At 44.2% G+C, this 144,179-nt stretch overlaps 1 protein-coding gene across 1 annotated transcript; it reads right to left on the minus strand.

The window, feature by feature from the left end:
• Positions 1–3,560: 3,560 nt before the first annotated feature.
• CCDC3 (coiled-coil domain containing 3) lies at positions 3,561–102,209 on the minus strand. The gene is made up of 3 exons (XM_077472872.1): positions 101,640–102,209; positions 94,220–94,385; positions 3,561–9,615 (listed from the first exon to the last, which is right to left on the minus strand). The coding sequence occupies exons 1-3, from the start codon at positions 102,014–102,016 to the stop codon at positions 9,340–9,342; spliced, it is 819 nt and encodes a 272-aa protein (XP_077328998.1). The 5' UTR covers positions 102,017–102,209; the 3' UTR covers positions 3,561–9,339.
• Positions 102,210–144,179: the final 41,970 nt, after the last annotated feature.

Here is a 144,179-nt window from a genome sequence, read left to right on the forward strand (position 1 = left end):
GACTAGAAAAAGGAAGTTCAGTAGCCAATAGCTTCTGTTTTGTAGTTGAATCTGAGCATGCGTGATTTTTGGCATGTCGGAATTGCATACGATCGGAATTACCAATAGAAAGTCAATTTTTGGCTGGAGGGAATTCGGACAGCTAAATTCCGATGGAGCATACACACGGTTGCATTTTCCGATGAAAAGCTCTCATCAATCTTTTTCTGGCCGGATTTCCGATCGTGTGTGTGCAGCATTAGAGGTAATTTTGAAGGGTACTCTGATGTAAGAGGGAACTTCTAAAGTGGACTCTGATGTAACAAGGGGTCTGATGGGCACCTTGAGGTAAGAAGAGCTCTGATACAGACCCTAATGTGAGGGGGGACTCTGATGTAAGGGGGGATTTCTAAGGTAGACTCTGATAGAGACCCTGATGCAAGGGGGACCTTGATAGAAGCCTTGAAAACCAGGTGCTCTGATGAGGACCCTGATATATAGGGGGGATTTGATGGAGACCCTGATGCCTTAGTGACTCCTAGGGCAGCCTCTGATGTAAGGGGGGCTCTTGTGGGTTCCCTGATGTATTAAGGGCTCTGGTGGGGACCATGATATAAGAAGAGACTTTGATGTAAGGGGATTCTAATGGAGACCCTAATGTAAAGGAGACTCTAGGGCAGACTATGATGTGAGGAGAACTCTGATGGGGACCCTGATGTAAAGGGGGCTCTGGTGGGCACACAAATATGAGAGACTCTAATGTAAGGGCACTCCTACATTATAAATTCTAATGAGCAGGGCCCTCTGATATTGAATTGTATTGTGACTGTACTGTCTTTCTTCCTGTTGTAAAGCACTGCACAAACTGTTAGCGCTATATAAATCCTGTATAATAATAATAATTATGGGACTCTAATGGGGACCTCAATGTAAGGGGAGACTCCTAAAGCAGACTATGATGTGAAGCTGGCTCTGATGGGGACCCTGATATAAGGGAAGGCTCTGATGCAAGGGGGTACTTTGCTTTGTTTTACTAAAGGTCTTTGCTTTTGTTCCAAATGATATCATGCCAATTCCAAAAAAACTAACCTGGCCTATGCTAGCACAATGATTGATGTTCATCCCTAGTGATAGCAATAAAGGTCAATAAAAAAAATTAAATAGGCAGTGTAAAAAATAAAGTCAAATAAAATATATAATAAAAATAAAGAATTTAAAGCAGCCTAGTGAAAGCGAAAGTGTACGTAGGTCCCACACACATATGTAAACGGTAATCACACCACAAATGTGAGATTTTAATTGTTTTTATATGTCACTTAAGTGTGGAGCAACTATAGCAGTATAATATTTATTGACATTAAAACAGTGTGGTACACATCTGACCAAGCTACCCTGTGTGACCCAAACTGATACATTCGTCTTCCGTTGACACTGATCAGCATATGCTGATGCCCTTTGTGTGAGATGGCGATATCTGCTCTACCCTTTACTGGACAACCCTAAAGGGCACATTGAGCCTGAACAGAGCTCATCATATGATTTCACCCAGCCAATATCTGTATTTATTTGCAGTTCAACTGGAAACATCAGGGAAAACTCCAACTGCTGTATTCTGTTTTCTTGCTTACCCTCCTACAAGAGAGGAGCCAAGATCTTGGGAAGGATCCATTATGTTACAGCAGCTGTTGTTTGCGATAGCCAAGGTTGTCCCAGAGCATTTGAGTTCACCGTCTGGTGCCCCAAAGCGGTAATATGGCATATTTACCATATAAATACCATATACTAGGGATGCACTGATACCTGCTTTTTACCTGCAAGCATGGGTACTGATACTTGTGCTCAAGTACTCACCAATACCTCTTACCTATACCTTTGCAGTGCGATTTCAGCCCATACAAAATTAATGAGCTCAAATTGCATTACAAAGAATTGCATGCAATTTGAACAGGCATGCGGTGCATTTCCTATCCTAATGGCATGCAGTTTCCCACACTGCTCCTGTGTGAACCAAGGCTGAAGTCACTTTGACAAGCCTGGCGTCAAACAGGAGCAGTGCGGGAAACCTTATTTGATTCAGACAGGAATTGCACCACATTCGGTATTGGTCTTAGGTACTGGAGCATTTGCACAAGTACCAGTACTTGTGAAAATGCTTAGTATTGCCACCAATGCGGATGCTGGTATCGGTGCAACCCTACTATATACTATACAATTTTTACCAAAAATACGGGGGAAAGGGAGAAAGCATGCTGAACAATCTCTTTAAATTTGCTTAACTACCACTGGCATAAATGTAAAGAAAACAGTCTAAGCCCCTGTACACACGGTCGGAGATTTCCATAACCAAATCCGTCGGATTTTGCCCGTCGGATTTTGTCCGTCAGATCTTGTCCGAAACTGTTGCATACACACGGTCGGGCCAAGTTGGCAAAAAATCTGATCTTTCAGAACTAGTAGCCAATAGCTTTGATGTAGAAATTTGATCTGAGCATGCGTGGCACTTGGTCCGATCAAAATTCTCTACACATGATCGGAATATGTCTGACCGGCCCAGTTGGTCGGGAAATATTTCCAACATGGGTCCGACGGAGATTCGGACGGAATCAATCCGATGCATACCACACACAGTCGGATTATGTGACGACTCGGTCCGATAAGACACATTCCAACGGATTCTCCGACCGTGTGTACGCGGCATAAGAAGCCCACGTTGTTTCACTTCATTTTGTGAAGCACCAGAGCCTGGGAGGCTCTAAAATGCAAAAAGCGACTTGAGGAACTAAAGTGAACATTGCCCCTGTTTCCTCAAATTTGGCATTGTCCACAATGGACAGCTTCATTGATCAATATTAGGAAAAGGGATTGAAGAAGAAATGGCTGCACGTCGATAGAAATCCAAATGCTGTTTATTGATCACCAAAATGACATCAAAGGACACAATACACAAATCTTGTAGACGCATTTCACACAGTACAATTGTGCTTAATCATTACGCTGTGTGAAACGCGTCTACGAGACTTGTGCGTTGGTGTCCTTTGATGTCATTTTGGTGATCAATAAACGGCATTTGGATTTCTATCGATGTGCAGCCATTTCTTCTTCAATCCCTTTTCCTAGAGAGCCGGAGTTAGCACTTGAACAGAGCTCCTATCAAATATAGCTAATTCACCCAGAGCGGTGTGTTCTTTATTCCTATTGGGAAAAGGGAGATGACCATAGGTTTTGGGCCATGTGCGACTTCATTTACCAAAGTCATTATTTGTTAATTAGAGCACTCCGAACTTCAAGTCTTCCAGGATTTTTTTTAAGTACTTGAAGATACAAGCTTGCAGGTCCCTTCTTTACATCTCTTACAGTGGTGTACCTCGAACATTTAAAATTAACAAATAATATGTTTTAATATTTGTGTGACATTCTGCTTTAAATCCATATTCTGAAGGTGGTGCCAAAGACATTCAAATCAACTAAGGTTCTTATCTAAACATAAAGGCAAAATAATGGATCACAATTTATTTTTCCACAGCTATACAGTTGTCTGCTGGCAGACGTAAAATATATGTATAAAATGACACAAACCAAAATTTTGTCTAAATAGTGTTTATTGCCAAATTATGTGCAAATATTTAAAAAATATTTTAAATATACATAGTACTTGGAAGAAAAACACTGTGAATTATTTTACATGAAAAATGAATCATTAATCAAAGTCACTGCTACAAAAACACTGTTGACCTTTGCCATGCTATAGAAAATATATCAACCACTCAATTCTTTTAACACAAACACTGAATATTAATAACTGTGAAATCATAGAAACATGGAGCTGCCCAGCAACTCCTTTACAAGGCAATACCAAGAAAGTAGGTTGTAGATGTAGATGCTTTTCTATAAAATGAATAAAAAATAATTTTTAAAAAGTCTACATAGTGACTTTAGTGGTAAAATGAATTGCCTAGAGACCCTGTTTATTTGATATGATATAATATGATAGCTGTTACCAGGTTAGATATAGGATATTAGTCTATAACCCTTTCATGACTAAGCCTATTTTTGGCATTTGGTGTTTACAAGTTAAAATCCATATTTTTTGCTATAAAATTACTTGGAACCTCCAAACATTATATATATATTTTTAGCAGAGACTCTAGAGAATAAAACGGAGATTGTTGCAATATATTATGTCACACGGTATTTGTGCAGCGGTGTTTTAAACGTAACTTTTTGGGAAAAGGGACACTTTCATGAATTAAAAAAAAAAAACAGTAAAATTAGCCCAATTTTTTTGCATAATGTGAAAGAGAATGTTACGCCGAGTAAATAGATATCAAACATGTCACACTTTATAATTGCACGCACTCGTGGATTGACGACAAAGTACGGTACCTAAAAATCTCAATAGGCGTCGCTTCAAATTTTTTTTACTGTTACCAGGTTAGCGTTACAGAGGAGGTCTAGTGCTAGAATTATTGCTCTCACTCTGACGATCGTGGCGATACCTCACATATGTGATTTGAACACCGTTTACATATGCGGGCGCGACTTCCGTATGCGTTTTCTTTGCTTCGCGAGCTCGCGGGGACGGCGGGCGCTTTAAAAAATATATATATATTTTTATTTATTTTATTTATTTTAAAATGACTAAATTGTTTTAAAAAAAAAATGTGATCACTTTTATTGCTGTCACAAGGAATGTAAACATCCCTTATGACAGTAATAGGTGGTGACAGGTACTCTTTATGGACGGATCGGGGGTGTAAAAGACCCCCCATCCCTCCTTTACACTTCAATGTATTCAGATCGCCGAAAAAGGCAATTCTGAATACCGTATATATTTTTAAAACCGGTGCCATTGGCAGCCGAGTAAACGGGAAGTGACGTCATTACGTCGCTTCCGTGTTTACTATTAGGATACTGGAACGAAGCCAATTACGGCTTCGTTCCAGTTCCTCCCCAGCAGCCGGAGGCAGCGGACGTGGAATCAGTGCTCCCGATCGAGCGGGAGCACCGGTAACAGTGGCGGGAGGTGGCGGGCGGGGGGACGTCTTTTTATATGGCTTTTAGCCGCTTCAGTTGTTATGGCTGGATAGCCAATCGCCTGCTGAAAAAAACGGTACCGGGATGATGCCTGCAGGTGCGGGCATCATTCCGGTATACCCCCCAGAAGCCGAGTACGCACATCTGCGTACGCTCGGCGGGAAGGGGATAAACCCCCAAATACAAAATGAATTCACTAACCAAGGTGATATAAACTTGCTGGAGATTGATCTTGATGCTAAAGAAGCCCTGGAAGTAATAAAACACTAGCCTCTGCCATTAATTTTAAAACCACGGTTACTTATTTATTTATTGTTGCAGTTCCTCCTTTTTTTTGTTACAAACTGACAAAAACTTGCATGCTCAGAGCAACTGAAATTGTATGTTTAGCCCCATACACACTATCAGATTTTCTGCTGATTTTTGTCTTCAGATTTGCCAAAACCATATAATATGAGGTCAAACCTTTGGAGTTTGTATGCTATCAGGCAGGCCCTTGCACTACATGCTTTTGGTAAATCTGAAGACAAAAATCGGCATAAAATCTGATAGGGTGTATGGGGCTTTAATCTCAGTGGAGGAAGAGGACATGTGCCAGCCAAACGTCCTTTTAGCCGCAGACAGACAGATATCAAAATGATGAGATTCCAAACAAACAAATAAGCGACCTCCTTGAAAGTGGTTCCCAGAAGTTGTAGACTCTTTTTTCTATCCTCTCATCCTGGCTTTCACGGACATGCCAGGCTTTGCTGCCCTCTCAAGACTGGGTAGTCTGGACATCCTGCAACCATAAAACAATCAGAGGGCACATATACCGTATGTATTGATTGGTAATATACTCACAAAACAACATGTACATAAAAGCTTTTCAGAGTAAAACCAGCTTCATATTCTTGGTAAATCACATCACATGGGGGGACAATGTACTGTAAGTCCAATAGGCTAATGCATATCAAAAGACTTACCCTCTTCCTTAGAGCCAAAGGACCTATACCTTGCAACAGTGCTTAAATATACAAATGGTATGACAAATGTAACAAATGTAAGGCAAAAGCACCTTCCACTTGGTACAACCAATAACAATCTTACTGTAATAAATGTATATACTGTACATATATATATATATATATATATATATATATATATATATATATATATATTAAATCGATCTTACAATCCATGTGGTCAGGTTACACGTTCAGGGGGGCAAAGTACATATGCTTATGTTATTCACATACTGATTCTTACAGTCTATTCGGCTGATGATGCTGTGTGGAAATCAAATTAAATTGTTGGTGCTGAACACATCCAAAGTGCACTGTGGCTTGTAGAATGGGACAAATTGTGGTTGTCCCAAATTTGTCCCATTCTACCAGTCCCAGCACACTTTTGAATGTGTGCGGCACCGACAATTTTACTTGATTGATCCACAGCACCATCAGCTGAATAGACCGCAAAGCCTGGTACACACTATCAGTTTTTTTTATGTTCAACCCAGTGGGTTGAATGAAAAGAAACTGCTGGCTTCGGTCGGAGCTATCTTCCCCACTGAGCTTTTGTGTTCTGTCCTCCCCCCACAAGAACACTTCGATCAGCGCTCTGGGAGCCAGTTGAATGCTGGTCCAGCATGAACGTTTCGACAGAAGTCAGCCGAACTTCATGCGGCCGGCTTCAGTTGGACCAGCTGGCATACACAGTATGCTGGCATGGTAGCATACACAGTATGCAATATACAGTGTATATATATATATATATATATATATATATATATATATATATATATATATATATATATATATTACAGTAAGGTTGTTATTGGTTGAACCTTGAAAGAACAAATAGGATAGCCCCTGCCCACCTGGTAAGTGGGAGGTGCTGGTGCCTTACATTTGTCATACCATTTGGAAATGTAAGTGTTGTTGCAAGGAATAGGTCCTTTGGCTCTGAGGAAGAGGGCAAGTCCTTCAAAATTAATTAGCCAGTTGGACTTATTTTGTCCCTCCATGTGATATGATGTAGCGAAGATTTGAAGCTGGTTTTACTCTGACGAGTTTTTATGTACACTTTGGTTTGTGAGTATATTACCTATCATTACATTTTAAAAATTAAAAGATATCTGAGGATAATGCACTAGGCTGGTGAGCCCTATGTTTTATGATTGTAGGACATCTCAATAAGATGAGTGATATTGAAACATACATATTGTCTCTCACCTCTCACAATAATTAGACCTACCAACCATCTTCTCTATCTAGTTTTAAAAAAAAAACTTGTGGTGAGAGGTTTTCTGCTTTTATCTCTCCAAAAAATGGCCCAGATTTACAGAGATTTTTCTTCACATAGGGAAGCCTTTAAGCAATAAGCAAGCCCTTAAGCCTTTAAATGCAATAAGAACACCCAGAAGGCATAGTTATTGATAAAGCTAAACCATACATGGCCAACTAGATGGTCAGTTATTTCTAGCAATTATTGAGTGAATGTATTGCTGGTTGATATCAGATCAACAATGCCATGTGATCCAAACCCCATCCACAATTCACATAACCAAATCTAGGCACCATGCCAAACATTTGTCTTCAGAGACCGAACAAAGCTAAACAATGCACTAAAACTTCACTCAATTAATTCAGAAAATTTTTCTATCAGCTTTTGACAACATTTTAACAGATATAAAGGATAAATAAACCCCAAAACAAAACATAATATATTACAGCTTCCCAGTTCTTAAATGTGGTGGCTACATTCGTTTATTTTTTAGGTTGTGTACCTTTTCTCTAAGTACAGAAAAAAAGTTTTTTTATCCCAGAGTTCCAGTGCCTCCGTAACTCACTATGCACTGAACTGATATATCAAACATTCGTATCCGTTTTCCGAGCTACGCTTTGAACTACAAAAAACAATCTGCCCATCTAAAGACTGTTGAGGTACAATATAATACATTTTTGTCTTTGGGTTTTTATACACTTTAAGCAGGAATATTTATAAAGCAGTGAATCTGACATTCACCATTCACCCCAACTGAACCTTCCAGAGTCATATGTTTTAACCACTGCAAAACAGGCATATTACACCTCCTTTTCGCCCAAGCCTTTTTATCAGTTTTTAGTGCTGTGATAGTTTGACTGACATTTACTCGCTCATACAACCCTGTACTAATGTTTTTTGAGACAGACAGAGCTTTCTTTTGGTAGTGTTTAGTAACCATTGTGTTTTTGTTTGTTTTTTTAATCTTGTTTTCTAGTATAATACATCAATCAAAAATGCCAGCAAATTTGAACACCTCCAAAATGAGGCCTTTTTGGAAAGAGACACCCCAAGGTGATCGTATTTTATGCCACAATTTTTGAGGAAATTAAGAAACATGCTGATATTGAGGTGGCTAAAAACGAATTGAGGTGTGCGTAGCTAGTGGAACTTAGTTCTCCCCCTCTAAATAATCCTGGTGGTCCGGGGCCCTTTAAATGCCCCACCTTTGACTGCTCTTTCCTTTGCTGCAGCTGTGGGATTTAAGGAATTGACTTATGAATTAAATCCTCAGAGCTTCCCTTCCTCTATTGTGAGGAGAAGGGGAGGGCTCTCCAATGCAAAGTGTTACACTGTTTACAGTTGTGATTGATGTGATTGGTCACAGCTCTCATGTGGTACAAAACCAATCTCTTTGGCTCTGTTCCTTTTGCCTGTGATCTGGTGTGTCCAATCACAGTTGATCGCAGGACTGTGCACAAGCGAAACAGGTTTACGAGTGCACAGAAACAAGGGTGCCCAGATGTGTCCACTACCACCGTAAGGGAGTTAACTGACTATTTTATCAATATGCCCCTAAGTATCGAAATAATTGTGAAACCATTGGAATGCCATTGCAGTATTTCTGATCGATTTTAACAGCAATTTCACGTGTTCAACCACTTCAAATAGATAAATGATTAAAGTACTGTGTTGCAGATAGTTGTAGTTGAAAGCTGATAAAAAAGCTTCAAAACTGTGAACAATTGGCAAGTGTATGGTCAGCATAAGGGTGCAGCCCACAACTTCTAGAGGCATATATATGCTTATTCTAGCAATAAGAAAGTACCCTGTTACACCTAAAAACCTAAATGAAAATGATGATGAAAATGCACATAGATTAGCATGCCTAGGGTGTCTATTTATATATGTTTTCACATAGGATTCACACACATCTCAGCAATGATTCACACATTTGTTTCTAATTAAATTCCATTAAGGTTTCCTAGGACTTATTTCCGAGAGCACTATAAATATGAACTACAATGCAGATTTTGCGTATATTTTGCACAGACTTTATATCAGGGTCTCCAGTATAAAGCACTATACTTTGAGGTATGATGAATGAGAATTTTTTTGTATAAAAGAATTCATGTGTGTTATCTGTCCAGCCACTGAGGAGAGTTTTTCATTCAGTTTTCTGTTAATCATTTCCACGTTTCTGGCATTCTTTTTAGCTTGTCGTAAAGAGTTCTTGACCTTCTTTACTCGATTCCGGAGTTGTTTGTTGCGTTTCTCAAGGGAAGCCACTTTTTGTTGAAGCTTCTTTACTCTGTCTTCTTCCTCAAACAGCGCACTCTGGATCGATGAGCACATCAGCTGCCAACACAAAAATATTGTGTTATCAGTAGGATGCCAAGGACAACTAAAGCCCCATACACACTATCAGTTTTTCTGCTGAGTTTTTCCTTCAGATTTACCAAAACCATATAATATGAGGTCAAACCTCAAGTTTTCAATTTGTATGCAATCAGACAGGCCCTTGCACTACATAGTTTTGGTAAATCTGAAGGAAAAACTCAGCAGAAAAACTGATAGTGTGTATGGGGCATAACTTATTACACATACCAACATGGTGGCATTTATTGTCAGAGAAAAGAAAAGTATACTTGTCTAGTGGATGTTTAGTACCTATGGATAAAGTGAAGCAGTCATGTTCTTACTAGAGTAGAATGTATGCACATAGCACCTGGTGCACTGGGTATCATATTGAAGCCCAATCTCCTTTAATGCCCCCTCTGCCCTAATTTAGCTACAAACATAAGAGTTCAAAATCGTATGGAATGAGTCAGCCAGTTCAAATAAACATTCAAACTGAATCCAAAGCCATCAACCTTCACATTACATGATTATTCATTTTACCGCATTGGCCAATAAAAAAAGCATATGTGTCCACATACAAATATTTATTTATTTGTGGAGGGACATTTGACTTTTTGAAAAGCGTATATGAATTTGTACGCTGGCAAACAACTGTTCTGCTCCTTTTCTCTGGGCGTTAACATGAGACATTATGTCACTTGTGTTCATTCAACTCAGAATGGAATAAGTGAATTGATTTGAAAGTTCTTCATTCTGCTCCTCCCAAATTTCATACAGAAAAGAGTAACATTATTTATTTTCTGCTCCATGATTCAGCTGTTTACTTCCCATTTACTTTTAAATGTCGTTAATAGTTAGGTGGTTTAGTAAAATACTAAAATAACTTTTTGGCTAACCACATTAAGTAGGATGAATAATAATGTTACGCAATGAACACTGCTCCTCAGTCTGTTCATCAGATCAGATGGTTTGTGCCTGTATTGCACTATTACAATGGTGGCAACAGCTTTTTACTCAATAATAAGGAAATCCGAAAATAAACCGCTAACCTTCATTTATCAGATTTTAATACGTTTCCTGTTTTATGGGTAGGGTCATTTTAACAGTTGGGCAAGAAAACAATCTGTCCCATGCCTACCATGTAAGAGGCCTAGTGAAGCTTCAACTGAGCAGCTGCAAAGTAGCTCACATCATGGACCCCTGGCAGTGTAGAAAGCCAAGAGACCTCTTGTTGTAAACAATGAAATTATTCCTCTGGTTTATAAGATCAGCCTATGCTTAAAGTGTATCTGTTCTTATTTTTAGATAGAGTTTCTGGTGAGTGTGTGTACTACTGGGGAGCTTTCCCTTCACTTCCTGTTCCAGAGACGCAATAGGAAGTTATAGGACATCTTCCAAAGAGAGGGGAATTCCCTTCTTAGACAGATGTCCCCAGAACAAGTGCTTCTATTAGATTTTCCTTTACCTCTTGTTCTTTTGACAGCTCTAAAGATTTGGAGTTCCCCTCTTTCTTTTTGGTAACAATGGTCATCAGTACAAATAGAGTGGTGAACCTCTCCAATGGGCACACAGAATGCAAAAAAAAAAAAAAAAATTGACAGATGGTCTTACCATTCCCACCTCTATCCAAAACTAATCTAGATGTAACTAATATAACCTAGATATACATATTATTGGAAATGTACAGTTTGTTTTTTTTCATTTTTTTTTAGATAGAAGAGATCAAATTGATGTAAATATTTGAAATGTTTGTTAAAGTGGTATTAAACCCAAAACGGAAAATTTAACATATTGCAGTTTACTGACTATTAGCTATGGTGACTGCATTCATTTTTTAAGCTTTGTTCCCTCTGTTTTCACCTGGTGATCTGATTCTGTAAGGTAGCTTATATATAAAAGTCAGTTTTTTTTAGTTCAATTAGAAGGTTAAATGAAAATAACTGACTCATTTCCCCCATCCACACACTCAATGCGGATAAGTGAATTCTGCCTGCTGAGTTATTGTCTTCTGATAGCGGGGAGACTTCACCAGTGTCAGAATACACTGATCGGTGTTGCAGGCTACAGCCTGCTGCACTGATCAAGGGGGGAAAATCACACAGGGCGGTTGTACAGAAGTTGATCGGTAGCTCAATTTCTGTACAACCACAGTGCCCATACACAGATAGAAAATTTTTCGCTCCCTATAAATTTTGTCATCTGTGGGAATTTGTACGTATTCAAGCAAGAGAGCATTTTGAGAATGGATTGTTGTTGGATTAAATGATCTGGCTAGCAGGTAGAATTTCAGTTCATTCCAAAGGTGTTCATTAGTTCTGAAGTCAGAAATCTGTGCAGGCCACTTAAGTTCCTCTTTACCAAACTCATTAAACATAGTCTTTGGCCTTTCCCAAACTGTTTCCACGAGGTTGGAAGTGCACAACTGTCTAAATTGTCTTTGTATACCATAGCGTGGTCAGTTATCTACAAACCTTCACCCTGATAGCATAAACATAAAAAGGGGAAGCATTTAAAATGCGATATTCACACCATAAATATATTTATGGCAGATTCCGCAATCATTATTAAAAAATGTGCGTACATGAAATACGTTATACTTTCCTTATATAAACATCTTTGGTTCGATTTAAAACCTATAAAAATGTTATACTAGATCATTACTAACATTTTCAAGTGAGCTGTAATATTTCCTTAATAAAATATTAAATATTAGATACTATCTTAAGGTACATTTTTTAAATGTAAAATCTGATTATTGCTTTGCTCTAGCCCCAATTACATCATAATAAAGTAATCTCTTAGTTATTAGTTTTAAATATGAATAATTGGAAAAGCTATAAAACACTTTTTCTTCTTCTCTTGCAATACTTATGTCCCTGCAACAAATAAAACCCAGAAACAACTTTCTAGGGATAAACTTAGTGGCAAATCTGAGAAATATTCACACTAGGTGACACCATCAAATGAAAAGTGGAGTTTAACTTTTTCATGACCAGTGATCACTGATGTCTTCCTACCCAGCTCAAATTTAGCCATCACAGCATGCGTCAGTTACTTGAAAGCAAATCAATGTCAAAATTGGCTAATCCAGGTAATTTCTTTATATATTCATTTCAGGGGCATATACAATTTTGGTACAATGTTTAATTAAATACCATGCCCTGTTTTCTTATAGCCTGACAAAAATGTAATAAAAATCAAATTTTTCATTTAGTAAATTACTTTTTCAATACTGTAGTAGTTGTATTTCACAATTAAAATATGAAATAAATGATCATTGCCATTTTCTGTCTGCATATCCGCAGTGCCATCTGCAACCTGAAGTCTTATTTTGCATCCAGTCTGCATGTAATCGCTACCGTAATTGTCACAGTGATCACATGACTGGGAATCACTGTGATTGGTTCCTGATCTTCAGTGGAGACCAGAGCTTTTAGCAACAGCCAAGATTTACAGCCACAGGCAGCTGATGGCTGTCAATGTGAAGGTATTTACTGATGCATCAGTAGCATGGAGCATTGGGCTGAGGTATACAGATTGCAGGTAGAAATGTGTCAAATTATTTGGAAAGTACAAAAAAATACATAATGGTGTAGCTAGCATTACCTCCTAGGGGCTAACTGGAATTTGGGTCCCCTTTGTCCTGCACAGCCAGGCAACAAGCATTTTTCACAAGCATTCAACAGTCAGAGAATCAATCCAATGTTTTTGTTTTTTGTTGTTTTATTAGGGTGGTTAACTTGGATAGGGTTAGGGTGATATGGGATGCCCAAAACTGTATCTATGAAAGAACTGTCAGGACAACTGCTCCCAACTTTCAGAATAGATCCTGGACTGCACTACCGCAGGAATAATCACAAATCCTTACTGAATCTTAAAGCACAAGTTCCAGACTGCAATTAACCTCTTCCTTTCAGCAAAATAGCAGCGCACCTGACTTTACTTGAGCTTTCCCCAAGCAGGGATGAAGGTAAGCTGTACGCTGTCCTTTTTAAAAGCTAGCTAGATATTGCACCCAGCTGCTTTATACCTTTTGTGGCTTTGAAGGATGAATAGAAGGGGTAACTCACTCAGTCCCTTCAAATACTTCAGCATGACAGTGACTTCTATCCAAGCCTCCTGCTGTACATGTCCCATTTACTTGGCAGGGTGTCTCCTGGATGAGGCTGAAGGGGGTGAGGGTCCCTCTCTGACTCCGTCTCTTCTCCCTCTCTCTCTCAGAAGCAGCACTTCTGCTTGGTGGCAAACCCCCAGCACAGGGGTCCCCTCCAGGCCTCTGGATCCTCAAACCCACTCTCTGCACCTGGCCAGACTCCAGAATACTTATGGGGCACTCTCCATCTTCTGAGCAGTCTTTCCCCCAGGGAATGGCAGAGTGCTCATGAATATTCAAGCTGCTGTCTGCACCCCTCCACCCACTAAGTTCTGGATCCTACTAGAAGCTTCCGGAAGCCAGGGGGAGGTGACAGACCCAGCCCTCAGAGCCTGCCAGCTGACTGTACAAAAATCTATTTTTTTAGTAGGTAAATGTACCTACTATACACTATGTACACAGGGGGTTTTACAATGGACAATATATATTTGTTTTTGTGTGATGCATTTGATATGTAACTATGTCTTCTTGTTTTGGGATTTGAGCTGCAGTGGAAAATTTTGCGAGGAATATGTAGGCTGAAGCTCTAAGCCCTCTTTTCGAGAATGCTATCTTACTGATTGCCATGCTGATGATTTGGCTTCAATATTTTAAGTTTCTGAAATAGCTATAGACATATAGAAGGCTGGCTCTTTTTTCTAATTGTGTGCTTGTTTTGAGCTTGTACCTTAGAAGTACTGATGTCAGCCAGGCAAGGAGAACTTCAAGGTGGAGGCCACATATTTCTCTCATGACAGGTGTGCTTTAAGTAGAATATCTAGTCATGTTTGATACAAAGTATGCAGAAATCTTACCACATCTAATCATGCAATTCTCATAATCACTAGTCAACTGAAGTGTAAAACTGACATGTAGCATTTTGTTAAATTTCAAAGGAGGCCATAAATAGAGAATTCATGTACATATGCTCTGAAAGGCGCTTTATGGGTGATAGATGTTGGGTAAGTTACTTTTTGGTCATTAAACACATATTTCAAATTGACTTGAAAGAGTAAATTAACCCTACTCTGTTTTGCTTGCTGTGGTTCAATGAGAAGAGGGTCCTAATCTGTAGAGGAAGGTTGCTGGAAGTATTTGGCTCTTTCAGCCTTTGTTGCCAGAAGCTGCAATCATCAAAAGGTCAAGTAGAGATTTCCTAACTAGTAGGTTATTCCATCAAAAGTGAAGTATAGTTGTATTTGAAAGGCATAATGTTAAGAGAGGCTCAAATTTCCTCTTCTAATAATGCTAAATAAGCAGAATTCTGCTACTTACAAAGCTTAACAAAAAAATATTTAGATTTTACCACCAAACTAAAAAACAAGTCTCTAAGGCTGGATTCGCATGACAGGAGAGTGTTCCCGACTCACAATGGAGCCAGTTCGCACACCTCCTGTGCATCTTTGGTTCAGATTCAGGTGCAAATTCAGGCAAAAATTCAGACTTGATTCGCACCTAAATCGGTGAACAGGAACCCCATGTTGTGAGCCGCAGCAGCAGCATGTATGAACCCAGACCTAAGTGCTGGCTAAAAAAAAAATGTTACTTACAGTTAGTCTGTGGGCTGAAGGAAAAAAAATTTACGGATTCCTCTAGCCGTGCTAAACAGCTTAAATGAACAAATTTCCTGCTAAACAGTCAGCTGTCAGACTACAATAGCCTCAATGGGATATTCATGGGCTCTACCAAACTGGCTGCAGTCATTATTGGGCAGAGAATTATATGCCTGGCTCCTTTGAGTTTTGAATCAAAGGATGTTGGACAATAGGGTGCCAACAGAGCCACCCACTGCGCATATAGTGGATTTTTCCAAACACAAAAGTGGTGCATTCATGGACATACACCTTATGAGCATGCCTGGATAAATGCCAATGCATGAGCCATTGCTGTTTACATGAGTACAACCATTCGCTTGTGTGGGCGGCTGTATGCACCACCACCTGCCGCTCCCCTGGTGAAGGAAAGCACCAGGCATTTTATGTTAAAAGAGCCTCTTGATGCCCAAGTACATGAGGAGCAAAATTGTTCAAACTGCTAAAGAACTGTCTTCTCCTCTAGCCCATGTATGCTAAAGGCTAACTTGCCTACATGGATTTTGTTACAAAGCAGCATGGAGTGCAATCACTGTACATATTCTTCATCAACCTGTCACAAGAGAATCTCTGAGGCTACCATTGCTGAGCTCCTTATGAAAATGATAGCTGTTTGCCATTCTGGTTTTAGTGCTTTCACTGGCCTGTACAAGTATATAAGTGGAAGATGTGGTGCAGCGCTTAGAACATACAACAGTTCATATGTATAGTTAGTAGATTTAGATGTCCAATTAAGAAAGAATCATCAAATGTCAGTCCACAGGGAGGAAGAAAGAGACCATCACCAGCACCCGACAATACTGCCTCTTACCATCAGTGCATAAAATAAATCCCAGACATCCTCCTTGTCCCAACTCGGCAGCTCAGACCAGGAATATATCCTCGGAGAACAAAGTTATCCTCCTCTATTTTTCATCTGATGTTGCGTCAAATTATAAACTCAATGGCCACATGCAAAAATGACAGAAATGATTTCATTGCGCAGATACCATAAAAAAATTGATCTTTCTTTAATAGAAAATTCCAATAAAATTACACTCACATTTTTGTGAAGTATTAACAGCATGCAGATAAATCAACATCCAGCATTAAAATGGAAACCACTCCCGCATTCCTTCAAATGTCGCCAGTCCCTCATACACTCATATACACGGGTGTATGAGGGACTGGTGACATTTGAAGGAGTGCGGGAGTGGTTTCCATTTTAATCAATTTTTTTATGGTATCTGCGCAATTAAATCATTTCTGTCCGTTTTGCGGCCATTGAGTTTATAATTTGACGCAACATCAGGTGAAAAATAGAGGAGGATAACTTTGTTCGCCGAGGATATATTCCTGGTCTGAGCTGCCGAGTTGGGACAAGGAGGATGTCTGGGATTTGATCGATAAGGATCGTACCTTATGGGCATTTATTTTATGCACTGATGGTAAGAGGCAGTATTGTCGGGTGCTGGTGATGGTCCCTTTCTTCCTTCCTGTGGACTGACGTTTGATGATTCTTTCTTGATTGGACATCTAAATTTACTAACTATATATATGAACTGTTGTATGTTCTAAGCACTGCACCACATCTTCCATTTGTTTTTTATTGTATCCAGCAATATTATGCTAGCTGCTGTTTTATTTGTTTTAGGTTTTTTTTGCTTTTAGTGCAACAGATTTCTTCTTCTACAAGTATATAAGAACAAGGGAGTTAACTCCCAGAACTGAAGATAAACTGTCAGTATGACTATGATCTTCAGTTCAAAGTTTTTGCCCACAGATCGAATTTTGTCTGATTTAGCAGAAAATGGTCAAAATGTAATCCATGTACAGTTGGCTTCACCTATATATATATATGTAGCGCTGACATCATGGTTTATTGATGTGATTATGCATGTGTAGCGTTGACACATTTTCGCCTATTAATGTGATGTATATGTTTTACAATGCAAGCTTATGGACAATTCTATAGCTTAGTATTTGGTGCCATCTAGAGGTCAAATACAGAAAGTGCACTGGGATAACTTTTGTTTTCAACCATTGAACACAATACAGGAAGTGACTTGTTTTGTTTAGAAGGTGGACCCTTTTTACCCAGGAGGTTTGGTGACCTACCCATGAACACTTTCTCTAGCAGTACATGCTGGGTAGGACATAAAAGGAACCCGAGCGACTATTTTAGGTCTATCGGGATAGCGTGGCCATCCTGTGAGGATCTGTGCTGAGGCCTCCTGCTACAAGAGGCCCACAACCATCACAGATCGCAACTTCTACAGCTTGTGTGAGTGACCTGACGGTGCAGGAGATACAGTGACCGGATTGGAGACATCCAGAGACACTCTTTTGAGCATCGGAGGATCGGGTTCACCCAGCATAGCGGAACGGAGTGATGGAGCCAGCCGACGAAGAAGCAAGCTGCAGTCACCAGACCAGAGCTACTACATGGAGTTCCGATCCAGTTGGTTAGCGGGTCAAAACCCACAGTTTGCTAACTTTTACACGCAGATAGACTCACATACAGGCCTCGCTGGGATCTGTATTCCCACGGAGGAGCAGAGCAACTGACACTGAACAGGCTTGAGGCCTATCTACTTTAACTACTCAAGCATTTGTAAAATAGTTCTTGGAGTTATACCTGGAACAACTTAAGCTAACTTTCACCTACCTTTTGGATTACAAATATCAGAGGAGTCATTTCTAGTTAGCAAAGAAAGAAGATACTGGAGAAAGTACTTTTAGTGAGGCCTCACGTATAACTTTTAAAGTAGTGGGAGCTCCCAGGTTTCTATACATAGAATATATATATCTTTCATTTTGTATTTGTCTGTTGATATATATTGTACTGACATCCTACGTTATGATGACGGTGCAATCTCTGTAACCACCTGTTTTAATATACTCGCAGTAAAAATATATTTCTGGTTAAGTATCCAGTTGTGTGGTGTACTGTTTTTTCTCCACCAGGTGGAGCCAGTGAATCCTGAGGATACAACACAGGTATATTGCATTACATGATATTGTACTGTATTGTATTGCACCACAGCTGTGTCAAGGGGACTGAGTCAATTCAGTGGGGTTCATTAGCAGTTTGCAGGCCCGAATCAAAAATTCAGCAGCTCCTTCGGGTGTAAGTGCTACACATGCTTTAATGTGAGGTATATGGACATTACTGTGGTTTTGCACTAGAGCCATCTGGTGGCAAAATATGGGTAATGCACCTGTTTATCATTTACCTCAGAACAACCTAAAGACTTGTACAGGAAGTGACTGTTTGTTTTGGATTCTGAAGGTTGACCTCGTTACCCAGGAGTTCCGTGTGTGACCTACCCATGAACACTCTCTTACGCAGTGCATGCTGGGTAGGAGATATAAGGGACAGCAGCGGCCATTTTAGGTCTCTTGGGACCACGCTGCCTGCCTGTGCGGATCTGTGAGGAGGTTTCCGGGAGACAGCTGCAGACAGTCACTGCAGATTGCAAACCTGCTTGTTTGCAAGGTGATTTGACGGAGCCTGAGAGCTGGGGATCAGATTGACGAGGCCCAGAGACACTTATCGGAGTATCAGAGGACCAGATCCAGTCAGCGGAGTGACACAGAGCATCTGCCCAGCTGATACAGAAGCAAGCTACAGCTGCCGGATCAAAGTCATCACCCAGAACTCCGATCCAGTTGGTGAGCAGGTTACGGCCCACCATTTGTGAATTTGCTGCACACAGTTAGACTCACTTACGGGCCTCGCTGGAACCTATTGTTCTACAGAGGCGTAACAGAGCAACTGACATTGAGCAGGCTTGAGGCCTACATCACTTTAGTGCCCAAACGATGTGTATAAATTCTTGGAGTTATACCTGGAGTACCTTAAGCTAACTCTTACCTACCTTTTGGATTACAAATATCAGAGGAGTCATCTCTAGCTAGCGAAGAAAGAAGATACGGGAGAAAGTACTTTAAGTGAGGCCTCATGTATAACTTTAAAGTGGCGGGAGCTCCCAGGTTTAGATACATAGAAATATATATATATCTTTCATATTGTATTTGTCTGTTGATTTATATTGTACTGACATCCTACGTTGGGATGGCAGTGCAATCTCTGTAACCACCTGCTTTAATATACTTGCAGTAAAAATATTTCTGGTTAAGTGCCCAGTTGTGTGGCGTGCTGTTTTTCCCCACCAGGTGGAACCAGAGGATCCTGAGGGTATAAGGTATTATACAGGTACTTTACATTGTTTTATATTGTACTGTAATATATTGTACCACAGATGTGCCAAGGTGATTGAGTCAAGTTAGTGGGATTTCTTGGTAGAGTGCAGGCCCAATTCAAACCAGCAGCTCCTTCGGGGGTCAGTGCTACATACATATATATATATATATATATATATATATATATATATATATATATATATATATATATACACACACTGAAATGAGTAGTTAACTTCCTGTGAATGTCAGTATACTAGGCAGTAGACATCAGTTATTTTTCAGCAGCTGAATACCTTGTTTTTAATATAACATTATTCTTTTGGCAACTGGTAATATTTCCACTTTCCTGGGTGTGGTTGGATTAAACTCTGGGTACATAAACTGGCAAATACTTCTGGTCAGAGTAAATGGCGATTTTGGCAAATCTCAAACTCTATAAAGTATTGGCTTAAAATATAAAATGAATGGCTTAGAGGGCTCATTTATATAGTGGTAGTATTCTTATCCAGTTATTATAGTATTCTTAGCAAAAAAGTCGAAAATAAAAGATTATACCTGTTTTCTTTGAACAAAGCTACTATTTAGAGCAGGAAAGGGTTAAAATCCCCACCAGGTTAATTAACTATCTTTGTACCATTAAGGAAATGTGCCTTTCCTGTTCGAAAGATGCAACGCAAAGTTAGGGAAAATCTCCCAAAGTTAGGGGAATTCCCTTTTTAGCCCTTGTACACACGGTCGGAGAATCCGTCGGAATGTGTCCTATCGGACTGTGTCGTCGGATAATCCGACTGTGTGTGGTATGCATCGGACTGATTCCGTCGGAATATCCGTCGGACCCAATTTTCCAACATGTTGGAAATATTTCCCAACCAACTGGGCCGATCGGACATACTCCGATCATGTGTAGAGAATTTTGATTGGACCAAGTGCCACGCATGCTCAGATCAAATTCCTACATCAAAGCTATTGGCTACTAGCCTGAATATAGTCCCATCGTAATGAAATTACGTCATCACGTTCTAAAAAGATCGGATTTTTCGCCAACTTTGTCCGACCGTGTGTATGCAACAGTTTTGGACAAGATCCGACGGACAAGATCCGACTGGCAAAATCCGACGGGCAAAATCCGACGGATTTGGTTGTGGAAATCTCCGACCGTGTGTACAGGGGCTTAGAGAGTTGTCCCCCAGTTGTCTCCATTGGACTATTTCCCTTTTCCTCTTGTTTTGGTGACAACTCTTACATTTTGGATTTCCTTTCACAATGGGCACTGCTACAAATAGAGGGATGATTCTCCCAAATGGGGACACGAAGAACAATAAAATCTCTAACCCTTTCCATTTTATAAAAAAAAATAAAAAATACATTTGGGTTAGTCATACAATTTAGGCCTCTTGCACATGATAGTCCTGTTTGGCCTCTTGCACAATGGAGCTTGAAAAAGCTCAGTACAGCCTATTAATTGTGTGGTGTCTATGCGCACAGGCGCGTAAACAAGCACCGTGCATTCTTCAGTTAAAAAAAAAAAAAAATCAGCTTTTTTGGTCAGTAATTTACACCTCATGCATGCAAATTCACACAAATGCGTGCAAATAGCCATTTACATATTGTGTAGAAAGAGAACGCAAAATACGTTTTCCTGCATTTGCACAAATCGAACGCATATATATGCGAAAATGCGCATAAATACATGCAAATACGTACACAAAAAAGTCTGAAAAAACATGATTCATGTGCAAGAGTGTGTATTTACATGCATTTATGTGTATATGCGTTTGCACATTTTCGCACACACGTATGGGTGTAAAATTGCACGTATTCGTGCATTTTTTGTATGCATGAGGCATACATTACTGACCAAAAAAGCAAATTTTTCTATTTTATTTTTTATTTTTTTACTGAAGAATGCACAGCACTTGTTTATGCGCCTGTGTGCATAGGCGCATTACAACTAATGGGCTGTATTTTAGCTCATTAAAAAAGCTGTACTGAGCTTTTTCAAGCTGCAGTGTGCATGAGGCCTTAAAAGGGTTGTAAACCCTTGTGTTTTTTCACCTTAAAGAGGGAGTCCGGCGAAAAATATTTTTTAAAAGTCAGCAGCTACAAATACTTCAGCTGCTGACTTTTAATAAATGGGCACTTACCTTTCCTGCAGTCCAGCAATGTCGACAGCCAAGGCCGAGCAATTGCTCAGCTTTCGGCTGCTACCGGCGCCATTCTTGATGAGTGAATCAGGAAGTGAATCGTTGTGGCTTCACTTCCCGGTTCCCTACTGCGCATGCACGAGCCGCACAGCGCAATGGGAATGGTCCGCGCTGTCTCTGGGACCCGTGTGTGTCCCAGCAGACAGCGCGGCAGGACAGGAAGAGGCATAGACTCCCGTGGGAGTCTATGCCCGGAAGTGGGTGCAAATACCTGTCCGAGTCCAGCATTTGTGTCTATGGACGCAAATGCTGGACTCGGGAGCGCGCCCTCAAGGTAACCCCCTCAGGAGAACGCTTCTCCTAGGGGGTTATCTAATGCGAGGAGGAGCCGCAAAAGATGCAGAGGAACCCCCAAATTAGATGTTCGGGGCCACTCTGTGCAAAATGAGCTGCACAGTGGAGGTAAGTATGACATGTTTGTTATTTAAAAATAATAATAAAAACTATCCTTTAGTATCACTTTAATATAGGTCCGCTCATCAACTCTTTAGAAATAAATAGAAATGTAAATAAACCATATTAAATATGTACTTTAAAAATCAGACCACATGACATTTTATTTGGCACTTTTCATAAAGTTTGTGTTTATGATGGGATTAAAATAGCATATTCTGCATGTGCTGAAATTTGAAGCCAGGTTCCAAATGCCACCAGTTCTCATAATGTTTATGAGCATTCATCAGATGTCTGCAGCACCCAGTCATCTGGGTAATACAGGCATGCACTGTATGTAGCTCTTCTCTGAGTAATAAATACATTACAGAAGAAACACAGTTGCACTAAAAAATTCTCTTTAGGAATGTATTCTGACCTTGATTACCTATTTGTTCCTGGATAGCTAAACATACTCATGAGTTCCAACTGTCAGACAAGAGCAAACGAAATATACATAAACAGAGACAGAATCTATGCATGAGTACAAAATTCATTTTACACATAAAACAAACCAAAACCAAGTAGCAAAACACAACCAAAAAACTGTTGTGTTGCTGTCATCTCTGCATGAAAATTTGAGGGTCCCATATTACTAGGGATGGTACTGCAGAGTTATGCTTTTCTTTGAAATACAATGAAAAATACATTAAACGCACTTGCTTGGTTTAGCAGACATTCCTCACTAATTGCGCTCAGATGCCATGAATACTTTCCTATGTTTGCTGTGAACAAGTTTTGCAAACCTGTGGTTTTTCTGCTCACAATAAAACTAAAATAGCTGAAGGCAAAGACAGATTACGAACAAACTGGAATTTTAGACAGTTAATAGTATGTAAATATTCCATTAACATAATTAAAACACAATTCTATCTGCCTCTCAGGTGTGATTGTTGTATCAAGGGGCTTGGTGCCAAGCTGCACGTCTTCCACATGTACAGCCAGGGCCGCTAATAAGGCAGTACAGCCAATCCTCCTGTAGTAGGTCCAGGCTTCATCAGTTCAAAAGGGAAGCCCGGACACCCTCGGACGCCCGGATGGTGAGGAGTGCTCACTAGTGCCCCTAAAGGCTGACAGAGGCACGTGCCTATACATGGGTATGACATTTAAGGAAGTGCTCTCTGCAAGCTGGACTTCTCCACACAGACAGTAGTTATAATTCCTTGTAATCCATGGTACATTCTTTAGCTCTTTATACTCTGTACAGTATTAATAACAGTTCCTATTACACTTCTCTTTCTTTTTGTGCAGCATTTTTGAGCCAGTGCCGCAGAGCTTGCACCATATTCCACCAGCCCAGTTACCTCTCACTTTATCCCAGTGACGCCGATCCATATGTTAGATTCAAATCCCAGGAAGTTCAACTACTACTGGGAAGTTCTGTCACCTATGACAAGTCACCTTCCGCTCCCCAACCAGCTGGCTGCAAATTGCACCTAGACACTAGTACTGAAGTCATTGGCAATGGCAATATAGCCTTCTCTGTTAGGCATATGTACTGCATATTTTCTTGTTTTGTCCTGTCCTCGGTGTGAACCATGTTCTGTTATAATCTATGTATTCATGCACTCCTTTTACAGTTGTCCTTAAAGTGGTTGTAAAGGCAGAAGGTTATTTATCTTATTGCATTCTTTGCATTAAGGTAAAAAACCTTCTGTGTGTAGCAGCCCCCCTAAGCTGTGGCTCAGCTTGGGTGCCCCATAGCAAGCTGCTTGCTGTGGGGGCACTCAACAGGAGAGAGGGGCCAGGAGCACTGACGAGGGTTCCTAGTGGAGGAGGATGGGTGCTGTTCTGTGCAAAACCATTACACAGGGCAGGTAAGTATAACATGTTTGTTATTTTTAACCAAAAAAAAAATAGACTTTACAATCACTTTTAAGGGGTTGTAAAGTCTCGTTTAAAAAAACAAAAACAAAAAACAAACATGTTATTTTTACTTCCTCTGTGCAGTGGTTTTGCGCAGTGCAGCCCGGATCCTCCTTTTCTTGCATCCCTTTTCGCTGTTCCTGGCCCCTCCCTCCTGTTCAGCAAGCAGCTTGCTATGGGGGCACCCGAGCTGAGTCACAGCTTTGTGTGTACATTCAGAAATGGAGCCCTAACCCAGCCACACCCTGGCCCCTCTCTCCACTGATTGGCTAACTGACTTTGATTGACGGCGATGGGAGCCAGTGGCACCACTGCTGTGTCTCAGTCAATCAGGAAGAAAGTCCTGGATGGCTAAGACACTGGTGGACATCGCTGGACAGAGGGACCTCAGGCAAGTATTAGGGGGGCTAAGGGGGGCTGCTACAGAATGCATTAAAAAAAAAACCTGTCTTTACATCTCCTTTAGGTAACTTTAGACCAGGTAAATATGTATAACAACAACATTTCTTTACTAAAGTTGTTACAATATAAATAAACAATCACAGCTTCTTCACATCCATTTATAATACAAAGTGCTTCCTATGTGGCCCTTGGGGCCCCTGCCCTTTGAGGTAGCCATACCTTGTATATTGTAGAAAGTTTTTAGAGTCTTTTTAGTCCTTAGATTAACAGCATAAGTCCATGTCACTAGAAATATGTCTGGTTTCCTACAAGGGGTGGTATCAAGCAAAGTGGCAATCCCATCTTAGCATAGCTCCTGTTCCCTTCCCATACATAGAGCCCCCTACCTGGAGGTGGTTTCCTTCTTTTTATATGTTTTCCCCAACAGAGTGCGATATTCCCCAAAAAGCCTTGGAAAACCTTGCCAGCAGCGTAAACCTACCCTTCTCGAGAACCAACAGCTCGGTAGGGCAATACAATTAAACAGTGCACGGGTAGTACAGTCAAAACATAACACAAAAACAAAGGAAACACACAATACAAAAAACACAGAGTAAGCATCTACTTACACACTCTTTAACGCATTCCTGTCTGAACAAAACATGGTACCCTAGATGTATGGGAGCACTATGAACACATCTTCCCCAGGATACCCTTTATAACCTGCCATTAATTGGGCACACACTGGGAGCACACCCAGGGCTCCCTGACTGTCCTAACCAGCTCTCTCCAAGTAGTCTATCCCATACCGGCTTCAGGCCTTACAGCAATGGACCCCAATAGCAGCCTCACCTAGCACCATCTATTTCCAGAGGACATCCCCATCTTGACGATAGAACAGCTGTTTACTGAGCCAATTTGTTTACATATTCACCTACTTCAGTCATCCCAGAGGTGATGACACATCCCATAAGGTTGCAAACAATAAAGAGAGCAATAATGAGAAGAGAGCCAAGTCAAGAAGCCCATACCTTTAGTTTAGATTCATTTTACATGACAAACAATAGCCGCTTGCTGTTTGTTGTTGTAGGATGTAGTTTGCCTCTGGGAATGCACTTTATTATCTTTTCTTAATTGCAAACATAGTCTGTCTAAACTATCAGTAATCCTTAAACCACCCCCCGGTCCTCCCTCCGCAGTAAATTCATTGCCAACTCCATTTTCAGGTTTCTGACTTGGTATCAACATCCTTGCGGAAGCTGTTGATGAAAGGTTCTGCAGGTTGTTTAGCCAGTTTTGGCTATTTCACATTTTCAGTGACATGGGGTGCAGGACCCTATACCAAAATCACCACTCAGGTTCACTACAGCATGACCTTCAGGCCATGTTGGGAAACACTCATTCACACACACACAAAAGTTCTCCTCAGCTTTTAGTACTACCATGCCTAGTCCACTGGGGAAGTCCCGTGGAACACACACTATTATCCATGTACCCACATATTCATGAGCAGTGGCGGCTGGTGCTCAAAATTTTTAGACGGGCGCAAACAAACTGAAAAATACTGAACCCCCCCCCCATCAATTGCAGCCTCACGGTGCCCATCAAATGCAGCCACTGTGCCAATCAATTGTAGCCATTGTGCCAATCAATTGCAGCCATTGTGCCAATCAATTGCAGCCATTCTGTCCATCATATGCAGCCACTTGTGCCCATCATATGCAGCCACTTGTGCCCATCATATGCAGCCACTTGTGCCCATCATATGCAGCCACTTGTGCCCATCATATGCAGCCATTTTGAAATGAAATATAAAGAGGTTTTTTTGGTGCCTTTGTCATGCATTGCTTTAATTCCTGCATACCGGCCAAAGTGAAAACATCAGGAGCACTTCCAGACTGAAGTGTTAATTTAAAGTGACCCTGCCAGGACGGTGTAAAAACTTATAGTAACAATGCCCTGTGAAAGAAGACATTTTATACATACTGCCCGGCAGGAGGTGGAATCTTTATTCTCTTGAAACCTTCTCACTACTTACTATCTGTATTGCTGCTGTCAGTTTTTATACCCCCTAGAATGGTAGTAAGACTGAAGAAGTCAAGTGTTTGATGAAGCTTCTTAGATGAGTTTAATAGAATTCAGCTTTTGATAAAATGTATTATATTGTATACTGCAGGCAGCTAACCAAAACTTAAATGTGGTGGCTGCTTTAGCTTTAAATGTTTAGGTTTGTTTCCCTTTATTTGCACCAGGTGATCTGGCTATTATCTGGCAGTATTGCCTCTTGAATGCCTGCAAACCTCCTTTCACGGTCCTCTGAAATATGACCCACTGCAGCACACATTCTCTTCTTCTTTAATGGTATAATAATGAAGCTGCTTTGCTGATGATACTGATGGAGTTATGGTAAACATATTTTAAAAGGCTTTTATTTTCTAGTGATATCAAGAGTAATATTATTATGCTATTTTTTTATTTTTTGGGGGGAAGTTACCACAACACCATTATCCCGTAGCTTTTAAGATCAAAGATACAACTGTTGGTGTCCCTTGTTAATTTTACATTGTATTTTTTAAATGTAACTGCCTACTCCCAAACTGTAATTTGAAGTAAAACACCCAAGTATTATTCTACACAATTTTCTTTTATTGTGCATTCAAAAAAGAAAACAAATAAAATTAGACATGCTATCTGCCGATAGAAATTAACCAAAAAGTGCATTCTATGCATCCAAAAATATAGAAAATATACCAAATCAAATCATTATTTAACCAAAAAATAAAATAAAAGCCTCATGCATGTGTCTTGCTTTTTAATATAGGGGGTCAACAATGGCAAGAGTTGGTGAAAGCAGGGGTTCTTCATCTGGAGATAATTCCGAAAATCATCTGGATTATTCTCCTGGAGCTCCCACAGCAAAGGCATATGACATAATTGGTCACGATTAATAAAGTAACCAATTTTTGGTCCAAGAAATCCTCCTCCTCCTGTTCCTGAACAGGACTTGGGTCAAAGCAATAACTCCAATGCCAATAATAAATAACATGTTATCTCCTCCAATTCCGCAACATGTCTGGCTGATGAATGGCTGTTCAGATACAAATTGAAAAGCGTGAAATGAAAAGTGCAAAATGAAAAGCACAAATCAACACTTCTACTAACACAAAATTAGCAGAAGGAGCCGAAAGGGTGGCACTAAAGAGCTGAAAAACCATGTAGTACATCACTATGTTCGTGTTTGTTGGCTGACAATTCCTTGCCGTTTGTATGCAAGACAAAATCCAGGCATATGGCTTCGGGCAAAAGTCAGAGGTTTTGTCTGTGGAAAATCCAATCATGTGTATGAGGCTTTAGAGCGTCAATGCAATGTAATTACTAAAACCAATGTAACTGCACTGCTAGGTAATCGGTTCTTTATTTCGACTACTATAATCATCAATCTAAAAACAATTTTGACACAACTGTTCTGTAAGAAATACTGATGACACATTTCTACTTTTCCCATTGATTTACCACTACATTACAAGCTCAGACCATAACACAACTGACTGGTTGTGACTCCTTTGCAGCCACCCTATCAATTACTGTAGTACAGGACAAGTGAAGCATGCAATCCATACATTCCCATAGCACCAATGAATACATCACATCTACAGATTAATCCAAGTATTTGCACAGGACTTCATGTGACTACAGGACAGAAAAATGACTGATTCTCTGTGTTAGGATGACATCCAAATCTATGAAATATGCAGACCGACAGCTGGGAGAGAACAGCTCATTGAGCGAAAGGCATTTTTACAGCCCACCTGCATGTTGATTCTAGTCTTTGTCACACATCCATCAATCTCACTCAGAGTAGAAAGACAATGATTGTGTGAGGACAAGGGATACACACGCAACAATATTTATTTCTTTAAAATATTCTCTCAATTCTAAAATATGTACTGTAAAGCCCCATACATCAGTTTTTCCTTCAGATTTACCAAAACCATGTAATATGAGGTCAAACTTTAGGAGTTTAAATTTAAATTTATACAATCAGGCAGGCCCTTGCACTACATGGTTTTGGTAAATCTGAAGGAAAAAATCAGCAGAAAATCTGATGTGTGTATGGGGCATAAGACAAGACATCAGTTTTAATATTATAGGAAAAGGATGGCAAAAGCTGTTTTGACCATACTTCTCCTTTGGGTCACAGGATTGCACCTAGTTCTGCACTCCGACACAGATTCAGCTGACAGTGCGCTAAAACCCACTGTCGGCTAATGTCACAGAGCTGGTCCAGGCTCTGTAGGGATCCCGGCAATAATGGTGGGATCCACCCACATGCCCGATTGGCTGCTGGCTCAGCCTCTCAGCGTGCAACTGGGAGACTTAGCCAGCCACTTCCGCCCCCCTCCACAGCCTGATGCTCCAGTGAGCACCGGAGGGTTAGAGCACTGAACGGGGATTAACAGTCACTGCTCTTTTCTCAGAGAAGACATAAGAACTAAGCGAGCAGCAGCCTTTGAGCACTCAGTTCCTGGTGTAGAGGTGGCAGAGAACAAATGCAGCATCAATTCAATATATTCCTCTCCCAGGAATACATCTTACTGAGCTCTTTTCCCGGAGACACTGAGAGCAGCGGCAGCCATAGGCTCCCACAGTTGTTAGTCAGATGACTGTAAGGAACAAGAGGGGGCATGGCTTACCTGTGTGTGTTTATGGATAGAACCACAAGGGAGCCCCTTTAGCAGCCGGCAGGGGATTGCCAAAGAGCAGATAAGTGACTGCTCTATGCAATATCGGTGTACAGAGCAGGTAAGTACAAGTTCTTCTTTATTTTAAGACAAAAAAAAAACCTTTAGTGTCACTCCCCTCCACCCTGCACAGTTAAGGTACTCCACAATGGAACCAGCATTGTCCTACTGAGATTCCGCTTCTCTTCTGCCCCCGATTAGTCCTGCACATCCCATCTTCTCTGGTAAAGTAATCTAAAAGCTTCCGGCTATTCTGGGTTCAGCCTGTGGCTCTCCAAAGACATGCTGCTAGGCCCCATCCTCCTCTTCATTTCTCAATGAAAGTCTAAGCTTACTGGGATATGTGGCGTACATATCTCAGGAGACAGAGCGAGCAAAGTGCAAGTCGTGCAGAATGACGTGCATGGGGGGGGGGAGATTATGGGGGTTAAGCCAGACCTTTAATAGAAAAAAAAATGTAAATAAAAAGGGGGAAAAGCCAGATTTGTGCAGCAGAGGGGAGGAGGGGTAGATGCAAGGCACATCTGCTTAGCCATATTTTTTTATCTCAGCATATGACTACAAAGTCACAAAATGTTTCATATGATGGTTTACAGACAGTCCACAAGTTACAAACATGGGACTCATGCTTGCAAATGGAGGGAGACAACAGGAAGTGAGAGGAAATCTACTCCTAGGAAAGGAAATTCACTCCTGTAAGCCCTTGTACACACGGTTGGACATTCCGACGGAAAATGTTCGATCAGACTGTGTTTGGGCTTCATCTGACTTTTTCCGTCTGAATGTCCGACCAACAAAGTTTGAGAGCTAGAAAATTTTCCGACAACATGATCCGATCGGACTTTGTCTGATCGTTTGTAGAGAATTCCGATCGGACAAAGTGCCACGCATGCTCAAATCAAATTCCTAGACCAAAGCTATTGGCTACTAGCCTGAACGTAGTCCCGTTGTAACTAAATAACGTCATCACATTACGAACGATCGGATTTTCCGACAACTTTGTCCGACCGTGTGTATGCAACACCAGTTTCGGACAAAATCCGTCGGACAAAATCCGACTGATTTTGTTGTCGGAATGTCCCACTGTGTGTACAAGGGCAAAGAGTTTTCATGGGAAAAAGGTGTCTCCACTGAAGTTTTATGAGAAATCTTTGTTTCCACAACCCACAATTTTCAAAATCCAATTGTTACAGGGACAGAAAGCGAGGTGAAATCTTCTGAACAGGAGCACAGACAGCAAAACAAACGTTAAAGGGGTATTAACCTTTCCCTATGCTATCCAAAAAAACATAAAAATTATTTTTTTGGGCTGGAGTTACACTTAAAAAATGTACCTATTCCAACTGGCATACAAATTCAACTTAAGAACAAACCTACAGAACCCGGGGACTGCCTGTAATTACTTTGCATGTCAGTTTTCTTAAATATCTTTCTATCACATTTTCACCTTTACATGTGTAATTAGTCTCGCAATATCCAAGACAACACAAGTGGGTGGCATCCATTACTTCTCTGTCCAGGGCTACAGTAGTATGGGTCCCGTTTCCTCTCCCAGGAATACATCTTAACAAGCGCTCAGTATCATATTTTTTTCATACCTCACTTACTCAACAGTATGATAAAGACAAGATCAACTTACTTCCAACCATTTTCACATTTTCTAGATGAACCTGATGCTCAAATTACACACACAGCTGAATGAGGCAGAGGACTAACAGCAGCCATAGATGGTTTGAATCTCAGCCAATCAGTAGGAACTGCCTGAGATTCAAACATGCATGGGCAAGCTGAATGTACCCAAGTTAACTACTTGGGACCAGCCGCCGCTCCTTTGCGCGAAATCACGTTATTGTACGTGATCTTGCAAAGCTTGCGTGATCTCACAAGGCTCGCAGGCGGGCATATGCTGTAAGCTCCATGAGTCCGACCATGGCTCCCGCGGACCCGATATCCACGGGGATACCAGCGATCGCTGGTATCCACGGGGATACCAGCGATCGTCTCATGGAGAGGAAGAACGGGGAAATTCTGATGTAAACAAGCATTTCTCGGTTCTGCCTAGTGACACTGTCACTGATCACAGCTGTAATCGGGAGCGGTGATCAGTGTTGTGTCACACATAGCCCCCCCCCCCCCCACAGTTAGAATCACTCCCTAGGACACACTTAACCCCTGCAGTGCCCCCTCCTTGTTAACCCCTTCACTGCCAGACAGATTTACACAGTAATCAGTGCATTTTTAATCGCACTGATCGCTGTATAAATGTGAATGGTCCCAAAATAGTACCAGAAGTGTCTGATGTGTCTGCCATCATGTCGCAGTCACGATAAAAATCGCTGATTGCCGCCAATACTAGTAAAAAAAAGAAATATTAATAAAAGAGCCATAAAACTATGCATTATTTTGTAGACACTATAACTTTTGCACAAACCAATCAATAAACACCTATTGTGATTTTTTTTTACCAAAAATATGTAGAAGAATACATATCGGCCTAAACTGAGGAAAAAAAAAGTTTTTTTTATATATTTTTGGGGGATATTTATTATAGCAAAAAGTGAAAAATAATGCGTTATTTCAAAATTGTCGCTCTTTTTTTGTTTATAGCGCAAAAAAAATGAAAACCGCAGAGATGATCAAATACCACCAAAATAAAGCTCTATTTGTGGGAAAAAAAGGACGTCAATTTTGTTTGGGAGCCACATCGCACGACCACACAATTGTCAGTAAAAGTGACGCAGTACCGAATCGCAAAAAGTGCTCTGGTCTTTGGCTAGCCAAAAGCTCCGGGGCTGAAGTGGTTAATTGATCGATCAACTTGGGAACAACCAGCCTGCTGGTGTTTACATACACTTATCGCCAGCGGCTGGTATAGCCGCTAGCAATAATCACTGTCTTCCCCTGGCAGGGATGGCTAGCCGCCTCCCCTCCACCAGGAGGAATACAATGATTTGGCGGGAGGGATTCCTCTGTCAACACTGTCTGTGGTTGCAGGAAAAAAATTCACTCTGTGTATGGCCTGTCTAACACATAATAGTCTCCCTCATCTGTAGAAGTGTCAATTAGCATGAGGCGGTCAGAATGGGAAAAGATATTGCTGAACTTCCTATTTAGAAAATCCAGAATGATCTGTAATAAAGTATGCATCTAAATTACAGATTCTTTTTTTAAATATAAAGAAATGTTACATAGTTACATAGAAGGTGAGGTTGAAAAAAGACAGAAGTCCACCAAGTCCAACCTATGTTTGTGATTATATGTCAGTATTACATTGTAAATCCCTGTATGTTGTTGTTCAGCAGCTTATCTAATAGTTTCTTGAAACTATCAAAGCCCCCCACTGGGACCACCGCCTGTGGAAGGGAATTCCACATCCTTGCCGCTCTTACAGTAAAGAACCCTCTACGTAGTTTAAGGTTAAACCTATTTTCTTCTAATTTTAATGAGTGGCCACGAGTCTTGTTAAACTCCCTTCTGCGAAAAAGTTTTATCCCTATTGTGGGGTCATCAGTATGGTATTTGTACATTGAAATCATATCCACTCTCAATCGTCTCTTCTCCAGAAAGAATAAGTTCAGTGCTCCCAATCTTTCCTCATAACTAATATCCTCCAGACCCTTTATTAGCTTTGTTGCCCTTCTTTGTACTCGCTCCATTTCCAGTACATCTTTCCTGAGGACTGGTGCCCAGAACTGGACAGCATACTCTAGGTGCGGCCGAACCAGAGTCTTTTAAAGCGGGAGAATTATCATTTTATCGCTGGAATTCGCCCCCTTTTTAATGCATGCCAATATTGTGTTTGCTTTGTTAGCTGCAGCTTGGCATTGCATGCCATTGCTGAGCCTATCATCTACTACATGGGTGCTCAACCTGTGGCCCTCCAGCTGTTGCAGAACTACAAGTCTCATCATGCATCTGCCTTTGGGAGACATGATTGTAACTGTCAGTGGCTTGCAATGCCTCATGGGACTTGTAGTTTTGCAACAGCTGGAGGGCCACAGGTTGAGCACACATGATCTACTAGGACCCCCAAGTCCTTTTCTATCCTAGATTCTCCCAGAAGTTCACCCCCCCCCCCCCTGTGTATAGATTGTATTCATATTTTTGCCATCCAAATGCATTATTTTACATTTTTCTACATTGAACCTCATTTGCCATGTAGTTGCCCACCCCATTAATTTGTTCAGATCTTTTTGCAGGGTTTTCACATCCTGCGGGGAAGTTATTGCCCTGCTTAGTTTAGTGTCATCCGCAAATACAGAAATTGAAATGTTTACCCCATTTTTGTTTATGAACAAATTAAACAGGATTGGTCCCAGCACAGAATCCTGGAGGACCCCACTACCCACCTCTGACCATTCCAAGGAATCCCCATTTATCGCCACCCTCTGAACTTGTCCTTGTAGCCAGTTTTCAATCCATGTACTCACCCTATGGTTCATGCCAATGGACCTTATTTTGTACAGTAAATGTTTATGGGGAACTGTGTCAAATGCTTTTGCAAAATCCAGATACACCACCTCTACACTCACCCTATGGTTCATGCCAACGGACCTTATTTTGTACAGTAAATGTTTATGGGGAACTGTGTCAAATGCTTTTGCAAAATCCAGATACACCACCTCTACAGGCCTTCCTTTATCTAGATGGCAGCTCACCTCCTCATAGAAGGTTAATAGATTGGTTTGGCAAGTACGATTCTTCATGAATCCATGCTGATTACTTCTAATGATACCGTTCTCATTGCTAAAATCGTGTATATAGTCCCTTATCATCCCCTGCAAGAGTTTACATACTATTGATGTTAGGCTAACTGGTCTGTAATTCCCAGGGATGCATTTTGGGCCCTTTTTAAATATTGGCGCTACATTGGCTTTTCTCCAATCAGCTGGTACCATTCCAGTCAGTAGACTGTCAGTAAAATTTAGGAACAATGGTCCGGCAATTACTTGACTGAGTTCCCTAAGTACCCTCGGGTACAAGCCATCTGGTCCTGGTGATTTATTAATGTTAAGTTTCCCAAGTCTAATTTCTGTCCTCTGTTAACCATGGAGGTGCTTCCTGTAATGTGTCATGAGGATAAACACTGCAGTTTTGGTTACTGAAGCCCCTCAATTTCCTTGTGAAGACTGAGGAGAATAATAAATGTAATACCTTCACCATCTCTCCATCCTTTGTAACCAGATGTCCTTCCTCATTCTTTATTGGGCCAATATGGTCTGTCCTCCCTTTTTTACTGTTTACCTACTTAAAGAATTTCTTGGGATTTTTGCTCTCCTCCGCTATGTGTCTTTCATGTTCTATCTTAGCCGTCCTTATTGCACCTTTACATTTCTTGTTGAATTCTATGTAAAGTCTGAATGCTGATGATGATCCCTCAAACTTGTATTTTTTGAAGGCCTTCTCCTTTGCTTTTATATGCATTTTTAAGCCATCCAGGACTTTTGTTCATTCTTTTAAATGTATTACCCAATGGGATGCATTGGCTAATGCCCTTATTTAATATTCTCTTAAAGCAAACCCATCTCTCCTCCGTGTTCTTTGTTCCTAAAATTTTATCCCAATTTATGCCTTCTAGCAAGGTTTGTAGTTTAGGGAAGTTGGCTCTTTTGAAATTCAGTGTATTTGTATTCCCCTTATGTTTCCTATCTGTGTGATTTATACTGAAGCCATTTGACCTGTGATCGCTGTTTCCTAAATTGCCCCGTATTTCCACATTCGTGATCAGGTCTGCATTGTTGGTAAACAGTAGATCCAGTAACACTTTATTTCTAGTTGGTGCGTCCACCATCTGACACATAAATTTGTCCTGCAAGACATTTAGGAACTGACAAGCCTTAGATGAATGCGTGGTTCCCTCCACCCAGTCTATGTCTGGATAATTAAAATCCCCCATTATGATAACACTTCTCATCCTTGCTGCTAATCCAAATTGTGATAGGAGATCTGTCTCCCCTTCCTCCCTCAGGTTAGGGGGCCTATAGCATACTCCCAGTATTATTTTTCCCTTAGCTTCATCCCTTTGGATTCCACCTCCTCCCTAGCTCCTTTAGTGATGCCATCTCTCACATCCACTTGTACATTATTCTTGATATATAGGCATACCCCTCCCCCTTTTTTACCCTCTCTATCCTTGCAATAAAGGTTTTACCCTTGAATGGTTGCCAGCCAATCATGAGAGCTGCTGAACCAGGTCTCTGAAATTCCCACAAAATCCAAATCCTCCTCGTACAACAGTATCTCTAGTTCCCTCATCTTGTCCACCAGGCTCCTGGTATTGGTGAACATGCCACGTAGTTTAGACTGGTTGCATATTATCCTCTTATTGAGTGTTCCGAGATTGCAACTAGGACTTGCTACTATACTTACCTTGAGTTTATGTGCTTTGGTCAACCTACCACTACTGCCCCCAATACTACCCTCTGGAATATGTTCCGTGCTGACTATATCTATCTCTGGACCCTCCCCCCATTGCCTTGTTTAAAAACCCCTCTAACTTTTTGGCCATCTTCATTCCCAGCTGATCTGCACCTATCTCATTTAGGTGCAGTGCATCCCTTCTATAGTACTGGCTATTGACTAAGAAGTTGGCCCAGTCCATTAAACCAAACCCCTCCTTACCACGCCAGCTCTTCAGCCACTTGTTTACTTCCCTAATCTCCCTCTGCCTTTCTGGTGTGGCTCAATGTACTGGTAGTATTCCAATGTACTGGTAGATAATACTATCTTGGAGGCCCTTTTCCTCAATTTAGCTCCTGAGTCCCTAAAATCGTTCTTTAGGACACTCCATCTGCCTCTGACTTTGTCATTGGTGCCAATGTGCACCATGACATCTGGGTCTTCCCCAGCCCCTCCCAGTAATCTGTACACCAGTTCCGTGATGTGCGGAACACAGCGCCCGGTAGACAACATACAGTTAGGCACTTTAGGTCTTTGTTACAGATTGGTCTATCTGTCCTTCTAAGAATTGAGTCCCCTACCACCAGAATCTGTCTTTCCTTTCCCTTTGCTTCCCCCCACTCTCAGGCCGCGTACACACGCGGGGACTGTTCGCCCAACTTTGTCCGTCAAACAGTTTCCGCAAACAGTCCGCTCAAAATTAGCATGGACGGACATGGCCACACACGATGGACGAACAGTTTGCTGAAACCGTGCGCGATGACGTGAACGGCACGTACGACGGGACGAAAAATACGACGTCCTATACACTGCATTATAACTTTCGGCGTGAAAATCCTTTCTGAGCATGCGCGCAACTTTGTTTGACAAACAAGCCTACACACGCGGGGACTGTCCGCTGAAACAAGGTTTCAGCGGACAGTTTTTCGGAATTTCCGAAAAACCTTGTTCAGCGGACTGTTCGCTGAAACTGTCCGCTGAAAGCCCACACACGAGCGGACTGTCCGCTGAAACTTGGTTTCAGCGGACAGTTTCAGCGAACAGTCCCCGCGTGTGTACGCAGCCTCACTGGAGGAGTTCTTCCCCCGGCAGCTAGGAGAGTCCCTCAGCTTCAGCAGTGCTGGTCCCTGACTGGTTTCACCAATGTCACTCAATGGACTGTACTTATTGGGATGCTCCAGCCCTGGATCGGCCTCCCTGGCACTTCCTCCTCTACCCTTCCTGACTGTCACCCATCTACTCTTTCCTAGTGCCTACACCTCTTTGTCTCCACCCGCCTCTGTGCTGGCCCCTACCGGCAACTTCTGTGTATGTTCCTGGCTCTCCTTTAGTATGGAGGGACTTCTCAGTGCTGACAGTTGCTTCCCCAGATTCAGAACCAGGACTCCCAGGGAAACAATGTGCTTACATTTTGCACAGCAGTATTCACCCTCAATCGGATGATCAAGGAACGCATACATACCACAAGATGCATAACGAGTCCCTTCTCCAAACCCGCCGGGCATCGTACCTATTAAATTTAATGAGGATTGTGGATTATACCCTGTCCAAATTACCTAACAACTAGCTTCCTGACACTAATACTCAACAAGACAATAAACAGGTACTCAACAAGACAATACGCAGGCACCCGCAGACCTACGTGCACTCGCAGACCTACGTGCACTCGCAGACCTACATGCACTCGCAATACACAAGTACACGGTACACAATACACAAGTACTAACGATCCACACACACTACTCAGACAACACTCAGGTACTCACACTACAAAGGTACTATGACCCCTGTTATAACCTCCTGTTTTCAACTCTAGTTTTAACTCACCACTTAGTCCAGTTCCACTTGGTCTAAGTTCCAGCAAACTCAAAGATGAACAGTCTCAAAATGAGTTCTACAGCAGTTTATATAGGCCTCAAGCACCTGTGACCAATTAACCACTCCCCTTAATTAGTAGGCTGAAGGAAGCAAAGAAAAAAAAAGCTGTTTAAAAAGAGTTAGAAAAGAGTATTAAAAAGCTACAAGAAAAAGCCCCAAAAAGAACCTAAAAATCCAACCCAGCAATCACCAGCAGTCAAAAAGCAAGACTTATTCACTCTCCATTCAAGGTCCCCATTGTTTAGCTTCCAACCAACAGTCTGGAGTGAAGTAAATTAAGTAAAGCATCAATTTTAAAGCATGTAAAGTTTAAGTGCATGTAAAAGCTTAAAGTGGAAGTGAACCCTTCTATCGTTTTCAGCCAAGGAAGCTGCCATCTTGCCCTCTGTTTAATCTACAACTGCCATGATGCTGCACATGTGATCAGTTATGACACCAGCCATTGGATGGTTTGACAGTCTGGTTGAGGGCACAAACAATCAATGGGAGGGTTACATTCTTGGTACGTGACAGAAATTGAACTGTTATTTGAAATGGTTAAATGGATGGTTTTCCTTCCGCTTTAAGTGCAAGACAACCCCATAGCATTAGAATATGAAATCATGTAAAATGTAGTAAATGTGATCAATTTTTAGCCATACTGCTTCATGTTTTGATATGCTTAAAGCTTTTTTGTTAACCTAAAAAAAAAATATTGATCCTGTTCCCTTAAAGCATGTTATACAGCACAGTACTTGTGCTGTGTAATTTGGCCCCTTCTATCACCTAAAAAACCTGGCTGATCTTGCCTGGCTATGTTCTCCCCCTGTAAACTGACCATGGTTTATTATGGCTGCTTAGCCCTGACACCATAATCAGTTTACGTGCCTCCGTCATCTGCAGCTCTCCTGTCTTCCTCTGTCCTCTCTCCCTTTCTCTCCTTGCCTGTCAGCTCCTGTGTCAGTGCCCGTCCCCTCATACAACCTCTGTGTTTAATAATCCTATGTGCTCCTGTGTCTATGCCTTATAAAAATAAGCCGTCCTTTACCTGTTTTTTGAGCGCCGATCGCCACTCACGTGACCTGCTGCCTCTCTCCAGCTGGTGTCGTGAAGAGCTTTGTCCACCTAATCCTCTACTTAAAGGGACTTTGCTCTTATGGCCCAAACTACTGCTGAAGTCTACTAAGCTGAAGCCCAGACTTCAAAATAGCTAATCTGAAGAATATCTAAGTCCTCAGTTGTATATAGTTCTTGTTTTTGGAGTATCCCACCACTACCCACAACCCTATCCAAGTTCTCCAAAAATAAAAACCACAAAAACAACATCCCCTAGATTGGTTTTGAAGAAATATGTGAATGAGCCTGTGTGCCTGGCTGCGGGGCAAAGCCTGTGGGGAAGACCTGGACAGTAATCCTGTGGCTCCTATGGGAGTACAGCTACATAAAAGAAAAAAATAATCTAGTTTTCTATCAAAGCATCATGCTATCTACGTATGCTAGGATTGCTGAAATACTTTGTTTACATTAGTAGCAGAAGGTGGCAAAAAGATTCATGATCATTCATGGCTTCTTTCCTCTCTGTGTAGCCTGGATTGTAAGGGAATGTATTCTTAGGTAAAAACCCCAATTAATTTAAACCAAAGAATCCTAATTCCTTGTCATAGATGAGCTGTTTAATATTTTCATCATTCATCAATAGACACAGCTGAAAAGGAGTACATCTGTCTTCATGCCTGCCTTGTTTGCAGTTACTGTTAACCAGTTTGGTCACACCATGTTATTCTCAACATAAAGTGAATATCTTTACCTACACAAGAGATGGAAATACTTCCCAGAAACTACTGATTTAATTGGCATTGTCATTGATTTACTGTGTATTTCTTACTACAGCCATAAAAATTAGTCCTGGCATTTTTGCTTCCATTGCGAACACAAATAGTTGACATCTGGTTGCAATAAAATGTTGCAACTATTCATTTTTGTCCATTAAATGACTGGACAGGGATGTTAAATATCTTCTAGTTCTGTCTGCTTATGAAATATGGCCTGCACAGTTCTTGAACAGGAATACAGAAGCCTACACAATTTTGAAATGGATTCACTATCCCACATATTTTTTTTAGTACAAACTGTAGTCCGGTATTTCCACAGGTGTTAAGCATATTGTATCATTAATCTGTTCTAGTACAGAGAATTTCCTAGAAAAGGGAAAATCTATTTTTATTAGGACCCATTCTAGTACTGTAGCATGGAGAGTCTCAACCATGTAGAGACCCCTTATAATTAAAGTTTATGTGAACCCTTAGCTTGTAAAACAACCCAGGGTAAGACCTGAAGAAAGATTATATTGCTTCTGGTGTGAAATCTGTGGCTAAAATGCTCTACCAGGTCAGCAAATACACAGATCAATATCTGTAAAAACTTGAATAATAATAACCTGGCTGCAGGTTCACTTAAACAAAAAAAATGTGCTTCCCTCATTTAGGACTAAGCAACATGTGTATTTTAATCCTCCTCAGCATATGTTTACCTTTCTTTTGCTGGCTCACCCGGTAAGAAGTACCCGGTATCTCCAGGTATGGAGAAGCATGTGATTCAATATATACAGTATGATCATGCCTGACCAATCTGTGCTGTCATACACATAGTCCATAGCCCTGTGTAAGTTCTTACTCCAGTGACTCTTATGCCGCGTACACACGATCAGACTATCCGGTGGACTTAGTCCGGCAGACATCCGCCAGACTTTCCAGCGGAGGTCCGTCGGACTTTCCGAACGAGCGGACTTGCCCACACATGCCCACACACAACCAGACTTTTCTGGCGGAGGACCGGACTTGCCCACACACGGAGTAAAATCCGTTCATTTTGAACGTGACTCCAGGTAGATGGGACTAGCGAAGGAAGTCAATGTTGCCACCTCCATCGGCGAGAAAGACACCTCACTAGCCTTGTTGCCTGGTATAGATTTAAAGGGGAACCCCTATGCCCCCCCACCCCAACGCACCTTGTCCCCATGTTGATGAGGACAAGGACCTTTTACCGACAACCCTGGCCATTGGTTTCAGGGTCTACGGGCGGGGGGCTTATCAGAATCTGGGAGCCCCCTTTAATAAGGGGGCCCCCAGATCCTGGCCCCCCACCCTATGTGAATGAATATGGGGTACGTCCCCACCCCCTTTCCTGACCGGCCGAGCTGAGTGCTCGGATAAGGGTCTGGTATGGACTTTGGGGGGACCCGGCGCAGTTTTTTCGCTGTAGGGGTTCCCCTTTAAATCCATACCAGGCAACGGGCCTAGCGAGGTGTCAATATCGCCGATGGAGGCGTCGACATTGACTTCCTTCACTAGTCCTGTCTACCTGGAGTCACATTCAAAATTAACGGACTTTACTCCATGTGTGGGCAAGTCCGATCATTTGGACTAGCATACAGACAGGCGGTTTGTCCACCGGACTGCCGAGTCCGGCGGACAATTTTGAGTCAAGACTTCTTTCTAAGTCCACCGGACTTTTGGGAATAAAAAGTCAATCGGAGCCCACACACGGGGGAATTGTCTGGCGGACCAGAGTCCAAATTCGCCGGATAGTCCGATCGTGTGTACTCGGCATTAGCCTTCCAAGTGCTTTTGTTGGCTCTCAGTGGCTAAAAGGAGTGGCCAGGGAGTGAAAAGTAAGATAAGTATATGGTTTAACCTCTGCATACAGAAAAGTTTCTTTACAGTAAGTGCTGTAAAATGTGGAATAGACTTCCAAATAAGATAGTTCTAGACAATTCTGTGGATTAAAAACAGACTCAACGTGTTTCTAAATGCACACAATAAAACTGCCATTTACAGTGATCAAGAAGTAACACTACATTTTTGAACCAGGAAGTATCCAGTTTGCCATATGGGATCAGGAAGGTTTTTTTTCTTCTCTTGAAGCAAATTGGGCCATGCTCCATACAGGATTTTTGCCATTCTCTCTTGAAGCAAATTGGGCCATGCTCCATACAGGATTTTTGCTATTCTCCGGCTCAAGAAGGGGGTTAAACTTGTGTAGATATAGCTTTTTAAATTATACATTTTTGTCTTGAATGAGATTGACATGTGCATTTTTTTTTAAACCTGGCTAATTATACAACTATTGGGAAAAAGTACATGAGGAACTGAATCCTTGAAGATGAGCTCAAAAAAGGTAGTTGGAGGGCATAGGACTAGCCACCAGTTTTGTCCATGGTTTCCCTGTAGCTGATCTTTCCCATGTACAGGCAGCTCCCGGGTTACAAACAAAATAGGGTCTGTAGGTTTGTTCTGAAATGTAATTTGTATGCGAGTTGGAACAGGTAACTTCAGCCCAAAAAAAAGAATTTTTACATTTTTTGGATAGCATAGGGAAGTGTTAACACCCCTTTAACATTTGTTTTGCTGTCTGTGCCCCTGTTCAGAAGATTTCACGTCACTTTCTGTCCCTATGACAGTTGGATTTGGAAAATTTTGGGTTGTTGTGGAAACAAGAATTGGTGTTAAAACTTTAGTGGAGACACCTTTTTCCCATGATAACTCTTTCCTTGGAGTAGATTTCCTCTCACTTCCTGTTGTCTCCCTCCGTTTGTAAGTAGGAGTCGTTTGTAAGTCAGATGTCTGTAATCCAGGGACTGTCTGTACTGTAATTAACATATATTTTGTGCATTCACATCAGTCCCTGCCCTCAAGGAGTTTACAATCTAAGGTCCCTAACTCATATTCATATATAAACACATACTAGGACCAATTTAAACAGGATCCTTTTAACCTACCAGCATGTCTGTAGTGTGTGGGAGGAAACCAGAGTACCCGGAAGAAATCCACTCAGGCACAGGGAAAACATGCAAACTCCAGGAAGGTAGCGTCATGATTGATACTTGCAGGGCCGTCTTTAATATTGATTGGACCGTGGCCAAAAAATTTCTTAGGGCCCCCCCCCCCCATGCAATTTCGCTCTCCGCCATCTCTGAGACATACAATAAATAGCAGCTAGACTTAAAATCAGTTTACTGTATCAGATCAGGCAGCAATTGCGATTGGTTGCCAGAGGTTACAGCATATCATTACTGCTTACTGACTGGTTGCTAGAGGTTACAGCACTCCTTAAGGCTCACTGATTAGTTGCTAGAGGTTACAGCACATTTCTGCTTGTTGATTGGCTGCTAGAGATTACTGTACAGTAATACTGCTCACTGGTTGCTATAGGTTACAGCACATCTTCTCACTGCAGGGGGGTATGATATACCTATGAATGCTGCCTTTATTTACATATCAATGCCGTTGGCCTCAGATATTTACATATGCATGTGACTGCTATTTACATATGAATGCCGGTTATTTACATGCAAACACAGGGTCTGCAGGTGAGTCACCTATACACAACAATAAGGCAGAGCTGGGCAGCATTAGTAGCAGCACAGGACTAAAACTTCAAGGGACAAGGGAATGTAAACTGGGATAGTTGGCAAGTATGAGGCAGCTGCTTTGGGCCCCACAACAATGACAGGGCCCAGGGCAGCTGCCCCTTTTGCCCTGCCTTAAAGACGGCCCTGGATACTTGAATCCAACAACCCTAGTGCTATATTTTCTTCTGGATAGAGGTAGAATTCAATTTATAGAGGCAGAACTCCAAAGTCTCCAACAGGGAAAACAGTAGGCAACACATCACCAAATCTCACTGAGAATAGCAGTCAGAGGCAGTAGTGCCTTAAATCTGATATCTCACTTGTAGGCACCCTTACATACCAAAAAGTGCATGGCTACTTTTCGGAATTCAAGACAAAATATTACATTTTTCAAGCCGCTTAGTCACTATTAACATTTTTAGTATTTCCCTATGGCAAAGTAAATATAAATTTCCTGAGCTCAGTTCCACTTTAACATAACCCTGTTGCTTTGTTCTGTATAAACAGTTAAACCGTTTTTCAATTGCCCTCAAATGCATGAATGGTTCATTGTTCTCAGGAAAGCACTGTTCTGTGTCTCCCAAATAGACATAAAGGAACAATGTAATGATAATAACATGATGTTACATGATGTTACATGCACAAATGTGCTACACCCCATAGAAAACACACTACAGCTGCCATCATTTGGATTTAATCCTTGCTATTGTAAATGTGATTGTGTGACTCAAAGAAAATAGTTTGTTTTTAATTAAACTGTTCATTTTTTTTTTTATAAAGGATGGTTTTCTATGGCAGTGTCATCACAAGTTATTGTTCAAGCTGTTTTACAAGCTTGGATGTTTTAAGAAATTGTCTTTGCCATTTACACCTTCAATCATCTATGGAGTCACGTGCACAGAGTTCAACAATGAACCTAGCTGACAAATGTAGCCTGCTGTCATAAGCGTGTGCACGGGGTATGCCGGGTGAGCCTGGGCACACCCTAATCATCCCCTGTTAGTGTAGCTGCATAACGACTGTTTCCCAAGTTCTCCTGTAAAATGCTGCAAGATAGTGTATTGCGCTTTCACATTGAGCGGATTGGCAGTCTAAGAGCCTCTAAGTGCATTAAAGCGGAGGGCCGGTTATAAAAAAAAAAAAAAAAAAGTCAGCAGCTGCAAACACTGCAGCTGTTGACTTAATAAACACACTCACCTGTCCAGGGCGCCCGCGATGTCGGCCGCCCGAGGCCGACCCGTCCCTCGGCTCTCGGGTCCCGGCGCCGCCATCCCTTGTAAGGGAAACAGGCAGCGGAGCCTTATGGCTTCACTGCCCGTTTCCTACTGCGCATGCGCGAGTCCCGCAGCTACTGCGCATGCGCGAGTCCCGCAGCGCTTTCTGAATGGGACGCGCTGTGTTCTGGAACACACAGTTCCCAGAACACAGCGCGACTCATTACCCAGAAGACGCCGCGACGAAGAGAGAAGACAGAAGATCTCCGCGGAGGAGGAAGAGGAAGATTAGGATAAAGTGCCTAGCAACAGGCATTTCTGGTAAGTAAAAAAAAAATTTTTTTTCATTTTTTTTTTTTAGATTTTTTGTAATTTTTAACATTTTTTTGTTTTTCAGGGTGGCCCTCCCCTTTAAACTGTCAAAACTCAGCAGTGATGTTGGGGGTGGGCGGGACCGAACAGCTATCATACACCAGCCAACGGGATAGGGGCTGGGCAGGCCATTCTGTGTATGTGGCTCCACCCACTTTCTATCAGCTATCAAACACCAGCCAATGATTGGGCTGCTTAAGAAAGTGGCAGAGCCATATACGCTGAGCTTCCCGCCCAGCCCCTATCCCATTGGCTGGTATATGATAGCTGTTCGGTCCTACCCACTCCTGACGTTACCACAGAGTTTTTAGCTGGTCTCTGCAAGCAGTGACATTACATGACAGTTTAACACACTCAGTGGCTTTTAAAGCCTGGCGATCTGCTCAATGTGAAACGCCCCCTCTCCTCTATCAGTGCCAATCAATGCCACCTATTAGTGCCAATCAGTGCCACCTGTCAGTGCTGCCAATTAGTGCCAACCAATGCACCCAATCAGTGCCACCTGTCCCTACCAATCAGTTCCACTTGTCAGTGCCAATCAATGCCACCTATTAGTGCCAATCAGTGCCACCTGTCAGTGCCAATGTCATCTATTAGTGCCAACCAATGCCACCTGTCAGGTGGCATTGGTTGGCACTGATTGGCAGCACTTACAGGTGGCACTGATAGGTGGCATTGGTTGGCACTGATTGGCCACACTATCAGTGCCAATCAGTGCCACCTATCAGTGCCCATCATTGCTGCCAAACAGTGTTGCCTATTAGTGTCAACCAATGCCACCAATCAGTGCCCATGAGAGCTGCCAATCAGTGCTGCCTATCAGTACCCATCAGTGCTGCCAGTCAGTTCCCATCAGTGCTGCCAATCAGTGCCCATCAGTGCACTGAGTGCAGGGATGGGGAGACAAACTCAGCGGCCAAGCACCTTGTCCGTGGGGAGCCAGCCTGGTGGGGCACTGTTGATGTTTATTAATGTTACATGCTGATCTTTATTATAATAGATAACCACCACACTACTATTTACAATAAACTACTGGAGGTAAAATAAAAATGTATCAGTAAAAGGCCTGCTGCTAACCACTGTTATGTGTCCGCACACCACAAAATAAAATAAAAAAGTGTAGTGCTAACTTACTAATCAACCACTTAACAATAATGGTTGAACCCTCCAGTGTATGAAAATCTCAATAAACTTCAATATTACCACAACACCACTCTTTGTGATATGTATTTCATATATAATACACATCAAACTGAAAAAAGACATAAAAAATGAATCTTAGCAGGGTTGCTGGAAACCCTTCCTATAGATATTTGCCATACAGATTAACTTCAAGTGCAATAATTCCAGTGATAGGTGATTTCACATGTAATACACATCAAGATGAGAATAAGACATAAACATTTTTTAAAACTTAAGATGGATGGTGGAAACCCCTCTACAGATAATTGCAATACAAATTAACTTCAAGTGCACCTTTTTAGTTGGGAGGTTCACACAATTATAGCACTTTGGAATTTTTATTTTTTAGATTGTTACATTTAATTCTATATGTTTTAGTTATTATTTTAATGTGAATTTTTACACTTGAAGTTAATTTTCCACCACCCTTGCTAAGTCCATGTCTTTATGGACCTTGCTTTGTGCACTGGTGCGCAGTCATGTAGGAACTGGAAGGGGCCATCCCCAAACTGTTCCCACAAAGTTGGGAAAATGAAATTGTCGAAAATGTCTTGGTATGCTGACGCCTTAAGCGTTCCCTTCACTGGAACTAAGGGGCCAAACCCAACCCCTGTGTATATATATATATATATATATATATATATATATATATATATATACACACACACACACAGGGGCGTAACTATAGGGGGTGCAGCAGTTGCGACTGCAACCGGGCCCTGTGATGCAGGGGGCCCATGCAGCCCCCTCTACATATGGCCAGCAGCAGCATAGGCAGCTAGGGGTACCAGTGCACCATGCACATGGGTGGGTGAAGGGTGACTAGCAGAGCTCCATGCTCGACTATCGCACTGGCTGCTCTTTAGTTGTACATTCCCAGCATGACCTGTGTCCTCGGCCGACTCCTCAGAGTACCCCTCTCCGGCTCCATGCGTTGCCGCTCAGTCCAATGTCTGTTCTCCCCAGCCAGGGCCCCCCCCTCGAGTCCGGTCCACACTGCACTGCATACTTTTCCCGGGTAAACAAACTTTAAGCACCCAGATGCAGTGCAGCCCTATGAGAGCCCCCCCGGAGGACACTGCAGGCTTGTCTGCCAGCCCCCCTCCTCCCCCGTCATACACAGATGATGAAAGGTCTTTCTGGGAGTTATGCTGATCGCCCATCCAGCACACTGGATGGAGCCCAGGCCAACATGGATGAGTGCGCAGCCTGCAGCTTGGTCCTGGTGAGTGAGAGGACCCCATCCCCCACACACCATTACATACCCCCTCCATCTCCCCCTAGGGACAGGGGCCCCTTCTCATGTGGGAACAGGGACCCCCATCTCCCCTGGGGACAGGGACCCCTTCTCACATGGGGGCAGTAACTTCATCTGCTCTGGATAAAAGGACCTCATCTCTTCTGGGGACGGGGACCCCATCCTGCCTAGGGACAGTCCCCCAATGGGGCACCTAAAAATAAAACAAAATAATAAAAAAAAACTACTGATGCCAGTGGTGGAACTACAGGGCTCACAAAGGTCATACCTGTGACCACGCCCTGGATTTCGGGACTCAGAGGGAAGGGCCCTGGCTTGGGTTCAGGGGGGCCCTTCATGGTTTCTTGCATCGGGGCCCTGAAGGTTCTAGTTACGCCACTGCACACACACACATTTGTGTTTGAGCTTTGGGGTGCACATCCTAATGCAAAAGGCTTACACAAGCCTATGCCTGCTGTGTTCCAGTCATCTGTGTCTGAATCACCAATTTTTGTTGTTACACTAATTGGTGCACATTCACCAAAGCCTGTTTACCACAGTAATTAGGTTAAGTATTGTATATTTCACCTAGTACACATTTAAAGTTATTTTAGATTACCACAATATTTTTATGTTTTATGTTTTTTTTTTTTTTTACTGCTTTCTAGATTGTAAGAAAGGGCCCTATATTCCCCCCTGTATTGAATTGTACTGTAATTGTACTGTCTGCCCTAATGTTGTAACGCGCTGCATAAACTGTCGGTGCTATATAAATCCTGTATAATAATAATAATAATATTCCAATGTTTCATAAAGGGCTTTCATATAAAAAAAAGCACAGTCTTTCACTAGTCCACCTGCCTCTTTGTATATCTAAAGCCCCATACACACTATCAGATTTTCTGCTGTTTTTTTCCTTAAGTTTTACCAAAACCATCTAATGAGGTCAAACCTTAGGAGTTTCAATGTGTATGCAATCAGGCAGGCCCTTGTACTACATGGTTTTGGTTAATCTGAAGACAAAAATCAGCAGAAAATCTGATAGTGTGTATCAGGCTTAACTCATTCAGAATTAGGACCCTTTCTGAATAACTGCTGAGACGATAGGATTAACCACCAAAGAGAATCTTTTTTTCAGCCAAAGTAGACTAAGCCCTTGTACACACGGTCAGAGAATCCATCGGAATGTGTCCTATAAGACCGTTTTGTCGGATAATCCGACTGTGTGTGGTATGCATCGGACTGTTTCCATCGGAATATCAGTCGGACCAAATTTTCCAACTTGCTGGAAATATTTTCCGACAAACTGGTCCGATCGGACATACTCCAATCATGTGTAGAGAATTACGATCGGACAAAGTGCCACGCATGCTCAGATCAAATTCCTACATCAAAGCTATTGGCTACTAGCCTGAACGTAGTCCCATCGTAACGAAATTACGTCATCACGTTCTGAAAGATCGGATTTTCCGACTACTTTGTCCGACCGTGTGTATGCAACAGTTTCGGACACAATCCGTCAGACAAAATCCGTCAGACAAAATCCGACGGATTTGGTTGTTGAAATGTCCGACCGTATGTACAAGGGCTTATAGACTATGGCTGCGGCTGCCTGAATACCCAAGCAGTGACTGTTTCTGATAGGATGCCAATAATTTTCTACCTAATTCAGTCAATTTTTAAATTGACTTTTGTTGAGCTGGGTGGGGGACATTTGTTGACGGGCTGTGTGTTGCCAGCTTAAAGTGATAGTAAAGCCTCGAGTGTGCAATAAAAAAAATGGTCCCCCTGCAGGATTAAGTCATAATATACTAGTATGCACTGTATGCTAGTACATTATGACAGACTTACCTACAAACAAAGCCTTCCAGCGATGCACTGTCAGGGCTCTCCCTGGTCCCCGACGTTTCCAAATTCAGCCGATCTTTCGTCCAGATTTTGTGTTTTCAGCCACTTGAAAATTTGTTTATTGAGATGTTGCCATTCAAAATAACAAACCAACAAAAACAAACATAAAAAAAAAAGCAATCTCATAGATGAAACCATCCCAGGGCCAATTACATACAAACATACAGGGGTCTAAAGACTAACGAGAGGGCTACAACCGTAATTGTTAAGGTGTGGCTCAAATCTACGTCATTATATACTTGTAAAGTGTGATGTTACCTCCTAGTTTTTTTCCATTTTCACCTTTGCTCTACAGGTCATAGATACAGTGGAAGGTTGGGCTAATCGTTTAGACCATACCTTGTCATATTTTCTGGGGCAACCTCTGAGCAGATTTTTAACTGTATGACTTTACTACGACTTTAAGCATATACTGTATATAAAATATACTGTATATGAATATAGCTGCCCTTATCTACAACTTTATTACAAAATGAAAAAAAGAAACAAGCTTGTTTAGAGTTTTGCACATGCTGAGATTGTTACAATGATCCACACAGCTAAGAATACCTTAACAATATTAAAGGTCACACAGGGGGAAATTTGTCAAACAAATTAATAAGATTAGACTCACATCTATTGAAAATCAGACTGTCTCTCATTTAGTAAAGTACCATATATGCCAGGCAAGTCCAAAGTCCAGCCCGCGGGCCAATCGCCTAGTTATTTAAATATGTATATCTTTTGTGGCCCCCGATGATCTCCCAGCATCGGGGCCACAAAAGATATATAGGCTGGCTGTCTCAGAGGGAGGAGGTGGGACGAGTGCCGTGCACACAGGAGGAGTATTTCCTGTTTACATGGCGGCCTCTGTAATGGGAAGTCCCATCTCCGGTGCTGCCATTGGACGACTGTTCTGTCCATCAAAGGAGGCGGGACTTTCTCTTAAAGAGGCCGCTGTGTAAACAGGAGATTCTCCTGTAGGATGTCTTTGGCGCTCATCCTGCCCCCTCTATGTGCCCTCCAAGGCTGCACTGATGGTAATGGTGAGTGCATTCCTGGCAATTGTGGGGCTGCATTCCTGGCAATGGTGAGCTAATTTCTAGCAATGGTGGGTGCATTTCTGGCAATGGTGAGTGAATTCCTAGCAATGGTGGGTGCATTCCTGGCAATGGTGAGTGAATTCCTGGCAATAGTGAGTGAATTCCTGGAAATGGTGGGTGCATTCCCGGCAATGGTGGGTGTATTCCTGGCAATGGTGAGTGCATTCCTGGCAATGGTGGGTGCATTCCTGGCAATCCTGAGTGCATTCCTGGCAATGGTGAGTGCATTTCTGGCAATGGTGGGTGCATTCCTGGCAATGGTGGGTGTATTCCTGGCAATAGTGAGTGTAATCCTGGCAATGGTGGGGTTGCATTCCTGGCAATGGTGGGGCTGCATTCCTGGCAATGGTGAGTGCATTCCTGGCAATGGTGGCTGCATTCCTGGCAATGGCGGGGCTGCATTCCTGGCAATGGTGAGTGCATTCCTGGCAATGGTGAGTGCATTCCTGGTAATAGTGGGTGCTGCATTCCTAGCAATGGTGGGCGCTGCTTTCCTAGCAATGGTGGGCGCTGCATTCCTGGCAATTGTGGGTCTGCAGATGAGCACTGACCCTTATTTTGCTTCCCTGAAACTTCCCTCTTAAAGTGAAGGTGCCTGCTATACGCCAATAAATACAGTATGTCCAAATAATACACCTGAGTTCATCTCTTCACCACACACAGCCACAAAGGCAAGATAATTCTTGTTGGGCAGTGTATTATTGCTCGAACGAACAGACTTAGACTGAATTTTAATGGTTCAAAGAATGTCAGGCAAAATGGTCGGCCCTCGTGCATGTTCACTTTATCAAATCTGGCCTTCTTTGAAAAAAGTTTGGACACCCCGATATATGAAGTCTTTCCTTTCTTTTTGATCTTGGGCAACCCTAGGTAGCCAACCCAGGTGGAGTCTGCCACAGATTTGTCCCTTTTGACAAAAAAAATATTACTAAAAACATACAGCTAATTAAAAATTGGTCGGGTAGGTTTCATATTGTACCATTGCTACTTCAGAGGGTGGAATTTATGATTCCAGCTGCAGTTGTATAGTAAATATTTCTCATTACTCCTGTACAGCATATTGCCTTGCTGTGCAACAGAATTTATAAATGTTCCCCACTGGGGAGATACATCACCAGTTGCTACCATCAGCTCAGACTGTTCGACAGTTTTGAATATTTAACAGTGAACTCCAGACAAAACACAGCCAAAGGGAATCTGTCAGCTAAGAAACAGGAGAGCTGCCAATGACAACTGGTTTTAAAGGTACAGTCTTAAGGCCTGTTATGTTTAACTATACTGTCTTGAAACCACTGTCTGCATACTTGTTCTGGGCTACTATGTACTCAACCAAGGATAAACATAACAGCCCAAACACCTTTAGAAGACAAAACAGCAATGACTGCTCTGGGATTTCTGCCAGGTAATGCAGGACCTATTGGTATTTACATAGTCTAGTCTAGGTAGTCACTTAGAAGGAAGCCCTTGAGGTTGGGATCCCATGTTAGGATTACATGGAAACCATCCTCTGTTGCTTACTATGTTTCAGAAATATGCATATACGTAACGCAGGGTGGAGCCCCAATGTAGTTGGTGGGAACAGTGATAGAAGGAGGATTTTTCCCTTGGTAAGTTAGCGGTAAGGTCCATGTGAGTGCTTACGGTGCTGGAGTCTGCACTCCTTAGGAGATGCCTAGACTGCTCCCTGTGGGAAGGGCAAAAGAACTGGATTATCGTCTAGAGCAAAAAACAATCTTTGACAATGTAATAGATGGGTGCAAGTGTGGACACAGGTCTCTCAGAGAAGACTAGACATGTGGAACATGTGGATGTTATTATTATTATTATTATTATTCAGGCTTTATATAGCGCCAGCAATTTACACAGCGCTTTACAATATAAAAAGAAGACAATACAGTTACAGATACAAAAAAATACAAGAGGATTAAGAGGGCCTTGCTCAGAAGAGCTTACAATCTAATAGGGTTGGGCAGGTGGTACAAAGGGATATAACTGTGGGGAATGAGCTGATGGAAGTGATAGGAGATTAGTTGGAGACATGATAGGCTTCCCTGAAGAGATGAGTTTTCAGGGATCGCCTGAAGGTAGCAAGAGTAGGGGATAGCCGGACCAGTGGAGGTAGTGAGTTCCAGAGGATGGGAGAGGCTCTGGAGAAATCCTGGAGATGAGCATGGGAGGAGGAGATGAGAGAGCTTGAGAGTAGGAGGCCTTGAGAAGAGCGGAGGGGACGATTTGGGTGATATTTGAAAATGTGGAATAATGCAAACAGGCAGCTAGGTGTACAATTTCGGCATCTAGGAATGATATGATCTCAGCCAATGATCACGGGCAATCAAAATGACTGAATATCAGAACCTGGAAAAACACCTGCTGAAGAAGTCAGTGGCTGGCGGGGGGTCCTGGACACCACATCGCTGGACTGGAGATGAGTTTAGTTCTACTTTAAGATTTGAGCCTTCTGACGTGCATGTGAAGTACCACACGCCACTGATACTGATACTGATACTGAGGTATGCCTAGGGAGCCATTCATTTGTAGTTAGGGTTAGGAACTGGACTCTGTTCATACTGAACTGTAATGCTAAGGGACTTTTACGTAAAGTTGCATCAACTGTTCTAAGCTTGGTCTGAAGTTATTAAAGTGGTGTATGTTGGTTCTGGCGTACCAAGAGAACCAGGGTCTGTAAAGCACCAATGAGTATGAAGCTCAGCTACTGGCAGGGATTGATGTTCTGACTCCCTCTCTAGTGGTCCATTTCCAGCAGCAAATAGAACTGAACCTGCGCTACCTAGATCCATGACCTGGTAAGGATGTAAAGGAGTTAACAAGAGCATGCATGAGGTCTGTGCTAGGTGCACGGCGTGACCCCATTCTGTTACTGGGAGTATGGTAAAAGAGGTAGCTGGACTGGTGGAAAAGGCACGGGCTCAGTGTTGTTCCTCCTAATGCAACCTACATCAAGCTACAGTGTGTAGTGACATGGGACAGCACTTTACTGAATACAGTTTTATGGCGCATCTCTAAGTCAGGGAACTGCATTAATGTTAGACTTTCCACATGACCACAGTCTCCTCCTGGTGCCGGGGCATTGATGAGCATGCTCTGCATGAAAGGTACCCCCCCATGCAGGGTGAGTAGACCCTGCACACACACTTACATGGGAGCAGGCATGTACTGACCATCGGGACTACTGGGAGTTTCCTGGAAGGGCCGATGGCTCAGTGAGCCGGTTTCAGTGACAGCCGAGGTAGAGTGGGTGGGGACTCCCAAACCCTGTCCACCAGAAAGCTAATCTCCTGCTGTGCAGCTGTTTAGAAAAAAAAACTTCTATGGGCCCCATGTGTTCAGTGGTGGCTGGGGGACAGAAAGCGGACTATTTCATCACTTTCGGGTTTAGGTGGATTAATCCGCAGAAGCGCACTACACAGTTGAAGTCGGCCTGTGCTATATCAGTACACTGGAGTGCTGCTGCAAATTAATCCGTCTGAAGCCAAAAGTGATGAAATAATCCGCCTTCTATCCCCTGGCCCCCACTGACCACATAGGAGACCGGAGATTAATTTTATAAAACAGCTACATAGCGTAAGTCTGGAGATTAGCTGATTGGTGAACAGGATTTGGGAGTCCCCACCCGCTCACCTCGCACTCCCCCCCAGTTTCCTCCAGCCCAATTAGCCATCTCTGTAGTGCCCAGGAGGAAGGGAGAGGACAAGATGTACCAGCAGCGCACAGCTGGTCCCAGGCCCCCATCTCCAAAGGAACCACCTTCGCGACAACCACTGCACCCGGAAACCTAGATAGAAGAAGCTGTGCAGACCAGGTAGTGGGGGGACTAACATTGATGGGCACTTATGAGGCTGCATTAATGGGCACTGGTGTGGCTGCATTAATGGGCACTGGTGTGGCTGCGCTGATGGGTAATGATCAGGATGCATTAATGCCCACTGATTTGGCTGCATTAATGGGCACGGTGTGGCTGTGCTGATGGGCACTGATCAGACTGTGCTGATGGACACTGGTGTGGGTGCGCTGATGGGCGCTGATTAGGTTACATTTATGGGCACTGGTGTGGCTGCGCTGATGGGCACTGATCAGGCTGCATTAATGGGCACTGGTGTTGCTGTGCTGATGGGTACTGATCAGGCTGCATTAATGTGCACTGGTGTGGCTGCCCTGATGGGCACTGATCAGGCTGCATTAATGGGCACTGGTATGGCTGCACTGATGGGCACTGGTGTGGCTTCATTAATGGGAACTGGTGTGGCTGCACTGATGGGCACTGATCAGGCTGCATTAATGGGCACTGGTGTGGCTATACCCTGTCCTATGCCCAATAGTGGAATGTTTTTACTAATGTTTGTTTGCGCAATTGCGTATAGTTTTTATACTGTTTTTGTCAGTGTAAAATTAAAGTGGGCTAGTCTGGATGAACTCCAGGGTGAAATTTTTGTCCCAGTCCAGTCCTGCATGGGAGGGCACTAAAAGTGCAGATCAGCCACCTGTTTTTAACACACCGAGGCAACTCGTGTAAAATGAAAGGAACATTAGATCTGTGACAGAAACAAATACATCTGTGTACTGCTGCAATTTAAAATAAAGTACTTAAATACTAACAGAGAAGGGGCTTTCTGCTATTTTTGCATAATTTGAGAAATTATTAAATATGTGCCATGTTATAATACAGTGAAATCTTCTCAGAAAATGATGGGCTACAGGGGACTACTCAGAGCTATCTATAGAAAGGCTTGAAGAGCTCTGAAAACATGGGGATGGTTTATCCCTACTTAAAGTGATTGTAAAGGCGTTTTGCAAATATAGCAGCCCCGATTCTCCCTTTCTGGGGTCCCCCGGTGACTTTCCTAGCTCCTCCTCCGCATCGAGTGCCCCCACGGAGAGCCGCATTCCATGGGTCCCTGCCCCCCAGCTTCTGTGTCTCTGGATTTGATTGACAGCAGCAGGAGCTAATGTCCACCTCTGTCCCCCTCCATGACTATTCCATCAAAACCAACAATGCAACCATCAGAACTCACCTCACGCCAGGATACTAGGTGTAATCCAAGGCTCTGACATGTCCTTTCAGCCTCAAATCCAATCATTGTCAAATGTTTGTAGAATTCACCTCCGTAACATCTCTAAAATTCGCCCCTTTTCAACAAATGAAACCACCAAGCTCCTCATTCACTCTCTTTATATCTCCCCCTGGCTATTGTTACTCCTTTCTCATTGGCCTGCCTCTCCATAGGCTATGCTCACTTCAGTCTATCATGAATGCTGCTGCCAGGCTTATCCACCTTACCCACCATTCAGCCAACCCTCTCCTCCAATCTCTACACTGGCTCCCAATCACCATGTGAATTAAATTCAAAATACTAACCACAATATACAAAGCCATTCACAATTATGCCACAAGCTACATCACCAATCTTGTCTCCAAATATCACCCAAACCGTCCTCTCCGCTCCTCCTAAGACCTCCTACTCTCAAGCTCCCTCATCTCCTCCTATGTTCGTCTCCAGGATTTCTCCAGAGCCTCTCCCATCCTCTGGAACACGCTACCTCAACCTGTCCGGCTATACCCTACCCTTTAGGCGTTTCTTGAAAACGATTCTCTTCAGGGAAGACAATCACACCTCCAACTATTCTTTTATCACTTCCATCAGCTCATTCCCCACATTTAGAACCTTTTGTACCACCTGCCCCACCCTATTAGATTGTAAACTCAATTGAGTAGAGCCCTCTTAATCCTCCTTGTAATTTATTGTATTATAACTGTATTGTCTAACTTTTATATTGTAAAGCGCTGTGTAAACTATTGACACTATATAAATCCTGAATAATAATAATAATAAAGGCATTTTAAACGTTACTTTGATTGAGGCTGATTACAAGGTATATGCCAGACAGTACCTGGTACCGGAGCGCCTCTTGAAAATGTATTCGGCTTGTTGGCCTCTTGGTTCAGGGGATGTGGCCAGATAGGTACGTGACTACATGTATGGTGGACTTGCCCTAAAGTGTGCCACTTTGGATGAGGGTACATTATTTTATTTTTCCAGTAACGATAGTCAATATTACCAAAGATGCAAGTATTGTACTACTGAATAAACGTCCCGAGACACACACAGACTTTAATATACTTCATGTTCCTGGCAGCCAAAATTCCTATTGCGACCGCTTAGAAAAGCTCAGTTATAGACATAACCTTAATGAAGCATAAACTCACATGGATAATGCTAAATTAAAAAATGTTTAGGGTCTTACAAGACAAACAACCAAAATAGACAAAATATGGTCTCCCTGGCTTACATATTTGCAGGTTCCGGATACGAGGTGCTGATAGCAGAAGCGGTTGGTGGCAGATACCCAGATGGACCCTCTATCTTCTCTTCTTTCTTCTAACCCCCGCCCCCCTCCTTTTTTTTCCCTCCTTGTCCTCTTTTCCTTCTTTTTCTTCTTGTTATGGTGACCGATACCTGTTTCCCCCACCCCTCTTTTCGTCTATATATTCATTAATGAGCAGCAGTGGGAAGTAGCGCTCCCAATTAAAGTCCTCATTGTGTGTGGAGAAAATAATAGAAGTTTATAAAGCAAGTCCAATGCATTATATTTCTGATGAACGTCCCATAAAGGTTTCACAATATTTATGATTAAAGCCTTTAGAGCTTAGAAATGTGCTATAAATGGACCTGTAGATCTGACCCTGGGAAGGCTCTCGGCTCTACAGGTCTCTATTATACAACTACCTTTTAAACATTTGTTCCTTTTCTTGGTATGTGACTATAGAGGACACCAACATCGGATTATTTTATTAGGTGCTCCTATCCCCCCCCCCCCACTTCCCTTCCTTTGTACTTCCTAAGTAGTTACATTGTTGATCGATTAGAGAGTGGCAAGGATTGTTTGCCACTTTACATTGTAAATTGTACATTTTCAATCAAAATAATTGAAACAGAATAAGTGGAGTTTCTAGACCTAAACATAATCCACAGTTTTTTTCTAGCTGGACATAAGGTCATCTCACTGGGAAAGTCTTGGTCTTAACATTGTCTACAGTTCAATGTTTGAGCCATGCTTCCCTAGTAATTATCATTTCTTCTAGGACATGACAGTTCTGAATGTATGTAATTATTTAAAAACTGTAGATAAGGACAGCTTCCCATCTGCTGCCTGTCTTTAGGCTTTCTTCTTAATCACTTGGGAAACATTCCAACATGTGACGGAAAAATATGAGCATTAAAGCTTTACTAAATGATGCCTTGTCAGCATAACATTTCCGCCTTTACACATCCAAAGAAGAACAGGGCCATTTCAGATGCTACTTATCAACACAATTAATAAGTAGTGCTTATATTAAATTGAATATATGATGTTTTGTTTCCATACCTATCATTTCATAAGCAACACTACAGATGCAACATTTATCAGGGTGAAATGCAGCACTTAAAAAGGCTCACAATGCAATAAGAACTGTATCACAAACTGATGTTTAACTCTCTTCTAAAAAGTTACTTTACATTTTCTAGCATCAGAGACATAGACTGTGCCAGGTCCCATCGAGAACTTATTATTCTTAAAAGCAAGGAATAAGGTGTTGCAGCCAATTGGCTTAATACTAAGTGGTCTAATTATAAATGTCTTCACAAATGATTCATACAACATTCACCCAAGAGTCCTATGTTTCCAACTGGATTAAGTGGGAAAAATTCTGACGCCTGGGTGAAAACTTTTACAAATAGACTGTGTATTTGCTCCACTTTGGATTCCAGACTGGAGGTTGACCAGTTTCCCACAAGGGTCCCTCTGGGTTACATAAAAAAAATGTAGCCACCTGCTGTTATGGGATATTGTGGTGGTGGTAAAGTTATTACTCGGGTAAGATCTTCAGAGCTACATTGCAAAAAGAAATGGCATATAACTGAAGAAGAGACCCTGCCTTAAGCAGCAGTGAACCTAGTTTAAATTTAGTGCTTCTGGACTGTAGTCAGCCTGTGCTCTAATAGATAGTTCTGTTTTTCCTTAAATTATTGTTTGCTTCTGTCTGCTGCTAGTAAATGTTCCTGGTAATAGTATAAGAATATGCCATAACCTGACTGCTGAATGTTTAGGTCTCTCTGACCAAACACTAGGAGGTTTATATCATGTGGTGCATGCTAGGGAAGGAAATACATATTTTGGAATTACCTTGGAAAGCACACTTGCCTCCTAGGTTCTGCCTGGAGAGGGCATGTTGCTGTGTTTTCTGCTCTTCCCAATGTTGCTCCCTGAGGTGGATGTGCTGTGCTACAGAGAGGCCTAATCACAGGGACTGGAGCTTCCTGATGTCCTGCTGAAGGGTATATCCAAGGGAAGTGCAATTGGAAGGTAACTGACTGGAGTGGAGTGCCTTGGGTGAAGACTTCTCTGCTAAAGAATGTTCTGGAGAGCTGTTTAGAAGTTACTGCATTTGGACTTGGCAAGAAGTTGTGATTGCTCATCCAAGGGTATATGTGCTCCACTAGAGTTGCTCTACAGTCTGAATAGCACAGGATTCCTTTTTCTATATTTACTGAGTAGATATTTGATCCCTAAACACCTTCAGAGGGCAAGGGGTTGCTACCCTGCCAGCTATTGTATTCTGACAGCTGCCACCTAATGTTGTCAGATTAATTGAACAGTGGCTGCAGTCACTCTTCAGCTGACTTTTCTTACTCAAAGTTTGTTAAGTCAGATGGTGTCACAAATTTTGGCCTAATTTAAAGGACTTGCCTGAAATTAGAGACATGTATTACTTGAACCTGGGTTGAACCAGGGTAAAACCATTATGTTTAATATGCTATGAATTTTATCTTCACTATTGCTCAGTATTCTCTTAAGATTAGTTGCTTTTTATAGTTCAAAGTTCAGAAAGTCTGAATCCCTTACTTCTTTTGTCTTCACCAATGTCTCAAAGTTGACTTGAAGTATATTGGTCTTAACATGCACAAGCTTTAAGAATCTGAGAAAATATTTATGGGGTGTAAAAAGGGATCACTGGGAAAATATGTCAGAGCATTCTATGAATTTTATCTTCACTATTTCTCGTATTCTCTTAAGATTAGTTGCTTTTAATAGTTCAAAGTTCAGAAAGTCTGAATCCCTTACTTCTTTGGGCTTCACCAATGTCTAAAAGTTTACTTGAAGTATATTGGTCTTAACATGCACAAGCTTTAAGAATCTGAGAAAATATTCATGGGGTGTGTAGCACTGACCCCCGAAGGAGCTGCTGGTTTTATTGGGCTTACCATTACCTCCTTGTTTGTTTCTCCGTGTAGGGAATCCCATGGTAGATGGCCCAAAGAAATTGGAAACTAACACTGAATTTTCTTTTGGGTTATTTATTTGGAACAGAAACAGAGTCTTTCAATAAAGGGTAGAGGGTTAGGAGTTAGTTCAGGTACTTTAGATTGCAAAAAATAAAGGAAGTCCTTATAGAAAATCCAGAGAATAAAGACTGTTTCACAACTGGATTTTACAACCCCCGGATAGACCTCCTCTAACTAGGCCTAGCAGCCAGTAGGGTGTTTGACAAAGTCTTTGCCACAGACTTGTGATGTACACTTGAGCGTTACTGAGGGATGTCGATAAATTTAAAGAGCTATCATATGGTACCAGGTTCTCTCCGGAGATACCGTATGAGTGTGGATCCAGGTTGCGTCCTTCAACTAAGCCTCCAGGCTCCTTCAGAGAAGCCAGCCTTGCGCACAGCCTTCTCCTGAAGAGTCCTCCTCTGGGGTTCTTCAGATGCTGGGCCTCTCCCTTCAGATGAGATGGCACCAGACCACCCTTGGACCAATAGGCCCAAAATTCACTCGGGCCTGTCCCTGCATGCAGGGATGCATGGTTCCGCGCCCCAGGCCAGGAGGGCCATGGGCTGGGTCAGGAGGACCACCAGAACCGAACAGACAGAAAATCAAAGATGGAACCCCGAACCACGTGGTGTCGGTACCTTAAATACCACCCCCCAGAATGCACAGCAGGAGAACACTCCCACTGGGCTGGTTCTGAGAGAATGATGGCATTCAATACACCCAGCTAAACTGCATTTCTACTCTTGCCGGGGGTGACAGTGACACCTGTGGTCAAGAAGAACCCAGTTCAACACAGCTGGAATGGTACTGAAACCAGAAATTTAGAGAAATAGCCCCAAAACCCAACTAAGGTTTCAGGCAAATTAACTTTAGAAAATAACATACAGTTGTGCCTGCTCATTAGAAGCCAGAGCTACAGGTGTTAAAAGGGATCACTGGGAAAATATGTCAGAGCAAGACAGGATGTCCATTATTAACACACTGATCTTTTCAACCAAGTTAGTATTTTGGTGTAATGTAACTGCTCCATCCAGAACAAAAGAGCTCTCACCCACCCATTGCAGTATGCCAGCTGTGCGGGAGCTCTACTGTTCTCGTGGTCATCAAATGAAGTCCTCCCAGGAATGCACCTCATGTGTACCCCATGGCTGCGCTACAGTGCAGTCTGTCACCAACTGTGACCACCGTACACAGCAGATGACAGATCAGTGTACTGAGCCACTGCCAGTACCGTGTGATCGATGTGGCCAATCACAGCAGATCACATGACAATGTAGAGATGTTTTTAAGTTCCTGATCCAAGGATACTGACCAGTCTATTCATGCAAGATGGCCTCCCCAGTTTCTCTAACTCAAAAGCATTGTTTATTAGGCCTACTCTACTATATGAGACTCTGTTGCTCGTAAGCTCATACTTAAATTAAAGCCTCTTCTCCGACCATAGATTCATAGTTGTTTCATGTTAACGCTGTTTTGCCACTAAAAAAACCTCATATATGACCACAGATCCTGCCCCACTAAATATCAAATGATGGTGACCACTCCGCTGACACGACCTCCCCTTTGAACCAGTGGGACACACTCAAATGTGTGATCCGGGGTACCCTCATACAACACGGCTCCCGCCTTAAGAAGGCCCGCGCTCATGACATACGCAAACTCCTTTCTACCATAGCGGACCTTGAACCCCTCCATAAAAAAGAACTGGACCCTATGGTTTTTGTCCAGCTTTCCAACGCCCGCAGAGACTTGCTCCAGCTTCTAGACGCGCACTCCCTAATTGCCAGGGATAAAGCGCGGAATCACTTCTACTCCCTGGCGAACAAATGTGGTAAACACCTGGCCAGAACTATTCACCCTAGACCCCCACGACATTCTATCCCCTTTATCGTCCAATCGGACCATAGGAAAATGTTTAACACCTCCGGGATATCTGAATCCTTCCGGCAATACTATTCACAGCTTTATAACCTCTCGCGTGCAAACCCCTCCGATCGGTCCCCCCCCTCTCCCGACCCCACACAGGATTATATTATGGAAACTGCCTTACCCACTATTGATGATGCAGACGCGACATCCCTAGATGAGCCCCTAACTACTTCTGAATTTTTGCAGGCCATCAAAGCCCTTAAAGTGGGCAAAAGCCCGGGTCCTGATGGCTTTACACCCCGGTTCTACAAGACATTTGCCCCACAACTTGCACCCCTTCTGACAAAGGCCTTTAACTCGGTAGGCAGTCTTACCCTCCCCTCCAAGGAATCTTTATCTGCCAACATCTCTATTATCCCTAAACCAGGCAAGGACCCATCCCAATGCAGCAGCTATCGACCCATATCCCTGCTCAACATAGATATTAAGCTATTTGCGAAAGTTCTGGCTACCCGTCTGTCCCCTTTACTGCCTAAAGTTATTCATAACGATCAAGTGGGGTTTGTCCCTGGCAGAGAAGCGAGGGACAACACCTCCAAGACGATACATCTTATCTCCCTGATCCAACGTAAAGGCCTGAAAGCTTGCCTTTTATCTTTTGACGCTGAAAAGGCATTCGATAGGGTCAGCTGGAGGTTCCTACAGCTGTCTCTACAACAACTTGGCCTCGGAACTCCCTTCATCTCCAAAGTTATGTCCCTATATTCACGACCCTCGGCTACGGTCCTAGTCAACGGTACCACATCAGCCCCCTTTGACATTGCAAACGGTACCCGCCAGGGCTGCCCCCTGTCCCCCCTCCTCTTTGTCATTATTATTGAACATTTGGCCTGTGCCATACGACAAAACCCCTCCATTCTAGGTATCTAAACTCCGTCTGCACATCACAAACTTTCCCTGTATGCTGATGATCTCCTTGTGTACGTTCAGAATCCACACACCTCCCTACCATCCCTACTCAGAGAATTTCAACGTTTTGGTATCCATAGTAACTTCAAGATCAACGTTGCTAAGACTGAAGCCCTTAACATATCCCTCACCCCCTCCACAATGTCCCTTCTAAAATCCAATTTCTCATTTAAATGGCAGACCAAGGGGATTTCTTATCTAGGGGTCATTATACCCTCCAACCTAGCTAACTTGTTTTCCCTGAATTATATTCCCCTGCTTAACCGTATACGGAAGGACCTTGAGGAATGGGGGGGATCTCCCTTGCCCTGGTTCGGAAGGATTAATATCCTAAAGATGGACATCCTGCCCAAGCTCCTGTATTTATTTCAAACCATTCCCATCCAAGTCCCCAAATCATTTTTCATCTCCCTGCGTTCGCTAGCCATCAGGTTCATGTGGAACAGGGGCCTCCCCAGAGTTAAATTTAAACTGCTTACACTCCCGAAGACTATGGGGGGAACAGGCCTCCCTGACTTTGAGACTTACCATACGGCTGCTCACATGACTCGCATCATAGAATGGTTCCCCCGTCCTCCTTGCAAGGCCTCGGTGGCCGTTGAACAGGACCTTTCTCCTGTGGATCTCCGAGCTCTTCTATGGGGATACAATCAGGACTACTCTAGTATGACATCCTTATCCCCATTGACTTTGGCCTCCTTGAAATTATGGTATAAGACAGGGCTAAACACCACCCTTTCCTCTGATCCGGGCCCCCTGACGTCCCTCTTTGACCATCCTGCTTTACCACAAAGTACAGGGGCAGCCTCCCTAGGACCCTTTAGGCGTACGGAGTGGCCGCAAGCTTTCACATTTGTACATCCCTCTCAGGGGACCCCGGTCCCCCCGGCAGACTCTGGAGATTGGCTTACGGCCCTACAGGTGTCCGCATTTACCAAACGCCTACACTCCTCCTCTCAAATACACCGCAAGCTTACCAACTTTGAGGTATTGTGCTCGCTCTCAGAAACCCCCAAACACCTGCTGTCCTCCTTATATAACTTACTACAGACTCTAGCGCATGATCAGCTCCCACCTTATACTAGGCTGTGGTTTGCGGATTTGGGTGAAGACATCTCTGTGCCGGATTGGCAAACCTCTTTCCACTTCACACACAAGTCGACCATCTCCTGCTACTCTCAAGAGAAGCTGCTGTCTAGATGGTACAGAGACCCTGCTACTTTACACAAAATCTTCCCGTCAACGCCAGCCACCTGCTGGCGCTGTGAAGCCTCAGTCGGAACCTATCTACATGTCTAGTGGGACTGTGAGAGGATCCGCCCCTTCTGGACACAGGTTTTTGAATGTTATAATCTTCTAGCTGATACTCCGGTTCCTATCTCTCCGAAAATTGCACTACTCTCAATACTGCCCGGGTCTATTAAATCGCAGAGACAAAGATTGCTTCGTTTTTTTATGTCCTCTGCTAGGCAGCTGATACCTGCTTATTGGAATAGGACGACTACCCCCCCCATTGTCACGGTGGGTATCCATTATGAATGACACCATGAGAATGGAGGAGATGTTGGCACTGGACAATGACACTTACACCAAGTTTATATCTCAATGGTCGATCTGGCTCCGCTTCTCTTCCTCTGACACCTTACTGGAACGAATCTTGAATGCATAGGGACGCTGTGGGCTCTCTCCTAGCCCTCCCCCCCCCTACCCGTATCCCTTCCCCTTCCCCCCTTTTCCCTCTCCTCTCATCTTGCTATTCATTTTTCTCCTCTAACACTCTGTTCCTCTTTCTTGTGCTCCTCTCTTCCCTTTTCTTTTCTCTCTTTCTTTCTGTCTTCTTCTTAATATTAATTGCACGTTGTCTCATGTATTAACCCATGAGTATTTTTTCCCTACGGTGGCCTTGTGGATCGGGAACAGGCTGTTTTCCCTGTTTTTCAAACTTTCCGACGGGACCGACTGTGGTTGATAGTCGTTTGCCGTCCATCCATAAATGTAGTCCTGTTACTGTTCCTGCTTGTATTTGCCTCATGACGGTTACTGTCTTATTGTTCTTACTTGAAATGTTCAATAAAAATATTTTCAACACTAAATATCAAATGATCTGGGATCAGTGGACAATTCATCCAGACACCTGCAGTTCATCCCCTGCACTATATTAATGTTTCCTCTCTTTAAGGGGCCTTTTCCCTCTCAGGAAGGATACTCAATATTGGAGGTTTTTGGACATTGGAATAATTTCTGTTATCATTTCCCTATGCTTTAATTGTCTGCATTACCAAACCCAAAATAGGAAAAGGGATGCTGTTCTTCTAATTCTTATGACGTCATACGGAACTGGCCTACTATCTAGTGATAGTTGAAAATGGGCACTATGTACTTGGACAGTTACTGTTATTTTCTATTTCCTTTATTTTTTGTAGTTTAATCTGTTTTTTTTGTTTGTTTTTTTTTTTTTACTTGAAACATGATTTTAAGATCTGACAGGATTTGGATCCTTGCCATGATATTTAAAGGATAAAAATTATCTTAAGACATTGCATTCTTTTGATCCGAGTGAATTGTTGCATTTTTTGAGGAATCCGATTGGGAATTAATAATTTACCCAAACTAAGTAAATGTATTTAGTCTATTAGACAAGCTAATGCAAGGATAGGTTGAAGTGGCCCTAACACCTCATATACTGTATTTATTCATGCTAAGTGTATGCATGTTAAGTAATGTATAAACTAACACCTGCAGGTATTTCTTTAACTTTCACATAAATAACAGTACTCTACCTAATAATGCATTTATCTATTTTTCTTTCCAGAAAGATAGAGCCATCTTCTTTCAGGCATCATCCAGGGTCAGCATTTACTTCATGGACTAAGATGCTGGCTCATAGATAGCACAATCATGTAAATCTCGGTACTCTTGCAGTTACTGGCTTCATTCACAGATATGTGACACAAAACAGTTCCTGCTGGAGCCTCTCACCTTGTGACTTGGCCCAATGGTACAATGTTGTATTGTGAACACAGAGAGATGAGACCGAGGAAATGCTTTATCTTCTCTAAGGCGCGGTTCACACTGGAGAATGCAGCGACTCACAGCAGGAGTCCGATGCGTCTCCATTCACTGTTTCAGGTCCGAATTCAGCCCAAATTTGTGGCTGATTTCAGACCTGAATTGGACCAAAAGACGCACAGGACTCCTGTGCAATTCGCCCCGGGCCACTGCAGAGATATGTAAACTCCATAGGGAGGCGTTCACAATCTCCTGCTATGCGGATTGGATGCGGGGAAACTCGCATCCAGTTCACAATAGTGGGCACCCAGTCTGAAGCAAACGAATGACATTGTCTCAGCATAGGAGAATTCACTTAACTGAAGCTTACAGATTGATTTTTAATAATAAAAGGTACAGCTTTAAAAAAAAACAAAAAAAAAACATGGTTTCTACATATTGTCATATACCAGGAATACATTCTTCAGAGGTGAAGTTTTTGAAAGGTCCGCTTTGAACATAAAAGTTGATTATCTACACATATTGTTTACTAATGGTGATGTAGTCTCTGATTTTGACAGAGAGAGTTTGTTAGATGTTCCATTTTTAAAATACACAGAAAAGTGGGTCAGGGGTTCCCCTGGTCTGTTCCATTATTTAAGGAGAGTAGTGATGGCCGAACGGTTCGCCCGGCGGTCGTTTCGCAGCGAATTTCCGACATTCGCGGTCCGCACGTTCGAACGCCTTTTTCCGTCGTTCGCCGCGGCGGACTTACGTGTTTAATGTATACAAGAACTTTAACCTTTGGTGACACGTTTATCATGTGATACAGGACAGCCAATTGAGACATGACAGCACATGGACACTTGTACATTCCCCCTAACCTATAAATACACCCGATCCGGTGGCCATTTTACATTCTTTCTTCTGTTAAGATAGGGACAGGTTCCTGTGTGGAGTAGGGAGAGATAAACCACTAGCTATTTGGTACACAAAAGTTCTTTTCAGGACTGGTATAGGTGTTAGGTGTTGATAGGTTTGCTGTGCTGCTGATTCTTGCAGCAGCCTGAGTGTCTTTTGTTAGTTTAGAGAAAGGGAAAGGACGGTGTATGCTACAGGGACAGCCAGATTAGTCTTTCATCATCATCATCATCATCATCATCATTAGCTGTTACTATCAAGGTCCACAAAAGAGCTGTTCCAGTAACCACTAATCGTTCTCTTTTTTTGCCAATTTGTATAGGGACAGGAAGGAAGCAGTGTTGTCAGGCAGTGAGGGTAATTTTAAAGACTTGCTGTTATTATTAGTTCCACAAAGGTTCTTTTCAGGACTGGTATCAGTGGTACAGTAATAGGCTTGTACATGTATAATATTCTTTCTTCCAAATATAGAAAGGATATTATACTTGACTGCTGCCCTTCTGCTGCAGTCTGCTAAACATTCACAACTCACTTGTTCCACAAAAGTTCTTATAAGGACTGGTAACTTGGTATAGGGTGCTACGGTACATAGGCTTGAGTGCGGTACAGTCTGCTGTTCTGTAAGGACCGCTATCGGTCCACAATACATAGGGTTGACGTGCACCACTGCTGACCGCTGCCCTATACTGCAGCAGTCCTTCAGCGGTATAGGGACTGACGTACAGTCTGCTAATCACTAACACACAACCTGCTTGTTCCACAAAAGTTCTTATAAGGACTGGTAACTTGGTATAGGGTGCTACGGTACATAGGCTTGAGTGCGGTACAGTCTGCTGTTCTGTAAGGACCGCTATCGGTCCACAATAGATAGGGTTGACGTGCACCACTGCTGACCGCTGCCCTATACTGCAGCAGTCCTTCAGCGGTATAGGGACTGACGTACAGTCTGCTAAACACTAATACACAACCTGCTTGGTCCACAAAAGTTCTTATAAGGACTGGTAACTTGGTATAGGGTGCTACGGTACATAGGCTTGAGTGCGGTACAGTCTGCTGTTCTGTAAGGACCGCTATCGGTCCACAATAGATAGGGTTGACGTGCACCACTGCTGACCGCTGCCCTATACTGCAGCAGTCCTTCAGCGGTATAGGGACTGACGTACAGTCTGCTAAACACTAATACACAACCTGCTTGGTCCACAAAAGTTCTTATAAGGACTGGTAACTTGGTATAGGGTGCTACGGTACATAGGCTTGAGTGTGGTACAGTCTGCTGTTCTGTAAGGACCGCTATCGGTCCACAATAGATAGGGTTGACGTGCACCACTGCTGACCGCTCACCTATACTGCAGCAGTCCTTCAGCGGTATAGGGACTGACGTACAGTCTGCTAATCACTAACACACAACCTGCTTGTTCCACAAAAGTTCTTATAAGGACTGGTAACTTGGTATAGGGTGCTACGGTACATAGGCTTGAGTGCGGTACAGTCTGCTGTTCTGTAAGGACCGCTATCGGTCCACAATAGATAGGGTTGACGTGCACCACTGCTGACCGCTGCCCTATACTGCAGCAGTCCTTCAGCGGTATAGGGACTGACGTACAGTCTGCTAAACACTAACACACAACCTGCTTGGTCCACAAAAGTTCTTATAAGGACTGGTAACTTGGTATAGGGTGCTACGGTACATAGGCTTGAGTGCGGTACAGTCTGCTGTTCTGTAAGGACCGCTATCGGTCCACAATAGATAGGGTTGACGTGCACCACTGCTGACCGCTGCCCTATACTGCAGCAGTCCTTCAGCGGTATAGGGACTGACGTACAGTCTGCTAAACACTAATACACAACCTGCTTGGTCCACAAAAGTTCTTATAAGGACTGGTAACTTGGTATAGGGTGCTACGGTACATAGGCTTGAGTGCGGTACAGTCTGCTGTTCTGTAAGGACCGCTATCGGTCCACAATAGATAGGGTTGACGTGCACCACTGCTGACCGCTCACCTATACTGCAGCAGTCCTTCAGCGGTATAGGGACTGACGTACAGTCTGCTAATCACTAACACACAACCTGCTTGTTCCACAAAAGTTCTTATAAGGACTGGTAACTTGGTATAGGGTGCTACGGTACATAGGCTTGAGTGCGGTACAGTCTGCTGTTCTGTAAGGACCGCTATCGGTCCACAATAGATAGGGTTGACGTGCACCACTGCTGACCGCTGCCCTATACTGCAGCAGTCCTTCAGCGGTATAGGGACTGACGTACAGTCTGCTAAACACTAATACACAACCTGCTTGGTCCACAAAAGTTCTTATAAGGACTGGTAACTTGGTATAGGGTGCTACGGTACATAGGCTTGAGTGCGGTACAGTCTGCTGTTCTGTAAGGACCGCTATCGGTCCACAATAGATAGGGTTGACGTGCACCACTGCTGACCGCTGCCCTATACTGCAGCAGTCCTTCAGCGGTATAGGGACTGACGTACAGTCTGCTAAACACTAATACACAACCTGCTTGGTCCACAAAAGTTCTTATAAGGACTGGTAACTTGGTATAGGGTGCTACGGTACATAGGCTTGAGTGCGGTACAGTCTGCTGTTCTGTAAGGACCGCTATCGGTCCACAATAGATAGGGTTGACGTGCACCACTGCTGACCGCTGCCCTATACTGCAGCAGTCCTTCAGCGGTATAGGGACTGACGTACAGTCTGCTAAACACTAATACACAACCTGCTTGGTCCACAAAAGTTCTTATAAGGACTGGTAACTTGGTATAGGGTGCTACGGTACATAGGCTTGAGTGCGGTACAGTCTGCTGTTCTGTAAGGACCGCTATCGGTCCACAATAGATAGGGTTGACGTGCACCACTGCTGACCGCTCACCTATACTGCAGCAGTCCTTCAGCGGTATAGGGACTGACGTACAGTCTGCTAATCACTAACACACAACCTGCTTGTTCCACAAAAGTTCTTATAAGGACTGGTAACTTGGTATAGGGTGCTACGGTACATAGGCTTGAGTGCGGTACAGTCTGCTGTTCTGTAAGGACCGCTATCGGTCCACAATAGATAGGGTTGACGTGCACCACTGCTGACCGCTGCCCTATACTGCAGCAGTCCTTCAGCGGTATAGGGACTGACGTACAGTCTGCTAATCACTAACACACAACCTGCTTGTTCCACAAAAGTTCTTATAAGGACTGGTAACTTGGTATAGGGTGCTACGGTACATAGGCTTGAGTGCGGTACAGTCTGCTGTTCTGTAAGGACCGCTATCGGTCCACAATAGATAGGGTTGACGTGCACCACTGCTGACCGCTGCCCTATACTGCAGCAGTCCTTCAGCGGTATAGGGACTGACGTACAGTCTGCTAAACACTAATACACAACCTGCTTGGTCCACAAAAGTTCTTATAAGGACTGGTAACTTGGTATAGGGTGCTACGGTACATAGGCTTGAGTGCGGTACAGTCTGCTGTTCTGTAAGGACCGCTATCGGTCCACAATAGATAGGGTTGACGTGCACCACTGCTGACCGCTCACCTATACTGCAGCAGTCCTTCAGCGGTATAGGGACTGACGTACAGTCTGCTAATCACTAACACACAACCTGCTTGTTCCACAAAAGTTCTTATAAGGACTGGTAACTTGGTATAGGGTGCTACGGTACATAGGCTTGAGTGCGGTACAGTCTGCTGTTCTGTAAGGACCGCTATCGGTCCACAATAGATAGGGTTGACGTGCACCACTGCTGACCGCTCACCTATACTGCAGCAGTCCTTCAGCGGTATAGGGACTGACGTACAGTCTGCTAATCACTAACACACAACCTGCTTGTTCCACAAAAGTTCTTATAAGGACTGGTAACTTGGTATAGGGTGCTACGGTACATAGGCTTGAGTGCGGTACAGTCTGCTGTTCTGTAAGGACCGCTATCGGTCCACAATAGATAGGGTTGACGTGCACCACTGCTGACCGCTGCCCTATACTGCAGCAGTCCTTCAGCGGTATAGGGACTGACGTACAGTCTGCTAAACACTAATACACAACCTGCTTGGTCCACAAAAGTTCTTATAAGGACTGGTAACTTGGTATAGGGTGCTACGGTACATAGGCTTGAGTGCGGTACAGTCTGCTGTTCTGTAAGGACCGCTATCGGTCCACAATAGATAGGGTTGACGTGCACCACTGCTGACCGCTGCCCTATACTGCAGCAGTCCTTCAGCGGTATAGGGACTGACGTACAGTCTGCTAAACACTAATACACAACCTGCTTGGTCCACAAAAGTTCTTATAAGGACTGGTAACTTGGTATAGGGTGCTACGGTACATAGGCTTGAGTGCGGTACAGTCTGCTGTTCTGTAAGGACCGCTATAGGTCCACAATAGATAGGGTTGACGTGCACCACTGCTGACCGCTCACCTATACTGCAGCAGTCCTTCAGCGGTATAGGGACTAAGAGTTTTGTCACAGGGTCATTTAAAAAATGACATGCAGAGGAAGAGGCAGGCCCTTCCGCAGGGGTGGTAGGGGTAGGGCAGGAGCAACAGGCTTGAGCCAAAGTGGGAAGTTGCAGAAGGTGCGTTCAATTACTTTAAAGGATGCACCAGACTTGGTTGAGTGGCTCGCTCAGCCTTACTCTTCTGCACCCTCCTCATCCTCTCGATCTGCACCCTCTTCTTCACTCTCTGCTATGTGCACCCCCAAAGACACTACCACCAACAACACGACCACCACCACCACCACCACATACCTTCCGCTTGAGTCACTGGAATTATTTTCCGATCCATATCAAGAGGACATTTCTGATGCGCAGCCACTCTTGGTATTGGATCAGGAAGAGGAGGTAGCAACAAGCGCTACTCAGCAGTCTGACGCCAGTACCCAGATCAGCCCAAGGAGGAGGTTGGTCCCCGGTGTTGCTGCCTACTCTACTTATAGCGGTGGGGAAGGTGACGTTGATGATGACGTGTCTAGTGATGTCACGTGGGTGCCCACAAGAGAGGAAGAGGAGGGGAGTTCAGAGGGAGATATGGACCAGCAGATAGGGAGGAGAAGCAGCAATGACTTACATTGCACAGCAGGGACAAAGCAGACTGCAAATGTATCAGGAGCGAGTCATCGACCATGTACGGTCACATCTGGCGCTCCCAGGACACCGGCACATGGCTCCGCAGTGTGGGCTTTTTTTAACGTGTCCGCTGCTGACAATAGCGTTGCCATCTGCAATCTTTGCAGTCAACGCGTTAGTCGCGGTAAGCCCAATACTCACCTAGGGACGACCGCCTTAAGAAGGCACATGAGCAGCCATCACCGAGCCCAGTGGGAGCAACGGAACACACAAAGCCACACTGCAGGCTCTCACCGTCCAGCCTCGTCTTCTACTTCTCCTTCTCCTCTCTCCTCACAATTGTCCTCCACTCCACCTTCCATCACGCCAAGCTCACATTTTTCTGCAAAAAGGCAGGCTTCCGTGGGCCTAATGTTTGAGCGTAAAAAAATGATGACGCCGGATAACCCTCTTGCCCAACGGTTGGCGGCTGGCTTGTCAGAACTCATAGCCCGCCAACTACTGCCATATAAACTGGTGGACTCGGAGGCCTTTCGCAAATTTGTGGCCATTGGAACACCACAATGGAAGGTCCCAGGAAGGAAGTATTTCTCAGAGAAGGGCATCCCAGAGCTATATGGCCATGTTCAGCGGCAAGTGAATGTATCTCTGGCACACAGTGTCGGTGCCAAGATACATCTGACCACAGACACGTGGTCTAGCAAACACGGGCAGGGAAGGTATATCAGTTTTACTGCCCACTGGGTGAACCTTCTGACGGCCGTCAAGCATGTAACCCGTGGCACCCGTGTAGATTTGGTTTTACCGCCACGGATTGCATGCAGGCCTGACTCTTCTTCTCCTCCTCCTACTCCATCCTCCTCCCTCTCCTCCTCAGCTGCCTCCTCCTTTTCCGCTGCTAGCGTCTCTTCCACTGCACCGCCCAAGCTCCCCAGAACCTATTCCACATGCCAGGTGAGACGTTGCCATGCCGTGCTGCGTCTGTTGTGCCTGGAAGCAAAGAGCCACACTGGCCCGGCACTCCTTTCAGCTTTGCGTTCACAGGCAGATGAGTGGCTAACACCGCTCAATTTGACAGTTGGTAAAGTGGTGTGTGACAACGGTGCCAATCTGCTTAGCGCATTGAAACAGGGCAAAATCACGCACGTGCCGTGCATGGCACACGTCTTAAACTTGGTCGTGCAGCGATTCCTTGTCAAATACCCTGGGGTCCAGGACATCTTGCGGCAGGCAAGGAAAATCTCGGCCCATTTCAGAAGATCTTACACGGCCATGGCTCGCCTTGCTGACATTCAGCGGCGACACCATCTGCCGGTCAGACGTCTTATTTGCGATTGCCCGACGCGATGGAACTCAACCTTCTATATGCTTGATAGGCTGCTCCAGCAGAAACGTGCAGTTAACGTCTACCTGTATGAACTCTGCGAAAGAAACGGTTCTGGGGAGCTGGGTTTTTTTTCACCGCGCCAGTGGCTGCTCATGCGCGACACATGCAGACTTCTGCGGCCATTTGAGGAGATCACCAAACTGGTCAGTCGCAGCCATGGCGCCATCAGTGACATGGTACCTTATGCCTTCTTTCTGGAGCGTGCATTGCGTCGTGTCATTGATCAGGCTGTGGAGGAGCAGGAGCGGGAAGATGAGGAAGTCGCAATGCTGGATGAATTCCCAGGGGGGGCTACTCTATCTGAGACAAGTCAACAACAGGAGTCTGATGAGGAGTCAGAGGAGGATGGTGCCGGGGCGGATGAGCAGGAGCAAGAAGAGCATGCTTTAAACCTTTCTGGGATCCCTGTTGTGCGAGGATGGGGAGAGGAGAATGAAGAGGACGACATTATCCTGGATGATGAGCAGGAGCCAGGCCACCACACCGCTTCCACTTTAGTGCAAATGGGGGCCTTCATGCTCCAGTGTTTTAATAGGGACCCCCGTATAAAAAGCATGAGGGTCAAGGACCAGTACTGGGTGGCAACGTACTTAGACCCCCGGTACAAACACAAAATGGCGGAAATGTTACCGCCGTCGCAGAGGGCTGTCAGAATGCAGCACTTCCAGGCCTTGCTTCGAGAAATGCTGCATTCTGCTTTTGCGTGCGCTGGCAGAGGAGCAATTCCCACTCCCAGAGAAGGATTTGCGGGTACCAATCCAACAGCGCCTGCAAGAAGAGGCCGGTTTGAAGATGTGTTGGTGACTTCGGATATGAGGTCATTCTTTCAGCCGACCCATCGACAGGTGTCATCCGGATCCAGCATCAGGGAACGCCTAGACCGTCAGGTGTCCGACTACATTGGGTTAACGGCCGATGTGGACGCTCTGAGGAGTGATGAACCCCTAGACTACTGGGTGGGCAGGCTTGACCTCTGGCCAGAGCTTGCCCAATTTGCAATCGAACTGTTGGCTTGCCCCTCATCCAGTGTCCTGTCCGAAAGGACGTTCAGCGCAGCAGGGGGGATTGTGACCGATAAGCGTACTCGCCTAGCTCACCACAGTGTTAACTACCTCACATTTCTAAAAATGAATGAGGCATGGATCTCGGAGGAATTCAACACATGTGATCAGTAGACCATGTATATGTCTATAAACAATTTTTGGAATCAAGCACACAGACCTTCTTAATTCATTTGGCTCACTTCCCTGACCCAAAAAAGCACACCGTACTATATGCCCCTACCCTCCTCTTTGAAGAGGTTGAGCGGTGTCATATTTCTACTGGGGCTGCTTATTATGAGGGGTTCCCACCATCCCTGTGCTGTGCTGACTTCCTCCTGGGTGTTCTTATTATGAGGGGCTCCCACCATCCCTGTGCTGTGCTGACTTCCTCCTGGGGGTTCTTATTATGAGGGGATCACACCATCCCTGTGCTGTGCTGACTTCCTCCTGGGGCTGCTTACGGTGCTGCTGTCAGCGCTGTATGTCACGGAGCTGCTGTCAGCGCTGTATGTCACGGAGCTGCTGTCAGCGCTGTATGTCACGGAGCTGCTGTCAGCGCTGTATGTCACGGAGCTGCTGTCAGCGCTGTATGTCACGGAGCTGCTGTCAGCGCTGTATGTCACGGAGCTGCTGTCAGCGCTGTATGTCACGGAGCTGCTGTCAGCGCTGTATGTCACGGAGCTGCTGTCAGCGCTGTATGTCACGGAGCTGCTGTCAGCGCTGTATGTCACGGAGCTGCTGTCAGCGCTGTATGTCACGGAGCTGCTGTCAGCGCTGTATGTCACGGTGCTGCTGTCAGCGCTGTATGTCACGGAGCTGCTGTCAGCGCTGTATGTCACGGAGCTGCTGTCAGTGCTGTATGTCACGGAGCTGCTGTCAGCGCTGTATGTCACGGAGCTGCTGTCAGCGCTGTATGTCACGGAGCTGCTGTCAGCGCTGTATGTCACGGTGCTGCTGTCAGCGCTGTATGTCACGGAGCTGCTGTCAGCGCTGTATGTCACGGAGCTGCTGTCAGCGCTGTATGTCACGGAGCTGCTGTCAGCGCTGTATGTCACGGAGCTGCTGTCAGCGCTGTATGTCACGGAGCTGCTGTCAGCGCTGTATGTCACGGTGCTGATGTCAGTGCTCTGTATTACGGTGCTGCTGTCAGTGCTCTGTATCTCCTGCACCCTCTTGTTTGCCTACCCTGGTCCCTGACCTTCCCTCTCCTCCATTGCCTTCATTAGCTCCATAGTCCTGAATTGTCAGAACAATTTCCCAAATAAAAAAAAAATGCTTGTAGTTATCGATCCCAAATTCACCTCATACATGTATTATGCTATTGTCCAGGTGGTGGGACTACGTGCTACCCCCTAATAATTACCCCGTGGCCGCAAATTCGACCTAAAGGTTTGCGAAATTCGCCTCCCATTGAAGTCAATGGAGCCCGCGGCGAACGGTCGTTTTCGCGAACGTTTGTGTCCGTTCGCGTTTCGCGTTCGCGAAACGTCCCGTCGGAAGTTCGTCCATCACTAAAGGAGAGCAAATGATCAGCTCTTACATCAGCTACTGAATTGCAATATGCAACACAACAGAACCTTCCTCATAGATTACTTGCAAATATAACCCACAGCTTGAGGAGCAGGGTGATTAAATTATCTGTTCTGAAATGGTACAAAAAAATGAATATGTGGGTGGTAAGAGGAAAGTTGGGGATTTGGGGATAACGCATACATAAATAACACATATATATTGTTGCATTTTTGAGGAATCAGAATCATATATATATATATATATATATATATATATATATATATATATATATATATATATACAGTGCCTTGCGAAAGTATTCGGCCCCCTTGAACTTTTCAACCTTTTGCCACATTTCAGGCTTCAAACATAAAGATATAAAATTTAAATTTTTTGTGAAGATTTACCAACAAGTGGGACACAATTGTGAAGTGGAACGAAATCTATTGGATATTTTAAACTTTTTTAGCAAATAAAAAACTGAAAAGTGGTGCGTGCAAAATTATTCGGCCCCGTTACTTTCAGTGCAGCAAACTCACTCCAGAAGTTCAGCGAGGATCTCTGAATGATCCAATGTTGTCCTAAATGACTGATGGTGATAAATAGAATCCACCTGTGTGTAATCAAGTCTCTGTATAAATGCACCTGCTCTGTGATAGTCTCAGGGTTCTGTTGAAAGTGCAGAGAGCATCATGAAGACCAAGGAACACACCAGGCAGGTCCGTAATACTGTTGTGGAGCAGTTTAAAGCCGGATTTGGATACAAAAAGATTTCCCAAGCTTTAAACATCCCAAGGAGCACTGTGCAAGCGATCATTTTGAAATGGAAGGAGTATCAGACCACTGCAAATCTACCAAGACCTGGCCGTCCCTCTAAACTTTCAGCTCAGACAAGGAGAAGACTTATCAGAGATGCAGCCAAGAGGCCCATGATCACTCTGGATGAACTGCAGAGAACTACAGCTGAGGTGGGAGAGTCTGTCCATAGGACAGCAATCAGTCGTACACTGCACAAATCTGCCCTTTATGGAAGAGTGGCAAGAAGAAAGCCATTTCTCAAAGATATCCATAAAAAGTCTCGTCTAAAGTTTGCCACAAGCCACCTGGGAGACACACCAAACATGTGGAAGAAGGTGCTCTGGTCAGATGAAACCAAAATCCAACTTTTTGCCCACAATGCAAAACGATATGTTTGGCGTAAAAGCAACACAGCTCATCACCCTCAACACACCATCCCCACTGTCAAACATGGTGGTGGCAGCATCATGGTCTGGGCCTGCTTTTCTTCAGCAGGGACAGGGAAGATGGTTAAAATTGAGGGGAAGATGGATGCAGCCAAATACAGGACCATTCTGGATGAAAACCTGTTGGAGTCTGCAAAAGACCTGAAACTGGGACGGAGATTTATCTTCCAACAAGACAATGATCCCAAACATACAGCAAAATCTACAAAGGAATGGTTCACAAATAAACGTATCCAGGTGTTAGAATGGCCAAGTCAAAGTCCAAACCTGAATCCAATTGAGAATCTGTGGAAAGAGCTGAAAACTGCTGTTCACAAACGCTCTCCATCCAACCTCACTGAGCTCGAGCTGTTTTGCAAGGAAGAATGGGCAAGAATTTCAGTCTCTCGATGTGCAAAACTGATAGAGACATACCCCAACCGACTTGCAGCTGTAATCGCAGCAAAAGGTGGCTCTACAAAGTATTAATGCAAGGGGGCCGAATAATTTTGCATGCCCCACTTTTCAGTTTTTTATTAGTTAAAAAAGTTTCAAAAATCCAATAGATTTCGTTCCACTTCACAATTGTGTCCCACTTGTTGGTGATTCTTCACAAAAAATAAAAATTTTATATCTTTATGTTTGAAGCCTGAAATGTGGCAAAAGGTTGAAAAGTTCAAGGGGGCCGAATACTTTCGCAAGGCACTGTATATATATATATATATATATATATATATATAGTATTCAATTGCAGTGGCGGCTGGTGTTTTTTTTTGGGGGGGCGGCACCCACAGTCACCCCCAACTCCCTCTCCTCCGGTCGGTTGGGTCACCCGCGACTCCCCCCCCCCCCCACCGGTCGGGTCTATCGCAATCCCCTCTCAACCTCCGGTCGGTCAGGCAGTCCATTGGTTGGGCCCACACTTGCCCCATCTATGGTGCAGGCAGCGATTCCCTCCTGGCAACAGGCGGCAGCTTCCCTTGCATCACGGTGGCCACGCTCCTCCTCCCTCCTCCTCTGTCCTCCAAGGCCAATAGGATTACTTCTCCTTTTGGTGACCCACAAGACCCGCTTCCTGATTGCCCAGGAGGAGAATCAGTGTGAAATTGGGGTATATTCATTCGCTATTGTAAAACAACTGGGTGGGTTCAGGGCACACTGCTCTGCACCCCGAGCCCACCCTTTTTTGAAGCCTATTAGAGGCTCTGGCTCTAATCATGTGCTTCACAAAAAAAACATTGGAATGCATGTGTCCGGCACCCCGCATGTAGATTAGAGGGGTCATAGATAGGGGGGTGGCGCCCCTGCACCCCTAATGGAGGGGCCGCCACTGTTAGATTGTAAGCTCTAATGACCAGGGCTCTCTGATGATTCCTACTCTATTAAAGTGTACTCTAGTTGTACTGTCTACCCTCCTGTTGTACATCGCTGCGTAAACCATCGGTGCTATATAAATCCTGTATAATAATATATAACAGTATATTTGTTCTTCAAATATTGCATCTTAAATGTAAATGTTGAATAAACTAACTACTTAAAGAGCTAATACAAAGGTATCTTAGAGGTGTGTATGTTTAAACACAGTTGTAGCACTCAATATGATACCTATTATTTTTACTAATGCTGTTCACATTACAGTGCAGACTATTCTGAGCTGTAGAAAAATCCCTAATACTGCAGCTTCAGCTTGTTGATGACATGTAGCTGTTATCTTTGAAGTTATAACTTCCATAGTATTAGAGAGGCACTGTCAGCCTTGAGTGGAGGGGGTGATTAATTTACTGGTAAATGACGTGCATTGCAATATAAACAAACCTGGCAGATAATTGATGTTCATAGGCACCATAAAGAGGACAGGGAAAAAAAGCTAGAAACAAAAAATGATAACACTCTGGGGTTTTTAATTTTTTTAATAATAAAAAAAATATTTAAAACAGCACAAGGGACATTACTTGCATTTAAAGCTATGTGTCCCTTGTGCTGCTGGCATCAAGAGTGCCAACTATGCCTGTCCGTTCCTCGTCCCTCTTCCATTCGTAGAAGCTGTACTATAGCTCCAAACAAAAAAACAAAAACAATCTATGAATGGAGGACAGGTGGATAAATAAAAAGTTCTCCATTTATAGAGTGCTTTCATTAATAAAAAGTATAGTACAGCTTCTATGACTGGGGAAGGAGAGTGGAATGGGTGGGCATAGCTGGCACGCTTTATTAGTGCATATGAAAGGTCCCTCTTCTTTATTAAGTCTTGCAGTACCAGACGATTATGACAGGGAGGGTGGGAGGGTATTGGAGGTAGAATATATCAATTAAACCAGCAGCGAGCAGCACCAAAGAAACACATCACACTGACTTCAAGGGAAGTCTCTTTTTTGACTAAACTAAGGCTTTAAGATAATTTTTTTCATCTCATCTAAAAGGAAATAAAGTAGATAAAGTTGAAATTCCTAAGTTTGGGATGAAAAATTAGTTTGAATATTGATGAAAAAGATATCATCTTAATTTAAATAATCCAATGAATTTTTAAATGATATGTAAACTTAAAGAATAACTATAGGCAAAACTTTATTTTATATTTAGGATCGAGCAAGGGAGGGATTTTTTTGCCATCTGTGTCCCATTCCAGCGATTTACCTTAATTTCCTGTCCCATAGCCAAACAGGAAGTGAAAGGAAATCCCTGCAAATTAAGGGAATTCCTTAGGGAACCCCAGTTCATTAGAACTAGCGTGCCCATTGGAAGATTTCCCCTTACTTTTTTGAGGACAATCCAAAATTTGGGATTTCCTTTTACTTGCACTTTCAATGATAATGGTAAACAGCACAAATAGAGAGGATGAATATCATTAAAGTGGTGTTCCACAAAAAAAAAAATAATTCATTAAAATTCCTAAAAAAAATAAAAAATAAAAACATTTGGATTTTTTTTTTAACTCACCTCTAAATGCCTGTTGCTAGGTGGTCCCTCTTAGTCTGCTTCCTTCAGTGCCTGGGCTGGTGACATCACTTCCCCTCGGTGCAGGAAGGGCTCAGCTCTGCCCCCTCCCTCCTGTCAGTCATCTGGGACACGTGACAGGTCCCAGATGACCGCGCGGCCAATCATGGCGCGCGGCGCCGCTCGTGCATGCGCAGCGAGTGCCCGGCTCGGAAGCCACAGCCGGGTGCCCACAGTTAGAATGCAGGTGCCGCAGAGAGAAGGGGTGAACAAGTGGGGCTTCGTTCCCCCGCATTGCTGGACGCTGGGATACGTAAGGCCGCGTACACACGCACGGACTGTTCGCCCAACCTTGTTCGTCAAACAGTTTGACAATCAGTCCGCTCAAAATTAGCATGAACGGACTTGACCACACACGATGAACGAACAGTCCGCTGAAACCGTGCGCGATGACGTGAACGGCACGTACGACGGGACTAGAAAACGACGTCCTATACACTGCAATGCAACCTTCGGCGTGTAAATCCTTTCTGAGTATGCGCGGAACTTAGTTTGACGAACAAGCCTACACACGAGCGGACTGTCCGCTCAAACAAAGTTTCAGCGGACAGTTTTACGGAACTTCCGAAAAACTTTGTTCGTCAGACTGTCCGCTGAAACTGTCCGCTGAAGCCCACACACGAGCGGACTGTCCGCTGAAACACTGTTCAGCGGACAAAGTTGGGCGAACAGTCCGCCCGTGTGTACGCGGCCTAAGAGTCCGATTATTAAAAGTCAGCAGCTGCAGTATTTGTAGCTGCTGACTTTTATTTTTATTTTTTAAGGGGAACTCCTCTTTAATGGGGGTACAGACAACAGTAAAAACTGACAGGTGTTCTAACCCTTCTCCCATCTATCCAAAACTAAAACAAATGTTTTTACTTTTATAAGTTAAGAACACAAATGTAATTTATTGATGTTTTCCAGGGCCGTTGATATGATAGCTGCATTTGTTTACTTTTAGGCTAAAACATTTTTAAGAAAGTGCATAAAATGCTTGTTGAAACTGTCTGAAATGCAATGTCCTTGTCTCTTACTACAAATTGCTACCTATGTAATGGAGATGTAGCGAGGAAGACATTGAAGTCATGTAATCTGTGTGTTCTTTAACCACTTCCGGACCGCCACATGCCAATATACGTCCTTAATTTGAAGCGGAATATCATTGTTATGGCAGCAGCTAGCTGCCATAACCCCGGTATCCTCTTCTTTGACAGGCGGTCCACTTTCCGATAAGAGTGGTCTCTACGGCGGATTTACCGCAAGGTGGCGGCGGAGGGCCCCCCTCCCGCTGCACTCCGGTGCCCTCTGCCACTTCACAGAGCCGTCGGCAGCCGCAGAGGTGATTGGATCTTCACCCTTGCTGGGCATGGAGACGAGTGAGAGGAAGATGGCCCCCACCCGTCTTCATAACATTGCAAGCGATGTCATAAAGTTACATCCGCCCATAACTTTTAAAGGGCCAGTTTTTTAAATTACCTTTTTAAATGACAATTTTTTATTTTTTATTTTTTATTGCATTTTAGTGTTAATATGAGATCTGAGGTCTTTTTTTTACCTCAGATCTCATATTTAACCACTTGCTTACTGGCTACTTAAACCCCCCTCCTGCCCAGACCAATTTTCAGCTTTCATCGCTGATGCACTTTGAATGACAATTGCGCGGTCCTACAACACCGTACCCAAATTACATTTTTATCATTTTTTTCCCACAAATAGAGCTTTCTTTTGGTGGTATTTAATTCCAGCTAGGAGTTTTATTTTTTGCTAAACAAACAAAAAAAGATGCAAAATAAAAAATAAAAAAAATCATGTTTAATAGTTTGTTATAAAATTTTGCAAACAGGTAATTTTTCTCCTTCATTGAAATGCGCTGATGAGGCGGCGCTGGTGGGCACTGATAGGCTGCACTGTTGGGCACTGATAGGCACAGTTAAGTTGGCACTAATAGGCACAGATAAGGTGGTACTGATGGGCACAGATAAGGTGGCACTGATGGGCAAAGATGGGCACAGATAAGATGGCACAGATGGGTGGTACGGATGGGCAGCACGGATGGGTGGCATGGATGACTGGCACGGATGGGTGGCATGGATGGGCACTGATGGGTACAACTGATAGATGGGACTGATGGGCACTGATAGGTGGCACTGATAGGTGGCACTGCTGGGCACTGATGGGCGGCACTGCTGGGCACTGATGGGCACTGGTAGATGACAGTGATTGGCACGGATATGTGGCACTGAGGTGCAGCACAGTTTTTGCGGCAGATTGTGGGCACTGATAGGTGGCACTGTGGGCACTGATAGATGGCACTGTGGGCAATGATAGATGACACTGTGGGCACTGATAGGTGGCACTGTGGGCACTAATGGGGGGCACTTTTTTATTCTATAGGTGGCACTGTCAGGGGGCAGGTGGGCACTGATACGCTGGCTGTGATCGGGACTGATGTCCCGATCACGGCCGCCGATGATCGTTTTTCTAGGAAAAATAGACGTTTACCGGCTCTGTTTTGTCACATGATCAGCTGTCATTAGCTGACAGCTGATCACGTGGTAAGGGGTCGGGATCGACCCCTTGCTCAGATCCGTGATCAGGCGAGTCTCATAGACTCGCCGGTCACAGAGCGCGCCACGCGCGCCCCTCAGGGGGTGCGCAGGCCGCTCGTGCATGGGACGACGTCAATAGACGTAGTCCCGGCAAAGCAGGTCCGCGCTGTAGCCGTCATTCGGCTATAGCGTGGATCTCTAGAGGTTAAGAGGTTCTGTTGTGCTTTTTTTCTATTACAAGGGATGTTTACATTCCTTGTAATAGGAATAAAAGGGACACAATGTTTTTTTTTTTAAAACCTGTGTGAAAAAAATAAAATAAAAGATAAAATAAATAAGAAAATAAAACAATTTTTTTTTAAACGTGTCCGTCCCCCGAGCTCGCGTGCAGAAGTGAACGCATAAGTGAGTAGCACCCGCATATGAAAATGATGTTGAAACGACACTTGTGAGGTATCGCCATGATCGGTAGAGCAATAGCAATAATTGTAGCTCTAGACCTCCTGTAACTTAAAACATGCAACCTGTAGAATTTTTTAAACGTTGCCTATGGAGATTTTTAAGGGGAAAAGTTTGTTGCCTTTCCATGAGCGGGCGCAATTTTGAAGCATGACATGTTGGGTAAAAATTTACCTTTACAATATAAAAAAATTGGGTTAACTTTACTGTTGTCTTATTTTTTAATTCAAAAAAGTGTATTTTTTCCAAAAAAAGTACGCTTGTAAGACCACTGCGCAAATACGGTCTGACAGAAAGTATTGCAACGACCGCCATTTTATTCTCTAGGGTGTAAAAAAAATGTATAGTGTTTGGGGGTTCTAAGTAATTTTCTAGCAAAAAAAAATGTTTTTAACTTGTAAATAATTCTCAGAAAGAGGCTCAGTCCTTAAGTGGTTAAATGGAAACAAGCTGAATGAGTAACTTCCACCAAGTGTTTTTATTTTTGCAAAGCAACCAGCAAACAATCATCATCCAAGATTGCAAAATAGTAGTCACATACAGCCAAAATGTATTTATGGCCTTTGCTGCTTTTTTCTAAAGGACCCACAATATCCATAGCAACTTATTTTAATGCGTTGCCAGCCACATGGACTGGTTTCCATGGTCCTGTCTAATGGGTACAGTCATTTGGCAAGTGGCACAAGTCAAAGAAGCCAATGCCTGTGTCCTGATCTGTTACCAGTACAAATGCCTGGCTTAAATGGCTACTAAACCAACTTCAGTAGCATCTGTTTGGACAATAAAAAGCTTGGGAAAATCTTTTACTAAATGAAAGACATTCTCTGTAGTGACTTCCAGGAGCATCTAGCGCTCCTTCTCCTTATTCCAGCATCCTGGTTTTGGCTGTGGCATTCTGCTTGTCTGTCTGTTGACCTGCAAGGTGATTGATGTGGCCAGACTCTGGGTGGAGACCAAACCTGATTTAAGCTAGCCAAGCCTGCAGTCTCATACTTGTGATAGAGTGTGTAATACCTGATCAAGTTGTCTGTTTGTCTGCCCTACTCTACTAGATTGGATTTCCCTGTGTATAACCTCAGATCGGATATCGACTTTTCTCTGAACACTGCCTCCCTTTAACCCAGACTGTCACTGAACCATTCTACCTGTCTGCCAACAGCAAGTACATGTTTGCTTTGCTCAGTTTGCACATGCCCTGGCATTGTAGCCAGGCACTACAGCATTGTGTATAAGTCCTGGGGGCAACCGAGCACTGGTAGGCCTGCTTGCCTTATGGGAAAGGGGGCTGCTATAGGTGAAGAACACAGTAGCCAGCTATAGTTTCCATTTTATATGTGTCATATCACATTGGTAATCGTAATATAGCACAGCATTTTATTTGTTTTTATGTATAAAGCATGCATCCCAGCAAATATACAGAGTTGATTTACTGAAGGCAAAAATGCTGTTCACTTTCCAAAGGAATTTTCACTTTGTAAGAGAAAGTATGCTTAAAGCTGAAGCATATTTTTGCATAGGTACATTAGTCCAGTTTGGGCCAATGTAAGTACCGTATTATGTGTATGTATGTGTCATACCTGCAAGATCCAAGTGGAAGCTGGAAATCACATCCCAGTGGAAGCTGGAAATCACTGTAGTAGACAACGCAACTACAATGATTGCCAGTGGCTTATGGGTGCCATCACTGCCTGCCTATCCACCTCGCCCAATTAGTGTCAACTGCTGTAGTAGTGGTACCTATTGGTCCTTTCCACCTTCCAAATGGATTTTCAAATTCGCACCAGAGCCTCATGGGAGATATGTGAACCGGCTCCATACAGAGCTGGTCACATTCTCCTGCTATTGCGAATTTGATGCAGGGAACCCGCATCCAATTCACAAAAGTGTGAACCCGGCCTTACATCTCTCTTGAATATGTCACAGACATAGATGTGCAAAGTTTAAACCATTTGCACGATGCCAAGATATTTACATGGGACAGTTAAACTTTGTGGTACTATGTCAGAGACTTATAAATAAAACCACCTGCTAATAAAGATGGATGCACATACTGTATGTAATATTTATAAAATGATTTAAAATTCTAAATACAAAGCTGCACATTCAAATGTTTAATTTGTGTCTCTCTCCCTACACATGGTCGAAATTATAGCATTTCCAGACACTGAAAGGTAATGTCACAAAACAACTGCTCCATCATTTATAAGAAGATAATCCCCTAACGTAACCCTAGAATGTACAGTTTGCTGCGGTGACTGTATCTTACACAATGGTCCCCCTTTCCTTGTCTAATCCTGCATTCTCTTGTCTGTTCAGGGATATCTAAATAGTTTACCTTTTTAAGTAAACCAAACGTCTGGTGTGGGAAATGCCCCAGTTGTCAGAAGCTTGTGTGTTTAGCCTCTCTTGTCTTCCCCCCTCCCAAAATCAGTAGACATATAATTAATGTGGCATTAGTAAATGGCAACTGTGCAGGAACCTGGTGGCAGTAAATAGCACAGCTGTGAGGAGCAAGCTATACCTTCAAACAGACCGTGAAACAGGAGGAGTCACCACACTGTGTTCATTGTGGGATACAAAGGATACAACAGGAAATGTACACAATTACCTTAAAAGCAAAGTCATAAAATTGATACTCCTAAGGCAACACTGGTGTAACAGTAGTAAACGTCAAGTGTTGTTCCACTACTATATTGTACAGTAATAGGAATGTGCAATCCAGCCCACCCAACATACACCATGTCTGCATGGACCACTAAAGACACTCAGCTATTCTAGCCGCCAATTGCAAACATGAAGAATTATTGTTGAGGTCTGCAGCCATGGATTTCATATGTGCCAAGAAGAAGAAAATTCACAACCATTTATAAATAAGCAACTTTTGTATACAAAGTGTTGCAGTTTGCACATTAATTGAACTGTGGCAAACAAATATGTGCAACTGTGCCCTACAGATAAGCAAATCAGTACGCACTGTATGTTTAGCTTTTTGCATTGCTACTTGTTCATACACAGGCACGCTGACCCTTTCATCAGATATGTGGCTGTAAAAACGTTTTATGAGACACAACACAAAGGAAATAGCACACAGTCGCTGTGATTGTAAAATTGCTACGTTGTTATTTTTTTATTTTATTACAGTCGCCCTTGAGCTTTTTAAAGCACATTTCTCATCGAGAATCTAATGGCACAAACACAAATCCCATGCTTTTCCATTTATATGGGTGAGAATTGCTCTGCAGTTTATTCTCTGGCATTTAGAGGTCATAAAGAAAAATTCCCATGCATGTAAATGGAGAGGTCAATGTCCCTGGTCACTTCCTATCCCCCCCAGTTAAAACATTTTTTATCGTAATTTTATTAATTTGAATAGCTACATACTTAAACAAAGGAACAGTAAATTATGTTAATGTTTCTTTAAACCAACCACCTATTGCATGGATCCTGGACCATATGTCCCTTCTTACTTTACACTATACAGGCTCAACTAGGAGAAGAATCTTTTGAGGATGAGTTATTTTCAGTTAAGTCCAATGAGATATGAAAATATCAATTACGTAGCTGAATTAAAGCTTAAAGCGGGGGTCCACTCAAAAAAAAAAAAAATATATATATATATATATATATATATATTAAAAGCCAGCAGCTACAAATACTGCAGCTGCAGACTTTTAATAAATGGACACTTACCTGTCCAGGGTGGCCGCGATGTCAGCAGCCGAAGCCGAGCAATTGCTCGTCTCTCGGCTGCCCCCGCTGCCATCCTCGGCGTGGGAATCAGGAAGTGAAGCGTTGCGGCCTCACTTCCTGGTTCCCTACTGCTCATGCGCGAGTTGCTCTCTGCTTCCTCACTGGTCCCTGCTGTGTTCTAAGACCTGTGTGTTTCCCAGAACACAGCGGGAGGGGGGGTGACACGAAGGGGAGTGATCCCGCAGGAGTCTATTCCCAGAAGTGGGTGCAGATACCTATATTATACAGGTATCTGCACCCTCCTCACCCCTGATACCGGAGGGGGGGAGGGTTCCGAAAAGCAGAGGTTCACTTTTTGTGTGAACCTCCTCTTTAAAGTGGTTGTAAACCTAGTTACACTACTTGTACCTAAAGGTAAGCCTATAATAAGGTACTAAAAATACATCCTAAACCTGCACGGTTTAGGGGATATTTATCATATACACTTGCGCTGACGTCATCGGCGCATGCGCAGAAAAGAAACAGCTCGCTCGTGCCGTTTCTTCAGCAGCCCTGCCATGGCCGGCAGCTCCTGTGCATATGTGCGGTAGTGACATAATCGTGGCCAATCACAGTGCTGGAGCCCGCAAACCTGGAAAAAATTCCAGGAGACATGTCTCCAGGCACAGTGGTGTACTGGGACCACTGTAACAGTGTCGATCTAAGGTACATTTTTCATAATGAGCTAGTATGCAATGCATACTAGCTCACTATGCCTTTGTCTTACAGGGTTTGTTTTTATGTATTTTTTCTTTGGGTTTACAACCACTTTAAGTATAGTTATATTTTTTGTTTCTGGGCTCTACCCCATTACTTACCTCTGGCTGATAGCTCCTTAGTGTAGAAACATTCCCTGCAGTAATGACAGGTCCTCTTTACAGCCTTGCAGGGGTTAACTTTCTAATCTGTAACACTGCAGTAAATTAAAGATGTCCCGAGGGCCGCCCGCCATGTACTTTTTACTCTTTCATTCTGAAAAGTCCTTGTATTATTTTTTTTCACAGAATGCAACATTTTCTATGAATGAGGGAAAGGAGGAAGAATTACAGTACCCCCTGCTCCATTCCCGTAATGTGTTGCATTCAACAATAAGAAGCAATCAGCAAGGCTCCATCTCGGGTTATTGTAGGAATGAACAGCCATTGGGGCCAGCGTCCCATAATGCCACTGGAAGAAGGTCATTGGGGCCAATATCCCATAATGCCACTGGAAGGGGCGCATCCTGTTCTTTTGGGCTGCACATGCACAGTGCGTAGTCTTTTCTGTAACCTAATGCCACGTACACACGAGCGGACTGTATGGCGTACTTAGTCCGTCATACAATCCGACGGACAGTCCGTCACACTTTCGACTGAACGGACTTGACCACACACGGATACCCAAACAGTCCGTCGAAAGCTTGCGCGATGACGTGTACAGCACGTACGACGGGACTAGAAATAGGAAGTCCAATACACAGCAAAGCACCCTTCCGCCATGTAAATCCTTTCTGGGCATGCGCCATTCTTAGTCCATCGAACTAGCCTACTGACAAGCGGATTGTCCGCTGAAACCAAAGTACGACGGACAGAATTTCGAAAAATCCGAAATACTTAGTACGCCAGACTGAAAAAGTCCGCTGAAGCCCACACACGAGCGGACTGTCCGCTGAAATGTGTTTCGAAGGACTAAGTACGCCATACAGTCCGCCCGTGTGTACGCGGCATAAGATGATCTTAGCAGCTGCAACCGGGGAGAGTGCATACTGCACATGTGCACCACAAAAGAACAGAATGTAATTCCCTCCCAATGCACTAGGGGGTACTGGTCCTGACAGCTGCACTGTACCTACAATAACTAGGAGACATTTCTGGCTGCAGAGAATTTGAGGAAATTTCTTTTAAACGTGGTGGTGAACTTCATTGTTTAAACAGAAAGGGGGCCCTGGCTGGAAGGTAGGTTTAGCACACTATGCAAATATACCCATATCGAACAACTTAGTGTGCTTTTTTGTAAACCTGAACTTACATTTTAAGTTACAGTGAGCCTATTACATCTAAATAGCAGCCCATACCAATACAGAAATACTCCAAGACACAGTAGTAATCTGAACAATATTGGTAAATGGTAGACTTAACAGACTTTAAAGAGGAAGTAAACCCTGATGGGTTTACTTCCTCTTTTTTTCCCTGCAAAGGTAAAGCATAATGGACTACTATGCATCGCATAGTAGCTCATTATGTGTCACTTACCTGACACAGGAGCCAGCGAAGTCGCCGCTGATCCCTGTAGTCCGCCGCGTCCATCTTGCTGGTGGCGTCTCGCAGCTCTGACCAATGACAGCGGCGAAGCCGCGATGACGTCACTCCCGCGCATGCGCACGGGAGTCGCGCCTCGCAGCTCCGCCGCTGTCATACGGCGAGGCCGCGATGACGTCACTCCCGCGCATGCGCACGGGAGTCGACAAATTTGGCAAATCCATTCTTGGACTTGCCGCATTTAGTGCGCATGCGCGCCGCTGTCTACGGCGCATGCGCCGTAGACAGCGGTGCCCATTTTCGGGCAAATATCTCCTAAACCATATAGGTTTAGGAGATATTACTTGGACCTACAGGTAAGCCTTAATCTAGGCTTACCTGTAGGTCAAAGTTGTTTGGAAGGGTTTACTTCCATTTTAAGTTGGAACCTGTAAATGTTGTAGGAACATAGCCTGCATATGTTGCAACTACACCAGGCTCTTTTGGAAGCAAGGTCCTTTGCAGTGACCTTTTGACTCAGTCCACTAGAGTTGACATCCTGATATAAATATCTTGTATAATTATTTGATATTGCAGTTTTTTGATTGCAGTGAAAGACATGAAAGGTAGGTCAATTAAAAAGAAGAGTATCCAGGACGTCTCTATATCTTCCCCCATCCTCTGGAACTCAATATCAATCTGTACAGCTATTTCCTTCTCTGGTTGCCTTTGGACGATCCTTGAAAATTCATCTTATCAGGAAAGCCTATCACACGTCCAACTAACTGAACTCTTATCACTTACATCTCCACAATTATAACCTTTTCTACTACTTGCCCCACTCTATTAGATTGTAAGCTCTTATAAACATTGTCCTTATAACGCTCTTCTATTTTATTGTATAGTAACTGTATATCTCCCTTTAGATTGTAAAAAGCTGGGCTAACTGTTGGTGCTATATAAATCCTGAATAACAATAATAAGAGAAGGAGCAACAACAAATAATATCTCAGTATAAAGTCAAGATGGGGAAGACGGACTATGAAGAGGATCAGAGCACAAGCAATTCCAGTATGGGGTCTGATCTGACAGGGGGGTCAACTTCTGGAATGGATGAAGCACTTGGTAGTTTGAGCTGGTTGAGACCTTGGATATGGGACTTGTCTGGATTCTTCTGGCAACTGGCTATCACTACACATAACAGATCTCTTTTAAAAATTTGTAATCCATGTCCGCACACAATGTGGATTGGTGAATACAGCAGGAAAATGTATAATTAAAGGTTTTTGCTGCTTTAGGTGTTGCACATGTGATATGAAACTTAAAGTAGGGTTGCAGCGGTACTGGATTTTTATGGCGAGTACGATACTTCTGGTCAAGTACTCACCGAGTACCGATACCTTTGCGGTGTGATTTGAGCCCATATAAAATGAAGGGGCTCAAATCGCACTGCAAAGAATCACATGAAATTTGAACAGGAATGAGGTCCTATTGATGTCTGACTCACATGCAGTCTCCCCACTGCTCGTGTGAACCCAGGCTGAAATCACTATGAGCATTTCTGTTAAAAAGCACAATTATTTGCAGTGTGATTTGAGCCCATTCATTTTGTATGAGCTCATATTGCACTGTAAAGGTATAGGTTTTGGGTATCAAAGCATTTTCATGAGCAAAAGTACTTGTGAAAGTTCTCAGTATTGGCACCGATACTGATATTGGTGCAACACTAACTTAAAAATTTCCTGATTTGGAATGAAAATAGAAATAAAAACATGGAGCCCTCTGGTGTGAAGAGGTACTTGTAACCACAAAGGGAGATTATTCAGCATTTTGGAGAAGAGTAAATGCTTAAAATGCCACCATCATTACCAGCTGGCAAGTAACACTGGGGGTCTAGACACTGACAACTCCATGACAGATATCTTTCCTTCCATTACCGTAAGGCCCCTCTATGGATACCCTTAAACACCATTTCTAGATGTACCAGTGTTATACGAGTGTGAATATATTCTCTTTTGATTAAGAAGAAATCAAACTTTTGCCCAAAAAATTGATAATTCTCACAAAAACACATATGAAGAGAACCACAGATACAAAAATGAAACAAGTATTTTCTTGTCTCCACTAACCTGAGGTTAGCTCTGCCTAAGGCTATAATACAGGACTATATCATGAATTAATAATGTGTGTGTATACTGCAAAATATCTGTCTATGTCAAAGAATGCTTTCAAATCCAAATGTATTATGTTACATGGTGGACCTGCTCTTGATTTATCAGACAACACTGTACTAGTATGAATCATTTAGATGCATTATAAACAGAGTCACCTACTATTAATATAACTCTATCCAATTTTTAGCAGAATATTCTCAGATTTATTGAAGTCTGCAGTTAAAATCACATACAGATGTGTGCATATACAGATGTATGCTATTGTGTAGGCAATCCTTTGCATTGTTTACCTGTAAGCCCTTGTACACACGGTCGGAGATTCCGACAACCAAATCCGTCGGATTTTGTCCGACGGATTTTGTCCGTCGGATTTTGTCCGACGGATTTTGTCTGAAACTGTTGTATACACACGGTCGGACAAAGTTGTCGGAAAATCCGACGTGATGACGTTATTTCATTACAACAGGACTATGTTCACGCTAGTAGCCAATAGCTTTGGTGTAGGAATTTGATCTCAGCATGCGTGGCACTTTGTCCGATCGGAATTCTCTACACATGATCGGAGTATGTCCGATCGGAGCATTTTGTCGGAAAATATTTCCGGCAAGTTGTAAAAGTTGGTCCGACGGATATTCCGACGGAAACAGTCCGATGCAGACAACACACAGTCGGAATATCCGACAAAATGCTCCAATCGGACACATTCCGACGGAATCTCCGACCGTGTGTACAAGGGCTTACTCTATACCCCAGTGGGCAAAAAAATGATGTATTTAAATAATATGAACCTTTTCAAGTATAAAATTAATTTTATATGTCTAGTATAGTTTAAGATTTCTTCACACTCCTGGACAGCATAAATGAGGATAAAACAACATAACCCTTGGCCAAGCCTTCCACCAAAAATGAAAAGATTGGTTGACTTGACAAGATCTGGTGCATATATTGCATGGAATGCATATTAATATATGATGTGTAATTCCCTTTTGATGAGAAATAAAAAATACTCCGCTGTAAAGTTGCATACATTACAAGGCCTGTAACAAACCTAACTGCATAGTTCTACCTCTACCAATTGCCATTTATATTGACATTTACATGTGTATTCTTCTCAATGTCCATGCTGACCTCCTACTCCCTGAATGGAATGGTCATCCTGCTGTAGTCAAACGACCAGCCCCAGTGTTATTTTGAGAAAAAAAGCAGCAAGCCAATTAAATGAGCAGAAGTCAGCCATGTTTGATTTTTTCCTACAAGACAACTGACAGCAGACTGAACTAGGAAGGTTTTTTTCTAAATTGTGAAAAAGATTGTAGTTGCAATAATGATTTTTTTTTCATTTTGACAAAAGTGTGCTTACCTTTTAACAGGCTTCCATCTTTAGCCTATCAGCTTAGAGATAATAACTGCTTAATGCAAAGACCTTTATTATATTACATTATACCTGTCTCTACCTTATCTGTACTTATTAAATAACTCCAAGTATTAGGAAAAACACCCTTTAATTCAGTTACTTATTGGGGTTGAATTACTATAATTCGAGAGTGCAAAATCTGATGCAACTGTGCACAGTAGCCAATCAGCTTCTAACTTCAGCTTGTTCAGTTAAGCTTTGACAATAAAACCTGGAAGCAGATTGGTTTCTGTGCACAGCTGCACCACATTTTGCACTCTCTAGTTTTAGTACATCAACCCCACTGTATCATTAAAATTACCTTTTAAATACAGCTAGTATAAGTAGCTGAAGATTTTTTTTTTTAGCTACCGGTACTTTCTTACACAGCAGTACTAACATCTAAGAACGTGTGTTTCCTAACACAGCAGTATTGTTTTTGTATGGTGTTGCATTGTCAGTATTATAACATTAAGAACGTACATTTTTGGAAGGAAGGAAGTTTTAAATATGGGACACATTTTTGAAGTATTATAATTTAGATTTTTACAATGAGATCTTCTTTTTCCTTTAGGCTACTTTCACACTGAAGCATTGCGGGTGCTGGCGGTAAAGCGGCGCTATATTTAGCGTCGCTTTACCGTTGTTTTAGTGGCGCTGTTCGGCCGATAGCGGGACGGTTTTAACCTCCACTAGCGGTCGAAAAAGGGTTAAAACTGCCTGCAAAGCGCCGATGTGGGTTTGCAGCGCTGCCCCCATTGTTTTTGAATGGGAAGGGGCACTTTTGGAGCGGTAAATACACAGCTCCTACAGCACTCCAAAGATGCGCCTTGCAGGACTTATATGACCATCCTGCAAGCGTTCCGCAAGCTCTCAGGCTTTCACACTGGAGACACAGCAGTGGCTGTTTCAGGGCGCTATTTTTAGCGTTGTAGCGCCTGCAAAGTGCCCCAGTGTGAAAAAGGGCCTTAGTGAATGACATTTTACTTGGCAACAACCATTGACATCACTGCTTACTTTTGTATATGTAAAATACTGGTTAATTGTAACTATGTTCTTATGCATAAAACCAAATAAAATACTTAACAATATGTTCATTTATTTTAAGACTTCACAACTGTTTAACCCCCCTGACGGTACTCCCGAGTCTGGCTCGGGGTGGAAATTTTATACCAAAATCGGTAACCTCGAGCCAGACTCGGGACCGCATTGCTGAATGCAGGAGGAGGTTTACTTACCATCTCCCTTGGATCCAGCGATGTCCCCCCGCTGTACGAGCATCTCGTCCTCCGCTCGATTCATCACGGAGCCAATCTCCGTTCCCTGCGAGCGTTTCGACGCACAGGGACGGAGATCGGCGCCAAATTCAAAAAGTGAAACACACAGTATACATACAGTATAATGTAATCTTACAGATTACATTGCTGTATGTAATTATTTCACATCCCCTTTGTCCCTAGTGGTCTGCCCAGTGTCCTGCATGAAGTTTTATATTATAAAAACTGTTCTTTATGCCTGGAAACTGGAGATTGTCCATAGCAACCAAAACTGTCCCTTTACATCAAAAGTGATTTTAGAGCAGCTAGAAAACAGCGATAATAAATTGGAATCACTCGCAGAATTGAGGGATAGTGATTTGTGAGGAGATCCGTCATCAAATACTGAAAAGTAATGACAGTGACAATTCTGCAACTGAGCAAATTTCGGTGTTTTTGGTTTGATTACATTATTGAATCATTTTTATTATTGTTATATTATTATTTAGTATAATTATTTATAGTTATTTATTATATTATAATTTATAATTTAATTTTTCAAACTTTATCATACCCGGGATGTCTGCTAGACTTTGGTTTGAACAGATTTAAGTTATTCCTAAGAATTACAGGACTACAATATAAAATGCTAAATTTTCATGCAAAATAATTGTACCGCTTTCAGCACCTAAAATCCGAAATAATCATACCACCAGTGAGGTTAAAAGTAAAACACATACTGTACAAGCAGTTGGAATAATACAAAAAATGCAGCAAAATGTGAAGCGACATAAAGGGTCAAACAAAATGGGAGCTTACAGACAGGAAAATGAAAAATATTGAATTTAATTAACATAAACAAGAAACTACTGGCACTCCCACATACACCATCATTTTAACAATGTAATATTTCAGGGCGGATGACAGATCAGATTAGAGGGCAAAGTGGAGGAAGTAAGAATAAATGCTAGAGATGAAGAATAGGAAATAGCTTGAGAGACAGGGTTAAGGGGGGACAGACTTTGGCTAAACCTGAAAAGAATATTTTGCAGAACGTCCTTATTTTTCTATAGCTTGTTGTACACCACCCAATCTTTGATAGTAACACAACTCCTTTACAATCAAATACAATCTGGTTCTGCAGTTGCAAAGAATATTCAGCACACTGGATATTGCTGCTTTAGCAGTAATAATAGCTACCATTTACAGATCACTGCCCGTATGTGTTTAAAAGGTGTACAGAGGTCACAAAGGCTTTGGGTGTTCAAGAAAGACAGCTGTTGCATTTTTTTGGTAAGGTCAGACTGAGTATATAAAAAAAAAATAATAATAATAACGCTTACCCTACTGTCTTCTTGGCTTTCTAGTTCATCCATGACTTGTTGTCCTTGAGAACAATTGGAGTACTGGAAAAGACTGGAAAACAGCCTCCAGTTGTCTTGAGTATCTGCAAAAATTGCATCCTGGAAATTCACTCCATGTGGAAGCAGACTGTAATTTTCATCCATTCTACAGTATAGAAAAACATTGAATAAAGTTTGATAAATATGCTGGATTACAACATTACCTTTATTGCAAGTGGAATTAGCATAATAACTAGAGATTAAATTCTGATTCGGGTCAAGTCTGTGCTCAAGGTGAACCAAGGCTTTTTGGGGACCTATCCAACTATCGTGGCCATTTGCCCACCCAAACTCTTGTCATTACTGTAATGTAAACACAATGCTGGGGATCCTGGGGGGGGCATCATTAATCAAATATGGTCATGAACATATTTGGTTAAGGCCATCACCTGGGATCCCCACTGCGGTGTTTATATTACTGCAGCACCAGCGCTGTGTCATTTAGCAATGGGAGTGCTGAAGGTTTGCACGTGTGGTGGTGGGTTGTTGATTGATGAGGAATTACATTGCTGAACACTGTGACTGTGAATTGACATAATTGGAAAACCCACTTAATGATGGACTTACACCAGGGACAATAGTTTTACATTTGTTTAATGTTTATTTTATTTTTTTAATGTATTTAAAGCACTTCTAAGATCTTGGTGTGCTTATTTACATTCGTTTTTGTGAGATTGTGTTGAGTGGTAGTAATGTACCCATGTACTCATTCCCCTGGGAGGGGGTTATATTAAGGGGGCTTCCAAGTTCCTTTATAAGTCACCCACCCCCAAATCTCCAAACCCCCCCACAGTACATGGGGAAGAGGTTGTTTTCTGATGACATTAGGACAAGGTGCTTTGCAAGGAGGAGGCTTTGCCACAACCCCACGCTGTTTCTTTATAAATATGTACTCTCCTCTCTAAAAAAACAGAAACAAGACAGCATGAGATTTGAAATTTAAAAAATGCCTTCATACCTAGGCCTGTAGATAGGGTTGGTTGGTTGGTAAGCAGACTGGTTGGTGAGTTGAGCTGGGAATTTTCTCTGGTTTTGCCTTTCATGCATTTGCCCTTCCATGTGCTCCTAGCTGTCAAGGCCAGTTATAGGTGGGGGCAGTGACCATCTCTTTGTTACTGGTGTAAATTTGGTCAGGTGACACACTGGGCACCTTTGCTGCTATGTGCTGGGTGTCCAATGTGCCCCTGTGTCTTAAGGAGGATTGGGGTACCTTCAGGCCCACCTGCCCCTTATCTATTCCTTAGAATGCATGTGCTTCCATTGTGGAGACCCTCATAAATGTAGAATGTTAGGACTGCAAGCGATACAGGGTTCTGTGAAGAGGCCTTGCAGCTTATGCATGCATTTGCAAATGTGTGCTAACTAAACCCCTGTTTTTAACGCATACTGTTGGACAGGTTAATTCAGTTGGTAAGAAGACTTGTTGGTGAGTTGAGCTGGGATTTTTCTCTGGTTTTGTCTTTCCTGTAGCTAGGGTTGCCAGAAGAGGATAGAATCAATTGTTCCTTACCCCTTACTACCTAGATAGCAAGCAATTATGCTACAAGTTTGAAAATGACTTGCAAAGCTAGACTTGTCAGACTTCACAAGTTTGTTGCACAATTGCAGCAAGTCTGCATTGCATGACTCCAGGTCAACTTTCTTTACAAACATTCTGCAAGTCTGCTGCAAGTTCAGGTTCAGTTATGTTGTGCAATAGTCATCCCACCACAGGGATCACTGTGTCTGAATTCTCATGCTGTAGACTTGCAGAACTCTTGCTGTAGACTCACCACTGCAATTTTGCCCTTGCTAGAGACTTGCAATGCAAATGTGCTACAATTTGGAAAAGTGTCAACTAGAATGTGTTCTTCAAGTACTCTGTGAGTGTACAACGTGCCAGTGAAAATGTTCAGCAAGTTAACAGACTTACAATTCAACACTGCCACACATTTGTCCAGCAAAAACGTAGCAAGTCATTTTCAAAGTTGCAGCTCAATTGCTTGTTATCTGGGTTTTTATTGAGGGATATCAAGAGGCTCTTCTCCTAATCCATAGGGATGGGCAAACAGTTTGGCCTGAGCATAAGTTTGGGCCAAACTTTCACTAATCGGACGTTCGATGAACATCCAAACAAATGGTAGTTCTTCTCAAATAATTCCGTATAGTCAGCTCTATTTTTCGTAACTTCCTTTGGCAGAATAGACCCCGCAAGGATCCGGCTAGAGCAGCTACAGAAACCTAAAGATGAAGGTGGCACTGCCTAACCCTTGGCTTTACTACATGGCAGCTCAACTGCAGCATATTGCCCATGCTATACCAACAGAACAGGAGAACCAAATAGATTCTACAATGGCCCTTTTGAATTATGTGACAGGGTGGATAATGTGGCTGAGGGCCTAGGAGGACTGATGTTTGCTAAATCCAATAAACTTTTTTCTACGTTTGTCCTTATGCAGAAGGTCTGGAATAAAGTGCGGCAGTTACAAGACATATACGCGGCTTTACTAGATATAGCCCGATATGGGGTAATTGATACTATAATGATCTGCTAACAGTGCGAAGTGGGCACAGGTGGAAGTTGTGTGTGGTCACATGTCTGTTTCATATCTTTGTAAATGGAGTGTTATGTTCATTTGCGGATTTGCAGGCTAAATTTCACCTTCCACAGTCTATGTGGTTCCACTATTTTCAGCTGCAACATGCTGTCAGGGCACACGCAGGTGTAGATATATGGGAGCTATTCCCTTCCCCAATTTTCAACTACATGGCAGATATGTACTTTTTTAGGGGGTTCATCCCCGGGTGCTATTATATGTTGCTGACCATCTTTTTGAAAGGATTTCTGTCTAGGGCTGCCGATAGATGGGAAGGAGATGTGGGTGGCTTCACTGAGGAACAGCAGCTTGTACCAGCATGCCCTCTTAGTGTCTAGCAACACTTGGTTCACTTAACACCAGTAAGGTTATGCAAAATGGGACTAAGGGAGGACACGTTGTGTGCTAGATGCGCTAGAGATCATGGGGATCTAATACACCTTCTCTGGAGATGTCCAAAGTTGCACCTATGTTGGTCTAGAATGCTTAAACTGTAAATCGAGTGTTCCAGGTAACCATTCCGACAGACCCTAAGCCTTGCATCTTGGGGATTCCCCATTGAAGACATTCCCAAACAAGCCATTGGTAGAGCTATATTTCAGGCCTGGAAGCTAATACTTAGGGACTGGAATGTTTCTGATCCACCCTCACTGAAGGAGTGGATTGCACAAATGAGTGACACATTGAGATCAGAGAAATATATTTTCCAGCATAGAGGATGCATGGGTAAATTTAACAAACTATGGTCCCCATGGCTTGATACCCCAGAACTCTCTCCTGTAGAATTAATTCTGAACCGCATTTTACTTTAAGACATTATTGTATGATTATTATCACTGCTAACATCCCGACTGACCATTTATATCTAGGTTGATAGTAGAAAATGTTGTGGAGATCATGCCTTTTCTGAGTAAGATATGTGGGATATGTTAATAGTACTTGATTCCATTGTAAGTTCTATACATGCTCTAGGACGTGCATTGTTTTGTTTTGTTTTTCTTTAATAAAAACTTTTTTTAGAGATAGAAAAAAAATCACCCAAACCATCACCCCTGCTCCTACTGAGACCTCCTGCTCTCTAGCTTCCTTGTGACCACCTCCTACTGGGGCAGGAACCTTAAGTTCAGTGGCAACCATACATAATGACATTTCACTTCAGGCCATGAATATGTCATATGTGTCTATGGAGTAGCCCAACGACCTCACTAAATTACCATCTGTAACTCTTCCTGGGGGTACTTATGACAAGCCTCCTTTGCTCATACACACCCTAATGCCCCGTACACATGATAGGATTTTCCAATGGAAAATGTGTAATAGGATCTTGTTGTCAGAAATTCGGACCGTGTGTAGGCTCCATCACACATTTTCCATAGGAATTTCTGTCACACAAAATTTGAGATCTGGTTCTCAAATTTTCCGACAACAAAATCCGTTGTTGGAAATTCTGATCGTGTGTACACAACTCTGACGCACAAAGTGCCACGCATGCTTGGAACCAAGCAGAAGAGCACTGGCTATTGAATTTCATTTTTCTTGGCTCGTCGTAAGTGTTGTACATCATCGCATTCTTGACGTTCAGAATTTCCGACCAACTTTGAGTGACCGTGTGTATGCAAGACAAGTTTGAGCCAACATTCGTCTGAAAAAATACCATGGATTTTGTTGTCAGAAAATCCTATCATGTGTACAGGGCATTAGGCTGGGTTCACACTATTGTGAATTTGATGCAGGTTTCTCCACATCCAATTCTCGTGTCAGGAGATTGTGACCGGCTCTTTATGGAGCCGGTTCACACATCTCAGGAGTGACTCTGGTGCAAATTGCACATTCCTGTGTGTCTTCTGGTCCATTTCAGGTCCGAATTCAGCCGAATATTTGGACCAGAATTGGACCTGCAATGATAAACAGGGACACACCGGACCCTTGCTGTGAGCTGCTTGGTGCTGTGATGTGAACCCAACCTCAAATATATTGGTATGTGAGTAAGATGGAAGACACAAATAATTAGACCAATGTTGGGAGCACAATGCATCTTCACCCTCTCTGTTAATCACAAATCAGATGCTGAGTATGTTACTCACAATTGACATTATATTCCTGCACTTATAGCCTGGCATATTTTAAACAGGCAAAGCCTGCAAACTTGTACAGGACAAGAACTTTGGAGTCAATTTATAGGAACTTGGTATAATTTTGTAATCTTCTATTACAGCATTGTATTAATAAGGGGTCAGGAACTGGGAGATTTGTTTTAACAATGAGCCTGGAGTTGTGTTTTAAAAGATGTGACTAGCTCCTCAGATAGCAAGCAATTGAGCTGCAAGTTTGAAAATGACTTGCTAAGCTTTTGCTAGAACTGCCAGGCTTCACAGTTTGTTGCACAATTGCAGCAAGTCCATATTGCATGACTCCAGATCAACTTTCTTTGCAAACATTCTGCAAGTCTGCTGCAAGATCTGGTTCAGTTATGTTGGGCAATAGTCATCCCATCACAGGGGTCACTGTGACTCGCAGAGCTCTTGCTGTAGAATCACCACTGCAACTTTGTTCTTGCTAGGGACTTGCCACGCAAATTTGTTACAAATTGGAAAAGTGTCAACTAGAACTTGTGCTTCAAGTGCTCTGAAAGTGTAAAACTTTCCAGTAAAAATGTACAGCAAGTTAACAAGATTTACAATTCAACACTGCCACAAATTTGTGGCAAGTTATCCTTGCTATCTGGGCCTATACTCAGAAAGCTCTGTACACTCACAGAACCATTCCTAAAGTAATGTATAGGCTTTTCCAAAGTAGCACCCATTCCTATCAATGACTCCCTTAACTAGAGAGCGTGCTCAGTCAGAATGCTCATATTTCGCAACTGTGCGTGTCTTTGTACTCTTCCACCGGCTTCTGTGCAACAGCTATTAGTATTTCCAGATTTCTATCACTGGAGCCTGTAAGCACACAATTTGACACCCACAACAGTGCTACTGTGCTAGAATCATGTGTCTTACGTGTACCTTTTTTTATTTGTCACTGGTTATAATCTGGTTTATAATTTAGTGACAATTTGTGATATGTGTAACTGTAATTTACACTCTGGGAGGCTGATAACTAGTTAACCTGGACATGGCTATCAGCAAAAAAATAACTTCCAATATTCTCAAATGAGGTGTCTTTAGGATATTGCCTACAGGCACAGTCATTATTATCTGTTAAGATCCGTCAAAAATCTCTCTATGTATGGACGTGTTTAGTTGCTGCTCTCAACTCTTCAAGGGACATGTAAGAAACATCTATAAACTTGGCCATAAATTGACAGAATTTCGAACGTAAAGTCTTAGGAAAATTCATATGAAAATTCTCCAACAAACCTATCCTTCAGAAATTAGATTGATTTCTGATGAGCAGGAGTGGAAACATATGGATCGAAGTTCAGTCAATGCCTGCTGAACCAGCCGAATTTTTGATCCATATATGGCTAGCTTACCACAAGCTGAAAAATAATATATTAGCTAGCATGCACAGTTCAAATGACACATGGCTTTTGGACTGAGATGGTACAACTCAGGACATACCTAGCCAGGGCCCAGGAGAGAGTGAATATTGCAACTTACAGTTCCTAAACTGAAGTCCTTCAAGGGCCACACATGGCTTCTAAAGGTCTATCAGCAGGTGCTGTATCATACATATATAATAGTGGCAAGCAGAAGTTACTGAATATAATTTGCCAGTTAATGTTATTGAAGCACAACTCTAGTGAAAACCTTTTTTTGTTTTGGAAAGAGTGGTAAATAACATTTCTATGAGGCTTTTATTGCTGTGTGTTCCTTTAATAGGGATATTTCCATCTAAATTGATGAGAAGAGAGAGAAATAGGTTTTAGCGGGACAAGAAGACACAGACAGCAATAAAAACTTACAGAGGTTCTAGCCTTTCTTAACTCCCCCAAAGAAGGCGTATATCAATATACATATGGCTCTGTCCTTTCCCTATTCTATTAATAAAGAACATCTGATGTATTAGCTGGAGTTTTGTTTTAAAATTGAACTCCAGGCACATAAACTTTTACTCAAATACATATAATTCATATTTGTGTGCATCAAATTCCTTTGCAAATCCAGATATAACCTTGTAAAACAGCAAAGACAATACCACTGTGCTGCATATAGCTTGCATAGAGAGTAGCGCTATGGGAGGGGCCCAGCAGGCCCGCCCACTAAAGAAAATTGCAGGAGGGGGCGGGTACAGGACCATTCACCCTTCACTAAGAAGAGAACAGCAGTGACTGGTCTTTATAACAGGAAGCGTCTGCAACATTTCACACTGGATTACTACACAGATCTGCAAAAATACACAAAGCACAACGGGATTCAATTAAGAATGCACATACCTCTTTGCGTATCCCGGAGTTCAGCTTTAACAAAATATTTATCTATAATAATTTATGTAGTTAAGATATAATTATTTTACAAAGCAAAAGCTATCTAATGGAAGACAACTGCTTGGGGTAGTATATGGCAGCCACAAGGAGGCACAGAAGGGCCAATTTTTAGCAACAGCCTGCAGGTAATGGGAGAAACACCATTACACGTAATGAATATAAAAAAACATAAACTTCAGCTTTAAAAAATAATTGTTTTCAAATGCATGCACTCCATCTCCTATCAGCAAGCTCTGTCACCAATGCCATGATCAGTATACTAGCTGAACACAACTGGTATTTCTGAGTTGACTTTCAAGGTTTTATTACACCATTAAAGGTTTCAAATGAAAAATTGGTTTATGATCCTACTCACCGGAGGAAGAAGAAGTAGGAGTGACCCTGCACAACTGTGTATGAGTAACAGTCAAAGTATCCCAGTCCAGTGATGTTGAGCCTGGATCCTGCAGGTACCTCCAGCATACTGCCCCATCCCTGATCACAGAGCATTTCTATCTCTGCAGAATAGAAGAAGGTGCTGTCCCCTGATTCATACTGCCATGGCAGGTAATTGTACATACTGCTGAAGATACTACTGTGTGTTTCTTGGTGTACAGCCAACACTTTGGCATAGACTATTATCTGTGCCAGCTCTGCTCTGCATCCCTCACTCAGGTGCCTCCAATCTGATGACAGCTGACAACCCTGGGCACAGCTCCATACAAACCAGGCTGTGATCACAAAGTGCAGCATGGCAGACTTACTGTCCTTGTCACTTCTTGACACTCGAATGTAAAGGAAAGGAATTAATCCTCCAAAGGTTTACAGAGTATACATTCCATTGCCATGAGCAAAACAGGCTTTTCATATGTTACAGATTCATCATCTTGCCTAGTAATGGAAAGATTGCACTGTCCCTGTGGTGTGTCCTGTCCTGGAGCAGCAGACTGCTAACTGCCTGAACTGTACAGATAGTTTAAAAGGACTCCAGCAGTCTGTGCCCTCCCTTTGCTGCTACATCACACACAATACATTAGGGGGGGTGAGTTCTTCAACTCAATCATGAATTACAGAACAGGAATGACATCACATGTATTATATAAACTTCTTAATCTGTAGTATGATTTCAATAAATTCGCATACATACACATTCCATCTGTTATAAATTAAACAAAAGAAGTACCTAAAGTGGAACTTAAAAAAGTATAACTAAAGGGAAAACTTTTTTTTCCATTTTGGATAGATGGAGAGGGATTACAACGCCTGTCAGTTTTAATAGCTGGCTGTGCCCCCGTTAAGGAGACTCACCCTATGTGTCCTATTTACCATTATCATTGAAACTGGGTTGTCACCAGAAATGTAATAGAGGGCAAATCTTGCAACGGGGACACTAGATCTGGAGACCTGGGTGTCCCCAAGGAATTTTCTTAATTTGCAGGGATTTCCTCTCACTTTCTGTTTGGCTATGGGATAGGGAGTGAAATGAAATCTCTGCAATAGGTCACAAATGGCAAAAATGTATTTGACAGGGGTTAGAGCCCTCCTTTACTCTATCAAAAGTGAAAAAGAAAAAAGTTTTGCCTAGAAGTTCTACTTTAAGTACAAAAAAAATATGTGAACAGGCAGGATTTTAAATTTGTTTCTCTCTGCATTAACGTACGTTACCTGCCAGTCCACACAATTTAAGCAATGCCAAGATAAAATATCTGCCCCCTGAAGAAGTACCAAAGATGTCAGCAGCCGGTAAGGGAGCTACAGGACACTGTAACACTAGAAAGAAGGTGAGTATAGTTTATATATAGACAAAACTTTTTTTTGGCTAGAGTAAGGCTGATGTCAGTTGGTGATTCCTCCTTGATTCAAGTCTGAAGAAGCTGCCAGTGTTTCCCTATAGAATCACTAGCCAGAAGCAGCGAGATATCACTCTGTCAATGCCCGAGCACTGCTGAATCTTGATCCGTTAGCAATAGGAATGGCATCTCACTGCCTCTGCTACAGAGGAAAGGATTCCATAGGGACAAACAATCTACTTTCCAACTATCATTAACTATGTAGTGGAAGGGTCTGCCTTTGTTGCATACAATTTGATAGGATTGCATACATTTGTCCCCATATTACATAGTTGTGGTAACTCTAAAAGAGATTGCACGAAGATTGTACAATCAGATATTATATTGTGGTTTAGCAATCCTGCCGCTTGCAATTTCAACAGATTACCAACAGCGGGATCGCAAGCTTTAGTCCTCCATCTTAGTGAGGATTAGAAGTTTTGATTTCTGTCTGTGCCCTTGCAAGGTAGATTCACCTCCTTTTTGCTCTGGTGACCTTTATTACTGGTACAGAAAGTGATGGGAAAGCAAACATTTTAAAGTGGAATTCCAGCTTTTTGACTATTCCCAAACACCCCATTCTGAACCTCCCCTTCTCCAAGCATTTTAAGTTATACAACCCTATAGATATATTTTTTTCAGTCTTCCAGCTCTCCCAGTGATGTCACAGCAGCTTTCTCTTTCTATTCTGGTGATGAGGGGGGGCAGGTACTCTTCCAAGAATGAGCACCACCGTAATGATGGTCAGTCTTGGAGTACTGTGAGCCCAGCCTGCATGATGATGTGCCTTCAAGGGGGCATGTAAATGACAGACTGGGCTCAAAGAAAATGTTGCTGACCCAAGGAGGAAGTCAAGTGTACCGAGGGATGATTTTCCATTATCTCTTGCTCTCTTAACAATTGTAAAAATGTAAATTATGCATCACCCAGCAGGGACACAGACAGCAATAAAGACTTGGTGGAGGGTTTACCTCTTCCAACCTCTATCCATAACTAATAAAAATATATTGCCTTTATATGCATTCTAAATTACTCTGCCTAAACATGAATAAGTTACTGGAAATCTGAATGACCTGCCTTGTCTTGCATCTCTCGGGACTCCGGTGGCATGACATTGCCACCAAAATTATAAAGTTTTGTGTAGTTGATTTTGTGTCCAGATGATGATGAGATCTCTCCAAAAGTTTCTGATGTAGAAAAAAAAAAAAGTGGAACCAATGGGAGAGAATCACAATGTCGATTGAGCTAAACCCAAGAAAAAAAAACTATTTTGGTCCATCTGCCATGGTAGAATAGTTACCTCTATTGATGCCTCTTCCACATCTGGCTGTTGCTTTTTAAAAAAGTGGTAAAACTGTTACTTTCAGCCCCTACAGTACTGTAAGCATTGAATGTCCGGTGCTGAGACTTGTAGTTCCATCTGTACTTCACAGAACAAAGAAAGTAGCTCGTTGTACACCTCCTTCATGGAGAAAAAAAACTATTCTTATCATTGAGCACAATGCTTTTTGCGATTGGAGGAGGGGCAAATGAACATCACAAACTCCCCTCCACCAATTATAGAAAGCATTGCATTCAGTTAAAAATGAATACTAGGCTTTTTCTGAATGGAGGAGGTATACAATGCGTTAACTGATATATGATCAGTTTGCTACAACCAGAACTAAAAAATATCAGTATTGGAATTTCAAAGCTTATAGTGGGATGAAGATAATACAGTGAATGGCTCCAAATAGGTTTGTTCCCCAGAGTTCAACTTTAAAGACTTTTTGGAAGGAATATAAAAACAAGCAATTCCAGGGAAATCTCAACTCAGAAGTCTCTCAAAACATATCCATCTTCTAGCATTTATTTATTTATTAATATATTTCAGAGCGGGGGGCATGTCCAAGATGGACACCTGAGCGACTGCATATTCAGGAGCTGCCTGAAATACTGCTCCTTCTGGGCGCTATTACCGTCGGCGGAGTGGCGATTACACCCAAATGAGAAGCCACTTTTCCAGGGCAGCCGCGGTTAAGGGGAAGAAGCTCGGATTCCCACAGATTAAGGTGGTACGGACCCCCCACGAGGCAGTCCAATATGGCGTCGCAGATGGAGCCTCCGGAGCCAGATGCTTCTCCTCATCCCAGCTTTGTCATTGACATAATTTTGACAATCTCCCTGTGCCAAGCCACTCTCACTGTGAAGACAGAGGCAGTGCAGCTTGATATGGGTGTAATGAGGCAGGATGTGGATAAGCTCCAGTCTCATGTCTCAGAGACGGAGCAACATATAAGCCTCATGGAAGACACTGTCATGGAGCATTCGTCTGCCCTCTACAGCCTGCAAATGAAGATGAAAGCACTGGAATACAAAGCAGACGACGCGGAGAACTGCAATAGGAGAAATAATCTCCGTATAGTGGGCCTGGCTGAGGGAGTGGAGGGCACCAATCCTGCTATGTTTGTGGAGGATCTACTGCATACTCTGCTGCCTAATGCTCAATTATCTCCCTACTTTACTGTAGAGAGAGCACATCATGTTCCACCCAGGCCGGGCATCCCCGTGGCCCCACCGCGCACTTTCATCATGTGGCTTCTGAATTTCCAGGACAGAGATGAGGTACTTTGTTCCCCTGGGGTGCAGGGAGAAGTTCGCTATCAAAAAAGGCAAGCTATTTATATTCCCTGACTACTCCATTGAGACGCAGAAACTCAGGGAATTCTTTGATCGGGTGAAAGCAGCATTGCGGGCCTGCAACATTCGGTATAGTGTCCTGTTCCCCACTCACTTGAGGGTCCAAGATGGAGTCAATTCACTTTTTCACCTCTCTCTCCAGTGCCAATGTGGCCACTTGTCTAGAAACGGCTTTTTTGGGATCTTTAATGGACCTCCGTAACTTAATTTATCGAGGACTGTGGGCATACGGGTTTTTGCCAGGAAAACGTTTTTCTGCTCCAGGCCAGCTGTCTCCTGCTCAACCCGTATGGGTCAATCCTGGACTCCCTCACTTTTGTACTATCCCAGACCCCCAGCTAATGGCCCGTTATGCGGTTAGAACTCTTGGAGATATTATGCCTAAAGGTACCCTTCTAAATTTTTCACTACTGTCTCAGAAGTTTGGACTGCCTGGCTGGATGATGTTCCGATACTTCCAGCTGCAGGATGCCACCAGTGCTCAGTCTCCTAGATCTCCTACTCTCAAAGCTGACTCCATAGAGGAACTTTTGACACCCAGAAACCTAAACAAACCACGATTGACCCTTTATGCCGCAGGATTGGGAGGACTGCTTAGAGCAAGGCCCATCAGACCAGAGCACCTTCCTCCATACATTTTGGGAGTCTCCCACATGCCTTTTCGCAAACTCAAAACATTCCATTTTGTTTTTTGCTGAAAATAATAGCTTTCTTCTGGCCACTCTGCCATAAAGCCCAACTCTATGGAGCTATGGCTTATTGTTGTCCTATGTACAGATACTCCAGTCTCTGCTATGGAAATCTGAAGATCCTCTAGGGTTACCTTAGGTCTCTGTGCTGCCTCTCTGATTAATGCCCTCCTTGCCTGGTCTGTGAGTTTTGGTGTGTGTCCATCTCTTGGCAGGTTTGCTGTTGTGCCATGTTCTTTCCCTTTGGTTATGATAGATTTGATGGTGATCCTAGGGATCATCAAAGATTTGGATATTCTTTTATAATCTAACCCTGACTTGCACTTCTCAACAACATTGCCCCCTACTTGTTTGGAGTGTTCCTTGGTCTTCATGGCAGTGTTTGGTTAGTGGTGCCTCTTGCTAAGGTGTTGCAGCCTCTGGGACCTTTCAAAAAGATGTGTATATGTAATGACAAATCATGTGACACTTAGATTGCACACAGGTGGACATCATTTCGCTAATTATGTGACTTCTGAAGGTAATTGGTTGCACCAGAGCTTTTTTATGGGCTTAATAACAAAGGAGGTGAATACATACGCACATACCAATTATCAGGTTTTTATTTCTGAAAAATAGTTTTGTGTATATATTTTTCTAATTCTACTTCACCAACTTAGACTATTGTGTTCTGATCCATCACAAATAATGCAGATTAAAAAAACATTGAACTAAAGGTTGTAATGTAACAAAATAAGTAAAAAGGAATACTTTTGCAAGGCACTGTATAAGGAAAGAGTGCACTAGCGTGATTACATTTATTCAATAGAATCCATAGATAAAAAAGATTTCACTCGCAAACATAGATGATATCTCGTGATAACACCAACAAGCGTATATGCCTCCTCTCCCGGCCTTTGGGGTGGGGGGCGATGACTGGGCTCCAGAAGTCTAACAGCGGCGATGGTCTAAGCTGTAGCATCCCGCTGAATGTTTTAGGGAGCCGTGCATGCGCCCAGACCAGCCGGCGCAACGTCACATCACTCTCGGCCGCAATAGAGAGGAATTACTGGTGAGTCGTCTCCTCAGATAAACAAGAGGGCGGTTGCTAGAACATGTTTCGGAGGCGCGGCCTCCCTCCGTCAGATCCTTCGCGTCTCACCAGAAATTCCTCTTTATTGTGGCCGCGAGTGACGTCACACATGCCCAGCTCCCTGAACCATTCAGCGGGGCGCTGCAGCTTAGACCATCACCACTTTCGGCTTCTGAAGCCCAGTCCTCAACCCCCCAAAGGCTGGGAGAGGAGGCATATACATTTGTTGGTGCTATTGAATAAACGTTATCACACTAGGGCAGCTGTGCGCTTCCTTTCCTTATATGTTATTGAAAAGAAAAACACCTGTCTTACTTGAATGCTACTGCAAAATATAATAAAATGTACTTGATCATTGCCTTTGTATAGTCTGCCTTAGATCTGTCCTAGTTAGAGCTTTTAAACAATGGACTATTATTCAGTCTGACATCAGATGAATTCACTGATACAGCTTTGTACAGAATGCCAAGTTGGTATGGCAATTTGGCTTCTGTCATGATGCTTCTTACAAACTTGGTGGTCTTCTTTAAACAAAGCCATTCTACCCAGCAAATGCCTGAACCCCCTACTTTATTTCATTTATTTCTTAGTAACATTTAATTGTTTTGACATGGATACAGTCTTGTTCTTGGAATTTACATAATAACTGAGTGAAATACATCTTAATACAGATTGATTATTCGGAATAGCTCCTTTTGTATGAATACGATTATTTGATTTTAGATGACAGCATTATTTTAAATTTGCTTGTCATGCAAATTATCATCTCCTACAACAGTGCATAATTCAGGATATATTTTGCTCTCTTTACTCAACCTCCTCCTCATTTGCAGGAAACCTTAAAGTGTTACTAAACCCACAACAGTAAAATCAGTCTGTACAAGCAGTAAAGTATGCTTGTTATACTCACTGTGGAACCCTAAGGGGTAATCCTCTGCATTGTTTAAAAAGGCTGTTTTAATCTGTCTTCTTTGATCCTTCCAGTTCTTCTACTATCCCCAATCCATCTCCTTATAGAACAGAGCCTTGGGGGCAAGCTGCACATGCTCAGTTTGGTGTGTATTGCTAGAGAGTTTTTTTTTTCCTGGGAGAGTACATGTGATCAGCACAGGGTCAATCAGCACTGTCCAGACAGAGGGTCAGGGGTCCTGCAGCCTCATAGGACAATTTGGGAGAATAAAAACAAGCTTTACCCAGTTCTCTGCTGGACACTGATAGAAGTCACAAAACTGCTATATACTGCTGGATGAGAAAAAATTATTTCTCAGTTTGTATTTACTAAAATAATTGCATTTCCATCTTCTGTGTACTGTGGGAGACCAGATATTCTGAACGCAGGCTCCTGGGTTTAGTAACAATTTAAGGCTTTGTCTTGTGCTTCCAGCCCACCTAAGAGTTTCTACAAGAAACCTTTCATGTTAGAGGCATGGAGGCTTCCACTGCTGCTTTTCATTTTAAAAATGCTAGATTCCTGGCTGTCATCTTTATCTTCGTGCTTTATATTCCTTACCTGGACTAGGCATATAAATAAGGGTGTCTGATTTTACAAAGATGCATACATGTTCCAGGTCAATGACTCAAGCCTTATGCCCTGTACATACGGTCAGAAAAGGTCCGATCGGATTATATTGATCAAAACTATTGGCTACTAGCCTGAACATAGTCCCGTCGTAATGAACGGACGTCATCACGATTGGATTTTCCGACAACTTTGTCCGACCGTGTGTATGCAACACCAGTTTCGGGACAAAATCTATCGGAAAAATCCAACGGATTTTGTGGTCGGAATGTCCGACCGTGTGTACAGGGCATAACTCAACCCAGCTGGTTAATGATCTAGCCAGACAATCTGCATCTGCCAAAGAGGATTGGCAATATTAGCCCCCTGTGTGTCTCTTAAGAAGATCCCTTTCAAACTATACTTTATATTAATGAAACAACTTACTGTGTTAAAGAGGAAGTAAACCCTAATGGGTTTACTTCCTCTTTGTCTCCCCGCAAAGGTAAAGCATAATGGGCTACTATGCATCGCATAGTAGCCCATTATGTGTCACTTACCTGACACAGGAGCCAGCGATGTCTCCGCTGTCCCCTGTAGTCCGGAGCGTCCATCATCTTCCAGTTATCGCTGCTCCAGCCACTCACAGCGCTGGAGCAGTGATGACGTTACTCCCGCGCATGCGCATGGGAGCCGCCACTAACAGCATATCGCCATTAGCAGCGGCATGCCGCTAACGGCGATAGTGCGCCTGCGTGCCGCTGTCTACGCCGCATGCGCCATAGACAGCTGTGACTGTCTTTTAGTAAACCTACACGGTTTAGGAGATATTTCTTGGACCTACAGGTAAGCCTTAATCTAGGCTTACCTGTAGGTCAAAGTGGTTTGTAAGGGTTTACAACCACTTTAAACATGCTGCCTCACGCAGCATATTTTATTTGAATTGGTTGGCAGCACATTTTAATGCATGAAAAATCAGACATGTAACATATTTAATATGTTTGTTACAGTGCTTTGGATGAATATGCCATTTAAAATTAAAATTAGATTTGACATTAAATCTGAATTGTAGACAAATGATACGATTTTTTATTCACTGTAAAATGTCTCGGAAACCACTGTGGGACACAGGTAGATAGTAAGACCCCTAGGGTTATACTGACACCTACAGGAGAAATGAAAGACCAGTCCCCTTGAGATTTGAATCCCTCCTAAACAACTCCTTCTCAGTTCTAGCAAGAAGCCTAAACCCTTGTACACACGGTCGGAGATTCCGACGGAATGTGTCCAATCGGAGCGTTTTGTCGGATATTCCGACTGTGTGTGGTCTGCATCGGACTGTTTCCGTCGGAATATCCGTCGGACCAAATTTTCCAACTTGCCGGAAATATTTTCCGACAAAATGCTCCGATCGGACATATTCTGATCATGTGTAGAGAATTCCGATCGGACAAAGTGCCACGCATGCTCAGATCAAATTCCTACATCAAAGCCATTTGCTACTAGCCTGAACGTAGTCCCATCGTAACGAAATTACGTCATCACGTTCTGAAAGATCGGATTTTCCGACAACTTTGTCCGACCGTGTGTATGCAACAGTTTCGGACAAGATCCGTCGGACAAAATCCGACGGATTTGGTTGTCGGAATCTCCGATCATGTGTACAGGGGCTAAGAGAGAATACCATATGAGAGGAGGGAGTTGTGTTCCTCAATGGACACACCCAAACACTGGTGACCAGGCTAACAGTAAAAAAAAATCATAACAGAATGGAAAACAGGGGCATTAAAAATCAACTCGCAGAACCTTTCGACTGAAACTGAAATCTGTGGAAGACAACATATCAACCTAAGCGGAAGAATGAACACTTCATCTCAAAGGCATTTTATCTCACAATCTACTGTATAAGAATTAACGAAACTTTGACAAATCCACCCAGAAAGAATGGATCCGGAAAGCAGAGAACCTCTATTAGGACCTCCTGGAATTACAAAAAGAGAACTAGAACTAAAAGAAGCAGTGGCAGAAAAGTAAACCCTGACGGCCCTCACCACATCGACCATAGAACAATCTAATTCCAGTGAATGGGTACTTTGGGTAAAAAGGAGGTTCTTGCTCTCAAAACAACTTTGCCTTTACATCAGGTTAGAGCTGCACAATTAATCGTCAAGAATCGTTAGCACGATCTTGACTAAAGTGTTTCATAATTCTTTCTATGCAAAGAATTCTCTCTGCTCTTCTGAAGCCGCAGCCTTCAAAAGAAAGGAAGAGAAAAACTGGGCAGTCTGCCAAGAATCACAATATTCTTTATCAGTTGAATTTATGTATAAACATTGTAACAATTTGTCAATGGAATAGACTTTGTGTGTACCGTATATACTCGAGTATAGGCCGACCCGAATATAAGCCGAGGCCCCCAATTTACCCCCAAAAAAACTGGCAAACTTATTGACTCGTGTATAAGCCGAGGGTGAGACATGCCTGTCCATCCCTGTGTGTGTGTCCGTCCATCCCTGTGTGTCCGTCCATCCCTGTGTGTCCGTCCATCCCTGTGTGTCCGTCCATCCATCCCTGTGTGTGTGTGTGTCCATCCATCCATCCATCCCTGTGTGTGTGTGTCTCCATCCATCCATCCATCCATCCCTGTGTGTGTGTGTCTCCATCCATCCATCCATCCATCCCTGTGTGTGTGTGTCTCCATCCATCCATCCATCCATCCCTGTGTGTGTGTGTCTCCATCCATCCATCCATCCCTGTGTGTGTGTGTATCCATCCATCCCTGTGTGTGTGTGTGTCTCCATCCATCCATCCATCCGTGTGTGTGTGTCTCCATCCGTGTGTGTGTGTGTGTGTGTGTGTGTGTGTGTGTGTGTGTGTGTGTGTGTGTGTGTGTGTCCAGCCTACCTGTGTCCCGAGCCTTTGTCCCGAGCCTCCGTCCCGTGTCGTGCCTTGCCTTCGTCCCGTCCCGTCCCGTCCCGTCCCGTGCCGTGCCTTGCCTTGCCTCCGTCCCGTGCCCTCTTCGTCGGCGGCCATTGTAAAATTCAAAAGCCGCGCCTCCTCCTTCGCCTGTGATAGGCGGAACACTGAATTTCCCAGCAGCCTGTGTTCCGCCTATCACGGACGTCGTATCATCCTCGTCCGTAGTACGAGGATGAGCGGATGCCCGTGATAGGCGGAACACAGGCTGCTGGGAAATTCAGTGTTCCGCCTATCACAGGCGAAGGCGGAGCCGGAGGCGCGGCTTTTGAATCATAGAATGGCCGCTGTCTGTCTGCTCGACACGCTGATCGAGCGGGCAGACAGCGATGACTCGAGTATAAGCCGAGGGGGGCACTTTCAGCCTCAAAAAAGAGGCTGAATATCTCGGCTTATACTCGAGTATATACGGTAAGTGAAAAATGTTTAACCACTTAAACACTAAACCCTTTTTCTGACATTTGCTGGTTTCAAGTGAAAATCATTTATTTATTTTTTGCTATAAAATTACTTGGAACCCCCAATCAATCAATCAATATATATATATATATATATATATATATATATATATATATATATATATATATATATATATATATATATATAATTTTAGTAGACACCCTAGAGAATAAAATGGTGGTTGTTGCAATATTTTATGTCACACTGTATTTATGCAGCGGTCTTTCAAATGCAATTTTTTTTGTAAAAATTACTTTAATGAATTAGAAAAAAAAAACTAACCAGTAAAGTTAGCCCATTTTTTTTTTTGTATAATGTGAAAGATTTTACGTCATGAGAATTGTGATAGAATCGTGATCTTTTTATTCTAAGCAAAAAAATTGTGATTCTCATTTTGGCCAGAATCGTGCAGCTCTACATCAGATTAAACAGGACAATAGTGATAATATACAAACTTTTCTGGCTGAAGTGAAGGCCACAAGAAAGGCTACCTTATTGGCATTAATGCAACAAAGATGTCCTGAATAGGTTAGAATAGAGGTTTCTGTAGTGGCGAGAATACTAGATTAGAATCAGATTGAGGGAAAGCCCATAAAGGAGAGACGTGTGTGACACGGTCAGTTACCTTCCACACTCCTGCAACGGTGCCTGCTTTATCTCAGCTATCGGCACTTTTGGCTTTTACCCTGAATGTCATGTGATGCATCTCGTGGCTGTATCCTGTAATTAAACTCAAGCGAGACACATTGTCACCACTTGACCCTAGAGTCCAAATTGCTTTCTTGAGCTACTGAAGTCTTTTTCCTCTGCCTGGCACCTGTAGCCTAGTTCCTCAGCACCTGCATTTCCTGCAGTCTGCTGCATCACTGCTGCATTTTCAGCCTACATCCCTGCTACACCTGCAGTCTCTGCTGTATCTCTTCTATTTTTAAATAGTTAGCAATCATTGGTTCTTTGGTCTATCACACCACATCCCCTATAACATAATATAGAAAGAGCTCTTTAAAGTGATTGTAAAGTCTAAAAATTTTTTACCTTAATGTATTCCTTGCATTAAGGTAAAAAAATGTTTAGGTGTCAGCATCCCCCCTCACCACCCCCCCCTCTTTTTTTTCCACTTACCTGAGCCCTCATTCAATACAGGCTCCATACACATCTGCAACCCTTCTCCCTCCTTACTTCCCTGCTGTCAGTCAAAGCCAGTGATGAGGGAGCAGGGGGCGGAGCCGGATCCTGCTGTCTGTGTCAATGGGTGCAAAAAACCCACGAGCGCCCCCATGGGAAGCGGTATCCCATGGGAGCACTGGACAGAGAGGAGGGGCCAGGAGCGCCAGCGGGGGACCTGAATAGAGAAGGTCTGTGCAATTCTATTACACAGAGCAGGTAAGTATAGACATGTTTGTTATTTTAAAAAAAATACCTATACAATCACTTTAATTATTATTATTATCACTATTGAACACTAATATGTCTACACAGTACCTTAAGCCCTGTACACACGATAAACCCTATATGAAAAATACCGCTTTCGAAGCAATCGTACGATAATTGGATCGTTAGTACAGAACTTTCTGGAGCTGATCAGGACAGTTTACCCGATATTATTTGATCGGACATGCATGAAAAAAAAAATCTCATACGATGCCAGATCATATGATTTTTGTTTAATCAGTACAGCTGTAGTTCGAAAATGCGATACCAATGCATTACAACACATGACATCACTTACAAAATTTTTTGTCTGTTGTATGAGAATTTGTGACTTTAGTAAACTCTTCAGATTCGATCTGAGATTAGCATGCAAAAAAGAAAAAAAACAAGCCTTCGTCTGATAATCTCATTGTTTGTACCGGGCATTAGTTAATTTCATAAAATTCTTCATTAGCATTTTGTAAGCCTGATACCCAAAGGAGAAATATTGTGATCCCTCTATTCATTTTCAGTTTTGTTTGTGTCTTAATAGCATCCTAGCAACATATCAATTACTATTATTATTGTCACTATACAGGATTTATATAGCGCCAACAGTTTGCGCAGAGCTTTACAATGTAAATATTGCTGGTTTGCTGTATACGATTGTGATTTTTTTGGATGGGCTAAGTTGATTGTTTTGTAAATTATTGCTGTCTATAGTAAATCTCTGGCAGAGAAATTGTAACATCATATCTTTCATTTGGATGCCAGCAGATTCAATTTAGTTAGGAATCCTTGAATATCTAACAGTTTTTCCCCTTTTTGTTATAAAGTGTTCCCTCTAGTGGTCAGAAATGTTGCTGCATCACTTAAATGCACATGTATAAAATAATGCAAATTCCTTCATAAGCAACTCACAATTAGAATAGAATTTGAATAGAAGGACAAGTTGTTTAAAAATACAAAAATAAATGATAAAATGTATTCCAAAAGCAGCTCACCCAATTCACCCCTACAGTGTGGTCTGTACTACAAATGTTAGCAGTGAATTAAAAAGTATTATAAGCTTTGATGTGGTTATTATTTAAGGGGATATAGAAGAAAAAGCTCTCTACTGAGTTCCCACACATTTCACCCTATTTGACTCAAACTCACATCTATAAATGTGTCCGCTGCCTAGGCTGAGACCCGAACAATGCCGGATTCGGCTTTGATCAGGTCTCCGATGTAAAATCTGAAAGCAACGTCATGATGTCACTTCCCATTTACTCGGCTTCCAATGGCGCTTATTTTAAAGAAATGACAGTATTCAGAATCGCAGATTTTAGCCCCCGATCCCTCTTAAAGAGTACCTGTCAAAAGGGTCATTCCTTGTGACAGCAATAAAAGTGATCAGAATTTTTTTTCTTAAAGGGACAATGTAAAAAATAAAATCAGAAAAAATAAATACATTTTTAAAGCGACCTCATCTCTGCAAGCTCGCACAGCAAAGAAAATGCATACGTAAGTCGCGCCCCCAAATGTAAATGATGTTCAAATCACACATGTGAGGTATTGCCATGATCACCAGCGTGAGAGCAATAACTCAAGCAAAAGACCTCCTCTGTAACTCTAACCTGTTAACCGTAAAAAAAATTTAAAGCATCGCCTATGGAGATTTAGGTAGTTTGTCGCCATTCCATGAATGTGCGCTTTTTCAAAGCATGACATGTTAGTTATCTATTTACTCGGCGTAACATCATCTTTCACATTATACAAAAAATTGGGCTAACTTTACTGTTTATTTTTTTTTATTTTTTAAATGAAAGGATCTTTTTCCCAAAAAAATTGCGTTTGAAAGATCACTGTGCAAATATCATGTGACATAAAATATTGCAATGATCACCATTTTATTCTCTAGGGTCTTTGCAAAAATTATATTATAGTATATATTTATAATGTTTGGGGGTTCTAAGTAATTTTCTAGCAAAAAATACAGCTTTTAACTGCTAAGCAACAAATGTCAGAAATAGGCTTAGGCATGAAAGGGTTGTATAATAAAGGCAGAAACAGGCAGGGTAATGGGGTCAGTCTATCTATACATTAAAGTACCTGTGCATGCTGAGAAGAGCCAGGTGATTGCGATATGGCTAGAGAGGGGATGCAAAAAAAAAAATATCAGACCTTGGAAGCCACGCAAGACATTAATTATTTGTCAGCAATTACTATAAACTACTAGTACTTGCAACAGGTGCTAGAGACTGGGGATTTGCTTGACATGGACACATAATCAAAATTGCCAGGATTCTGTGTCTGGGAGATTTCTCTGCACTTCCTGTCCCAAACATTAATATTTATTACAAAATTTGTCATAAAAGTTACTTAAAAACATTGTTACAGAAAAACACAAATGACTCCCTCACAGCTGAGCAATAGTTTCTAAAATAATATTCTCCGGCACCATGGAATAGTTAGTGCAGCATCGAAGCAAAAAAAAATTAAAAATAGCCATCTCTTAACATGTTTTGCGGTTCTTCAGGAGTATTTTGTAGGGAATAGATTTCCTAAAGAAAAATAGGTATAATAAAAAGTATATACAGTACACCACAACATGTCATGTATAAACTAGACAAGCTCTACTCATTCTCATGTAGCGATTCCCCTCGTGAGGATCGGTTGCTGAATCTGTACCCCACTAGTTGCCCCGCCCATGCAAGTCCTTCGACACCTCAGACACCCTGGGTTTAGACATTCTCAATGGTAATCAAAGAGTTAAAGACAAATACACAATGTAAGTGGAATAATAATTGAGTTGCCTTTACTAAAAGGTCATAAGCATTAATTCTCAGTGATACAAACTCAACCCCTGAGGAAGTTCCACAGGAGCAAAGATAGCAATGATATAAAACAGTGAAACAGAAGTAATAACTGGATGGAGGATATAAAGACTTTTCAAACAGTCTATTAATTTGGAAGCCTATGTGAACAGGCAGGAGGACAGCAGAGGGATGACCGCTAGTGTGTCAAACGACTCCCTTCTGTGCCTCAACACAGTCCCGATAGTTCAGCAAGTTATAACGTTGTCCTTAAATTAATGAAATCTTTACCTCCTGAATACTTAAACCCCCCTCAGCCAGCAAATAGAGTCCTGGGTGTAGGCACTTGTACTTATGTTACTAAATGATTAGTCCCTTAATGGGGGGGGGGGGGGGTGATATGTTGTAGTTTCAGAGAATAAAAAAGCCTTTAGCCAGATAGCTCTTTAATGGAGTACTTGAAATATCCTGGTAACTGGAAGAAGGTGAAGTAACCTGGTGATACATTAACTGGCAATGTATAGCAAAAGGTATTTATGGTGTCCTGTGGAGGAATGTCACTGCTGCTGCTGCTGCTCCAAAAAGAGTAAATATACAACCAAATCCCAGATCCTATAGGCATAGGCAAAGGAAACAAAAGTGATGTCTGCATGCAGTGTCTCTTGTTTTAAAAAGAATGGGCAAATGCCTGCTCACCAGTCCCAATGACTCTTGGTAACGGAAGTGGCATGGGCCTCCTAATAGGCCTTGGTGGAGCCTGTTCAAAGGGTCCAGCGGTCCAGCGACACAACGTACTTCAGCTCAGCTAGATCTGTCGTGGATGTGCAAAGAGCGGCCTCCAGGCTGCCTCTGGTCAGTCAGAGGTAGCTGGCAATGGATGCACCTGCACGCGATGAAACTCTCTCTCTCTCTCTGCAGTACAGGCTGCAACTCGACCACAGCACACTGACAGAGTCACTTGCTAGCAGTTTCCAGGCCAGGCTCCCAAGGGGAAGATCCTGTCCTAACACAGGCCTTTTATCACCTCTCCCAGCATCCTGTTCTTACCCAGCCAGCAGGAATTTGTAGTTCAAAACAGTCAAGCTGAGTGCAAATCTTGACCCCCCATAGTCTATAGGTCCCAAGATACTTTGCTTTGTTTCTAGAACTCAGTCACTCTATTTTCAGGATATGACAACACAACACAGAGTCTGGCTGAACACCAGGAGAGAACAGCTCCACAGCAGCGATGCTTAAAGTGTCTCCTGACAATGTAGGCAGCATTAGCCAGCTCTCCTGGCTACACTTGAAATGCAGTACAGCATGACAAAAATAAAAAATAAAGGGAAGGGGGCTTACCCAGAGGAACCATATGGGCATGCTGGTATCCAGCATACACAGAAGCAAATGGGATCAATCCTCACCCAGCAGGTATGGGAGGTAAACATTTATATCTGTACATGAGAAAACCATATCATTTTTTTCAAAAGAAACCATTACCAACATAATGATATATACTGACTTCCCTATAAAGATATATATATACACACCAACCAAGAAGACGTCCAAAGACTCAAAGTAGGTGGACAGTGATGACAAACAACATATACAGTAAGTCAATTCCAATAGCCCAAATAACAAACTTATCATACTTACCTGCTTTTTGCAATGGTATTGCAAAATGGCCCCAATCCTCTTCTCGGGTCCATGCTGGCGCTCCTGGCTCCTCCTCTTCTCGGTGTGCCATCATCGAATTTTTATTTATTTTTTTAAATCATGTTATAAAGATAGAGAATTTAAAGTGGTCAGCTCCCAAAATTAATTAGTCAACACCAATGGCGTAAAAAGAGAAGCAGAGCCCCTGACGGGGAATGGATGGGACTTTCTGGGTTATTTTATTATGACACAAAATACACGAAAGAAAGAAGGTCTATGGTAATGCATTTCTTCCATACAAAAAATACCACACTTTTTTTTCTACGTGGCGAAACATGTAGAACAAAAAGTGTGGTATTTTTTGTATGGAAGAAATGTATTACCATATACCTTCCTTCTTTCATGTATTTGTGTCATAATAAAACATATTTTTTAACTATAACTGTTGTTGATATGTAGATGTATAGCACCCAGAAAGGCTCATCCATTCCCCGTCAGGTGCTTATACTTACCTACTCTGTGCAAAACCACCGTCACTCCTGGCTTCTCCCATCTGCCGAGTTCCTGACAGCAAGCCACTTGCTATGGGGGCACTCAAGCAGGCTCCCTCCAAAGCCATGCTCTGTGTCCAGTTGCACACAAAGCATAGCTTGGGCTGCCCCCCCCCCCCCCCCCGTTCTCTCCTCATTGGCTCACTGTCTGTGATTGACAGCAGCAAGAGCAAATGGCTTCCGCTGCTGTGTGAGCCAATGAGGAGAGAGAGAGACCCAGGAGAGGCGCAGCTCTCATGCGCATCACTGGATCGAGATGGGGCTCAGATAAGTATAAGGGGGTGCTGGCAGGAGAGCTGCACCTTAATGCATAGAATGTTTTAAGGTAAAAAGCCTTGAGCCTTTACATAGTTATATAGTAAGTCTGGTTGAAAAAAGACATGGGTCCATTACTTTAATGCAGGGAAAACATTAAGGTAACAAATATTTAGGCGTTACAACCACTTTAACTGCTTGTTAAGGAATGAGGAATAATACTCATATTACTTAAGAAAAAAAAAACCTAGACTAGTTAACCTTGCAGTGTGGAGAGGCCACTGCAAAGGCCTCTTTCACATGGGTGGCCGGAAGCAGTAAAAACAGTCAGCTAAAACATTGTTTTACTGCTCCCTGACTGCCCACCTAAAGCATACCATACAACCTTAGGGGTTTAGATGCACACCACAGCCACAGCACACTGAATGCAGCTTGTTGCATTAACAGGCAGAACCACCTATTAAACTCACCCTTTCAATCCAATGGGATTGCACCACAACTTCGAGTCAAGCAATTGCCACAGGGTTTCAGCATGTTACTTTTATTCAAAATTGCTGTTAAAGCGGAACTTCAGTAATTTTTTCATCTTTCCATCTATTAAATCTTGTTGTTTTAACTTTGGATAGTAAATCATTTTTTTTCTGCCAGTAAATACCTTATACAGCCCACTTCCTGTTTCTTGTCTGGTAAAAAGCCTAGGCTTATGACATCATACACAGCTCTCTCTCACTCTCGTGAGAGTTTGCCAGGAAGAGAGGGGGGATGAGTCATAAGAGGGCCAATGAGAGCTGCCGGGCTGGAGGTGTGCCTCTGTGTGTCTGTGTAAATCCAGTAAGAGAACATGCCCACATTTAAAATTATTGCAGCCAGACTCGGGGAGGGAGATTTCTGCAGCAGAGGCAGCTCTCTAATTAGGCAAAGTAGGTGGTAGCCTAAGGCCTTGCACTCACAGGGGCCTCGCACCCACCTTCTTTGCCGAATATCCCTGGTCAGTGTCCCTAGGCTGGCGAGGTAAATGGATAAAGCCATGCAGGTTCCAGCCATGCCGGCTGTAACATCCTCCTCACACAGAGTACAGCGCATTATCTCTACTGTCGTCCTAGCCAACTCTGAAAGCCGGCACCAGTTCTGGAAGGGGGGGGGGGGGCTGGATTGCGAGCTGCACTATTCTCATTCAGTGCAAGAGAAATTACCTGAGCTGAGGTTGTGTACACTGTGCACACTGCGTGCCTCCTCTCTGTAGCTACAACCTACTTGCCTGGCTGGATCTGAGCTTGGACAGTCTGAGCAGCAGTAGAGATGGGCAGAGCAGGCTGAGAAAGTTCATCGCACTGCACACTGTGCAGCTCCGATTACTGTCCAGCCCCGCAGTCACCAGAGCTCTCCCCAGACCAGCTCACAAACTCTTAATTCAGGCCATGGAAGTTGCTAGTAAGGTGAGGTGCTAATGTATTTGCAGAACAAGCTGAATTAGTGTAAAGCCCTGTACACATGAGTAGTTTTCCTGTCAGAATAAACTCTGAAGGTTTTTCCGATGGAGTTCCGACGGAATTCCGCTCAAGCTTTCTTGCATACACAGGGTCACCGCAAAGTCTGACCGTCAAGAACTTGGTGACATACAACACGTACAACGGGACTAGAAAACGGAAGTTCAATAGCCAGTAGCCAATAGCTTCCATCTCGTACTTGCTTCAGAGCATGCGTTGTTTTTGGTCCGTCGCAGCAGCATACAGACGAGCAGTTTTCCCAAAGGGAATTGGTTCCGTCTGAAATATTTAGAACATGTTCCATTTCTAGCATTTGCAACGTAAAAAGTCAGATGGGGCATACACACGATCGGAATATACGATGAAAAGCTCCCGTCTGACTTTTTCTGTCGGACATTCTGCTCGTGTGTACACAGCATAAGAAATACCAGATTTGTGAAACGTCTGTGTCAGCCTGCAATCAGTGCTTTCAGATAACTGTTAAATTATCAGTATCCTGCAACTCTGATGAGATCACAGACCAGGACAACTACACTCCTTCCCAGGCTCAGAACACTTTACTGAACATTTATTAAAGGCTATGTGTTCTGCTTGCAAAGGAGGTGAGGGTCCACTAGAATTAAGTCCCAAGCCTGTGATCAGTGACATATTCAGTTATAAATGTAAAAAAAAATATGTAGCTGCTAATATATAACAAGAAATCAGAATTTTAGGCTGACAATAGAACACAAAATTTAGTACCTGAGCTGCCCGCTCCCTCTGATTGCACCGCTCCTCCTTTACAGCCACACAAAGCCCCTTAAGCTGGGCACAAACAGACCAAAAATCGGCCAGTTCACTAGGGAGCAGACAAATTTCAGTCTTTATGTGGCCTTTCTGTTCAACAGAAATCAATCAGTAGATCAACTTCACCCATACTAGAAAACTTTCCTTCAATCAGCGGCCAATGGTTGCAGACTGATTAGTATATTCTGACATTTGGGGGGGGGGGGGTGTCAGAAGACAATGGCACAGTGGGGAGTATTCCTTCATCTGTCTCATTTGTGTGGATGGGATGAATCAGTTCATTTATCTTTTCTTCTGCACACCAGCTGAACAAAAAAAAAAAAAAATTAACTGTGCCTACTCCTCTTTAGACTCACACCACACAAGCAGGGGCATCTATTCCTTCTAGTGACACACAGGCATTTTTCCTCACACTGATACATTTTTTCTACATCACTGTTGGCTCAAAGCTTCACTGCAAAATAAAATGTGTACTGCTATTAAACTGCGCATGTCGCTACAAACTGCACCCCAGCCCCTACTCCACCTGGGGAGCTGGAGGAGGGAGTCGCAGTTTGACACCTTCACCCTGGACACTGGATGAACTTGTCCCGGCACCACATTGCATGTTGGGAGTTGTAGTTCTCCACACCACACACTAGACTTGGCCCACTGGTGCCTGCACTCTGCAGAGGCTACATCTAACAGAAAGGTGCTCAAAGCGAATGTGATGGCTTCTCCTGCTTCACTGCTTGTAGTAGGAACCAAGGAGTGTATAGAGGGAACATCTGTCTGCTCTGCGCCCTGTCTGTGGTGGGATCATCTGTGGCTATGGCTTTAGTGTTTGGTGCCTGTCTGCACAGTCTAAGAACATCTCCTGTATCATATCTGGATAGTCTCTGACCATCTTCTGCAACATGTTTGCAGTCTGACCATCTCCTTTATCATGTCTGCACAGTCTGACCATCTCCTGTATCATGTCCGCACATTCTCTGACCGTCTCCTGTATCATGACCGCACAGTCTCTGACCATTTCTTGTATCATGTCTGCAGTCTCGGGGGGGGGCTACAGAGGAGTCAAGAGCGGAAGCGGTGCCAGGATGAGCATCACATGAGGAGTCAGATGTGTGTAGACTGTGGAGAGGATAATATAGGATGAAACCAGAGCCACCAAGCTGGAGCCTAGATAGGACCATCTGACTGAGCCCTGCAAGATTCATCTGAGAGGAGGTCCACGACAGTGCTGCAAGGCCAGTCTGGGGGGGTAATCATTGATGTAGGGGGAGAGTGAATACAGTAAGGTAAAGGGGTACTGATTTAAACATTCCCCCTGATATCAGAAACCCCCCCCCCCCTCCTTACCCTAGTGCATTCACTCTGTGGAAGGTGGCCTGTGGTCACCAGAGTTCCCTCCATATCAGAGTTCCCGTTTTAGATGCAAGTTGGAACTCTGTGGACCCTGATGCAAAGGGGAACTCTGTGTTGAGTTAAGCCCCGTACACACGAGAGGACTTATGTCCGACAGACTTCCGAAGGAGTTCCGTCGGAGTTCTGCCGGAGTTCCGACGGAGTTCTGACGGACTTTTCGGCGGAGCGGACTTGGCCACACACAATCACGCTAAACTCCGACGGATTCAAACGTGATGACGTAGAACTGGATTCGAATAAGGAAGTTCATAGCCAGTAGCCAATAGCTGCCCTAGCGTCGGTTTTAGTCCGTCGGAATAGCATACACACGAGCGAATTTTTCGAAGGGACCGGGTCCGGCGGAGTTCCTTCGGAAAAATTTGAAGCATGTTCCATATTCTAAAGTCCTTCGGACTTTGGCGAGTCAAAAGTTTGTTGCAGCCCACACACGATCGAATAGTCTGACGGACTCAGTCCGTCCGACTTTGGATGTTGAAAAGTCTGCTCGTGTGTACGGGGCTTTATACTAACCTGACATTCATGTAAATGGAGAAATATGGTTTTTGACTTTTGTTAGAACTTAAACATATTGCTAGTAGCAGCTGCACAATTGTAATTAAAGTGTGTGTGTGTGTGTGTGTGTATATATATATATATATATATATATATATATATATATAAATAAAATCACACATACATACACATATACCCTATGTTTAATGATAGGTGATTAAAGAATAATTGGTTAGAACATTTTATAAACTGTGAATTGTTCATAGGATTTAAGGCTCTTATTATAGGCAATTTATACTGTTAACTTTTTATTGCTTGAATTATTTTTCCTATTATGGGCGTGAATGGGGCCTCATGTCTAAGTTTTGCCTAATGCCGCGTAAACAGGAGCGGAATGTCCGACAGAAAAAGTCTGGAAGCTTTTCATCGTATATTCCGATCCTGTGTATACCTCATCTGACTTTTTTCCGAAAATTCTGACAGACCTAGAAATAGAACAAGTTCTAAATATTTCCAACGGAACCAATTCCTATCGGGAAAACCGCTCATCCTTATGCTGTTCTGACGGACCAAAAAGGATGCATGCTCTGAAGCAAGTACGAGACGGAAGCTATTGGCTACTGGCTATTGAACTTCCTTTTTCTAGTCCCGTCGTACGTGCTGTACGTCATCGTGTTCTTGATGATCGGACTTTGTTGTGATCGTGTGTACACAAGACAGTTTCAGGGGAATTCCATCGGAACTCCATCGGAAAAACCTTCAGAGTTTATTCCGATGGGAAAACCGGTCATGTGTACAGGGCATAAGGCTTCACAAAGCCTAGAGCTGCCTCTGTTCTGCAGCATATTTGGCAAGTACAGAATCACTGTATATATAAATATGCAAAGTAGTTGAGGGGAAGCTTCAGAATGGCAAAGATGTCTTTATTACAAATTATGTAAGCAGACTGCAGTTCCTCTTTAAGCAAAGAAAAAAACACAGGCAGTCAAGAGGCAGCAGGATCACCACTTGAATGCCTAGAAGCCACTGGTTAGCCTGCCTCTGAGGAGCTATCCACTGCAGATCGTGTTTTTATTAACCACTCTAGCTGTAACGTATCACAAGAGTAAATGTTGTCTAATTCCTTGATCTTGGTTTTCATTTTCATCTTTCTTAATCTACAATCAATATTTTTATCTAAAATCAATGTATGGAAATACTGATGGAATTAGGGAATGTCTTTTGAAAAAAAAATGCAAACACAGTCACTTCTTGGGAAAGCCTGTGGGTTCTAGACTTTACATTACAAAAGGCTGTTCTAACACAACTAGGACAAGCTGTAGGAGGACAGGCATTAACCTCATATCTCCCTTCCTGAAAGTTCTGACTTGGCTTCTATACTATGATCCTCAGTCACAACAGACCCTTAAATTGACCCTGCCCAAGCCCTTGTACACACGGTCAGACATTCCGACAACAAAATCCGTCTGATTTTTTCTGCTGGATTTTGTCCGAAACTGGTGTTGCATACACACGGTTGGACAAAGTTGTCAGAAAATCAGATTGTTCGGAACATGATGACATTTGTTTGTTGCGATGGCACTACGTTGCGGCTAGTAGCCAATAGCTTTGGTCTTGTAATTTGAACTGAGCATGCGTGGCACTTTGTCCGACCAGAATTCTCTTCAAACAATCAGACAAAGTCCGAGTGGATCATGTTGTCGGAACATTTTATATTCAGCTCTCAAATTTTGTTGGTCAGACATTCCGACGGAAAAAGTCTGATGTAGCCCACACACGGTCGGATTTTCCGACAACATGGTCCGATCGGACCTTTTCCGTCAGAATTTCAGACCGTGTGTACAGGGGCTAATGTCTGTTTGGCTGTTTTTAGGAATCAGTGAGACAAAAAAATGTGTTCCTTTTATTGTAATTATAGCACCCGTAGGCGTGGGCAGGTGGTGTGTGGGGTGTCCCACGACTACAGTTGCTCTGCCTCTCTGCTGCCTCCTTAGCCATTGGGAATGACACTGTATCCGCCCCCTTCCCCAGTGCACTTTTTTTTCATTTATAACTTATTTGTTTTGTTTTTTTTGTATGTATAGATTGCATGGGTTCTTACCAACACGTGGTGAAATATATTTACCTAGAAAAATGGCGACGTGTTCAAGACTTATTTTGCATGCTGTGTGTATATACACACACACACAGACATAAAGAGGGGCAAAAAAGTATTTATTCAGCCACCAATTGTGCAAGTTCTCCCACTTAAAAAGATGAGAGAAGCCTGTAATTGTCATCATAGGTATACTTCAACTATGAGAGACAAAATGTGGAAACAAATCCAGACAATCGCATTGTCTGATTTTTGAAAGAATTTATTTGCAAATTATGATGGAAAATAAGTATCAATATCAAAAGTTCATCTCAATACTTTGTTATATATCCTTTGTTGGCCATGACAGAGGTCAAGCGTTTTCTGTAAAGCCGCGTACACATGTAGCCGTCTGTCCGACGTACTTAGTCTGGCGGACTTTCCGCCAGACTGTCCGTCGGACTTTCCGAACGGGCTACTTGCCCACGCACGGCACTTTTTCAGCGGACTAACACGCCGTACTATCCGCCCTACTTTTGAAATGATCGGACTCGCCCACACAGGAAAGTCCGCTCATTTCGAGCGCGTCTCCAGGTAGGCGAGCCCGCGAAAGAGACATCGCTGGCCCCGCCGCCTGGTATGGACTTAAAGGGGAACGCCAACGCCGAAAAAAATTGGCGTGGGGGTCCCCCCAAGTCCACAACAGACCCTTGTCCGAGCACGCTACCCGGCCGGCCAGGAAAGGAGGGGCGAGCGAGCGCCCCCCCCTCCTGAGCCGTACCAGGCCGCGTGCCCTCAACATGGGGGGTGCCTTGGGGAAGGGGGGGCCGCGCGGTCCCCCCACCCCAAAGCACCTTGTCCCCATGTTGATGAGGACAAGGGATTCTTCCCGACAACCCTGGCCGTTGGTTGTCGGGGTCTGCGGGCGGGGGCTTATCGGAATCCGGGAGCCCCCTTTAATAAGGGGGCCCCCGGATACCGGCCCCCCCACCCTATGTGAATGAGTATGGGGTACAATGTACCCCTACCCATTCACCTGTAAAATAAAGTACAAAAAAAAACACAACACACAAGATAAAATAATTTATTGCACAGCTCCGGGGGTCTTCCGTCTTCGGGGGTCTTCTCGCCGGACTCCTCCGCTATCTTCTTGTAGCTCTTTTACTAGCGGAGGAGCCCGGCATTCTTCTTCGTCGCCGCGGCCTCTTCTTCCGACTTCGGGGGTCTTGTCCCCCTCTTCGGTTCTTCTGCCGGGCCACTGCGCCTTCTTATAGCTCTTTTACAGGCGGTGGCCCAGTCTTCTGTCGCCGCCGCCGCTGCCACCGCCGCCTTCCGTTCTTCTTCTTCTTCTCCTGGAGATGTTGACTCGACGTTCTCTCCGGCCGCAATGCCAGGGACGCGCTGCGCTGCGACTTATATAGGGACAAGGGGCGGTGTCACATGGGTTGATGTCACATGGGTTGGTCACATGGGTTGATGTCACATGGCGACAGTCCCAGCATCCTCCAGGACTGTGACATCGTAAGGGGCGGGGTCACCATGTGACACCAACCCATGTGACATCAACCCATGTGAAACCGCCCCTTGTCCCTATATAAGTCGCAGCGCAGCGCGTCCCTGGCATTGCGGCCGGAGAGAACGTCGAGTCAACATCTCCAGGAGAAGAAGAAGAAGAACGGAAGGCGGCGGCGGCGGCGACAGAAGACCGGGCCACCGCCTGTAAAAGAGCTATAAGAAGGCGCGGTGGCCCGGCAGAAGAACCAAAGAGGGGGACAAGACCCCCGAAGTCGGAAGAAGAGGCCGCGCGACGAAGAAGAATGCCGGGCTCCTCCGCTAGTAAAAGAGCTACAAGAAGATAGTGGAGGAGTCCGGCAAGAAGACCCCCGAAGACGGAAGACCCCCGGAGCTGTGCAATAAATTATTTTATCTTGTGTGTTGTGTTTTTTTTTGTACTTTATTTTACAGGTGAATGGGTAGGGGTACATTGTACCCCATACTCATTCACATAGGGTGGGGGGGCCGGTATCCGGGGGCCCCCTTATTAAAGGGGGCTCCCGGATTCCGATAAGCCCCCCGCCCGCAGACGCCGACAACCAACGGCCAGGGTTGTCGGGAAGAGGCCCTTGTCCTCATCAACATGGGGACAAGGTGCTTTGGGGTGGGGGGGCGCGCGGCCCCCCCTTCCCCAAGGCACCCCCCATGTTGAGGGCACGCGGCCTGGTACGGCTCAGGAGGGGGGGCGCTCGCTCGCCCCTCCTTTCCTGGCCGGCCGGGTAGCGTGCTCGGACAAGGGTCTGTTGTGGACTTGGGGGGACCCCACGCCGATTTTTTTCGGCGTTGGGGTTCCCCTTTAAGTCCATACCAGGTGGCGGGGCCAGCGGCGTCTCCTTCGCGGGCCCCGCCTACCTGGAGACCCGCTCGAAATGAGCAGACTTTTCTCCGGGCGGGAAAAGTCCGCTCATTTCAAAAGTACGGCGGACTGACGCACACACGGCCAGATTGTCCGCCGAAATGTGAGTCCAACGGGAAGATTAGAGTGTAAAACTACATTCTAAGTCCGCCGTACTTTCGGGTCAAAAAAGTATGCCGGAGGCTACACATGGGGGGATTGTCCGGCGGACTTGAGTTTGCCGGACTTTTCCACCCGCTTGTTTGATCGTGTGTACGTGGCATAAGTCTTCACAAGGTTGTCACACACTGTTGCTGGTATGTTGGCCCGCCCATTCCTCCATGCAGATCTCCTCTAGAGCAGTGATGGTTTGGGGCTGTTGCTGGGAAACACAGACTTTCAACTCTCTTAAAAGGTTTTCTATGGGGGTTGAGATCTGGAGAGTGGCTAGGCCACTCCAGGACCTTGAAATGCTTCTTACGAAGCCACTCCTTCATTGCCCGGGTGGTGTGTTTGGGATCATTGTCATGCTGAAAGACCCAGTCATGTTTCATCTTCAATGCCCTTGCTGATGGGAGGAGGTTTGCACTCAAAATCTCATGATACATGGACCCATTCATTCTTTCATGTACACGGATCAGTTGTCTTGTTCCCTTTGCAGAGAAACAGCCCCAAAGCATGATGTTGCCACCCCCATGCTTCACAGTAGGTATGGTGTTCTTTGGTTGCAACTCAGCATTCTCTCTCCTCCAAACACGACGAGTTGTGTTTCTACCAGACAGTTCTACTTTGGTTTCATCTGACCATATAACATTCTCCCAATCCTCTTCTGGATTATCCAAATGTTCTCTAGCAAACCTCAGACGGGCCCGGACATGTAATGGCTTAAGCAGGGGGACACGTCTAGCACTGCAGGATCTGAGTCCCTGGTGGCATAGTGTGTTACTGGTGGTAGCCTTTGTTATGTTGGTCCCAGCTCTCTGCAGGTCGTTCACTAGGTCCCCCCGTGTGGTTCTGGGATTTTTGCTCACCAGTCCTGTGATTATTTTGACCCCACGAGGTGAGATCTTGCGTGGAGCCCCAGATCGAGGGAGATTATCAGTGGTCTTGTATGTATTCCATTTTCTAATTATTGGTCCCACAGTTGATTTCTTCAAAACGAGCTGCTTGCCTATTGCAGATTCAGTCTTCCCAGCCTGGTGCAGGTCTACAATTTTGTTTCTGGTGTCCTTCGACAGCTCTTTGGTCTTCACCATAGTGGAGTTTGGAGTGTGACTGTTTGAGGTTGTGGACAGGTGTCTTTTATACTGATAACAAGTTCAAACAGGTGCCATTAATACAGGTAATGACTAATGAGTGGAGGACAGAGGAGCCTCTTAAAGAAGAAGATACAGGTCTGTGAGAGCCAGAAATCTTGCTTGTTTGCAGGTGACCAAATACTTATTTTCCACCATAATTTGAAAATAAATTCTTTCAAAAATCAGATAATGTGATTGTCTGGATTTGTTTCCACATTTTGTCTCTCATAGTTCAGGTATACCTACGATGACATTTACAGGCCTCTCTCATCTTTTTAAGTGGGAAAACTTGCACAATTGGTGGCTGACTAAATACTTTTTTGCCCCATTGTACACACACAATCATATGTGTTTGAGCTTTGGATTGCACACCCTAATGCAATAGGCAATTGAGCAAAATTAAATTTGCAGCATAAGAACTGTCTGGGACAGTGATAATAAATGGCAAACACAAAAGTTGCTTCCATTTGCTTATCATCACTGCTCTTTGCTCAGTAGACCAATGTACGCATAACTGGTGACTTCAGCACCTCTTCAATTAGAAAACTGGTATAAGAATAAAGTTCCTAAGCAGTGTTTCAAGTCCTATACATTGGAAAATAGTAAAATCTTTACAACGGATGAATATTTCCCATTGATTATCAGATTAGATTTTAACCTTAGGGATTTCTGACCAGCTGGAAACTCAACTTTGTTTAGCTTGTAGCTCATGCCAGATACACTTTATTTGACCTGTGCACATTGCCTTACTTCTTTTGTCTCTCTACGGCATCCTGCTGAGACACTGCGCATGTGACTGCTACTCGCTATTCTGTTTCCCACAGGGCAGAGAAACGCTACCCTCGGTTGGACTCCTGCTTCCTTAATGTTCATTATTCCACAAATACTGCAGTCTAATCGCAGTCTGTTTTTGCATCTGGATAAACAAAGCTAGGCAAATCACATTTTCTCTGTGGGAAAAAATAAATATAGAAGCCATAAAGTCTGAGAGAATAATGTTTTTTTGGTACACATACCTCCCTCGAGGCAATAGTTATAACTTTTGTCTTTTTATTCTTTTTTTTTTTATATAAAATAGTGATGATATCCATTGAAATAATATGAAGCAAAGCAAGATGTTCAGGAAACTCAAATACCCGCTTCCCCAAAAAGCATCAGAGGCAGCCTGCAGAGATAAAAGTTATAAAGCCATTTTACATGCCAAAGGAATTGTGTTCCTGCCCATCCAATTCTGAGATATATACAGCTCTGCCACACAGCCCTACTTAGCAGAGGAGGGGACCTGATCTTTACAAGTCTCATACCCATCTTGGTGACACTTTGTGCTCCTCTCCTGGGTCCCCACTCACCAGAAATAATCTTTAAATGTGCCTGTTATTAAATTTGGAATGGTGTCTCCCGTCAAAGGCTAGGGCTGTAGGGTGTAATCAGTATGTGGATGAAAATAACACCTTCCTTCCACCGGTATATTAAAGACGCCTGGTATATTTTATATCTAAATATAGTTATCACCTTCCCAACTGATCGGATATCCATATTAGACGTATGGCAATGAAGAGCAAAGTATATATAGTGTAATACTGCTAATTTTATTCATAAAAATCCAAAATCCAAAATCATGACACTTACATCAAACTTTTAAAATCATGAAGAAAAAAACGCAACCTTGGCATGCAAACAACCGTCACTAGGTCTCCTCAGCTTGATGCGTTTCACCCCTCCCATTGGGCGTCTTCAGAAGCTAGTGACGCACATGACTGGTTGCTTTTTATGCATTAAGTCCTGCCTACTACACCTGGTAACTCCTACTACTCTCACTAAGTGCGCCGTAAAATTTCCATCACTTCCTGTTCCTGCCGGCACTGGAAGTGTTGTTACCACCATATTGGTTCTCCCATAGACTCAAATGTACATATTGTATTTGGTGGCTTCCTGTTAGGTCTTACTATAGGAAGTGTGTGAGAAGTATGAGATCACTTCCTGCTTCCACAGGAAGAGCTCATATCGCCATCTTGGTACTTTTTTTTAGACATTATGCCCACTGCTGTAACTACCTTGTGTGTAATCACTTCCTGTGGTCTCAGGAAATGTGGGTGCCATCATTCTAATACTCAATGTCATCCTTAACTTATGTGTATGTTGTACTTAATATAGTAGTTACACAACAAGTTACCTTCTCAGTATACCTATGTTATGTCTGTTGGTTATTTTGTATTGTCTACACAAAATTGTATAATCTAATGCGAACAGCAGTGTCTGAAAAAATTTCCCTAATTGGGACTATGTGATGAATAAATAAAGTATTGTGCTCTACACGTCAATCTCTTTAATGATCCCTTATTTCAAATGATTACAAAGTATTCCCAATGACAACAATTCTATTCTAATATAGATTAGTAAGCATATACAGATTACTCAACATTAAAATAAAAGTATACAAAAAAAATTGCTTATAAAACAATTCACTTTGTCCACGTTTAACCCTTTACGGTGTTAATGACTGTAATTGAGTTTCATTTTGTGAGATGGCCTGCTTCAAATTGGTGCCCCTCCAATGTCTCTCTAATCTATCAATGCCACAGAAAATTTATTTGGAGGGATCCCCATTATGGAATCTTCTGAAATGGTATGATAAGCTGTGTTTGCAGAAGCCCTTTTTAATATTATTAATGTGTTCTCGTAGTCTCACTTTAAGTTTTCTGGTGGTTCTACCCACATATTTGAGACCACACAAAAGGTATGTGACATGTGTGGTGCCAAATGTAATGAACTTAGGTATTTCATATATCTGTCCAGTAGTATTAGATTGAAAATGCTTGTTTTTTTTCTTTCCTCCTTTAGATGTTCTACATATCAGACATTTGGCACATTTAAAAAATGCTATCTGAATGAAAAAGGTGACCATTTTTTTAGGGGGATCAGGAATACTTCTGACAATTCTATCCTTCAATATTGGTGAACGTCTGTAAATTAATTTTGGTTGTTTAGGTAATGGTTTGACTAACACTGGGTCTCTGAGCAAAATAGGCCATTGGGTCTTAATGTTCTATTTGTCTGTGTTGTCTGTTAAATTCTGTACAGAAGGTTACATCATATTTCTCATCCTTTTTTTTTTTTTTTTTGTGATAAGTAGTTGTTTTCTATCCATTAATCCTACTTCTTTTTGTGTTTTGATAAACTGTGGTTTATAACCCTTTTGTTCAAATCAGTTTAGTAACATATTAGACTGGGCTTCATAATCCTCTTGAAGGTCGCAATTTCTTTTCACCCTCATAAGCTGGCCTTTAGGTATACCTGAAATCCCTTTAGGATGATGGCCGTTCGAGGTAGGAATATAAATATCATCTTGCGTTGCAATAATGATTTATCAATATCCCCACCTCGTTCATGTTGGGGGATATATTCTAAGGCAAAAAATGTAATCTTAGATGCATTGAAGTTATGATAAAGACCTGAATGGCGACTGATGGGAGTCTCCATTCTTTTTTTGTTTATCAATGAGAAATGATCATGGACACGGTAGAAGATTGGACGTTTGGTCTTGCCAACTTATAACATACCGCAGTCACATCTCATGTAATACACAATTCCTATGAACTGACACTTTGTGGAAAATCTTGGTCTATATGCTGTTGACCAAAAAATTACCATTTTCCAAAGTCATTTGTTCAGCAACTAATATAAATTGACAAAAATTGCATCTACCGCATCTGGTGGTGCCAGAAGTTCTTGAACCACACTGTTTCTTCCTAACAGAAAGATGACTGTGAACCAATTAGTCACGCAGAGACTGAGACCCTCTAAATGTTATTTTAGGATATTCCTTTAAATATTTGGAGACAACATCATCTGCTGCCAGAAGATGCCAGAATTTTTCCATCATACCCCAAACCTGTTTTTGCTGTCCCGAGTACCGGGTGATCAGTCTTACATTGGAAAATTCTGGTTTATCTTCTTTCTTGTGTATTAATACCTCTCTGTTCTGAGCATTAGCTCCTTGATATGCCTTCTTCAGACAGGTATTGCTATATCCCCGATCTCTAAGGTGGCATTGCAATGCCCTAGCTTCCTTTTCAAAATCATCCTGTTTAGAGCAATTCCTCCCCAGGTGGAGATATTAGATGTATGGAATACTGGATACCAGTGAGGTTGGGTGAGAGCTAGTTGCATGAAGAATTGTATTTCCAGATGATGGCTTTCTGTAAAGAGTAAAACCCAAGCTGCTATCTCGGTTGATATATATAATGAATACATCATCGACAAATCTTCTCCAGACCAGAACAAGTAAATCCTGCAAGTCATCTCTGGAAAAAAGGGTCTGTACTAAGGTGGGGGGTCTATACTTAGTGGAGAGGGGGGTCTGTACTGAGGGAGGGGAGGTGGTCTATACTTAGTGGAGAGGGGCATCTATAATGAGGGAGGGGGTCTGTACTGAGGGGGAACTATATTTGGTGTAAAAAGGGGTCTGTACTGAGAGGGGGTGGTCTATTCTTAGTGGAAAGGGGGGTCTGTACTGAGGGAGGGGAGGTGGTCTATACTTAGTGGAGAGGGGCATCTATAATGAGGGAGGGGGTCTGTACTGAGGGGGAACTATATTTGGTGTAGAAAGCGGTCTGTACTGAGAGGGGGTGGTCTATTCTTAGTGGAGAGGGGGGTCTGTACTGAGGGAGGGAATCTGTACCGAGGAAGAACAATACTAGGTGTAGAATGGGGGTCTGTACAGAGGGAGGGGGGTCTATTCTTAGTGGAGAGGGGGTCTGTACCAAGGGGGGGGGGGGTGACACCGACCGTAGTGACGCCACTGCACTGGTGTTCTGGGGTGAACAGGACACATAGACAACTGTTGTTTTTTTTGTATGTGCTATTACACTGAGCCTGTTCTATGCAGGTTAAGGCATCTCAATGGAGGTATGTTACCATACCAAGCCCTGTTTTTTTGTTTTGTTTTTGCACCATTAGCATACTTGCCAACAGTCCAGATTTTCCCGGGACTATCCCGATTTTGGGACCTTCATCCCGATCGGAGCTTGTCCCGATTCATATCCCAGGATTTGGCCTTTGTCCCGGGAAAATTGGGAATGTTTTAGGGAAAAACGGCCGGCAAGCTACAAAAAGTTGGCCACCGCCACCGTCGGATTATTTCCCCTTGTGTTCAGTGGAGAGGGAAAGGGTAGCCAATCAGCTTCTCCCCTTTCCACTGAACACACACACGAGAAAGCTGGGAACTGTAACTGCCGCGCTACTGGGGGACACAGATCACTCTGTAAGGAGGGCTTCGCTACTGCTGCCGGAGACACTGAAGTAAGGAGAGCTCTGTTGCTTGGTGACACAGATCGCTCTGCAAGGAGGGCTCCGCTGCTGCCAGAAGCTAGGAACACTAAAGCAAAGAGTGCTCTGTTGCTGTGGGACACAGCTCTGTAAGGAGGGCTCCGCTGCTGGGGGACACCAGATGTAAAGGAGGGCTCCGCTGCTGGGGGACCCCAGATGTAAATAGGGGCTCTGCCGCTGGGGGACACCAGATGTAAAGGAGGGCTCCGCTGCCGGGGACACCAGATGTAAAGGAGGGTTCCGCTTCCGGGGGCACCAGATGTAAAGGAGGGCTCCACTGCTGGGGACACCAGATGTAAAGGAGTGCTCCACTGCCGGGAACACCAAATATAAAGGAGGGCTCCGCTGCCAGGGACACGAGATGTAAAGGAGGGCTCAGCTGCCGGGGACACGAGATGTAAAGGAGTGCTCCACTGCCGGGGACACCAAATTTAAAGGATGGCTCCACTGCAGGGGACACAAGATGTAAAGGAGGGCTCCGCTGCCGGGTACACCAGATGTAAATGAGGGCTCCGCTGCCAGGGACACCAGATGTAATGGAGGGCTCTGCTGCCAGAGACACCAGATGTAAAGGAGGGCTACGCTGTCTGGAGACACCAGATGTAAAGGAGGGCTCCGCTGCCGGGGGACACCAGATGTAAAGGAGGGCTCTGCTGCTGGGTGACACCAGATGTAAAGGAGGGTTCCACTGCTGGGGACACCAGATGTAAAGGAGGGTTCCGCTGCCAGGGACACCAGATGTAAATGAGGGTTCCACTGCCGAGGACACAGATGTAAAAGGAGGGCTCCGCTGCTGGGGACACCAGATGTAAAGGAGGGCTCCGCTGCCGGGGACACCAGATGTAAAGGGGGCTCCGCTGCAGGGGACACCAGATGTAAGAGAGTGCTCCACTTCTGGGAACAGCAGATGTAAATGAGGGCTCCGCTGCAGGGGACACCAGATGTAAGGTAGTGCTCCACTTCCGGGGACAGCAGATGTAAATGAGGGCTCCACTGCCGGGGACACCAAATTTAAAGGATGGCTCCGCTGCTGGGTACACCAGATGTAAAGGAGGGCTCCGCTGCTGGGGACACCAGGTGTAAAGGAGTGCCCGACTGCCAGGGACACCAAATTAAAGGATGGCTCCACTGCCGGGGACACCAGATGTAAACGAGGGCTCCACTGCTGGGTACACCAGATGTAAACGAGGGCTCCGCTGCCAGGGACACCAGATGTAAAGCAGGGCTCCGCTGCTGAGTGACACCAGAAGTAAAGGAGGGATCCACTGCTGGGGATACCAGATGTAAATGAGGGCCCCACTGCTGGGAACACAGATGTAAAGGAAGGCTCTGCTGCCGGGGACACCAGATGTAAAGGAGGGCTCCGCTGCCGGGGACACCAGATGTAAAGGAGGGCTCTGCTGCCGGGGAACCAGATGTATATGAGGGCCCCGCTGCCGGGGACACAGGTGTAAAGGAAGGCTACTGGGGGACACAGATCACTCTGTAAGGAGGGCTTCGCTACTGCTGCCGGAGACACTGAAGTAAGGAGAGCTCTGTTGCTTGGTGACACAGATAGCTCTGTAAGGAGGGCTCCGCTGCTGCCAGAAGCTAGGAACACTAAAGCAAGGAGTGCTCTGTTGCTGTGGGACACAGCTCTGTAAGGAGGGCTCCGCTGCTGGGGGACACCAGATGTAAAGGAGGGCTCCGCTGCTGGGGGACACCAGATGTAAAAAGGGGCTCTGCCGCTGGGGGACACCAGATGTAAAGGAGGGCTCCGCTGCCAGGGACACCAGATGTAAAGGAGGGTTCCGCTTCCGGGGGCACCAGATGTAAAGGAGGGCTCCACTGCTGGGGACACCAGATGTAAAGGAGTGCTCCACTGCCGGGAACACCAAATATAAAGGAGGGCTCCGCTGCCAGGGACACGAGATGTAAAGGAGGGCTCAGCTGCCGGGGACACGAGATGTAAAGGAGTGCTCCACTGCCGGGGACACCAAATTTAAAGGATGGCTCCACTGCAGGGGACACAAGATGTAAAGGAGGGCTCCGCTGCCGGGTACACCAGATGTAAATGAGGGCTCCGCTGCCAGGGACACCAGATGTAATGGAGGGCTCTGCTGCCAGAGACACCAGATGTAAAGGAGGGCTACTCTGTCTGGAGACACCAGATGTAAAGGAGGGCTCCGCTGCCGGGGGACACCAGATGTAAAGGAGGGCTCTGCTGCTGGGTGACACCAGATGTAAAGGAGGGTTCCACTGCTGGGGACACCAGATGTGAAGGAGGGCTCCGCTGCCAGGGACACCAGATGTAAATGAGGGCTCCACTGCCGAGGACACAGATGTAAAAGGAGGGCTCCGCTGCTGGGGACACCAGATGTAAAGGAGGGCTCCGCTGCCACGGACACCAGATGTAAAGGGGGCTCCACTGCAGGGGACACCAGATGTAAGGGAGTGCTCCACTGCCGGGGACAGCAGATGTAAATGAGGGCTCCGGTGCCGGGGACACCAGATGTAAATGAGGGCTCCACTGCCGGGGACACCAAATTTAAAGGATGGCTCCGCTGCTGGGTACACCAGATGTAAAGGAGGGCTCCGCTGCTGGGGACACCAGATGTAAAGGAGTGCCCGACTGCCAGGGACACCAAATTAAAGGATGGCTCCACTGCCTGGGACACCAGATGTAAAGGAGGGTTCCACTGCCGGGTACACCAGATGTAAAGGAGGGTTCCGCTTCCAGGGACACCAGATGTAAAGGAGGGCTCCGCTGCTGGGTGACACCAGAAGTAAAGGAGGGATCCTCTGCTGGGGACACCAGATGTAAATGAGGGCCCCACTGCCGGGAACACAGATGTAAAGGAAGGCTCTGCTGCCGGGGACACCAGATGTAAAGGAGGGCTCCGCTGCCGGGGACACCAGATGTAAAGGAGGGCTCCGCTGCCGGGGAATCAGATGTATATGAGGGCCCCGCTGCCGGGGACACAGGTGTAAAGGAAGGTTCTTCTGTTGGGGACACCAGATGTAAAGGAGGGCTGCGCTGCCAGGGACACCAGATGTAAAGGAGGGCTCTGCTGCTGGGGACACCAGATGTAAAGGAGGGCTACACTGCCGGGGACACCAGATGTAAAGGAATGCTCCACTGCTGGGGACACCAGATGTAAAGGAGGGCTCCACTGCTGGGTACACCAGATGTAAAGGAGGGCTCCGCTGCCAGGGACACCAGATGTAAAGCAGGGCTCCGCTGCTGGGGGACACCAGATGTAAAGGAGGGCTCCGCTGCTGGGGGACCCCAGATGTAAATAGGGGCTCTGCCGCTGGGGGACACCAGATGTAAAGGAGGGCTCCGCTGCCGGGGACACCAGATGTAAAGGAGGGTTCCGCTTCCGGGGGCACCAGATGTAAAGGAGGGCTCCACTGCTGGGGACACCAGATGTAAAGGAGTGCTCCACTGCCGGGAACACCAAATATAAAGGAGGGCTCCGCTGCCAGGGACACGAGATGTAAAGGAGGGCTCAGCTGCCGGGGACACGAGATGTAAAGGAGTGCTCCACTGCCGGGGACACCAAATTTAAAGGATGGCTCCACTGCAGGGGACACAAGATGTAAAGGAGGGCTCCGCTGCCGGGTACACCAGATGTAAATGAGGGCTCCGCTGCCAGGGACACCAGATGTAATGGAGGGCTCTGCTGCCAGAGACACCAGATGTAAAGGAGGGCTACGCTGTCTGGAGACACCAGATGTAAAGGAGGGCTCCGCTGCCGGGGGACACCAGATGTAAAGGAGGGCTCTGCTGCTGGGTGACACCAGATGTAAAGGAGGGTTCCACTGCTGGGGACACCAGATGTAAAGGAGGGTTCCGCTGCCAGGGACACCAGATGTAAATGAGGGTTCCACTGCCGAGGACACAGATGTAAAAGGAGGGCTCCGCTGCTGGGGACACCAGATGTAAAGGAGGGCTCCGCTGCCGGGGACACCAGATGTAAAGGGGGCTCCGCTGCAGGGGACACCAGATGTAAGAGAGTGCTCCACTTCTGGGAACAGCAGATGTAAATGAGGGCTCCGCTGCAGGGGACACCAGATGTAAGGTAGTGCTCCACTTCCGGGGACAGCAGATGTAAATGAGGGCTCCACTGCCGGGGACACCAAATTTAAAGGATGGCTCCGCTGCTGGGTACACCAGATGTAAAGGAGGGCTCCGCTGCTGGGGACACCAGGTGTAAAGGAGTGCCCGACTGCCAGGGACACCAAATTAAAGGATGGCTCCACTGCCGGGGACACCAGATGTAAACGAGGGCTCCACTGCTGGGTACACCAGATGTAAACGAGGGCTCCGCTGCCAGGGACACCAGATGTAAAGCAGGGCTCCGCTGCTGAGTGACACCAGAAGTAAAGGAGGGATCCACTGCTGGGGATACCAGATGTAAATGAGGGCCCCACTGCTGGGAACACAGATGTAAAGGAAGGCTCTGCTGCCGGGGACACCAGATGTAAAGGAGGGCTCCGCTGCCGGGGACACCAGATGTAAAGGAGGGCTCTGCTGCCGGGGAACCAGATGTATATGAGGGCCCCGCTGCCGGGGACACAGGTGTAAAGGAAGGCTACTGGGGGACACAGATCACTCTGTAAGGAGGGCTTCGCTACTGCTGCCGGAGACACTGAAGTAAGGAGAGCTCTGTTGCTTGGTGACACAGATAGCTCTGTAAGGAGGGCTCCGCTGCTGCCAGAAGCTAGGAACACTAAAGCAAGGAGTGCTCTGTTGCTGTGGGACACAGCTCTGTAAGGAGGGCTCCGCTGCTGGGGGACACCAGATGTAAAGGAGGGCTCCGCTGCTGGGGGACACCAGATGTAAAAAGGGGCTCTGCCGCTGGGGGACACCAGATGTAAAGGAGGGCTCCGCTGCCAGGGACACCAGATGTAAAGGAGGGTTCCGCTTCCGGGGGCACCAGATGTAAAGGAGGGCTCCACTGCTGGGGACACCAGATGTAAAGGAGTGCTCCACTGCCGGGAACACCAAATATAAAGGAGGGCTCCGCTGCCAGGGACACGAGATGTAAAGGAGGGCTCAGCTGCCGGGGACACGAGATGTAAAGGAGTGCTCCACTGCCGGGGACACCAAATTTAAAGGATGGCTCCACTGCAGGGGACACAAGATGTAAAGGAGGGCTCCGCTGCCGGGTACACCAGATGTAAATGAGGGCTCCGCTGCCAGGGACACCAGATGTAATGGAGGGCTCTGCTGCCAGAGACACCAGATGTAAAGGAGGGCTACTCTGTCTGGAGACACCAGATGTAAAGGAGGGCTCCGCTGCCGGGGGACACCAGATGTAAAGGAGGGCTCTGCTGCTGGGTGACACCAGATGTAAAGGAGGGTTCCACTGCTGGGGACACCAGATGTGAAGGAGGGCTCCGCTGCCAGGGACACCAGATGTAAATGAGGGCTCCACTGCCGAGGACACAGATGTAAAAGGAGGGCTCCGCTGCTGGGGACACCAGATGTAAAGGAGGGCTCCGCTGCCACGGACACCAGATGTAAAGGGGGCTCCACTGCAGGGGACACCAGATGTAAGGGAGTGCTCCACTGCCGGGGACAGCAGATGTAAATGAGGGCTCCGGTGCCGGGGACACCAGATGTAAATGAGGGCTCCACTGCCGGGGACACCAAATTTAAAGGATGGCTCCGCTGCTGGGTACACCAGATGTAAAGGAGGGCTCCGCTGCTGGGGACACCAGATGTAAAGGAGTGCCCGACTGCCAGGGACACCAAATTAAAGGATGGCTCCACTGCCTGGGACACCAGATGTAAAGGAGGGTTCCACTGCCGGGTACACCAGATGTAAAGGAGGGTTCCGCTTCCAGGGACACCAGATGTAAAGGAGGGCTCCGCTGCTGGGTGACACCAGAAGTAAAGGAGGGATCCTCTGCTGGGGACACCAGATGTAAATGAGGGCCCCACTGCCGGGAACACAGATGTAAAGGAAGGCTCTGCTGCCGGGGACACCAGATGTAAAGGAGGGCTCCGCTGCCGGGGACACCAGATGTAAAGGAGGGCTCCGCTGCCGGGGAATCAGATGTATATGAGGGCCCCGCTGCCGGGGACACAGGTGTAAAGGAAGGTTCTTCTGTTGGGGACACCAGATGTAAAGGAGGGCTGCGCTGCCAGGGACACCAGATGTAAAGGAGGGCTCTGCTGCTGGGGACACCAGATGTAAAGGAGGGCTACACTGCCGGGGACACCAGATGTAAAGGAATGCTCCACTGCTGGGGACACCAGATGTAAAGGAGGGCTCCACTGCTGGGTACACCAGATGTAAAGGAGGGCTCCGCTGCCAGGGACACCAGATGTAAAGCAGGGCTCCGCTGCTGGGTGACACCAGAAGTAAAGGAGGGATCCACTGCTGGGGACACCAGATGTAAATGAGGGCCCGCTTCCGGGAACACAGATGTAAAGGAAGGCTCTCCTGCCGGGGACACCAGATGTAAAGGAGGGCTCCACTGCCCGGGACACCAGATGTAAAGGAGGGCTCCGCTGCCCGGGAACCAGATGTATATGAGGGCCCCGCTGCCGGGGACACAGGTGTAAAGGAAGGCTACTGGGGGACACAGATCACACTGTAAGGAGGGCTTCGCTACTGCTGCCGGAGACACTGAAGTAAGGAGAGCTCTGTTGCTTGGTGACACAGATCGCTCTGTAAGGAGGGCTCCGCTGCTGCCAGAAGCTAGGAACACTAAAGCAAGGAGTGCTCTGTTGCTGTGGGACACAGCTCTGTAAGGAGGGCTCCGCTGCTGGGGGACACCAGATGTAAAGGAGGGCTCCGCTGCTGGGGGACACCAAATGTAAAAAGGGGCTCGGCCGCTGGGGGACACCAGATGTAAAGGAGGGCTCCGCTGCCGGGGACACCAGATGTAAAGGAGGGTTCCACTGCTGGGGACACCAGATGTAAAGGAGTGCTCCACTGCCGGGAACACCAAATATAAAGGAGGGCTCCGCTGCCAGGGACACGAGATGTAAAGGAGGGCTCAGCCGCCAGGGACACGAGATGTTAAGTAATGCTCCACTGCCGGGGACACCAAATTTAAAGGATGGCTCCACTGCAGGAGACACAAGATGTAAAGGAGGGCTCCGCTGCTGGGTACACCAGATGTAAATGAGGGCTCCGCTGCAAGGGACACCAGATGTAATGGAGCGCTCTGCTGCCAGAGACACCAGATGTAAAGGAGGGCTATGCTGTCTGGAGACACCAGATGTAAAGGAGGGCTCCGCTGCCGGGGGACACCAGATGTAAAGGAGGGCTCTGCTGCTGGGTGACACCAGATGTAAAGGAGGGTTCCACTGCTGGGGACACCAGATGTAAAGGAGGGCTCCGCTGCCAGGGACACCAGATGTAAATGAGGGCTCCACTGCCGAGGACACAGATGTAAAAGGAGGGCTCCGCTGCTGGGGACACCAGATGTAAAGGAGGGCTCCGCTGCTGGGGACACCAGATGTAAAGGAGGGCTCCGCTGCCGGGGACACCAGATGTAAAGGGGGCTCTGCTGCAGGGGACACCAGATGTAAGGGAGTGCTCCACTGCGGGGGACAGTAGATGTAAATGAGGGCTCCGGTGCCGAGGACACCAGATGTAAATGAGGGCTCCACTGCCGGGGACACCAAATTTAAAGGATGGCTCCGCTGCTGGGTACACCAGATGTAAAGGAGGGCTCTGTTGCTGGGGACACCAGATGTAAAGGAGTGCCCGACTGCCAGGGACACCAAATTAAAGGATGGCTCCACTGCCGGGGACACCAGATGTAAAGGAGGGCTCCGCTGCCAGGGACACCAGATGTAAAGCAGGGTTCCGCTGCTGGGTGACACCAGAAGTAAAGGAGGGATCCACTGCTGGGGACACCAGATGTAAATGAGGGCCCCACTGCCGGGAACACAGATGTAAAGGAAGGCTCTGCTGCCGGGGACACCAGATGTAAAGGAGGGCTCCGATGCCGGAGACACCAGGTGTAAAGGAGGGCTCCGCTGCTGGGGAACCAGATGTATATGAGGGCCCCGCTGCCGGGGACACAGGTGTAAAGGAAGGTTCTTCTGTCGGGGACATCAAATGTAAAGGAGGGCTGCGCTGCCAGGGACACCAAATGTAAAGGAGGGCTCTGCTGCTGGGGACACCAGATGTAAAGGAGGGCTCCACTGCCGGGGACATCAGATGTAAAGGAATGCTCCACTGCTGGGGACACCAGATGTAAAGGAGGGCTCCACTGCCGGGGAAACAAAATGTAAAGGGGGGCTCCGCTGCTGGAGACACCAGATGTAAAGGAGTGCTCCACTGCCGGGGACATCAGATTTAAAGGATGGCTCTGCTGCCAGGGAACCAGATGTAAAAGAGGCCTCCGCTGCCGGGGACACCAGATGTAAAGGAGGGCTCCACTGCCGGGGACACTAGATGTAAAGGAATGCTCCACTGCTGGGGACACCAAATTAAAAGGATGGCTCCACTGCCGGGGAAACAAGATGTAAAGGGGGGCTCCGCTGCTGGAGACACCAGATGTAAAGGAGGGCTCCACTGATGGGGACACAGATGTAAAAGGAGGGCTCCGCTGCCGGGGACACCAGATGTAAAGGAAGGCTCCGCTGCCAGGGACACCAGATGTAAAAGGAGCTCCGCTGCCAGGGAAACCAGATGTAAATGAGGGCTCCGCTGCCGGGCACAGCAGATATAACCGAGGGCTCCGCTGCCGGGGACACCAGATGTAAAGGAGGGCTCCGCTGCCGGGGACACCAAATTTAAAGGATGGCTCCGCTGCTGGGGGCACAAGATGTAAATGAGGGCTCCGCTGCCGGGTACACCAGATGTAATTGAGGGCTCCGCTGCCAGGGACACCAGATGTAATGGAGGGCTCTGCTGCAAGAGACACCACATGTAAAGGAGGGCTCCGCTGCCGAGGGACACCAGATGAAAAGGAGGGCTCTGCTAATGGGTGACACCAGATGTAAAGGAGGGCTCCACTGCTGGGGACACCAGATGTAAAGGAGGGCTCCGCTGCCGGGGACACCAGATGTAAATGAGGGCTCCACTGATGGGGACACAGATGTAAAAGGAGGGCTCCGCTGCCGGGGACACCAGATGTAAAGGAGGGCTCCGCTGCCAGGGACACCAGATGTAAAAGGGACTCCGCTGCCAGGGACACCAGATGTAAATGAGGGCTCCGCTGCTGGGGACACCAGATGTAAAGGAGGGCTCCGCTGCCGGGGACACCAGATGTAAAGGAGGGCTCCGCTGCCGGGGACACCAGATGTAAAGGGGGCTCTGCTGCAGGGGACACCAGATGTAAAGGAGGGCTCTGCTGCCGGGGACACCAGATGTAAAGGGGGCTCTGCTGCAGGGGACACCAGATGTAAGGGAGTGCTCCACTGCCGGGGACAGTAGATGTAAATGAGGGCTCCGATGCCGGGGACACCAGATGTAAATGAGGGCTCCACTGCCGGGGACACCAAATTTAAAGGATGGCTCCGCTGCTGGGTACACCAGATGTAAAGGAGGGCTCCGCTGCTGGGGACACCAGATGTAAAGGAGTGCCCGACTGCCAGGGACACCAAATTAAAGGATGGCTCCACTGCCGGGGACACCAGATGTAAAGGAGGGCTCCGCTGCCAGGGACACCAGATGTAAAGCAGGGTTCCGCTGCTGGGTGACACCAGAAGTAAAGGAGGGATCCACTGCTGGGGACACCAGATGTAAATGAGGGCCCCACTGCCGGGAACACAGATGTAAAGGAATGCTCTGCTGCCGGGGACACCAGATGTAAAGGAGGGCTCCGATGCCGGGGACACCAGGTGTA

This window comes from Lithobates pipiens, unplaced genomic scaffold (assembly GCF_037356315.1).
Source record: "Lithobates pipiens isolate NorthernLeopardFrog02 unplaced genomic scaffold, aLitPip1_a1.2 Scaffold_8, whole genome shotgun sequence".
NCBI lineage: Eukaryota > Metazoa > Chordata > Amphibia > Anura > Ranidae > Lithobates > Lithobates pipiens.

Bases quoted from the DNA above. Each gene is read 5' to 3' on its own strand.
- CCDC3 (XM_077472872.1), bottom strand. From the start codon at position 102,016: ATGCTGCACTTTGTGATCACAGCCTGGTTTGTATGGAGCTGTGCCCAG. The intron at 94,386-101,639 runs GTGAGTAGGATC...TCTATACTGTAG, and splicing joins TCCTACTTCTTCTTCCTCCG to AATGGATGAAAATTACAGTC. The intron at 9,616-94,219 runs GTAAGCGTTATT...TTGTGTTGGCAG, and splicing joins AAAGCCAAGAAGACAGTAGG to CTGATGTGCTCATCGATCCA.